This window comes from Marmota monax, unplaced genomic scaffold, assembly GCF_021218885.2.
Source record: "Marmota monax isolate L192 unplaced genomic scaffold, Marmota_monax_Labrador192_F-V1.1 WCK01_AAM20220418_F8-fsc00035, whole genome shotgun sequence".
In the NCBI taxonomy this organism is placed as follows: Eukaryota; Metazoa; Chordata; class Mammalia; order Rodentia; family Sciuridae; genus Marmota; species Marmota monax.
In genome coordinates this window covers 6,761,846-6,895,723 of record NW_026691961.1, presented here as the reverse complement: position 1 = coordinate 6,895,723, position 133,878 = coordinate 6,761,846, and the positions used below count along the sequence as shown (strand labels likewise).

General features: G+C 44.5%; 1 protein-coding gene and 1 long non-coding RNA gene across 4 annotated transcripts; one reads left to right on the top strand and one right to left on the bottom strand.

Annotated features, from left to right (window-relative positions):
• Positions 1-20,517: 20,517 nt before the first annotated feature.
• Positions 20,518-112,761, bottom strand: Cpped1 (calcineurin like phosphoesterase domain containing 1). 3 transcript variants are annotated; one of them, XM_046440613.2, is made up of 4 exons: positions 112,602-112,759; positions 95,034-95,252; positions 50,087-50,509; positions 20,518-22,766 (listed from the first exon to the last, which is right to left on the bottom strand). In XM_046440613.2, the coding sequence occupies exons 1-4, from the start codon at positions 112,669-112,671 to the stop codon at positions 22,540-22,542; spliced, it is 939 nt and encodes a 312-aa protein (XP_046296569.1). In that variant the 5' UTR covers positions 112,672-112,759; the 3' UTR covers positions 20,518-22,539. The 3 variants fall into 3 exon arrangements, with proteins under 3 accessions (XP_046296569.1, XP_046296560.1, XP_046296578.1); XM_046440604.2 differs by lacking the exon at positions 112,602-112,759 and adding an exon at positions 112,042-112,347; XM_046440622.2 differs by lacking the exon at positions 50,087-50,509 and having other exon boundaries at positions 112,602-112,761.
• An 80-nt stretch (positions 112,762-112,841) lies between these two features.
• Positions 112,842-132,643, top strand: LOC124077750 (uncharacterized). The gene is made up of 4 exons (XR_006846719.2): positions 112,842-112,959; positions 114,444-114,636; positions 128,434-128,497; positions 132,149-132,643. It is a non-coding gene; the product is annotated as an uncharacterized LOC124077750 (long non-coding RNA).
• The last annotated feature ends 1,235 nt before the right edge of the window (positions 132,644-133,878 follow it).

Here is a 133,878-nt window from a genome sequence, read left to right as displayed (position 1 = left end):
CAATCACCTTCAGAGCCAAGAACGGCCACCCATGGCCCTGCTGTATGCTGTCTGGCCCAGGAGACACCAGGCTTCTCCAAGGAAGGAGAATCTGACGGGCCCAGTGTGGGCCACGTGTCTACTTCTGGACCAACTGGCTTTGGCCAGGGAGACAGTCAGCCATGTCACATGCTGTGCTTGTGGGTGGGTCAGGAAGGGCCCGATGTCCGTGGCCTACCTGGGGACTTACTAAAGCAGGAGAAATTCCATCAGAGAGAGCTAAAGTGGTGTCCAGAAAAGGGCTTCCTAGAGAACATGAAATTGAAACTTTCCCCAGAGCCTGGTCCTTTCCTCCATTATGTTTGTGGAATGTCAAATGTCTTGTTTAGATCAACAAATAAAAGAAAAACAGAACAAATTAAAAACAACCCTGGCCACTTTACCTATGGCTAAGCACAATGACCCAACACCGCCCTGAAGGACTAGAGCTGGGACTTTACTGTGTGGGCTCTAAAAAGAGGCCCAAATCCTAACCTCAGGTCCCTGTGGATGTGACCTTATTTGGGAACAGGCTCTTTGCAGATGTTAGATTAAGGATCTTGAGTGCCATCATCCTGTTTTGCCCATGTGGACCCTAAGACCACTGACTGGTGTCATAAGAGAAAGGTAAGTGAGATTCAAGATCCATAGACTTGACCTGAGCCAATTGGGGATGTCCTTGTGGATTTTTCTAACCAGAAGTTCTTTCTCTTGTATTAGGTGATAGGAATCATGAGATGGAAACCCTAAGATCTGTCATAGCCTCATCTCCAAGTAAGCCACATATGGACTTCAGAGGGAAACAAACATTCAGTCTACATCTAGTAGTCAGGATGAGTAACACCAGCTGATATAACAAACACACAAACAAAAATCCCAAATCCCATTGTACCAATGGTTCACAAAACAGTTCCACACAAGCCTTCCTTCAGTGGCCCGGGCTTCTTCCATCCATGGTTCTGCCTTTCTCTGCCTCCTCAGAGCCCACTTGAGGTGGGAAAGTGAGTAATGCATTGTGTGTGGGATGTGGGTATGCACTGGGCCTGGAATTAGTGCCTGTAGCCTTCTCTCCCACTCTACTCACTGGAACTCCCTCACATCGCTAGGCTGAGCTGCAGGAGAGATATGCCTCTGTGTACCTGGAATAAGAGGGAATGGATAGGCTGGCCTCCTAGCCAGTCTTTGCCACTCAGGCAGAAAAGGGCTTGCAATGGAACAGGTTTGGAAAACCTTTTGTTACTGGCGTGAATTGCAATGATGGCAGAGAGTCAAGAGTGTCTCTTAGCCATAGGAAAAGAGTAAAACCTGTTTTGTTCTGAACAATTCTTGCAGCAAAACAGCAGGGCAGAGGAATGGATGAGAACTAAATAGAGAGGGGGATGAGGGTGGGTAATGACGGGCATTGCAATGTCGATTTCAGGGCAGGAGCGAATAGGGCTCAGGAGGTCCACAGGGAGGTGGTCCCCTCCCGACTTTGGAAGACACAGTTCTGGCTCCCGATGAGCTCATAGAAAGAGTGATGTTGGTCACAGGCAGTGGGGGGTCAGATAATTGCACTGCGGTTGGAGGCATAAAAGCAATTTCAAAACGGACTCCACTCATCGTCTGCTGTGGGTCAGAAGTAGAGCTTTTCTTGGCATCTTCGTCAGCCTCGGGATAGAGGATGGGCTGTGGCCTTGCTGAGTGAGCTGCTCAGGGCTCTCCCGAGCCACCAGCCTGGTCTGATATGCTGGCAGGTTGGCAGTGCAAATTTCAATGCAGGAGGTCTCTTTTCTGACTCCCTGGTGTATCCACCAGAGCCCAGGCTGAGCAAGCCATGCAGTGCTGCCCGGGTGCGTCAGGCAGCGGCTGCTGTGGCTGGCTGGAGTGTGGACTTGGGAAACACCCAGAACTCTGCTCAAAACCTGGCTCTGGATTCATTTCCTCACCTTTTACAGGGGGTAGACTCCAAATGCAAATGTGGACATGAATCACAGCAGTGCTGGCCTATTGGACATTTAATAATCTGCAAGGCTCTGCTAATTATCCTGCACATTCCCCTCCCCACAGCAGGGGTCCTCATCCAGGGTGATCTTGCCCACAAGCGGACACTTGCAATATTTAGAGACGCGCTTGGTCATAGCAATGCAGGATGAGGGAGAGGACTCCTGGCAAGCGGCGGGCAGAGCCCTGTGATGCTGCCCAGGCTAGGCCTCGGCAGCAAGTGGCCGTCCAGCCCCGTAGGTCGGTTGTGCTGAGGTTCAGAAACCTTGGCCTTTAGCACCCTGCGTGGCTGTGATCTGTCTCTTCCTTTCCCCAGTTTAGAGTCAAGGCAGCTGAGTCTCAGAGAAGGGAGTAGGTGGGAGAAGCCGACGCCTAAGCCACCAGCCCTGACCATGCTCACACCTGCCACCTTCCTCTCACAGGCTTGCTTAGGTGTCTCGGGAAACCTTTCTTCCTGTCCTCATTGCACCTGGGTCTCCTGACTGATGCTGATTAGGACAGAGCATGCAACCCATGATACTTCTGAATCCATAAAAAAGCCATTGGTGTCAACAACAGCCAAAAGGAGGGAGCTGGAGCTAGGGTGGCAAGAGCAATTATGTCACAGTCTCTGTCTCTAGGATTCCAAATCCCATTTGATGTCCAAGACTTCGTGCTCAACTCTAAAGATAAAAATCCAACAACAGCCATGACAGTCCCTGACCTCTCAGCCTGCCAGCCCCTAATTACTCGGCTGTATGATCATCCCCACCTACTGCCCAAAGGCCCACAGGTCAAAGGTTTCATCCCCAGCCTGATGCTGTTGGGAGGTGGTGGGACCCTTAACAGACCCTGGCACCCTCTTCTTCCTCTCTGTACTTCCTGGCTGCCATGAGGTGAAAGTCTTTGCTCCAGCACGCACTCCTCATGTGACACGCTGCCTCGCTGTAGGCCCCAAAGCAATGGGATCCACCAACTGTTGACTGAGATTTCCAAACCTTTTCTCTTTATAAGCAGATTACCTCAGGTATTTGTTATAGTAATGGAAAGCTGACCAACACACTTGTATGATAGCCATCATACAAGCCAGTACTTTACTGGGCCAGGCTTGGTAGGAAGACTCAGAGAACAGAAGTAACTTGTCTAAGGCCACACTGAGTTGGGACTTGAGCCCAAGCTTAGTCTGGCAAAAGCCTTCCTTAACTTAACCACTCAGCCATCCTTCTTCTAGACAATAGGTCATCACTGGTAGATTTAAGTGGAAAGTGGAAGAGCCAGACCTGCACAGACCTTATGGATGCTGGTCACATCTCCACTTGAGAGGCACTTGGATATCTCCAAGTCTGCTTCCAAATCTCTGAAAGTTTCCATGTATTCCACCTCTTCTAATTAAATCCATTTTTCCCCAGGCAAAACATTCAAGATAATTTTTTTTTAAAAAATCACCTTTAATTTAATATTCATTTGCTTCTTTGCCACCACGGCTGCCCTTTAATGGCCTTGGCATTTGCAAATGCACATCGTTTTAAATATGCTGTGAGCCAAATGGGCCCTAAGGAGCCGAGGTGGAGCATGAGCCACGGCTATAAGGGCCCATTTCTGTGCTAAGCGCATCCCAGGTGGTGGACAGCAGGTGATGGGTAGCTCAGGAGCACAGCCCGTTTGCAGGCTGAGATGTTCCAGAGAGTGTCGACACATGTCCACGTGTGACCCTGTGAGGGTGCAGAGCTGCAGGTCTGGCTCACTGGCTTTTCTGAGCTGCCGTGCTATGGAGGGTGCTGCTCTGTGGTCTGGCATCCCAGAGGTGTGACCTTGGTAGCTCGTCTCCCCTGGGCTGACCCAACAACTCTCTTCTAAAAGATGGCTCTACAGTGTTGGGCAGCAAGAGCCAGAACACCTGGCTGCACGTGGCCTGGAGGTGGAGGACAGCCATTGTCTCACTGAACGCAGACTGGAGGTGGGAGCCTGGGTGGGCTGATTCAACCCCTGGAGACGTCAGCGTGGGCTCTGGGATCCCTCCCCTGCAGTGCTTGTCCTGTGCTGCTTTTCTCTTGTAGAGATTGCACCAACACCTTATGATGCAGAAAGATGGGAAAGGAGGGAGGGGTTCTCTAAACACAGGGGTCTCATAACCAGAGAGGAAGGTCCCCCAAAGCCTGCAGACTTCCCCTTTCACCCCACTGTCCCACAGCTGGGTCACACGCCCACACCAGACCCATGGCTGTCGTGCCCTGGAAGGCTCTGTCCGTTCCGGGTGCTGCTGCCTGTCCCCCTCGCCATCTGCCACTCTCCCCACAGTGGCTCCTTGCCCTTCCTCCTGCCTCAGGACCTTTCTAGGTGCTGTTTCCTTAGTCTGGAGTGGTCTTCCCACTCCATGAAGAGCCTTAGATGCTGGAACGTCTTTAACTACTGAGCATTTGGTGGAACAGTCAGGATAAGTAAGATTAGCTGCTAAAACAACTCCAAAATCTGAGCAGCTCCACTCAGTAAAGATTTGTTTCTGCTCATGCACTGCTCTTCCCAGCCCCTCAGGCCTTCATCCATCTAGTGGCTCCACCAAGCCCCGGGTTAGGGGGCCTTCCTCATACCTCACATCCAGGAAGGAAGGTAGCACGGAACATCGCTTGTGATGGTTTAGGGCCTGGCCTAGAAATGGTCTACATCACTTCCTGCCATGTTCTGTTGGCGAAGGATGCCACGGGGCCTTACGGAGGAGCAAGGGCCTGCAGAGAGCTTTCTACAGTGAATGGAGGAGAGGAGGACATTGACCCTGGGGAAGGACACATGCTAGACTAGGCTCAGAACATGCAGGAAGCAACAGGATTCTTCCAGAATCAAGTCCCAGAATGCCTGTGTCTACAACCCTTTCTCAGTACAGCAGATATAACACTGGGTTTCCATTCCAGTTGGGACAGTAGCACCCCTTATCCACCCTTTTGCTTTCTGTGGTTTTAGTGATTGGCAGTCCACTTTAGCCTGAAAATGTTACATGGAACATTCCAGAAACAAACAATTCATAAGCTTTAAATAAGCTTTATTACAGTATGTTGCTATGATAAGTTCTATTTTATAGTCATTATTTGTCTCTTACTGTCCGTAGTTTGGTATTATCCAGTCTCAGGCCTCCCTTGAAGGTCCCGGAACATATCCACTGCAGATAAGGGGTCCACTATAATGTCCCATTTCCTATTAAGTGGGTGTCTTTTTAAAAAGAGATTGGCTGTGACGAGGACATGTGGATGGCTGACATTTGGGAAGTGTGGCTCTGGAGCACATTAGCTCCATTAGCTCCATGATGCTAGCAGAACTTTCTGTGATGATTGGAATGGTCTCTTCCCTGCTGTCCCCTATGATGGTCCCTAGCCACACGCAGCTATCATGCACTTGAAATGTGGACAGTGTGACTGAGCTGCTAAATTTTTAACTTAGTTTTACTACATAAGATATTGCAGACCTTGGGGGACAGCCATGCTTGGTAAGGAACAACTGGAATGCTGCCTTCAGGAGGAGTCAGAGGTCAGTAGTGCTGTGATGGATTATTAATGTCTGGCCTGGGCGTGAAGTGGGAGGTGACGGCAGAACTGCCATTTCTTGGCCATCACTATTCCTGGTTCTAACCTTCTAGAATCACATATTCTTCCCTACGCCTTCAAAAAAATTTGATACCCAGTTGATGATCTGCTGATGCACTGAAGATATTTGTTTCTGGTCTCTGTTCCTTGAAGACCCCACGGCATCTGCTCCCGTCCTGATAAACACAGCCACTGTTCATTAGAGAGCTCAGCTGAGGGGTGTTTACCCATATCTACATGCATTGGCCTTGAACTGATGATTTCAGGCTGGTGAGATGTGACTCACCATCTCCGGTTCTCAAGAAAGACACTGGGAAGCCACCTCTTTAGAGGCAGGGGATCATTACCACCGGAAAAGGAAGGACCCCATCTGTTCACTGTGTGGCTAAAAGTGGGGCGCTGGAAATAACCTTTCCCACGTGACCGCAGAGGCGGGGCGAGCTGTCAAGGGGCTTGGCTGCCTAGGAGAGGAGGTGTCAGGTTCTGCGGGGAGAAGGGAGGCAAGGAGACAGGGCCCTCCCCTCCAGGAGCTGAATGTCAAGTGGGCTGGCAGCTCTCCTACAGCCCCCATGCCCAGCGTCCCTGCCTGGCACGGAGGGACAGGTCACAGGCTGACCCCGGCTGGCATTTCGGACAGTTTTGTAATTACACCATTTCTCAACTTTCCTGTAACCTTTTGGTCTTCCCACTTGGGAGCACATATTTCAGTCGTGACTTTTATCTTGGCTCAACGCCCCGATCACCATTTCCCTTTCTCTCCCCTGGTCTTGCCGCCATTCAGACCACAACCCTGAACTGTCAGGGCCAGCTTGGTTTCTCTCTCCTCCTGCCACTTTCCTCTTCTTGAATGGCCTGTGATAATCCCCACCTCCTTTAAGATCCCAGTTTCCCATTTGTGAAACCAGATGTTTTGATTTGATTACAAGGACCGGCAGCATATAAGCTCTGACTGTCCCTGCTGTCGCTGCTGCCCTAACCCAAGTCCTCACTGTCATAGGAAGGGCCATGGTCCATCATTCAGAAATGGTACCACCGCAAGCACTTGGGCTCCTCGACCCCCGTCTGTTCTCTGACCCAAGCCAGAGTCATCTTTTTGAAATACCCATTGCACACCCCACTGCTGGGTCAACCAGCCCGGCTCTCCTGGATGAAAGATGTCCATAAACAAGGACCCCCCCCCCCACGCCTGTCAATGAGCAGGAGCTCTGGGGCTGGATAGCAGCTGGATGGGGCAGAGGGAGAGAGCATCTGGGAGCCCCCCAGGGACGGCCATGGAGGGGCGGGGGGAAGACGGGGACCCCCACACAAAGGAGGCCCGGATGCGCCTCCCCGGCCCCAATGGGGCTTTGCTGCCTGATTCCTGGAACTGAGTGAGGAGAGGAGGCTGTGTTGCAGACTGTAATTAACGCTGGTAAAAATCCGTACCTCTCAGAAGCTCAGTGGGATCCTGCCATGGGGGATTCGAAGGACTCCTGTCCTCTTTTCCCTTTTAAACAAAGCTTTATGGGACATTTCTCAGGAGCAGGTCATATTTGTATATGCTGTAAGCCTTTAGGTATCGGGCCTCTTCTGTTTAGGCAGAGTTTGATTTCATGACAACAAACAGTACCCGGAGGGGCAGGATGACAGCACTGGTTATTGAACCTGAAATCTGACATGCAGCCAGACCTGTCCCAGAGCAAGCTGGGCCCTTGGAGGACCCGTCGGGATCCAAGGTCAGCAAGGTGCCGGGGACTGAGGAGGGAAGGCAGGCTGCTCATCTGTGGTCCCCCAGATTTGGTGTTATCACTCTCAGAGAAGCCCACCCTGCTGGAAAGGGTGTTAACAACCATCTGCCCTGCTGTGGACACGCTGCCCAACTGTCTGCACAACATCAGAAAGCTTGTTTTCCTAACTGGCAATTAGAGCAGCTCCACAGGAGAGCTGGTTCATAACGCACTCCCTGTGAAACTGCTCCTTCCACACAAACAAGCCAGACGCGGTGCTGTGACCAGGGGCAGAGGTCTCCACTAATGAGACATGACGTCACCACTCAAGACTCTGCTGGCCGTTATGGGCAGGAGAAGTAAATAGAGCTAATGAAACTTCCTTTCCACCCCTGCGGAGTCTCTGCAGGAGCCAGGTTGGCCCAGAAACCCCTCTGCTGGAGATCTTTCAGGGAATGTGTGGCTCTCCTGCTAGGATTCCTTGGAGAGGAAAAAGAAAGATACTTAACTGAGTTGAATAATTAAGTAGACAGACTTGGAGATAGAACTTTACCATGAAGAGAATTTGCTTTCCAGGGTGTGGCTGGAACAAGAGAGCTGGGTCCTGTTTGTCACACTGTCACCCTGATCAGCTGTGAGGCATATGCCACATGCCAACATGCTACTTCAAGAATTGTTATGACAGATGGTCACAGGTTCTGGAACAGTATTGTTTTGGTTTGAACACCACCTCTGTCCCTTATGAGCAGTGTGACCTTGGGCCCATTCCTTGATGTCCCTGTGCCTCAGCTTCCTCATCTGTAAAGTGGGGTAATATCACTGAGTGCATACAAGAGACACACTTAGACGCATCTGCCTGACCCCTCCCTGTCTTGGCTGCTCTCTGCCTCACTGACAGGGTGCAGGACAGGTTATCAATGGGCTTGGCTGAAGGTCTGATCTATGCTGCACCTGGCCTCTCTTCCCCCACTCCTGCACCACCATGCCCACTCTCCTGGTCTCCTCTAATCAACACCACAATGTTGACCTAGGAATGAAGCATCCGTGCATTTTTAAGGAGCTAATCTGAGCACCTCAGTACCTGAGGCAGCAGCATTCCTCATTTTATAGAGAAAGAAACGAAATCCCAGAAACAACGTTACCTGCCCAGGCCGTAGAGTCACTGAGGGAATGGCAGGGTCAGGACCCAAACCCAGGTGGGCCAGCGCCATTCCACTGACCACTTCTCTTTCCCTTCATTTAAAAATATATCTGTATTTCTGAATATCTGCTGTTTTAAAGAGGACTTGGGTCGCAAGACACATTTTGATTTTGGAAACATTAAAATGTGAAAAACAAATGTGCATCACAGAATTGCAGAGAGGGACTCTGCCCTTGAGGTGGCATTTTATACACTGTCTGCTGTGGACTGTGACACGGAGAGCTCATAGCAGAGCAGAGGCCAAGGTGTCTGCACTGCGTGGTCCATGCTCCATGTGAGGGGACCAGGGAGGGATGTGGTGGGGGAGTAAGTCGGGGAGGGCTTCCTGGAGGTGGCCAGATGAACTGAGCTGGGGAAGAGGGTGAAGCTTGATGATCACTGGGCAGAGGCTGCTCTACCTCAGGGGACATTGCCAGGAAAGGCCTAAGGACAGCAGGCAGGGCATCGGCTGGCCACAGGAGAGTCCCAGCCCTCTCCACGTTTTCTAGCTTCATCTCGACCACCCCGTGTGCTCGCCAGAGCCCTGCTATGCATGTCTCCTCTCGGTGCCTCTGGGCTCCTGTGGCTGGAGCTTGGTTCCTGACCTCATTCTGCCCCCAACTTCAGACTGACCTTCAGGGCTCAGCTTCAGGCCCTTTCTCTTTAGGAAGGTCCCCCAACACCCTTCCTCTGTGCGCCTGTCAGCCCCACCAGTGCCTTTCCTGAACCAGGTTCTGTGCTGGGGTGAGGAGAGCAGCTCAGTGAGACAGGATCAGGGAAGAGGTGAGCCAGGGAGCTGGCCAGGAGGTGATGGCAATGGTCCACCCCAGAGGGGGCCTCCCTTGAGCACCAGCTGTGTGTCTGGCACCTTGGCCAGCCCCGTTTCACTTAACCCATGCAAGCATCTCTGTGGTCCCCATTTTTTACAGATGAGGAGGTGAAGGTCTGCAGGGGTTGAGGGGATTGGGGTCAGAGCCTGACTTGGGGGTTCCTGCTGTTCACCGTGGTAAGAGGACTGGGGCCATTTTGGTACTAGGAGAGGGAATATGGGGCCGGGGCTGGGGGAGAGGCAGAACCCAAGCTTCTGGTTTAAGGCATATGGATGGGGGGTGTTGCCACTTGTCAAGAGACAAAAACGAGGGAGGGAGTGCTTTGGGAGGGAGATGAATGACACTTTAGAAATGCTGTGTGTGAGTTGTCTTTGGATGCTGTCACGCTGGGTGGTTGGCAGAAGTTCATCTTGTCTTCTAAACAGTTTTTGAGGGAACTGTCATCAGAGAAGTGGTAATGAGCGACCCTGGCCTGGATGAGATTCCCACTGGCAGAAGGGAGCAGAGAAGCCTGCCTGGGACCCGTGAGGGTCAGTGTTTAAATCACCTCCTGAGTCCAAGGTGGCTCTCTGTTCGCTGGTGCCTGGTACAGAGTGTGCCACCACCTGGCAAACCTCTTTGAAATGGATGAATAACTGGAGGGAAGGTCCCTGGTGGGGGAGGGCTGCCAAGGGAAGCACATGAACAGGGGTCAATGCCTATTCATGAGGGTCAGTCCTGGAGACCCGACGGCCAACTAGTGGCTGTTCCCATCCTCGGGGGCTCATGATCTTGTCTCACAAACACCAGAACAGGAAAATGCAGGCACCCATGATAAGCACAGGATACAACTTCATTTTAATGGCTTTTCAGGAAATTGATGACAGCCAGAATCTCGTTTAGGGTGTGATGTTCCAGTTCAGTAGTTTTTAAAGGAGCAAATCCAGAAAGTCTTTCAAAGATATTATGAAATGGAACCATCTACTTCTCCATGAAAGCTTGAAAGGACAGCGTGGGAGACCAAGGACAGACTTTTATCCAGCATGGTGACAGCCGCATCTGGATCTGCTCCTCCAGTGCCCGAAACGCAGCCCTATGGTCTGCCTGGAGGGGACTTGGTGCAGTCTGAGTTTGCAGTTCTATTCAGATGGTGGCTTTTGCCTGGCAGACGGAGGTGAGCTGTGTACAAATCCAGATGCTCACCTGTTTAACAGTGAAGCACAAACCCAGAGCTCTGCGGAGACGAATCTGCAAGACGCAGATTCCCATCCAAGTATGATGACCACCCCGCGTCTCCATCCACTGTGGCATCCGCCCTTTCCATCGTCTGTTCTAGCCTCTAAAAGGAAATGTGTCTCCTCACTGCCAAGGCTGTGCCCCACACCCATGTCCCCCTTGCAGGGTCCTTGTCCCACCGACTACCTCCCATGTCCATTTCTCGCCCTCTACCCCTGCCCTCCCCTGGATTCCACTGCACAGCGTCAACACACTCCTGGAAAGGCGGGCCGTGGCCTGTTCGCTTCTGTCTCTGCACGAGTCACTTCCTCAGCAGTAGTGTGGCAGTGGTCACTGTCCTTTCTGAGGTGCACCTTCGCAAGCCACCAACGGGCCTCGCCCCTTGTTCTGATGGTCTTTTTCTGCCACCTGTGGCAGCTGTTGGGCGGCATCATCAGCATCGCTGGCTCTGTTGACTGCACCTGAGTGGAAGCCTGTTGGGGCTTCTGGAGAGAATTTCCTCTCACATGGACAAAGGTCTCCTGGGGTAATGGCCACCCACGCCCCTTTCCTACTGTCACGGGACACGGTTCTTTGAGGCCTGGAGCTGGGCAGCCATCATGCAGACAGAACCAAGAAGGTGTCCACAGACAGACCTGACGGGGAGCTGCTGGAACACTCCAGAGCATCCTAGCACCACCGACTCTGTGTGAGAAAAGAGACCCACTGCTGCAAGGCCACTCCTGATCCCATGCTGTTGCCATTGGCTGGACACTCTCTGCTCCTGTTCGCCAGTGAGGAGACTGAGGTACGGAGAGGAAGTTTCTCCAGAACCCACAGCACCAGAGCTAGGATTCAAACCTGGGTCTGCGGCCAGAGGCTCTGGAGCCCTGGAGCAGCGACTCACACGGCAAAAATCCTCTCCAAGATAGGGACTCCTTTCAAGAGCACTGTCCTCTCCCAGGCTTCTACCTCTTTTCCGTTTAAACAATTTTACTGAAATGCAATTTATGTAAAGTAAACTAAGCTGCATATATTTAAGATGCACACTTTGATGAGTTTTGGCAGTTTATACACCTGTAAAACAACTACACAAAAATGTCCCCAACACTCCCATGGCCCCCAAAGTCTCCCTGTGTCCCCTTCTCAGGTTAGCCCTTCTGCCTGCTCCCAGGAAACCACAGATGCCTAGTGTTGCAATGCATGAATGCACCATGTTTGTTTATTGATCCAGTTATTGGTGGAGTTAGGTTGTTTCTAGTTTTTGGTGATTGTTAAAAATGTTTCTGAGAACATCAATCTGTGTGGACACATGTTTACATTTTTCCTAGGTAAACTGTGTAAACACCTAGGAGTGGAGCTGCTGGTTATATGGTGATTTACTTTTTTTTAAAATTAAATTTAATTAATTAATTTTTTTCTTGACATATCATATTTCATACATTTGATTCAAGCAGACTATAAACTCCCATTTTTACCCCGTATACATATTGCAGAATCACATGGGTTACACATCCACTTTTTTTTACATACTGCCATACTAGTGTCTATTGTATTCCGCTGCCCTTCCTATCCTCTACTATCCCCCCTCCCCTCCCCTCCCCTCTCCTCCCATCTTCTCTCTCTACCCCATCTACTGTAATTCATTTCTCTCTCTTGTTTTTTTCCCCTTTCCCCTCACTTCCTCTTATATGTAATTTTGTATAACAATGAGGGTCTCCTTCCTTTTCCATGCAATTTCCCTTCTCTCTCTCTTTCCCTCCCCCCTCTCGACCCTGTTTAATGGTGATCTTCTTCTCATGCTCTTCCTCCCTATTCTGTTCTTAGTTGCTCTCCTTATGTCAAAGATGACATTTGGCATTTGTTTTTTAGGGATTGGCTAGCTTCACTTAGCATAATCTGCTCTAGTGCCATCCATTTCCCTGCAAATTCCATGATTTTGTCATTTTTTAGTGCAGAGTAATACTCCATTGTGTATAAATGCCACATTTTTTTTTATCCATTCATCTATTGAAGGGCATCTAGGTTGGTTCCACAGTCTAGCTATTGTGAATTGTGCTGCTATGAACATCGATGTAGCAGTATCCCTATAGTACGCTCTTTTAAGGTCTTCAGGGAATAGTCCGAGAAGGGCAATAGCTGGGTCAAATGGTGGTTCCATTCCCAGCTTTCCCAGGAATCTCCATACTGCTTTCCAAATTGGCCACACCAATTTGCAGTCCCACCAGCAATGTACAAGAGTACCCTTTTCCCCACATCCTCGCCAGCACTTCTTGTTGTTTGACTTCATAATGGCTGCCAATCTTACTGGAGTGAGATGGTATCTTAGGGTGGTTTTGATTTGCATTTCTCTGACTGCTAGAGATGGTGAGCATTTTTTCATGTACTTGTTGATTGATTGTATGTCCTCCTCTGAGAAGTGTCTGTTCAGGTCCTTGGCCCATTTGTTGATTGGGTTATTTGTTATCTTATTGTTAAATTTTTTGAGTTCTTTGTATACTCTGGATATTAGGGCTCTATCTGAAGTGTGAGGAGTAAACATTTGTTCCCAGGATGTAGGCTCCCTATTTACCTCTCTTATTGTTTCTCTTGCTGAGAAAAAACTTTTTAGTTTAAGTAAGTACCATTTGTTGATTCTTGTTATTAACTCTTGTGCTATGGGTGTCCTATTAAGGAATTTGGAGCCCAAACCCACAATATGTAAATTGGAGCCAACTTTTTCTTCTATCAGATGCAGAGTCTCTGATTTGATATCAAGCTCCTTGATCCATTTTGAGTTAACTTTTGTGCATGACGAGAGAAGGGGATTCAGTTTCATTTTGTTGCATGTGGATTTCCAGTTTTCCCAGCACCATTTGTTGAAGATGCTATCCTTCCTCCATTGCATGCTTTTAGCCCCTTTATCAAATATAAGATAGTTGTAACTTTGTGGATTAGTCTCTGTGTCCTCTATCCTATACCATTGGTCCACCCGCCTGTTTTGGTACCAGTACCATGCTGTTTTTGTTACTATTGCTCTGTAGTGTAGTTTGAAATCTAGTATCACTATGCCGCCTGATTCACACTTCCTGCTTAGAGTTGCTTTTGCTATTCTGGGTCTTTTATTTTTCCATATGAATTTCATGATTGCTTTATCTATTTCTACAAGAAATGCCATTGGGATTTTGATTGGCATTGCATTAAACCTATAGAGAACTTTTGGTAATATCGCCATTTTGATGATGTTAGTTCTGCCTATCCATGAACAGGGTATATTTTTCCATCTTCTAACATCTTCTATTTCTCTCTTTAGGGTTCTGTAGTTTTCATTGTATAAATCTTTCACCTCTTTTGTCAGGTTGATTCCCAAGTATTTTATTTTTTTTTTTGAGGATATTGTGAATGGGGTGTTTTTCCTCATTTCCATTTCAGAAGTTTTGTTGCTGATATACAGAAATGCCTTTGATTTATGTGTGTTGATTTTATATCCTGCCACTTTGCTGAATTCATTTATTAGTTCTAGTAGTTTCTTTGTAGACGCTTTTGGGTCTTCTAGGTATATAATCATGTCTTCCGCAAATAGTGATAATTTAAGTTCTTCTTTTCCTATTTTTATACCTTTAATTTCTTTTGTCTATCTAATTGCTCTGGCCAGTGTTTCGAGAACTATATTGAATAGAAGTGGTGATAGAGGGCATCCCTGTCTTGTTCCAGATTTTAGAGGGAATGCCTTCAATTTTTCTCCATTCAGAATGATGCTAGCCTGAGGCTTAGCATAAATAGCTTTTACAACGTTGAGGTAAATTCCTGTTATTCCTAGTTTTTCTAATGTTTTGAACATAAAGGGATGCTGCACTTTGTCGAACGCTTTTTCTGCATCTATCAAGATGATCACATGGTTCTTATCTTTAAGTCTATTGATGTGGTGAATAACATTTATTGATTTCCGTATATTGAACCATCCTTGCATCCCAGGGATGAATCCTACTTGATCATGGTGCACAATTTTTTTGATGTGTTTTTGTATCCGATTCGCCAGAATTTTATTGAGGATTTTTGCATCTAGGTTCATTAGAGATATTGGTCTGTAGTTTTCTTTCTTTGAGGGGTCTTTTTCTGGTTTTGGAATCAGGGTGATGTTGGCCTCATAGAATGAATTTGGAAGAGCTCCCTCTTTTTCTATTTCCTGAAATAACTTGAAAAGTATTGGTATTAATTCTTCTTTAAAGGTTTTGTAAAACTCCGCTGTATACCCATCCGGTCCTGGGCTTTTCTTGGTTGGTAGTCTTTTGATTGCTTCTTCTATTTCATCCATTGATAATGGTCTGTTCAAATTGTGTGTATCCTCCTGACTCAGTCTGGGCAAATCATATGACTTAAGAAATTTATTGATGTCTTCACTATCTTCTATTTTATTGTAATATAGGGTTTCAAAATAATTTCTAATTGTCTTCTGTATTTCTGTAGCATCTGTTGTGATATTGCCTTTTTCATCCCGTATGTTAGTAATTTGAGTTCTCTCTCTTCTTCTCTTCATTAGCATGGCTAAGGGTCTGTTGATCTTATTTTTTTTTTTTGAAGAACCAACTTTTAGTTTTGTCAATTTTTTCAATAGTTTCTTTTGTTTCAATTTTGTTGATTTCCGCTCTGATTTTAATTATTTCTTGCCTTCTGCAACATTTGCTCTTGTTTTGCTCTTCCTTTTCTAGGGCTTTGAGATGAAGTGTGAGCTCATTTATTTGTTGGTTTTTTGTTTTTTTGAGGAATGACCTCCAGGCGATGAATTTCCCTCTTAAAACTGCTTTCATTGTGTCCCATAGATTCCGATATGTTGTGTCTGTATTTTCATTTATCTCTAAGAATTTGTTGATTTCCTCCTTTATGTCTTCTGTAACCCATTGATCATTCAGTAACATATTGTTCATTTTCCATGTGATGTAGGATTTTTCCTTCCTTCTTTTATCATTGATTTCCAGTTTCATTCCATTTTGATCAGATAAAATGCATGGTATTATCTCCACCCCTTTATATTTACTGAGGGTTGCCCTATGGCATAATATATGGTCTATTTTTGAGAAGGATCCATGTGCTACTGAGAAAAAAGTATATCCACTTGATGATGGTTGATATATTCTATATATGTCGGTTAATCAATAAACTAGGTTATTGATTGTGATATTGAGTTCTACAGTTTCTTTATTCAACTTTTGTTTGGAGGATCTGTCCAATGGTGAGAGATGTGTGTTGAAGTCACCCATAATTATTGTGTTGTGGTCTATTTGATTCTTGAACTTGAGGAGAGTTTGTTTTATGAACGTTGCAGCATCATTATTTGGTGCATAAATATTGATAATTGTTATGTCTTGTTGGTGAATGGTTCCTTTTAATAGTATATAATGTCCTTCCTTATCCCTTTTGATTAACTTAGTCTTAAAGTCGATTTTATTCGATATGAGGATGGCCACCCCTGCTTGCTTACGAGGACCATGTGCATGGTATATTTTTTCCCAACCTTTCACCTTCAGCCTGTGTATGTCTTTTCCAATCAGATGTGTCTCCTGGAGGCAGCATATTGTTGGATTTGTTTTTTTAATCCATGTTACCAGCCTATGTCGCTTTATTGGAGAGTTCAAGCCATTAACGTTTAGAGTTACTATTGATATATGGTTTGTACTTCCAGCCATGTTTGATTATTTATCTTTTTTTTTTTTAATTTGGTTTGTTTCTCCATGATTAGCTTTTCCCCCGCCCTCTGGCTTTACTGAGGTACTTCCCACTGTTGGTTTTGGTTATTGTTTTTCATTTCTTCCTCGTGTAGTGTTTTGCTCAAGATGCTTTGCAATGCTGGTTTTCTGGCTGCAAATTCTTTTAACTTTTGTTTATCATGAAAGATTTTTATTTCGTTGTCATACCTGAAGCTTAATTTTGCTGGATACAAAATTCTTGGTTGGCATCCATTGTCTTTCAGTGTTTGAAATACGTTGTTCCAGGATCTTCTCGCTTTCAGTGTCTGTGATGTAAAATCCGTTATTAACCTTATTGGTTTACCCCTGAATATAATCTGCCTCCTTTCTCTTGTAGCTTTTAATATTTTCTCTTTGTTCTGTATATTGGATATCTTCATAACAATGTGTCTTGGCATTGGTCTACTGTGATTTTGTATGCTTGGTGTCCTGTATGCATCTACAATTTGTACATCCGTTTCCTTTTTTTTTTTTATTGGTTGTTCAAAACATTACAAAGCTCATGATATATCATCTTGCATACATTTGACTCAATTGGGTTATGAACTCCCATTTTTACCCCAAATACAAATTGAAGAATCACATCGGTTACACACTCACATTTTTACGTAATGGCATATTAGTGACTGTTGTATTCTGCTACTTTTCCTATCCCCTACTATCCACCCTCCCCTCCCATCTTCGCTCTCTACCTCATCTGCTGTTGTTCAATTCTCTCCCTTGTTCCCCCCCCCCTTTCCCCTCACAACCTCTTATATGTAATTTTGTGTAACATTGAGGGTCTCCTACCATTTCCATATGCTTTCCCTTCTCTCTCCCTTTCTCTCCCCCCACTCGTCTTTGTTTAATGTTAATCTTTTCCTCATGCTCTTCCTCCCTGTTCTGTTCTTAGTTGCTCTCTTTATATCAAAGAAGACATTTGGCATTTGTTTTTTAAGGATTGGCTCTGGGGACCAAACTGCAGATGGAACCGATTCCTTTCCCTCTTTGCTGAGCTGCTCCCACTTGACGTTTCCAGATTCTCCTTCACTTCTGTGACTTCATCTTTTCTCCTCTTCTGCCTGAACGAGACGCTCCCTACACTCTGCCTCACGGCGCTGTCTGCAGGTCTCTGGCAGTGCTAATTTCCCCAAGAACTTTATTCACCCGTGTAATTTCTCTGGGCAGCACCCCCAAAATACATCCTCACTCTCTTCCGAGCTCCCTGTCACCTTTACTCTGGAGTCAGCCCCGTCTCTGGCTCTCCTGCTTTTCTGGCTCACAGCACTCATTCAGCGAACCAGGCTTAGGATTATTAGGAGTCAAGGATATTTGTTTATTTCTCCAATTTCACCACAGTGAACAGAGAATCAAAGATAGCAATGCTATTAAGAATTTATTGACCTATTAAAATACCTAACTTTGATGACAATTCCCAAAGAACTATAGGTTAGGCATCCCAAATCTCAAAACCCCAAATTCATAATGCTCCAAAATTCAAAACTCTACAATTTGGCTTTTGGATTAGCGATGATCAACCAGGAAAGTCTATGCAAATATTCTAAAATCCAACAGAGATCTGAACTCTGGAACACTGTGGGCCAAGCATTTTAGATAAGGAGCACTCTGTATGTATACACAGCTTAGGAACATGGTCCAGTCTCCAGTCCTACATCCCCAAGACTGAGGGCTCCTGTTGATAACTGGATGTGACTCCACGTCACACAGCTCTAGTCACCTTATTCTACCATCTTTGCCCAGTGTTTTGTGGCAGCCCTTCTCTGCCCTCAGGCATGGGCTAGGCATTGGGAACACAGAGGCAAATGACACAGACTTGGTCCCTGGTGACCAGAGCTCGCATCCTGGTCAAGGTTACCTTTAAAGATCACAACACAAGCACCTTTCTTAGTGGACGTGCTATGAAGAAAATAGACAAGGAGATGGGCATGTGATGCCCGGGGACCAGTGGCAGAACTCTGGCTGGGTGGTGTGGGAAAGGGTGACCTTGAGCTGGAGTCAACATGGTGATGAGAAGCCAGGGCCCATTAGAGGAAGTAGCAGGTGCAGAGGCCGCAAAGGTGGCAGGAGATGGCGTCTGGGAGGTGCGCAGGTGGCCGCATGAGTGGGGCCTGTGAGTCACAGCAAGGACTCTGTTCTCAGTGTGGTGCAGAACCCCCCAAAATAAAGAGGCTCACTTTAGTTAAAGACAACTGTCAGAACAGAATAATGAAGGGTAGCATTATTATTCAATCAAGTTTATTTACATAGAAAAAAAAACTAAGGGAAAAATCAAATTTGTATGTATTTGTGTGTATGAAATTAATAATGCTTTTTAAAAAAAGGAAATGAAAATCAATTGGAGAAAAAATAATTTAGTCAGTATTTTCTATAAAAATGCTCTAAGTCATTATGAGAAAGGATTCCCCATTTTTACACACACACACACACACACACACACACAGAGCTCTGCAGTGGCATAAGACAGTATTTTTATGAAGTTGTACAGAAATACTACCTGTCAAATACTATCTCTTCCATATACAACCAAAACTGTTAAGGTTATCTGAATAAGTAATCCCTGGTGTCTGTTACAGAAAGCTTTTAATAGAATGTGCCTTGACGATTTATTACTAACCCTTCCAATACAATATTGCTAGTTAATTTTGAGACTGTATAGAACTGTGTGAAACACTACTTGTAGAATCAATAAAGAGCTCAAGTAAATGTACCCGATGTTTTGGTTATCTTTTCTCCAAAGACTTTGTGTTAGAATGCGGGCTATAATATTAAACTCTATTATTGTTTATATGGTTTCCACAGTTGCATACATCTCAGCATCTTTTACAGGTATATGAGGAAAATGCTCATATTCATCTATTCAGGCACTTTCTGTCAGTGCCTGACAATCTCATAATATGGAAAATCACAAGAAATCACAAGATAGGATAAAGTGTTCCACTTGCTGGTTACAATTTACTAGATTTCACAACCCTCTTTTCCCCAACCTTAGGAGAAACATGACAGAAGAGTTGAATTTATCTGTAAAAAGCAAATGTAGTTGGGTGTGCTTGTGCATACTTGTAGTCCCAGCGACTCAGGAGGCTGAGGCAGGAGGATTTCAGTTCAAGGCCAGCCTCAGCACCTTAGTGAGACCCTAAGCAACTTAGCAAGACCCTGTCTCAAAATGAAAAATAAAAAAGGGCTGGGGAATGTGGCTCAGTGGTAAAGTGCCCCTCAGTTCAATCCTCAGTACCAAAAAATAATAATAAAAATTTTAAAAATAATAAAGTAAATGCAGTTAGATGGTCATCACTCTACCCTCATTCACAAACTCACTCTTCTGAGTCTCAACAATCCAATTTGAGATCACCTTAAATAAGCCTTCCCCTTTTAGCAGCCCTTTGTTTTTTACAATTAATGTGATTCACTAGAAGTGGGAGAGAGCTGGTGTTTCTTACATGACATGGGAACTATACACAAAGGGTGTATTAGTCTGTTTCTGTCATCATAGGGGAATACCTGAGGCTAGGTGCTTTATTAAAAAAAGAGGTTTATTAGCTAACAGTTCTGGGGATTCAAAGGCATGGCACAGGCATCAGCCTGGTGACATCAGCTTAGCTCTGGTGAAGCCCTTGTGGCAGATGGCATCCCAATAGCCAGAGCAAAGGCGAGGGCAAGATCACATGGTGAGACAGGAAACCAGGGAGTGATGAGGGAGCACTACAGTATTCCCAAGGCACATCCCCAATGACCTAGGGACTCCCACTAGGCCCCACCTTTTAAAGGTCTCAATCTCTTCACGTCCCCAGACTGGAAATCAAGCTTACAACCATGAACCTTTTGGGGACAAACCACATTCATATCCAAACCAGAGTGAGAAATGAAGCTTCGCTGGATAGAGCACTTGCCACTGTGGAGGGCGCTATGCCCTGTGACCCATGATGGTTCACTTCTGTCCCCTTTGGCCAAATTCTCTGCCTGGAACCATCCGTTCCTTGTTCAGGTTCTGCCGCCCTAATCTGGTGTAACCAGAGAAGGGCTTCTGGGCCTGGTCTGAGCTCTGCAGATCCCAGTGTGAAATCCCAGGCCTCCAGCTGACGCTGGATTCTTGCCCAGGAAAGGTGGTCAGGGCCCTGAACACAGTGGTGTGTGGTACGGTTGAGCAGGTGCCAACTGCTCAGCTGTGAAAAACATTCTCCAAGGAGAGGGTAGTGAAGGAGCATGGGCTGCAGAGGTGGACTGCTTGCATTCTGGTCCTTCTGTTCCCACTGCTGAGCTGGTGGCCTGGGCCACACGCTCTACCCTTTTGAACCAAAGCCCCCTAAACACATAAACACTCAGAACAACAGCACGCATGCTCGTCAAGCCTTTTATTATTTTTCACAGGATAAAGCATCTGTTTTTTTCTTCTCCCACAGTTCTTCCTTCATTTTTATATTCCAAGTGAATTGACAATGAATTATCTGATATGTGGACACATGTGCACCCATGGGGATACTTCCTGACTTCATGATGAACGTCTCACCACTGTGGGACTCGTGGTCTCATAACTTGAAAGATAGTGGGGAATTTCACAGTACTCCTCTTACTTAGCATATATGCTTGGAGTGTTGTGAACCAGTTCTTCTACTTATCCAATTTTGGGGATGGGGATTTACCAAGCTGCACGTCCATTACTTTACATCATTGCCCATTACTTTACATCTCCCCCATTCAGCACATGGAACAGGACGGAGAACAAGACTACAGTCCATTGTGATCAGACTCTTCCCATTTTTCCTGGGGAATCAAAGCCCCCTGTGTTTATAGTCTAAGAGTCCCCAGGTCCCAGGTCTCAAACAAGTGGCTTACTAGTTATGTCCCAGGTTGAACTCACCTTCTGACCTTGTATCCACTTCTGTCGTAAAGAAAAATGAACACAAAACAAGAACGCAGCAAAACACTACAAGAGCATTCTAGTTTTGAACATTTTTCAATTTTCTTGTGCTACATAACAATGAGCTATGGTGTGTCACCAACGTGTGGTATAATTAACTTCTCGTCTTTTGTTCCTTATGAATTTACATATCCAATTATCTTTCTATTTAATTTCTCACAGTTTTGCTACATTGACTAAAACTTTTTAACAGGAAAGTTTTTTAATTTAATGGACTTTGCAGTTCATTTGTAACCAGTCAGTTTTTAAAGTCAGTTCAGGACTGTTAAATGCTATTGCAGAATACTATAAAAGTTCCCTGGCAGAACTTGGAGTACCTGGCTATGTGTCTACAAGGACAACTGCTGAGAAAGAATATGTGGGTGAAAGTACACAGTGGCCAGGAGTAGTGCAAAGATGCAGCAGAGCAGATTATGTGAAAAGGATGCTCATTTTAGGTACCCTGGCTCTTTGGTCAAGGGTACTTGCCTGGTGCACCGAATCAAAGTCAGTGTCAATGTGGTGTGGCTGGACACACTGTTTTGGCCCCACCAGAATTTCTGGTTTGTTTCTTCTGAGATCTTTGCATCAATTTTTCTGTTGAGGCAGATGCAATTAAGAGGTTCATTAATTGCGGGGCATTCCGGTCTCACGAAACACCCATCTGCAGACCCACTGCAGCACCGAGTGCGAATGTGGAGGAACACAAGGAGCTGTGGATGACCTCACATGCCTTGGTGCTCGTCTTTTGGATGAGTTTCGTAAATGGCAATGTATGTGTAAAGGTGACTTCTGGAGCCACCAGGGAGGCCAACTCAAGTCCTGATGTGTGCTGACTGTATTCTAGTTCTACTGTCAGCAATACCAGAAGTCTTAGAATTTAACAGTGAGAAGGGGTACTCGATTCCTTGTTAAAATAACTCTCCATGGCTCGTAATATGAGAAACAAAACAGCTATTTGTTTTGCCAGGAAGGGAAGGAGATGACCTTTGCTTTGCCTAGCATTTTGGGGAGTCATGACCACAATTTAATATAATCAGATGCAGTTTGTTCAAGGAATTATCAAAGATCACATGTGAATACCAAGTTGGGACTGAGGTCAATAGGTAAACATTGATAAGGCACTGCCAGAAACAATCTAATTCAAAAGCAGAGCTGAGAAATACACCATTAGGAGAGCTTACACAAACAGCCAGAGACAGTCCAATGTCATAATTACTAAAAATTATTTCCAGGCTCCCTCTCTCCTTTTCAACAGAAGGCAGCTCTATTTTAATATAATTTAGGATGGGCTCCCGCTCTCTGGTTTATGCCAAAGGATGTAAATTCACAACCCTGCCTGGTCCACTTTTACATTCCAGCAGGGGCTGACTTATGTGCTGCTGCTGATTCTGGTAAAAACAAAACAAAATCAAAATATTATAGAAGAGTAAGGTGGACAGACCACCAAGGGAGGCTCACTACTGCTTCATCAGCTCCATGAGATCGTCTTCTATTCCTTTCTCATTCAGCTCATCTAAACTGTAGTATCGGTGAACAATTTTCTCAGCGGTGACAACCACGACTCGGAGCCCATGGGTGTCTTTGCCCAGCTGGCATCCAATGGCAGATGATACCACCATGTCCAGGTTCTTGTAGGTGCCCCCGGCATTCCTGTGGTAGTGTCCTGAGAACACAGCTCTGACACCTGCAAGGAAGGAAACAGGACATTAGGGGGCCCAGGATTCCCATGTGGGTCATGGGTGGGGGGGGGGCGCCGGTGTGTTATTCTGTGAACATTGTTACATTAAATGCATAACATTATTTTGTGTGTAATTAAGGAAACAGCCTATGTGACCTCCAGAATATTTTCAAGGATAATTCATACAAACAATGTATTATTAAGTTTATTGTAACTAGGACAAGAATGAACATGATGAGAGAAGAAAGATAAGGTGAGTGACTTTGGGAAGAGACAAAGGAGAGAAGAAAACCCAAGTTGATATCCCCATGACAGTGGCCATGCGTGCACAGCCACAGTGCTGACAGGCTGGGAGCTTAGTGAAGCGCATTGCCCAGCGCGTGTGAGGCCTGGTTTCAATGCCTGGCACTGCAAAGATAACGAAAACTTCAGAAAATGTTTATCATGTTCTAATCAAGAGAGCAGAACACACTCAATATTTGATGTCCCTCCTCCTCTCCAAACTTACAGCCACGATAGATGAAACCCAAGAAAACCAAAGGACATGAGTAGGCTCAGCAACACAGTAAATATCCGTACAAAAAGGCAAGTATGAGTGAGACAAAAATGTGGCTGGAATTAAGCTCTTGAAGGTCAGAGGCGGAAAGCACCTTCTTGAGAAGGGGAATGACACAGGCCTTTGCTTGACACGGGCTGGTGGGGGAGCTCTGCTTACAGGAGATGGAAGGACCGGCCACTCAGGGATGGGGCCGTGGCATGCTGGGCAGTGCTCAGAAGCTGTGTGAGTGGGGAGACCTGCTAGCCAGGTCTGAGAATTTCCAGTGTAAATACTCCAGTCAAGGTTGTCGGGTTGCCAACTCAATGTCACTGAACTGGGGTGGGGAGGGACGGATGCTCAGCATCGCACCATTACAGTGTCTCCACCGCACAGCTGCAGAAGCTGTAAACCACCCTGGCAGTGGAGACAAGTCGTAGTAGCAAAATAACTAGAGTGTATGATGAATTCTGAGTATTTATGACCTTTGCTTTTAATCTACAAGTATCTCTCAATATCCATGGGGGCTTGGTTCAGGATCCCCCAGGGATACCAATATCCAGGATGCTCGAGTCCCTCACATGGAGCCGCATGGTGTCTTTGTTTAATCAACGCACATCCTGCATAGTTTAAAGCATCTCCTGATAACATGTAACACCTAGTACAGTGTAAATGTTATGTAAATAGTCATACTGTATTGTTTGTAGGAGAATGACAAGAGACAAATCTGTATATGTTCTGTATAGATGTAATTTTCCAAAAACTATTTTTTGATCTGTGGTTGGTTAAGTACAGAGGGCTAACTGTAATTTAATGGAGAAGTTAAATAATTTACTCTTAAATTAAAAGCTGTTTAACAACCAGTTTGCAAAATCCCTTAAGCTCTAATAATCATGGGACTGGAGGTGTAGCTCGGTGGCGGAACACATGTTAGCATGGGTGATGCCCCAGGTTCAATCCCCCTCCCACATATAAAATTAACAATTGGTTCTAACAAGCTGGCAGGAAGTGACTGCAGCACACCATTTCGCCAGGGCTCCTCACCACCTGAGGAAGGACAGACACAGATTCACATCTAGGAACGGACCCATGTGTCCCTGATATTACTCCACTTCCATTATGAGGCCTGTTCTGGGAAGGGGTCAGGAGAATGTGACCAAAACCCCAGACACGGAGATGTTAGTCAAGAGAGAATGAGAGAAAAACAAACAAACAAAACCAAAAACAACAACAACAGCAACAAAAGAATATCTAGTCCTCAAATTAAACCTGCAACAAAACATTCTATCACCTGTGAAGCAATCTCTTGCTAAACAAGACAATCCATAAACTCTTCCATCACGAACTTCAAATGAAATTAACTACATGAATCTGTCTGGAAAGTATTTAAAATCAATATGTTGATATCCAAGAATCCTTAATGAAGGACTAATATCCATAAAAAGAAAATGTTATGAAACAAAACAGGAAAAACTGAATGAAAACAATAGGCAATAAAAATTTTAAAATGGTGGACTTAAAAGATATCCATTAAAAATGTAAATAAAAACAACCCTCAATAAATGGGATAAATTACAGATTGGACACTAGTCAAAGGGGAAAATTAGTGAACCAAAATGGAGAACGGGGAAAATGAGCTAGAAGACAACAGAGAGACCCAGACACAAGCAATATGAAGAAGCTGTTCAAAGAACGTGAGGAAAGGAATGAGGTACCAACAGATGATTAAGAGGAATTGGAAAAAGGGAAAGGAGGAAATAACAGTGAGAAGAATTTTAAAAAATAATACCAGAGAATTTTCCAAAAGGGAGGAACATGTGGGTCCTCAGATAAAAAGTACTAGGTAGGAGACATAAAAATTATTTCATATTGACATGTAATGTAGTAAAATTATGGTATATCAAAGAGAAAAAAGAAAAACCTTAAGAAGATATTATGGTGAAAATATTACACAGGAATGGCAGTTAGAGAGTAGATACCTCGGCAAAGACAGAATCAAGGAATAATACCTTCAAATTGCTCAGGGCAAATAACTATGAACCTAAAATTTCATACCTAGCTTAACTATCATTTAAGTCTGAGGGCAAAATAAGGATATGTTTATAAATATAAAGACTAAGAGTTTAATACTCCCAAATCATCACTAAAAGAATTATTAAGAGATCTATTTCAGCAAAGGAAAGGATGAAGTATTAAAACACAAGGAGTTAATTCTAATAAAATATTTTGGCAAACTGAATTAACTACTGATTTTAAAAAAATCCCTATTTATTTAATATTAAAAGTGAAATTAAAAACTCAAACAACATGGTCAAGATTGAAAGTTCAAAGGAAAATTAAAGGTATAAAGGATCATCTTTGTTAGAAAATACTGAATAACTTGGTAGTATGTTAGAAAAAAATGTATAGTCATATTCTTAAAAAAATATTTGTGCATAAGCAACCAAATTAGCACACTAGGTAAATTGGCTAAATTGGTAAATTAGTAAATATGCTACATTTTTGTCAAAATTAAAAATTTTTGTAATTCAAAATACATTACCAAGGAAAGGGAGAAAGGAAGAAAAGACGATCAAGGAATAGGAGAAACTATTTGCAAATCATAAGGGTCTAATATCCAGAAAATATGAAAAAGTCTTGCAACTTTAATGCTACAAAGACAATCCAATTAACAAATGGGCAGAGGATGTGAACAGACATTTCTCTAAAAAAAAAAAAAAATACAAATGGCCAATAGGCACAAGAAAAGACACTCGAGATACTTAATAAGGAAATCACAACCACAATGAGATAACCACTTTATATCCATTAGGATGCCTATAATAAAACCGATAGAAAGCAAGTATTCACATGGCTTTGGAGAAATTTGAACCCTTGTAAAATGCTGGTGGGAACGTAAGATGGCACAGCAATTGTGGAAAACACTCTGGCAATTCCTCAAAATATGAAGTATACAGTTGCCACAATCCAGTGTTTCACTCCTAGGTATGGACCCAAGAGAAATGAGAAAATACATTTATGCAAAAATTTGTACATAAGTTTATAGCAGCAGTGTTCATAATACCTAAAAAGTGGAAGCAGACCACATGCCCACTAAATGACGATGGATAAACAAGCGATCTGCCTATACAATGGGAGAGTATTTAGCTATCAAAAGAGATGAAGTACTGATGTCTGTTACAATGCCTGATGCCTCCTGTTTCCAAGGAGGAACCTTGGAAACATCATGCTAAGTGAAAGAAACCAGACATAAAAGGCCACAAAATACATGGTCCCATGTAAATGAAAGGTCTGGAATAGGCAAACGTACAGAGGCAGTAATTAGATCACTGCTGCCAGAAGTGGAGGCAGTGGGGAATGACTGCTAATGAGTATAGAGTTTCTTTATGAAATTGTAAAAATGGCCTGCAATTAGAGAGTGGTGATGGTTACATAACCTTGTGAATGTACTAAAACCACTGAATTTAAAGGGTAAATTTTATAGCATATGGATTATAGCTCAATAAAAAATGCAGAAAAAATTTATGGGAGAGGAGGCTAAAATGATCCACGTGGTTATGGATTAGAGCTGGAAACATCAGTATAAATTCACGTTTGCCTGAAATCAATGCAGATGGCTGCACACAGAAACATTTATAGAAGTATATAAACTCAGGCCAGGATCCAGGATCCACTGCCTTCCTGTCTACTGAGACTGTGGGAAGTAAGGACACAGGGCAATGAGCATACTTAGTACACAGATCCTGGCTACTATAACCATTCCCCAATAAAAAGAACTCTGGACCCCTGACAGGACCAGGGCAGGAAACATGTGAGATGAGCCAGGCATCTTGCACCTGCCATTAGCAAGGAAGTGCTCAAGACTCACACCCCACAATGCTGGGGTGTGTCAAAGGGACACAGCAATCCGTGAAGGAGCCTCAAGTCTAGGCTTAACAATTTGAGCAACAAAATACATTAGTATTAAATTACGACCCAAAGTATTAAAAAATTCCACAAGTCCATGCTGACATGAATGACTGAATAAATAAGTGGGAGAAAGAAGAACAAATTTCTCATATGGAAAGGCAAATGTTTTATGTAGATACTCCTCACTCTGGGAGGAAAGCCTAGCTCCTCACCCCTTTGGAGTGGGCTATGTGCTGACTTCCTTTCACAAAGTACAAAGAGGGGGTTAAAAAAAAAGTACCCATGGTGGAGAAGCTAGATGACACCCGCAGCACAGCTCACGGGGGTTCTGTGCACTCCAGCAAGGCTGTGATGAAGTGGCACTCCACCTCTGGGTCCTCTTCCTGTAAGCCCACCACTCCACTCAAGTCACCAGAAACAGAAAATTCCAGAAGATAGACATCCTGTGAAACACCTGACCAAACCAAACCAACAGGGTCCTCCTCCAAACCATCAGAGTCACCATCAAATACAAGGAAGTCTGAGAAACCATGCCAGCAGAAGCCTAAGGAGACATGATGACCAAATGTAATTTATCCAGGCTTTTAAAAATTAAAATTGAAAAATAGAACAACTTCAGATTTACATGAAAGTTACAGAGATAACACAGAAAATCCCAATCTCTCTCCCACCCTGTCTCCCCATTTATGAATATCTTGTGCTAGGGTGGTGCATGCTTTCCAGTGAACGAATCAACATGGAAGACATTAACTCAAGTCCATAAACGGATGTCCTTAGTTTTTTTCTCATGTTCTTTTTCTAATTCAGGATTGGAAGAATTTTCACAAGTTCCACTCTGTGGAACAAGAAAGCAGATAAGAGATTGAGAACGCTGGTTTAAAAAAAAAGACAAAGAGACCAGGGAGAAAGGAAGGAGAAAAAAGGAGAGTGAGAGGAGAAAGAGAAAAGGGCGTGAGGCAAGTATGCTGAGCGGCTTGCAGCCCTTGCTCTGCGGTAGGAATCGGGAGACCTGAAACAGAGTTGTTGGGGCTGCAGCCATGTTTGCCATTTAGCAAGGCCGGGAACCTCTCCTGCAGGCAGGTGTAGATGTGTGGCGCTGAGGTGCAACCCTGCAGGTGCAGAGGAACGTAACTCAGTTTCCCTACTTGAAACAGCCAGGGTGGAGAGAAGGGCTGTCTACACTTACTAGACAGCAACCCACCGCAACCCACTCCAGGGGGCAAGGTGGCAACACCGCTTCACATTTTACAATCTCCCCTTCACCCAGCAAAGTCACCTCAGTGGCAATTTATTCTTCAGACATTCCTCGAGAAGAGCCCCGAGGTGTGTGTCAGGTCCGTGGGCATAAACAGGACAACATCCACTGTCTGTGCAGCTCACTTAGGGGATACCGCTGAATGCTCACAGTCCCCTCTTACTCGAGGGGGTGTATCCCAAGACCCCCAGTGGGTACCTGAAACTGAGCTGTATACACAATAGGTTTTTTCCCACATGCCCAGCAGCGCTGCCATGTAGTGCCAGAGCCACCATTTGTCCTTCCATGTTTTATGTCCTGGTGCCCCCTTTGCATCCTTGCACAAGGGTTACCTGAACATAAGCACTACAGTAGCATAACAGTTGAGCTTACAGCCAAGAAATCCACTAAATGACTAATGTCTGGGTGGCATATGTAGTGTGGATACTGGAAAAAGGGACAATTCACATCCAGATTGGGACAGAGCAGAACAGTGCCAGACAAGATTTCATCATGCTACTCAGGACGGCAGGAAATTAAAACTTATAAATTGTTTATTCCTAGAATTTTCCATTTCATAATTCAGACTGCAGTTTACCACAGTAACTAAAAACTGTGGAAAGCAAAACTTCAGATAAGGAAAGAGATAGATTTACATGCACTGGCATTGCAAGGCACCAATGATATTATGTATGAATAGCAAGCTGCAAAAAAAAAAAAGTGTTCCTATGTTTGCAAAATAAAGACAATGTCTATGGAAGAGGGTGCAGGCATGCATCTGTGCCTCCAGTGGGACAGGCGAGCCCAGCAAGGGGTACCACTCTCTGCCTTTATTACTGAAATGCTTACTGTGATCACAAGTTGATCAATGAGCAGGAGCAAAACATCGAGGAGACATGAACAAGATGGGGCAGCCCGAGGAACCAAGGAAAGGGGTCATGCAGGCACATCACACTAGGGCCAGAGCTGGGTGGTTCAAAAGCGCAGCTGGAACTGCTGGGCTGGGTGCCTGCTGAGTCCCTGCCACAGAAGGAGAACAGCTCCTGATTGCACAGGGTGTGTGTGTGTGTGTGTGTGTGTGTAAATGACTGCTTCCTTGGTAGTCTTTCTGGGGTGTCAAAGCCTCAGGCCTGTGTTGTCTGAGGCCCTAGTGGGAGTGAGATGACACTTGCCCTGGGGAGCTGTGAGTGGCTGGATGGAAAACACTTAGCATTAGTACTTTTTTTGTATGCTAAATTATGCTTATGAAATTTGTCTCTTTATGCCTAACTCATAGTTGTAAACTGCACTATTTTGGAAAGAATGCCTGGCAATTTTGAAATAAGTGCACATTAGCAGGAATTAATGTCAAAAACTCATTTTAATTTCATGTTCACTGGCACTGATAGAGATGGAGCATTAGAGGTAACTGGTCAGGTGGCCAAAAATGGTCAGGGCAGAGCTCCCTGGATCTTGGATTGCTGCACTCCTCTGCAAGAACATGCCCTGCCCTCTTCCTTTTAGGCTCACAACTTATTGTTAAGTCCTAAGACACAGACAATATGACCAGATGAGGATCCTCAGAGTAGCAAGCATGCCTGAGGAGGGCTGGGTCAAGTTGCTAGTACGTACCACAGGTATTCAGATCCTTCTGCCTCTTCACAGAAGAGATTTCTCCTTTCTACAATAAGGAACTAACATTTTGGGTCCTGAATGAGAAATCAAGCAATGAACATGTGACAGGTTTACAAAGGAATGGTCAGGCTGAAGGCTGAAATTGGTCTCAAAAGTTGGAAGATTGATACACCCATTCTCCTGGACTCTGGTGCTACTTTCAAGGTTCTGGCATGTTCCTGGCTGGTCTAGTATAAACACAATTTTGCGTGGGGGAGTGAAGGAGCTGCTTCTTGGGTTGGAACCAGTATCTGGTGATAGGAGTTTCTGGGTCTATCTCTAACCTTCTAGAAAGCCCAGGAGTTTTTAACCTGAACATGTTCTTGTCTGGCCTCCATTACTCCTTATGGTCAGGTACCAAGGCAGAGCAGACCACGAGTGGGCCTGGATGGAGCAGAGCAGCAGCCATATCCCGTGTCATGCAGGACATGAAATCCTTTCCAGCCTTCATCCCACTGCATCCTTCCAATGGACCTTGGTCTCAGGGCTCGTATCTGTACTATTTAGGTGAGAAAACTGAGGCCCACAGAAGCTCAGAAACCAACATGAAGCCACATAGCTAGCTCAGAACTTGGGCACCAGGATGTCGGAAGCCTTGCCCTTGACTGGCAGTGCAGACTCAGGCTCTGTTCTGTTTTGGGACCTTGGATACATCTCTCACCTTGAGAGCTACTGTTTCCTGTCTATTAGATGAATAATGACAATGCCTCTCAAGGGTGGCAGAGGTCTATAGGGGAGCAGGAACATGCTGACAACCCATCTTCCCCCCAGGAGGCTTCTCAGGGCAGGGCCAGCTTCTCACTGCTGGAGTAGGGCCCAGGTCCAGCCTGGCTGTGAGCTCTGCAACATGCAGGCTCTTGTCCAGGTTACACTCCTGTGACTTCCAGGCACAGGGACCTTGCTTTGTTAGGACGTTTCACCCACCTCAGCTTCCTACCAGCCTCTGAGAGAGAAGCACTGATTCATGACCAAATGAAGTCTGGAATGTGTTAATCAATCGTGGCCTCCCTGACGGGGATGGATTTTAGTGGTGTTTTCAGCAGTTGAGCAAAATTTCCATTTGGGCTGTTGATCGGTCATCTGTGGCCGACACGCCTCTGTGGTTCCGTAATTGAGTATTACAGATAGATTGTCTTTGAATTATGAACTGCTGTAAGGAGATGACAAACATCTTAAATTACTGCCAGAAGAATTTCCTGCAAAGACAGCTGCTGTGTCCGCAGGGGATGGCTTTCTATGGCATCAGCTTCATATTTATTTCTTCATGGTATCATGTCAGGAAGATACCAAAAAGCCATTTTTAAGCCACCCTGATTCAAACTCACTTCAAACCAGTCAGAGGATTGGGATATCATCTCTGTATAATTTATTATTCTAATATCAGAAATTTGCTTAGTAGAATTCTGATGTGAAAAACTGACTTGGGCCTGAAAAATGTAAGCAAGTTCTAATTGGACACCTTTTATTTTTATCCAGCATGAGTACACATTTATGGAAATGTTATGTATCTTTACATTGCCAGCTACAGATGTGAAAATTGTGTTGTAAATCATTAGTTGCACTCATTTATTCCGCCTCAGTTGTAAGGAAAAAGAATGTGACTCATTTAAAGAGAAAGAAAAAGAGAGTTTGGATGTGACCCTATAGAAAGTGGGTATAAATACTGTGGAGAGGAGTCTGTCTGCTCAGCAAGGAGCCAGGGGGTAGGCATGAGGCAATCCTGGCCAGCCGCCAGCAATGGCCATGAGGCAAGGGAGTGGCGGGTGATCTCAGTTTTGGGAGGCACAGGCCGCCAACATGAGATCTGGCTAAGCCCAATTCGGCCCCATTAGGGGGGGTTCTTCACCATCTGGGGCTCTACATCTCAGCGTAACCACTCTCATCAGAGTCTCCCTGCTATGTGCCTTTCCTGGAGCCCCACTGCCTGGGGCTAGGAGTGTGCAGGGAGGAGGGGCCCTTCCAGGTTCTCTGGGGAAGGCAGGAGGCTGTGTCTTCAGTGTTGAACCCCTTTCTGGTGCCAGGGTGAGTAAAGTGCAGCGAGACCCACCTTTCCTAGCAGTCAAGAGCTCAAAGTTGGGCTGGGATATGGCTCAGTGATTAAGAGCCCCTGTAGTCAGTCCCTGGCACACACACACACACACACAAAATCCCCCCAAACAACAAAACAAACCCCTCAAGGTCTGAAGCCCGGTAGAGATGGAAAGAACTCTGCATAACAGATACAGAAAGGGACAACACAATTTCAAAGTGCTTTATTTGCTGAACATCTCCGATGAGCTGAGCACTTGGCATGTGCAATATCTCACTTAAGCCTCATGAGGACCCCTCAATGAAGAAATTATCCCCACGACATGGATGAAGGCATGACGAACAGAGAGGTTAGGTGCCTTACAAGGTCACATAGATAGGATGTGTGTTGGGATCAGGCTGACTCAGAAGTACACGCCCGCCCTGTCCATCATGTTAAAGGTGCAAAGTGCCAAAGACCATGGTGCTGCAGGCCTGTTAGAAGGCTCCCTGGAGGAGGAGGCTTTGACCTAAAGGTACACTCACTTCTTCCAGTTCTCTGACTGACCTGAAGGAGATCGTGACTGTGGCGGTAGTAATAATAATATTGGGGTGTTCATTATCTGCCAAGCATCATTCTAGACACTTAACATATTTCTAACTCATTTGTTCCCCACAATTTCCCTCTGAAGGGGTGTGGTTGTTATCCCAGGTTCACAGATGAGAAAATGGACATTGAGAGACATTTGGTGCTTAACTGGGACTGTGAAAGGCAGGGCAAGGATCTGAACCCAGGGTCTGGCCCCAGTCAGGGCTCTTAACTGAAATGGCTGCCCAGTGGAGGTAAAACAGACACACCAGGCCTGGGGAACACCACGAGTGAAGCAGGAGTGTCAGGTGTGCTTCGGAAGCAGGGGAGCCAAACATGAACAGAGGCTCCTGCTGCCTGTCACAGCCAAGCACCCACATTCTCTCTCTAGCATTTCAATCCTCTGACGGACTCTCTGAGCACTTTCAAGGGGAGGAGAGTGAAAGTCTGCACATGGGATTCCAGTTTGGATTCTAGCTGGGCTAAAGGACAGGGGAGGCAGGGGCACAGAAAAAGGGAGGCCAGGGCCGCAGAGAGCTAAGACTGGCTGAAATGGAAATGACTTTAAAAAGTGCTGGAGCAGGTGTGTCCTCCTGCCTGCCCTGAGCACCAAGCATCTCAGCACTGCCGGTCCAGCTTTCCCTGGTCTAAACCTCCCAGCTCCACATGTGTGTGCTCTTGAATGGGACCTTACAGACATTTCCATGAGACCTCTTTTGAGGGTCATTCCTCTTTTCAGGCTCTGTCTCAGCTATGAAACTCTGCCCTCTTCTACAGAGTGAACATGTGGAAAAAATGCAACCTTGTGGACACGGCTGTGAGCCACTTAAGCGTTACAAGAACAAGAGGAGGGCCAATGGTAGCAGTGGAGAAAAGTATGCCATTAAAAATTTATGTTTGGTCCATCAAAGTTTAGCCCAAATTTCCAGATTCTTCAAAAAAATGGAAGCTTCTCTGCATCTCAAAAATAAAAACAACAACAGAGTGACTTGTAATTTAGTTTATAAAACTATGGATGCCATTCCAACTGGGTGAGATGAGGAGTGTATCTGCCATGCAAGGAATACTACTGAAAGAAACACAAGGCAGTTCATTTATTCTACAAATAAGAGCAACTGCCTGAAGGTCGGACTTCTTTATCTACTTTAAATAAAGAGTGTCAAAATCCTACCGCTTAAAAAAATAACTCAAGGGCTGGAGTCTAGCTCAGTGGTAAGCACCTGCTTGGTGTGCACAAGGCCTATTGCTTGTGGTTCAATCCCTATTGTTGCCAGAAAATAAGCGGGGGAGGTGGTGGACTTTGATCCAATCCAACTATTTTGGCTATTATGGTTGCTTAGATCAGCTTGTCAACTCAGACAATAAGTGAAGTGGCTGGAATTTTGATCACCTTGGGGAAAATGCTTATTAAGAACCTTGTCTTCCAATCCATGAGCATGGTCTATCTTTCCATTTACTTAGGCCTTCTTTCATTATTTATCAGTGTTTTGTAGTTTTTAGGGTGGAGGGCTTTGACATTATTTGTTCTTCCTAAGATTTTATGTCTTTTGGTGCCACTGAAGATTCAACTGTTTTCACAATTTCTAGTAACAACTGTCTGCTGATAGCATATAAGAATACAATTGATTTTCGCCTGTTAATCTTATACCTTGCTAAATCATTTATTAGTTCTTAATTTTTTATAGACTTCTGAGAAACTGTTACCCTTTGTTCTTTCATGACACTGGATAAATTTTCTGTCTTACTCTTAACACAGCCCTTTCATGTGGCTTACTAAGGTGGGCACTGTTGGCGTCCCTGCCAGGCCCTCTGTGGAGGCTGGTGTAGCCACCCTCCTGCTGCTGGGAGGATTGGCTGCCATGGGCCCACAGCTGCCTTTTTCTCAGACGCGCTCTCCTACTGAAGGGGATGGGGAGGCCACACCAATGACTAAATGACAGGCAAAAAGGCCAGTCCTCAAACAGTATAATGAATGACTCCACTCATAGGAAATGTTGAGAACAGGCAAACCATAGAGACACATTTCTAGAGCCAGAGAGAGAAGTTTGGGAGGAAACTGGAGAGTGACTACCAAAGAGTATAGGATTGCTTTATGAAGTAATGGAAATACTGTAAAATAGATCCTGGTGTTAATGTACAGCTCTGTAAATAGATTAAAAACCACTGAATTATAAATTTTAGACAGATAAACTGAATCTGGTACCCAAATAAACCATCAAAAAGGAATAGCAACAATAATAGCTATCATTTACTGAAGACGTGCTATGGGCCAGTCTATATTATTTAAAATTCTTCCAACATTTCTAAAATGTATTATTGTGCATGGGGCAGGGCTGGGGTCAGTCCTTGCCCTATGGTGGGACCACCTGTATGGTTTCATTAGTGTTCTAGAGCCCTGTGGATCAGGCTGCACTCATGTGATGGTTAAGACCAAACTTCCTGTGCTTTTTCTCTGTCTTATTTCCTCACTCTCTGTCCCAGAGAGCCAACCCCAATCCCTGTCTCTGGGTTTCCTGCTAGGGACCCCAACCTAACAGTTACTTTGGCTGGACCTCATGATATTTCATTATTCTAATGATAAAATGTAGAAAGATCCTAATGGGAGCTAAGTAACAAGACTGAGGGCTCCTTAGCCACCTGATTTCTCCACTGCCACATCCACTAAATATAACAAAGACCTGTGGCTGGAGCTACTTGCTCTTTCCTTTATTGCTTTGCTGCCTTCAAAACTAATGCATGTTTAGCATTGCGGTGACACACCTGTAACCCCAGAAATTCAGGAGGCTGAAGAAAGAGGCTCAAAAGTTTAAGGTCAGCTTGAGCAACTTAGCAAGACCCTTCTCAAAAAATAAAGTGCTGGTATTCAGTGGTAGAGCACCTCTTGCTTCAATCCCCAGTATCTGCTCTGAAAAAAAAAAAGTAATGCATATCTTAAGAGAGCAGATGAATAAACTATAGCAGTGTGAGTAAACACACTGCAGTCATGAAAAAGAACAAGGACAATCTACATACTGAGAGTGGAGTGATTTCTGAGATAAATGGTTAAATGAACCAAGTAAAAGAAAGTATATTCATGTTGTGGGGTATGTTTTGTAAGAGAAATAAGAAGACACATGATGCACACAACTTACCCTCAAACAGATCAGAAAAGGATAAACATGCAGACAGCAGCTGTCACAAACAAGGGCTGAAGCAGTTGGGGTCAAGTGTTAACAACAAGTAAACGTGGGTGAAGGGTACACATTTGTTCTATTCACTATCCACACTCTTGCAACTCTTCTGTAAACTTAAAAACATTTCTGAATAAAAAGTAGAGAAAAAACAATACAAGATTGCTAAAAATACAAGGAAATATTGTGAAAATATAGAATATCAAATAAAAAATGGGAGAGGGAAGGAAATTGCTGGAAAGCCCTCTTCCCACTTGGGAGTTCAGGTGTCCTTCACAGATTCACTGTTAATATGTATATTCTAGATGATAAACACATATGCACCCCTGCAATGGTACCCCACCAAGGATCTACACCAGGCTCACGTTCACTCCTCACACAGGAGTCTGTAGGAGGAACTCTGAAATCCTGAAAACTATTTCTGCTGGGTAAAATCTAGATGGTTGGATATCTTTCTGTATTTTGATAATAAATGCCCTAACCTGGCTGGGAGGACAGGTGGTTTCAGAGCCTTTCAGCCCTCCAGGGACTGGCCAGGCATAGGCGACCCACTCAGTGCTGCTCCCTGGTAAGCTTCAGGACCCTGGACAGAGACTGCTCCTGTCCCTAGGTGTGCTGAGGTCTGCAGCCCCTGCAGCGGGGTCCCAGGGAGGTCTCAGCTGCTTTCTTCAGCACTAGACTCTCTAGGTGTTGGGGGATGCCCAGCTGACTGCTCTGCTGATGTGTGACCTGCGGGGGGCTGGGGGGCACCATCTGCTTCAGAAGCTGAACCACTGAAGTCTTCACCATGACAGCACTTGGGTGCTGTTGGGTTGGCCCTGCTGGAAGCCTGGGTCATGCCTCCCCTCTGGTGGGTGCTCCACTTACACCCAAACATCTGGTCACCTCAGGCATCTGACCAGATGTCTGGCCCATATATGTGAAACATCTGGCTTGTCTAGATTTGCAGTTTCCTCTTGGGTCTCATCTCCCTCTCTCCCGCCACCTGTTTTGCTTCACTAGGAAGCAATGATCCAGTTGTTGCCAGGACCTTCACTCAAGGCCAGCTCATCCTGTACAACCCAAAGAGAATCTTTTGTTTCATTTTAAGGATTTTTCTAACCTACAAAAAAAAGTCACATAAATCACACTTGTTTTACCTAATCTAAATATTACATGACAAAAGCCATATTTTAATTGAAACTAGAAGGCAGGAGAAGGGGATGACATACAATTCTTGGTGGCAGAGGAGTGGCCTAGATAATAGCCAGTCTGGAGCATTGCAGCTTAACTGGAATGAACTGGTTCTGGGGCAGAAGTTCCCAGAAAAGAATGAATGGAAGAGTTCATGGTCAGAACCATCACACCAACCCTGGGGTAGCCAAGAGGGGCCCTGTTCCTGTCTATAACTGCCACACCACTGCAGCCACAGCCTGCTTATGATGCTCTTCAGAGCCATGCTCCCATGCTCCAGGGTAAACAGTAACTATTCTCAGGGACCAGAGATGCCTGGCTGCCCATTGTATCCATGACCTGGGAGTGATCACAGCCTCGAATTTTTTTCCTGCCTGGTCTCCAGTATTAATCACAGTCCTCAGCCTGTGGCCCCAATGCCCCTTATTCCTTTTCTCCATGGGTGGCTATGCTCAGCTTTTTAATTTATTTTCTCCCTTCCTGATGAGTTGGGCATTCAAAACTTGTGTGTGGAATATGCAAGGAGGCTGTATTTTATTAATATTAATATTTGATTGCTAGAATAGCAAGGGCAGCCAGGTGGTAAGGGACACAGGCTTGATGCCTGGCTCTGCTGCTGCCAATCTGTGTGGGCATCAAGTGTACCTACACATCTCTGAGCCTCAGTGTCCTCATCTGGAAGACAGAGTGAGTGTCAACCACTCCAGGGCTGTGAGAAGATCAAGCGAGAATCAGTGATATGGCCAGGGTCACCCGGCAGGAAGCTGTGTGGTATGTACTCAGGCGGCACCCAATAATTATACTTCCCTCTCATCTTTCTCTGAGTATCTGATCAGAAGATCCTTTTTTTTTCATTTGCACAAATTACATCTTTCTTGCTATTCATAATTTCCTCTTTATTTTTAAAAGAAGATGGCAGGCTTGTGTGTGAGAAGGAGCGCGGGTGCACATTAAGGTTCAATCCAAAATGGACAATTTTCCAGATTTCCATTACCCGCTTCCCATGCCCTATCTTAAACACAGCTGTCAGGACAAGAGGCTCATTAAAAAGATTGTTTTGACTGATGGAATGCTCATGTATCAAATTGGAAATCCAGCCAAAAATACTCGAGGGAGGTAGACAGAGGTGGTGGCGAGCCGCAGAAGGGAACTGTTTTGCAGAATGTTAAAGATGAAATCTGCTGGGCAGAAGGTGCCTGCCTCTGCCTGGAGCCAGAGAGTCCAAGAAGGCACTGCTGCAGCCACTCAGATGTGAGCACCTTGGTCAGTACATTTCTGTTTTAAAACTGGGCAAAGAGACATTCTCACCAGGTAGTGAACCTTTAACACAGCAGCCAGGTGAGCTGGCTCTTCCCCCTGGGCCCCTCTCCATTCCAGCCCAGCCTTGATGGGCGGGCCCTCTTCCTCCATGAGTCCTTTACATGCAGGCCCCCCCCCTGCTCTGTCCACGTGCTTCTTTTCTCACCTTCCCTCTCACTGCTGTCACCTCAGACACCTACTGATGACTACATCACCTCCCAGACTCAACTCTGTGGCGTCGAGCACCTCTCTTCTGACATCCCTTTGAGTACTGCCAACTGAGCTTATGTTTTCCTCAGCACTTGCCCCTCCTCCTGTGGGTTGAACTGACCATCACGCACCGTGACTCAACCAGGGACAAGGGCTAGCTTAGACTCTCTCCCTTCTCCTAATCCATTTGTGCTGGGGTTGGTTTGTCTGTCTATCCTGTCTATCCCATTGTCCCTCTATCCTTTTGTCCTCTGCAGTCTTTGTGGGGCCTCGTTTCCTGCCCTGTGCCTTCCAGCCTGTCATCTTCTGTCTTCAGATGTGCCCGGATGACATTCAGCTCACAGTAGCTATGACGGATTAACCAAGCAAGGTTGATTTATTTATGCCATAAAAAGAAAGGAGGTGAGCATTCCAGGAAGGGTGCTGGTCCAGGAATCCATCACGAATCCAGCTCCTTCTACATTTTTGCTTTGCATCCTTGGACTTCAGCTTTTATTCTCAGGAATGCAAAACCGCCATAGGACTTCCAGCATTGCATCTAGGCTCCAAGCAGGAAGAAGAGGAAAGGGCCACTCTGGGAATGATTTTGATTCGCTTTAACCCCCCCTCTTCTGCCTCTGTTGTCATTCCTTGTGTGATGACCAGAGCCATGGCAACCACTGGAAAAGGTCTGGCCTTGGCAGAGAACCATGCCAGGAGGCAGATCAGGAGCTGGTGTAGTTCTGGGTGCTACCAATTACCTTGGCCTTCTGTTTATGTGACAGGTCTCCTCATTCTCGAACAGGACAACTTGTAGTGTCCTATTTTGTGGAGCGCAAAGGCACCAATGTGACCTTTTGCTTATTAGAAGAGTGACTCTCCTTTTAGGGTGACCGACCCTGCAGTTGTGAACACTATATAAGCTGGTCTTTGGAAGCTCTTACACACCAACAATTTACCTATTGTCCAAGAGGTCTAGAAGTTTCCTTGCTGGGGTGGGAATCAGTAAGGCTCTGGAAGTACTGCTTTGTCCATGACCTTAAAGTTATTTCTGCCTTCTGAAGCACCTTGTGGATGTTCAACAGGACCAGATACAGACCCAAAGGCGGTATGTGGTCATTTTCCATCAGAGAATGAAGGAAACAAAGATGTGACCTCAAACCACACCTATGACAACTGGGAAGCAATTTGGAAGTGAGAAACAGACAACATGCATGCAGCAGAGTGTGCGTTATCAAAACACCCCTAAATGTGTCAATGGAAAACAAAGAAAATCTTTCCTCACTTTGACTTACACTGCAGCCTTTCTCTGTGGCTGAAAAAGACTACACATAGAAGATGCTACGTGCATAATAATTTCTAGAAGAATCAATGGCTCTTAATATTATCCAGAGTGTCAATGGCGATTGCTCTTGAGTACAGGGCCAGAGGTTGCTGAGCTGCTGCCACTTTTTTCTTCTGTGGCCTGAGTTAAGAACACCCCTTTCATTTCTATAGCTACTTTCCCCCTCCTCTTTTTGTACTGAGAATTGAACCCAGGGGTGCTTTCCAATGAGCTACGTCCCCAGCCCATTTTATTTTGAGACAGGGTCTCACTAAGTTGCTGAGGCTGGACTTGAACTTGCGATCCTCTTATAACAGCCTCCCTGGCTGCTGATATTATAGGTGTGTACCACCATGCCAGGCTCTACAAGGCCACATTTAGGTCTGGGTAAGCACCTATGTAATACCCACAATTTTCACTAAGATTTTCATAATCCTGCTTTTTACAGAAGCAGTTTGCTCATCCTTGACCCAGACTTCATTATAGGGATCCCTCTTATTACTCTTTTCATCTTATAAAAAGCTTAAAAGATACAAATGAGTATAAAAAAATAACATAACATTCATAGTCCCATGACCCAAAGATAATGTGTGTTAAGATCTACTCTTACTGTTTAAAAAAAAAAGCAATGATGAGATTACAGCCAAAGTCCCTTCACATTTAAGGCTAAGCCAGAACTTGGGCAAGAGGTTCAGCAGCCTTGCAAGGCTGAGAAGGGTGACTCTGTGGTCCTGACCAGGAGATAGGAGGCAAGTGCCCACCACCACGGTGCTCCAGCATGCAGGTGGATCAACCCCATCAACAAGGCTTGCTTTCTGCTGAAAACAGTTGTTCCATAGATAGATCAGTGGCCTTGGCCCAGAGGAGGCCAACCAGAAATCTGCTGGGTTGACTGAATTTTAGGTGCCCCCAAAGCAGATGTCAAGGTAGTTTTGTGAAGACAGAGCCATGAGGTTGAGGCTGCTGTGAATTATAAAGTAAAGGAAGAAAAGAAGGAAGGAAGCATGAAATGACACTGTCCTGGGAGTCACCAAGGCCACAGATACCAGGCAAGGCTTATACTATGAGGAGCCACGTGCCTATCACACAGGGAGCAAGCAAAGAGCATTCCTGTCCCCACCATGGTTTATGGGGAAAGAAGCTTGAAAATCAAAAAAGGCTCTAAGACATCAGGAAGTCCTAATCCAGGATTCTGTCTGTCCCCTACTGACTGTCCCCAAGCTCCAGGACCCTGGGGGTTAGGCCCTTAATTTCCAAACACAGAAAACAGGTACAATGAATCTGAAAACACCAAGAGGTCAATTTGACAGTAAGCAATGTACCTGATCCACGTAGAGAGCTCCCAAGGGATGCCGGATCTAGCCAACAAGATATGACTCTAGATCTGGGGATAAAGCTCAGTTGGTAGAGTGCTTGCCTCACATGCACAAGGCCCTGGGTTCAATCCCCAGCACCACCAAAAAAAGAAAAGAAAAGATATGATACTCAGTCTCGTGCAGCCTTACCAAGCCAACTTCAGGCCCTAGTTCCATAAAAACTATGCAAACAGATGTAGGCACAAAGTGAAGTTTGTGGCAATAGCATTTATCACACACATATACACACACACAAAAACAGGTGGAAATGGCCTAACTGTCCAATAATGGCCAAAGAGTTAAAGGAACATGGCATGTCATAGCAGTAGTTTGGGGAATGTTTTTTAATGACATGAGAGAATGTTTGTATGCCATCATCTCGTCTTTCACAATGCTCGTATGAAATGGTGCTGGCTCTATGAGAAGAAGGTAGTTCTCAATAAAAAGAAAATGTGGATGAAAGGTTGCTCAGAAACCAGGCCACCTGAAACCCTCCCACCTGTGCAACCAGAGGTGGCCTCTGCATGTGAAACCACGAACTATGCTAAAGATGAAGCCTGTGAACGTGGCATGGTGTGTGAGTATGTGTGTGGGGTCATTGGTGAATAAGGTGCTGGCATAGTAAACACAAACTCGGATTCCTGAAGAGACCCTTAATGGAATCTGCAGATAGTCATAATGCTGCTGTTTCCAGTGTCAAGCACAGACCGCTGTCCAAGACTTCTTCCCTGGCAATTCAGGCAGGGAACAGGCAACACTTCTCTGTTCAGTCAGAGTTGGTGCACACCACAGTTAAGAGCCAACACTTTACAGACACGAGCTGGAATAATAAACTGGCTGTCGTAATTTTTCTCTTTCCTCAAGATTCCTTTAATCATTCCTTTAATGTTATGATTCCTTTAATCACCACTTTCTGGAGCCACAGTCCCCACCCTGTCAAGTGAGTTTTTTTCTGGGGGCCACAATCCTCTGCTAATGTGCCCCCTGGCCTTGTATCCCAGGGAGCCGACTAGAATGCAGAGGCTGCACAGACCTTGGTCTTAGGAAAGATCACAAACAGCCTTTTGGTTGCAGAAGGCACAACTCACATGCGAAGGTTTCTGAAAGGATGACCCGAGAGGCTTACTCTGGAGGCCAAGGAGTAATCCAGCCCTGAGCGGGCTCCTTGGAGCCTCCCTTAGCACGGACCCTTTTGGACGTTTAGCTGCCAAGCCTTCCTGACTGGCTGGAGCACTCCTTCTCCTCAGGTCCCTGCACAATGAGGGTGAACAGGGGCCCAGTGGGAGGGCAGGTGGACCTTTCCCCGCACAGGTGTGCTAGTCCTTCCTGCTTGCGTTCAGTGCTTGGTCCAGGCACAGTCCGCTCATCCACATGTTTTTGTTAGCTCAACAGCAGCATCACTATACGTGGCCCATGGCTAAGGCTGGGCCCATGGCTAAGGCTGGGCCCTGAGCACAGGCTGCCACTTCCCTGCCCAGGAAGCTGATCTGACGTCCTGGGCCTCATCTTCCTTGTCTTTTAAAATGGCCATGCTATCAAAAGTAATCTACAGATTCAATGCAATACCCAACCAAATACCAATGACAGTCTTTACAGAACTAGGAAAAACAGTCCTCAAATTCATTTGGAAGAATAAGAGACCCAGGAATTCTGAACAAGAAGAGTGATGCAGGAGGCATCACAATACCCAACCTCAAATTATACTACAGAGCCATGTAGCAAAAACAGCACAGTGTTGGCATCAAAGCAGACATGAAGACCAATGCAACAGAAGACACAGAGACAAGTCCACACAGACAGTCATCTTATACTTGACAAAGGTGCCAAAAATATGTGTTAGAGAAAAGACAGACTTTTAACAAATGGTGCTAGGAAAACTGGATATCCACGTGCAGAAGAATGAAGTTAGATCTCTCTCTCTCATCCTGCACAAAACTCGAATCAAAATGGATCAGACTTAGGAATTAGACCAGAAACCTTGCAACTGCAAAAAGAAAACAGAGAGTCAACACTCCATCATATAGGTGCAGGCACTGACTTCCTCAACAAGACCCCCAAAGTCCAAAAAATTAAACCCAGAAACAATGAGGGGGATGCCATCAAGTGAAAAAGCTTCTGCACAGTAAAGGAAATGACTAAGAGTGTGAAGAGTAGTGGCAGATAATCTTGGCCAACTACTCCTCTGGCAGGGGAACTCAAGATCTTAACTTAATGCCAAAAAAACTAAATAGCCCAACCAAAAAGTGTCAAAAGAACCCAACATCAACTTCTTCAAAGGAAAAACACAAATGACCAACACACACATGAAAAATACTCAACATCTCTAGCAACCATCCCTCTGGCTCAGTGTGTAGCGTGGGGTCCATGCTCTTTGCTGTATGAATAAATGCCGACTTAACTTCAGGAATCAGCAGCACACATTTGCACATGCCAGATTCTTAATTTATAAATATTTACCATCAGGACTTGATTTTAACTTTAATTAGCCCAACTGTTAAGGATACCTCCAAAGTGAGAAACATAATCCATCACTCACACCAGATGTAGCTGCGGCAGTTAGTCTCTTATCTGGGTTTATAGTGAATCAGACGCAGGCATCCAGTGATGAGAGCATAATGTTCTCTGGGGAAGGGATCAAAACAGGGAACAGACCAAACCTGGGAAAGTGAATTCATGCCAAGCCCTAGAAAATAAAGAGCACAAAATTCCTCTGGTCGATATGTCCCCATATACCCTTGATTCTATGGATACTTAAAAAGGAACCATTGTTGAGCTCTCACTACGAAGCTGGTTAAAATAGGAACTATCAGGAGTGTTTTTCTTTTTTTAAAAAAACCACCCTTTAAATGAGGGTACTATTTATCATATTTTGAAAAACCCTATGAAATTATGCATTCAAAGGTTGCTGACCAACACATTAAATGGTGAGATGTGTGTTTTAAAAAGATATAATCAAGTTCTATAGATAAGTTCCCTAACAATTTTTCATCTAGTACAGTGGTTCCCACTTTTTTAAACTAGTAGCTCCTATTCATATGGCTAAAAGTATATGTGTTCTACATCTACACTGAGGAATCCTGGACTCAAAAACCCAGTCCATTTTCCTGCACATCCCAGGAGCCAAGAGGAATTTCTTCTGGCTTCTATTCCTGTAGTCTGCATGGTGCATGGAGTTTATAATTCTTCCTTCTCCAGTTTGCAGTGTTGTGTTAGCAAACTCCTGGCCAGTCCTGGAAGCAGACCTGCCTCTCTCTGCCTGAAGTCTCATGTCAGCCCCCTGGAAGAAGGATGCCAGCACCTTTGGTGTGAGAAGACCAATCTAGCTAACAGGTAAGGCAATCTGCCCACTGTATATGACCCTCAACTAAGTTCAGGGTCATATAACCACAAACATGCCTGCACCAAGAGCTTGCTACAAGCTGGGTGTGGTGCCAGGTACTTCTTTACTTGCCACTTTGATTCCCACACAAACCCTTTGAGTCTGGGATGAGTGAGAAAGACAAAACATTCAGCAGCGTGTCCCATGCTCTGGTCCAAGGCGCATATCTGGGACAAGGAGGAAGGTCCTTAGGAAGCTGACGCCTGTGTACAACCCTGCTATGTGACCTGGCCTCTCTCCTCCTGTCAGCTGCACACTGTCACCTGTGCCACTCTGTAAGCTTTCCTTTCTCTGAATACCACTCAGATACTCTGTCTGTAACTTTATGTGCTAAAATGAACACCAAAGCATTAGGTATTTTATTTGCTCCACAGATCTTCCCATCCCATCTCCACCCCTAAATTGCATCGTGGGCCTCCAGGGCAATGTGTGCCTCATCTGACTCACCCTCAACTGAGGATCAGAGGCGCCTGTGTTGGGCAGACCCTTTAGTGAGCCAGGCCATTGCCACAGTGCGGCCACCAGATGCCTACTGGGATCAGACATATACACAGTATACCCAGTGTGCATATGTGTGCACAAGCTTTCAAGGGGAGCAAGAGCACCACACTGCAATGGGAACGTTCCTCTAAGCCTGAGTTGTAGTGCTACAGTATGCAGGTCCTACACATGTTTTTATAAATAAAGTTTTATTGGAATGTGGCCATATCCTGTTGTCTCTGGCTGCTTTCACATTATACATGCAGAATTGAGTAGCTGCTACAGAGACTGCAGGGCCTGATATTTACTGCCTGATCCTGTTCAAGAAAAGTATGTGAACCTCTGTACCTAGGGATGCGTTTCCCATATGAGGGTTAGCTGGTAAACCCTAAGCCATAGAGGATGTGGACATGACGTGTGTTTTGCTGAAGCAGATTTGAGTCAAGCCTAATTCTTCCCTATTCAACCAATATTTCTTTATTATGGGGGTGCTATTGTGTGAAAGTCTTGGCTCAGGTCTGGGCTTACAGAGGTGAATAAAGCTGAGACCTGCTGCCTAGAGGAGCCAAGAGGATAGAAACAATTTCAATATGACTTGGTGAGACATTAGAGTAGGAGTTGATGTTTTATTCCTCCTATAAAGCACACCCTGACCTTTATGTTCTTTAAAACTTTGAAATTCTAAAACCATAACCATGGGCTAGGATTTCTCTCTATCAAGCTCATTTTCTCTCATTTTTGTTTTAAAAGCATAAATACTAGAGATGAAACTCTCATTCTGTGAAGCTACCCATTAACTTTTGTCGGAAAGATCAACTTACAGGGATCCCTCCCACCCCCCACCCCCAATTCCCAAATTTGCTCTGGACTCTTTAATACACAGTTCTAATCTCCATGTTGAGAATGAAAAAAAGAACAAGTATTGAGACATCAGGGGAAACACTGTCAGTTAAAGAGCTGGACATTTTATTTTTATCGGAAAAAATTTTTATTACAAATTATTGAGTTTGATAACACTATCAGGTGCTGGTTACTACAAGTCACCAAATTAAATGCAGCCTAAATCAGGGGAATCATAAGAACTAGGTTGAAGAATGCAGTTAGAGAGGACCTCAGAGTCATGCATCTCTGCCTTTCTGACACCCCGTTTAATGATCAAATCACAATCACCATTGTAAGTTATGAATTCCTGTGGACATCTGTTTTCTGGCTCATGGACATTTGTTTTTTTAAGATTGAGTTTTTAAATGTCAATCCACATTAACTGGGTTACATATTAACCTTCCACAGCAAGGAACATGAGGAATGGAGATGAATCCAGTTTCCACCAGGATTTCATTATCTCCTGTCTTTGCAACTCCAACTAGGTATCAGGCGAATTAAGGGGAAAACCAATTTCTACATCCCTTGGATGTGATGAAATTGATTATCCTTAGGCAGAGCAAAAGAAGACAGAAAATAACAGGTGCCACTTCACATCTGCGTATCTCTCTACCCTGAGATCTGTTTATTTGTACCAGTTATTGACAACGTTTTTGTAACACACAAAAAAGGTTTTTTTATTGAGCTTCAAAAGTAGAAACAGGATGCATCTGTTTCTAGGGAAACCTGAGCTTGGAAACTGTTGGGTTTTGAATCACAGAGTGCATTCCTACACACATGGTGGCCCATTGTACAGTGACATCCCTTCCTCTTCATTTACCCTATCCCATTTAAAAAAATTAATGCAACAATGGGAGATGATTGTTGATGCTCATTATTAAATCATTTATTCATCCCACACAATGATTCAGAATTATTCATTAAACTTGCTGGAAGGAAGCAGGGTTCTGCCTCCATGATGGCTTGGGGAGGGATGTGTTCTTTAAAAGGATATTTTATAACAACACAATTATCATAATTAAAAGCTACCCTGATAGTCTGATGAGTGGTTGACATATTTTTGAGCACTGGCATTTTAGCACAAGGAGATAAATGAGACTGAAATGGTATTAGGGGATAATACTGCTGTGGGCAACTGAAGGCAACACTGAATACCATCTGCTATCACCACCTCGATTCTATCATGGTCTTTAAGTTAATGAATTTACAAAACATCAGCTGAACTTTGGCTTTCCACAGTAAGTTCTAATTCTGTTGCTGTTTCCCCAGATGATGTCTGTATTCTGAGCCCTGGATGTGCATGTGCCCACGAGGGCGCGCTCACTTGTGCCTCCCAGCCCAGCAGGTCATAGCCTGTGGCCCCTGCATCAGCACCTAAATGGCATCTTTCCGCTCAGGGTGCTCAGTCTTGTTCTGTGTCTAAAGGTCACTGAGCAAAGGGCCTGGCTTGGCCAGCCATTCAGACAGGCAGGGGATGGCAGGAAGGGGACCCACTTCGGGCTTTTCCTGTACAGCAGGTTCAGGGGAAGATTCTAAGGCTTAGTGGCCAAGACGAGGCAGCTTCTCATCCCCAAAGGCGGTGCCTGGGGGAGAAGTGGGGAGGGGAACACTTGGGGGGGGGAATAGATGTCTGAGTGGCCCTTGAAGGCCCCAGGGTGGACGCTGGTAGAGAGATGCACACAGGCTTCTCCAAGACCAGGGAGGCCGTGGGACAGGACTGAGAGTCTGAAAACACCTCAGGAAGCTGGGCCAGAGCTCTGTGGGGGCCCAGGCTTGCCTATGCCTTGCTGAGCCCAGGACGGGGCTGCACAAGAAGTGAGCATGTCAGTCTAGCTGCAGGAACGTGAGCCAGCATGAGCCTTCCTCACTCTGCAAGCACTGGTGGAAGGTGGCTGTGACTGACTGCCTGAGCTGGCCTCCCAAGCACAGAGGTGAAGGGACATCTGAGCTAGAAGGCTGCCTGGAGCGCTGACTGCCCAGGGAGGCATTAGGTGCTGGGGTTGAGATAGCTGAGGAAGAACTGGGTAGGGGCGTCACACCAAAGGGACTGAGTAAGCTTGGCAGAGTGCAGGGAAGAGCTGAAGGAGGCAGGGACTCTGGGAAGGGCATGGACAGGCGCTGGGCCATGTGCTGGGGTGAGGGGTTCCCAGAGAGTCAGGCTGTGAAGCTGTACACCCCCATGGCTGCTGGGTGGTGAATGCATGAGTGGAAAAGTGAGCCCGGTTCAGAGCTGACGCTGGGACCAGATGAACACGATGGCCTGAAGAAGTGACCTGGCTGGAGAGATGAAGGAGGGGGAATTAAAGGGACTTGGAATGTCAGAGCTCCCCTCATGGTCCCTACTGGATGCAAGACCGTCCAAATGCCAGGGCCTGATGCCTCGGAAGAGTGGACCAAGGACCCCCTCTGCTATCTAGTGCTACCAAGCCACCTCCTGATTACGATGTGGCTTCCAACATAGCCCCCTACAGGAGAGGCTGCTATGTGGCTGGGGATAGGGCTCCATCTTGCCCTTGTTAGCCCACAAGCACTGAAGTTGTGGTTATTAGCCTCTGTGAGCTGGGGTGACTGGCGTTCACCTTGGCGACGCACACCAGCTCTGGGGTAGGGGGCGGAAGACTGTGGTCTGGACATTTCATTCCTCTCTGGGGCTCTTGGTGATGGCCAGTGGGGTTCTCTGTTAGCACTGAGGGTCTACTCAGTATTGGGGTGCCTGTGGGCAGCACACACTCTGCCCTAGGATGGGAAACTCAGAACCACATGCCGCTCAAGACCTGGCTGTCAAGAACAGGGACACCGAGCAGTCGGGTGGCGCCTGCACTGATCACCACTTGCTGTGAAAGGAAATCATCTTGGTGGCATTAAATGGCTTCCTGGCTTTATTCTGTTATAAAACAGTCACTGTGGCAGAGCTGATGCTGTCCTGACACTGCCTCCTTGGCATCAGAACAGTTTTCTTCACCAATTCAAGCATGGCGTAACATTTCAAAGGTCTTTAATAGACGCTTTCCAACTTCATCTCCATGGAACAGTTGGAAAATGTCTCCAATTATAGAAGCTTTTTGTAAAATGTCTCAAAAACACAGAAGGGCTTTGTATCTTTCATAAGTACAAACATTTAATACTCAAAGATGAAATGAAGAGTAGCAGGGTATTTTTTTAAGGAATGCCTGCTCCTGGGTCAGGTCAATGCCTTTCCCTCTCTCGAAACAAACAAGTGAAGATATCTACATTTTAGAACATTTGATACAAGTAAGCCTTGGAAAGATTAGAAAGGAGGAACTAGGGCCAAGGAGAGATTCACAACAGTTGTCAAAGCTGGAACCCTGCCAAAGCCCTGGGGTAACTCGGGGAGTTGGCTGACGCTCTTCCTCTGGAGAAGGCCCTGGAGGGACTCCCAGGAGGAGAAATTAGGCCAGGGCTAGAGTCACCAAGTAAATCATCCTTTGGAAGCTGAGGTCTCACCTTCAAAAATGGGGTGTTCGATCCTCAGCACCACATAAATAAAGAAATGTGTCCAACTACAACTAAAAAATAAAAACTTTAAAAAATGGGGTGTCTTCATTTTGTGTGTGCAAACGCATGCTATACGTGTGAGGGACTAGGAGTCTACAGTAGGGTAGACTATACCATGCGCCTCTCTTTACCCTGACTCAGGAAGAGAATGCCATGCCCCTTGTCTGGGGCAAACTGATGGGCCCTTAGACCTGCTCACCAAAGCCTCATCTCAGGACTTCCTGGGTTACACTGTGGGAGCCTGACTCTTAAGGACCACCTGTTCTCCAGGTAGTCTCTGCTTCCCAGAGAAATGAAGGAAGATGGCCCTCTCCTCCACCTCCTGAGGCATACCATTCCCCATGACCCTGCCTCCAGGAGCCCCATCTCCAGCTGTGAGAAGCTGCCACGTGCTGCTGTTTGGCAGGCCAGGGACCCTCCGGAACGCTCCACAGCCTGCTCTTCTACTGGCAACTGCCCTGTGGAGGGCGATGCCTGCTGCTCCTTACAGGGGAGCGCGCTGAGGCTGGAGAATCTGCAGCCTGACCACAGCCACAGCCAGCAAGTGGCAGATCCTGGATGGGAACCCAGGCTCATCCACAGCCCTGTCCCCTCTCCCCTCTGCCAGGCCCTCTCCAGCCCTTAGGGCCTACCTGCTTTGGTGAACTTGTCTGCCATCTCCTTCCGCACAGACCTGGTGAGGTTGAAGTAGTCATCGTCCTCGTCAATGCTCTGTAAGAACAGCGGGATGTGCTGGAAGATGATGGCGTGCTGGCACTTCTGCTGCACAGCGAGGCTCAGCTGCTGGTCCAGCCACAGGTCCTGGGCCTGCTTCAGGGCAGGGCAGCTGGAGGCGTCATACAAGAGCTGGGAGTTGAGTACCAGGAACAGGACACCCCCGACCCAGAAGCTGAAGTAGTCATCACCCCAAGTCTGGCAGAACTCTTCGATAGTCTCCGCCGTGGGGACATTGCCCACGTCATGGTTGCCACTGACGAAGACCAATGGGATCGCCCTGTCAATGGCTCCCAGAACTCGCTGAAGGTCCTTGGTCTGCTCCCTCTGGAAGGGCATCCCTGGAAGAGTGAAGGCCACATCCTGAGCTGGCTGGAGACTACTGAGGTCTTTACTAACATACAACTAAGCCAGAGACGAAGTCCAGATTCACCTCACCAGGAACATGGAAACTGCAAAGTAGTCACCTGCTAAAAGCAAATCAATAGGGGAGCTAGGAGTCCCAGTCCCTCCTCAGGACACCTCAGAAATTCAATGTCCACCTGGCCATTTGCCCCCCATTGCTAAGTGGTGTTGTGGAGTTGATCCTAACATTAAATATCAGTGAAGCTAAATTTCTATCTTTCATTTCTATGCACACTGAATATATCCCACCTTCTCTGCTACATCAGTGGAGCATCATGGGCATCCTGTGACAGTGGACCCAACCCTGAATACCAGTCCGGCTATGTAAGGTCTTCTTATCATCCACGTAGCCTTACAGATTGTGCCACACCCTTGTGGGAAAAATCCTTTGAAACCAAGTGGCTAGATTGATGGGAACCTACATCGTGCCAAACTCCCTGGACACAGGAAGAGGCATTTTGTACCCCACCACAGTGTGAGGCACAGGGCTCCACACCTCACTGTAGGGCGTTCTCTGCCCCCAGCACCCGGGAATGATTATTTTGACAAAGGTGAAAAATGTGTGGGCGGGCAGGACCTTCCTCCTTCAGACTGCTCATTTCCTTACTTTCTATAATAACCTACTAAAGCTTTCATAAATGGATTTCAGAATTCATCCAATTGCACATATATTTTTTGGAGCCTCCCTGTGAATTCATCCGACAACTGTGCACTGAGGACAGGCAGTGGAGGCACTGACTTAGTGTGGGTGAGCTGGGAGTCAGCAGGCATAGGGCCCATCCCAAACCCAGAGTCAGACAACCAGTGGGGTAAATCACACCCATCTGTCTTTAGTGTTGTTAAGCATTATTGAGAAAAGCGATGAAGCAGGCAAGGACACACCTCAGGACCACATCAGTCCTGAGGATTGTGACTGCTGTCAGGCAGACAGCATAAGAAAAGTGACAAAAAGCATTTCCCTAAGGGGAGGAAAACCCACCAGAGAAAGGGTTACATAAGACAAGATGACATTAAACCCAGTAACGCTGCACGTGGACTAAACAGAAAGGTGGGGGCAGAGGGAGAGGATTGTTGTACATTTCAAAATAAATGTACAAATGTTTTATGAACATTCCCCCACAAAGAACCCATGAATGTTCGTGGTGACGGATATGCTCACTACCCCAATTTGGTTAAAATATCACAAGGTACTCTACAAAAAGGCACAATCATTATATCTCAGTTAAAAATAAATATAAGGCGGGAAAAGTCCTCATGAAGCAATCACAGCTATGACCACAATGCAGAAACAAAGGAACCGAGTCTCAGCAATAGATGAGAAATAGGGTTCAGTAAGATCAGGAAAGAAATGGAGAAGGACAAAACTATTTTGGAAATGGCACCTACAAGGAGATGGCCGTTAGCGAGAGTTCATTGTCCAGGTGCTCTGAAAACCCCAGGTGAACTTGTGAAGAATGCGTGCCCCACCTGGTGAGCAGCAAGCTCCCATATTTCCATGAAAACTCCTTAACAGTGCAGTTCCAACCTCCCGTGTCATTCCTCCTTTCTTTTGGCCTGTTGACGTGTATTAGCTTCTGAGAGACTCGGTTAAGTCACCACTGCAACTGTGGATAGATCATTCCTCCCTGTAATTTTGCCAAGTTTCATTCATTTACTTTTAGTTACAGTATTAGATGAAGAAGAGCTCAGAGTTTCAATACCTCACCAAAATGTTTTTTATATATAATCCTAATCAAATGCATAAAGAAAAGAGAAAGAGGCAGAGCTATATTGATGCTACAGAAAGATCCTTAATATATATTAAGTTAAAAACATGAAACAAAGCAGAGTAAAATCACATGAATTTTTTTAAGGCTCACAGATATTTATGTACTTTGGATAAAAACACCTTGAAAGAGACAAAGGATCTAACTCTGGATAATTATGGGAAGTGGAGTGGGGGGTATGGAGACCTTTTATCTTTTTCTTCCCTCCTTCCCTTTCCCAAGCTTGTGGAGAAAAAGAGAGGGCAAGATGGAGAGAGGGAGGGAGGGGCGGGGGGGAGGAGTAGAAATGAGAGAAAATATCAGGGCTTTTTTTTTTTTTTTTTTTAGAGGTGTTTCTTGCCCCAGATCCTAAAGACTCAGAGGAGGTAAGCCACGGATCTCTAGGAACTATCTAGGAACTAGTAGAATTTGCTTGGGAAAGGCCAGCAGACCCACACTGCAGAAGCCTGCAGACCAATCTTCTCAGCCTGGGAGAAGCAGGTCCGGCCTGGCATGGGAGACCAGGAGACCTCTTTGGCAGTGGTGCTGGGGCTCTGCCTGTGGTCAGCTTCTGCCTTAAGCTGGTCCAGACTCCCCTGGGGTCTGCTGTGCCATGAACGATGTGGCTTCTTAGCTGAAACTGGACTGAGTGAACATCTGTGTTCACTCAGGTGATCCCCTGAGACACCACTGGGCAGTTCCTTCCTGTGCTGACCCACCTAAAGGGCACTCCATAAATTCAAGTAAAATCATCTCTCCTTTCCTTATTGGTTTTTTAAAAAAAAAAAAAAAAAAAACACCCCAAAGCACCCCTAGCTTCCAGTCTGACCAGGGGGTTCTGTGATGCTCAATGGCAGCTGATCCCCCTAGTGGTTATGTGGACCAGGTCCTGTTCTAAGACCTTGCTTGATGCAGGTGCAGAAGCTAGGTTCGCTGGGTTTGAACCCGCAGTCTGGCTCAGGGCATTGCCCATTATGGAATCCTGGTAACAAGCAAAGGTGACTTTTCTCAGTCACCTTAATTCACAGGACTCCATGATATTCCAGGGTGCAAAGATTCTCCCATTCCTTTCTTTCAAGGGCATCTGGGTTTGCATGTGAGTTAATGACCATAAGCAGGAAAGAAAGGCCAACTCAACACTCAGGGAGGAGCCTTGCCTGTGACGCACTCTACAGTGAGAGCTGGAAATTACATGAATGGGATGCTTGCTTCACATCCAGGAGACTGCTGCTCTGGGAGAAACCACAACACTCCAACCCATCTAAAACATGGAGCCCACTGTGTCTCCTCGCCCGGAGACCAGCCTTTCCTCCACAGCTTTGCCAGCACTTTGCATGTTTCCCATGTAAAAATGCTGGCAGTGGAGCCCATGAGACCCGGGCTTGGTCTCTGGCTTATGTCCCAGAATTCTGAGTTGAGTGGCTTTGGGGAAGGTCTCAGTCTATGTCCAATCATGTGTGAAATGAAGATGACAATTTCCAAGCCCTGGAACAGCCATAGGGTAGACCCAGATAATGTGTTCAGAGTTGGCTCTAAATAAGGCTGTGAAAAAACACCAGGTACCTCCCTCCCCTCCCCCACCAGATAGGACTCCTTCCTTTTATCACTGAGTGTGCATAACAATGAATGAATCATTCTGAAGGAATGAAAGCATTTCCCAGGGATAGAGATAATTTTTAATTAGGAATTTAGAAGTAAAGAAGTGAATTTTGGATTACAAAAAGCCAACTTTAATGAAAATACACCGTGTTTAACAAGCTCTTATTTGTGTATATCAGAATCTCTTTAGGGTCAGAACTATTAACACCACCTTAGCATTATTAACACAGCTCCCAGTGTATCTTAGTACAGCTTCCTGAAAACAGTCACAGTCTTGCACACGTGAGGAGTCTAAGCCAAACCTCACCAGCATCATGAATGGGAAGATGGGAACCTGGCCCAGGACCTGTTCCCAGCAGGCCCTGCGCTTCCCAGAAAGGAGACACACAAAGAAAGGATGGGAAAGGTTACAAGAAAGGACTTCCAGGAGGGGAAGAAAAGGATTTTCCTGGGAAGGTCTTTAAGGTGGATGAGAGGCCCTTGTCTAGGGGGTGGCTAGAGAACAGGGATCCCGATGTCAACCCCCTCCTGCCCCTGGTTGAGCAGAAGCCTGGGTGGGCTGATAGGGGCAAGCCACGAGGTGTTCAAAACCTTAAAACTTTTCTTTTTCAAAGTGTGATGAGATAAAATAGAACCAGGAAGCAGTGGCTGGGGTTGTGGCTTAGTGGTAGAGCCCTCACCTAGCACGTGCAAGGCCCTGGGTTGATCCTCAGCACCACATAAAAATAAATAAAGTAAAGGTATTGTGGTCCAACTACAACTAAAAAATGGATATTAAAAAAAAACAGGAAGCAAAAATAGTATAATAATTACAAAATATTCACATCATTCATTGACTGAATTTTAACAAGATATGGTATCAAGAAATGTATCATTTATTGCTGTGGATAGCCATTAAAGCACAGATTATTATTTTGGTTGTGTTCCTAATAGCCCTAATTTACACCATCTAATAAAATCTCTTACCATGGCAGGAAAAACAAATACCCTTACATTTAATGAAGGACTGTAAGAAACTCAGGACCAACAAACGGCACACTTGATGGTGTTAAGTCCACGGCTCCCCTCCCTGCCCAGACAAGGAAAGAGGCGAGCAGGCTGGCCCAGCACTCTGGCAAGTCCTAGCCAGTGCAACAATGAGAAAAGGCAGAGAAATTGAGAAGGAAGAAATAAGTCTAGCTACTCTGAGGACATGACTGTCTCCATAGAAAATCTGGAGAATCTCCAAAAACAAACAGGTTCCTAGCACTAGTAAAATTAGCTTGGATACAAGGTCAATATACAAAAATAAGTCCATTTCTATATCTTAGCGATGAAGGACTGAAGTGTATCTAGAAGAGGGCAGAGGACCTGCAGAGATACTTCTCCAAAGAAGATAAACATATGGCCAGAAAGCACACTGAGAGAGGCTCAACATCACCAGACATCAGGAAAACACATCAAAACCACAATGGGACCACCTCCCACTCATAAGGATGGTGGCGGAAAACAGCAGGTGTTGGTGACAACATGGAGAAATGGAAACCTTGGGCACTGCTGATGTCAAATGGCACAGCTGCTGAGGGACATGATGACAGTTCCTCACTACACCAAAAATCGAATTACCAGATTACCTGCACATCCTCCTTCTAGTTAAGTGCCTGAAAGAACTGAACAGGGTCTGAAGAGATATTTGCACACCTATGTTCATGACAGCATTATTCACAATAGCTGAACATGTGAGTAACCCAAGCATCCACTGACAGACTGCAATGTGCATGTGAGCACATGTGCATGCAAACGCGCACACACATAGGAAGGGAATTCTGACATATGCTACAACATGTACTTTGGATAATGATGTCTATCACATTCCACATCATTCATTGACTGAATTTTAACAAGTTAAATAAGTTAAATAAGCCAGTCACGAAAGACAAATATTGTGTGATTCTACTTTTATATGAGGCCCAGAGTGGTTAAATTCAGAGAGCTGATGTTGGCTGTCACCAGCTTCAATGAAGGGAGGATGAGGAGTTGGTGTTTAATGGGTACAGTTCCCGTTTTACAAGATAGAAAGTGTTATGGAAATGGATGGGGTGAGGGTTTGCACAGAAAAATGAATATACTTAATACCATTGAACTGCATACTTTAAACTAGTCAAATGATAGCTCTTATGTTTATTTTATCACTGTAAGAGACAAAAGAACTGCCAAAACAAAACCAAAATGATGCACCTTCAACCCCTCCAAGCTGGGATGTTGAGAGCAGCTGCAGGCAGGAATGTCGGGGAGGGTGGGGCAGAGTGAAGCCACACCCACCATCAGTCTGCAGGTGCTGCAGGACCCCTGGTGGTGCTCTTGGGGTTGCCATTTCAGGGTAAGAAGGGGGCCCTCTGAATTCAAGGACCATCAGTGGCCTTTTTGGGGGGAGAGTCCTCTGGGTACTATCTTCAGAGCTTCAATTCTCTTGTCCCTAAAGTGGAAATCTTGTCACCTCAATTATGGAAATGCTGTTAAGACAAATGAAATCATGTGTTTAGGTGCTTAGATGTAGCTCCCCGTCCTTTCCCTTCCTAGGAGATGAAGAACAGGAGGGAAGCAGGTCTTTGGTTATCTGAGATCTCCCTTGTACCTCTCTTACTCTCTGGGTACTTGGTCCCTGGTGCTGGGCCCCTGAGCCATGCAGGAAAAAAAGGCACGCTAGGTGTGCTGATATCCTAGCACAGGGTGAGTGACATCAGTGCACATTTATCTGGCAGTCTGCCTGCTGTGGTACTTGGAAGGCCGTACTGTCCTGTAGACAGTGGAGAAATGGATGGAACAGGGCTAAGACTCGTGCCAAAGACAAGAAATTCCAGTGCCAGCCCAAGAAGTCTCTGGAAAGGGAACCTGTGGGGTCCCTTCCTCATGTGTAGGTTGAAAATAGAATAGTCAGGGCATCAACCACATGGTTTTTAGATCATCACCACAACTTTTAGGGGGCAATCAGGAAATATTGATTCAGACTTCAATAATCTCATTATATCCAGTGACTCAGCATTCCTATTGATAAGTCTTCACCCGAAAAAAAACACACATAGGAATGTTTACTCAGTAATAAAAGAGAACAAAATCATGGCATTTGCAGGTAAATGGATGGCATTGGAGAAGATAATGCTAAGTGAAGTTAGCCAATCCCCAAAAAATAAATGCCGAATGTTTTCTCTGATATAAAAAGGCTGACTCACAGTGGGGTAGGGAGGGGGAGCATGGGAGGAACAGATGAATTCTAGATAGGGCAGAGGGGTGGGAGGGAAAGGGAAGAGGCAGGGGATTAGCAAGGATGGTGGAATGTGATAGACATCATTTCCAAAGTACATGTATGAAGACACGAATTGGTGTCAACATACTTTATATGTGGCATATATACACAATGAAATATTACTCAGCACTAAAAAATAAGATGATCATGGCATTTGCAGGGAAACAGACAGCATTAGAGCAGATTATGCTAAGTAAAGTTAGCCAATCCCCAAAAAACAAATGCTGAATGTCTTCTCTGATATAAGGTGAGGTGACTCAAAATGGGGAAGAGAGGAAGAGCATGGGAAGAAGATTACCTCTACATAGGGAAGAGGGGTGGGAGGGAAAGGGAAGGAGAAAGGGAATTGTATGGATGGTGGAAGGAGACCCTCATTGTTATACAAAATACATGTATGAAGATGTGAGAAAAAAAAAAGAATAGCATTACCCTAGATTAGGTAGAGAGAAGTGATGGGAGGGGAGGGGAGGGGTTAGGGAGATAGGAAGGATAGAGAATGAAACAAACATTATTATTACTGCATGTATATATGTGAATGCATGACCAATGTGATTCTGCAACCTGTATACTCAGAAAAATGAGATATTATATCCCATCTGATTCAAATGTATGATATGTCAAGGTCATTGTACTGTCATGTGTAACTAATTAAAACAAATAAAAAAATTAAAAAATTAAAGAAAGAAAAAACCCCAGAGATATGAAAAATTGTGCTATACATGTGTAATAAGAATTGTAATGCATTCGGCTGTCATTTTTTTTTTTAAATCAATTAAAAAAATGAACATTCAAAAAAGAAAAAAAAAAGGATGTTAAACAGAACTATTCACTGCAGTGTTTGCTGAGAAGGTAAAACCTGAATTGGATTAAGTGTTGGTTCATAGGGAATTGAGGTTGTGTAATTAAGGGGCCCTTACAAGCAGGAAGTAGATGCAGAACCAGCAGCAGTGGGAACCCATGCATACTCTGCCCTGAGGGTGTTGGAGGAGGGGGTTAAGTGAAAACAGGAAGTGGTAGGAGTTGGTATGTAGACACTATTTTGTTGAAAATAAAGCAACAAGCTATTATGTTGAGATAGAAATAGCTAAAAAAAAAATAATATGGCAAAACTGTTCAGTGATTACCCACAGCTGAGTCGGAAGGACAGAAAACATTTCAGTTTCCTTTAAAGTCTGGATTTTTTATGAGCATAGATTACTTTCATAATCAGAAAAATAATCAAGACATCTAAAATAGTCACAAATGTGCTCAAATTAAATCTTTTTAGGTAAACAAGCATAAATATAATTTTAAGGGGAACAAATACAATACAAATGCCAAGGCTGACGTGTAAATCCAGTTCTTCAATGTCAGAGAGAGAAAGTGGGGAAAGGAAAAGAGAAAGCACCAGAAAGGTGATGTTTGAACATTCACAATGACTAAATTCAATTAAAAAAATGTATAATAAGATTGTGCTCAGGACAAATTGTGTTCTTCTCAAACAAACATTTCCATAAAGATCTGAATGAAATCCAGCACTGAAAAAGAAAGGGCTGGCCTGGGTCTCCTGCAATTAGTTTAGTATTCCCAGTGGATGTGTGTGTTTTTAAATTATTATTATTATTATTATTATTATTATTATTATTATTACTGCTCCCCCCCTTAAAGAGTCTAAAAAAAATTACAACTTTTCCCTCCAATAGATATTTTTATAACAGCCTGAGATTTAACTGCACATACCACACAATTCACTTTCAAAGGGCACTACTCAATGGTATTTAGAAAAATCACAGCTATGGACCATCAGCAAAATCAATCACAGGACATCTCCAACACCCCAAAAAAGAAGCTTTACCCATCAGCACCATTCCCCATCCCCCACAACTCCCATCTCGCTAATCCCAAGTGATCACTAATCTGTTTTCTATCGATTGCCCACTCTGGACATTTCACAGAAATAAAGTCATTTAATACGTGACGTTTTGTGACCCACTTCTCCCTGTACACCACGTTTTCAAGGTTCATTTGTTGTCCCTGCTTCTTTCCTCCACTGCTGAACAATATTTACTACAAAGGACATACTGCATTCTGTTTAGGTGATGGCATTAGGGTTGTTTGTATTTTGGTGCTATGAACAAGTTTTTGTGCATATGTGCACATTCTCTTGGTACACATTTAGGAATAAAATTGCTGGGTCGTGCTATAATCGTACTTGTCTTCCAAAAGCACCATTTTACATCCTACCAGCTTGAATGATGGTCCCAGTGACCCACAATCCACCAATACTTGCTGTTTTTCACTTGTTTATTGTAGCCAAGCTCGTGTGAAATGGGACCTTCCATGGTTTTCATTTGCATTCTCTAATGACAAATGATGCCAAGCATCTCTTACTGATCTTCTTCTGGAGAATGTCTATTCAGATCCTTTGCCCATTTTTAAATTTGGTTATATACCTTTTCATTATTGAGTTGCAGGTAAAAGATTTCTGAGTATTTTCTCCCATTCTGTGGGGTTGTCTTCATTTTTTTGGTTACTCGTCCTTTGAAACACAAAAAAGTTGTCAAATTTCATGAAGCCCAATTTACCATTTTATCTTTTATCACATGTTGAAATCTCTGCTTAATACAAGGTCTCAAAGATTTATGCCTATATTTTCTTCTTGTGGTTTTTTAAAAAGTTAAGATAACTTTTTAAAAGTTAAAATAACTTTTTTTGTGTTTATGTGGTGCTAAGGTTTGAACCCAATGCCTCAAACATGCCGGGCAAGTGCTCTGCCACTGAGCTACAGCCCCAGCCCTCTTCTAATGGTTTTATAGTTTTCGTTCTTATTTGCTCTCTGACACAGTTGGAATTCATTTCTGAACATGGTGTGAGGTGGGAGTCTCCACTAACTCTCTTGCCTGTGGATATCCAGTCAACCCTGCACTTCTAAGAAAGACCATCCTTTCCCTATCGAATTGTCTTGGCACCTGTGTCATCAATTGGCCCAAAAGGTGAGGGTTTATTTCTGGATTCTCAAATCCAGTCCAATGATCTTTGTGTCTATCCTATGCCAGGAGCATACTTTTAAAAATTGCTAGAGACTTCTAGTAAGCTCCGAATAAGGAAGTGTGAGTCCTCCAACTTTGTTTTTCCCCTTCAAGTTTGTTTTTGGCTATTATGGGTCCCCCATATGAATTTTAGGGTCTGTGGTAACTGTGAAATGGAGGTGTGCTACGATGGAGGCCCACCACTGAAAAAGCTCACAGCTTCTTAGGGCAAGCTAGCTTCTAGGACAAATTCTTATCAGAAAACTAGTGAAAAGTGCCCTGAGACATTCTTCAAGTACCATGATCCTGAGGTTCAAAAGGCAGGCTCCCTCCGTGAAGAGGATGATGAGGGCTCTGAAGTCAGTGGCCTTCACACTTCAGCCAGGTGCCACTGGAACCCAGGCACTTGTCCCCAACCCTTGACAGCTCATGGGTTCAGATCTGCACCGCCTCTTGTCACTGCAAGGGATTCTTAATCACTCATCTCTGCTGCTCATCCCCAAATGGTCCTCCATCCCAACCTGCTGTGCACTTTCTGAACCTCCAATCTGATCACAGCCAGTGCAACCACAGATGGGACTATCTCACAGTGGTCCCCTGGGCCACCTTGGACTGCAGCAAGACTGCAGTGTGAGAGAGGAAAAAGCTTCCATTTTGCTCAAGCCACTGTGACTAGGGTTTCTGTCACTTCAGATGCACCTGCAGCATTCTGACTGTTCTGGGCCTGGGCTAGCAGGGCTGGCCCACAGCCAGAGATGGAAGCTGAGGTAGGCTCCAAAAATAACATCCTGACCAGAGCACAAGCCCTCAGAACGTACAGCCCTCGGTGCTGGGGCACCAGTGAGGAGGACTGTATCTTCTGAGGGCTCACTGGCTGAGGGCAGTGGGATGCTCTAGAGGGAAGAAAGGGAGAGGAAGGAAAGAGGCGATTTTATGGTTTTCAGGAAAGAGGCGATTTTATGGTTTTCAGCCAAGAGGTAAGAAAGACTGGAACAAGGTGTGAAACTAAGAATGGGAAGAAAGGAGACCACTGTGTAATCATGTGTAGGCTTTGCCCTGTTTGAGAAAACTCAGAGGATAAAAATACATAAATGTGAACAGTTGCTGTCTGAACATGCTGCTGGTGCTCAAGGGCTTCCGTGATTACTGCCCCATAGTCACCTCTTTTGTGTCTTCTCTAGAGTGAACCTCTACCCTGCTGTGAGATATGGACACACAGAATGAGGGGATGCTCAATGTAACACTGGGCACTTGGAACAGGCAAACACTGCTCAAGGCTAATGGCAGTCAAAGCACCATCCAGGGGCAGAGAAGTCCCAGGATGGTTACATGCAGATTCGCCTCTGGCTCTAGCCAGTCCCTCCAGTGGAAGGAACATGTGCAGTTCACTTCTGGTTAGGGCCCCTGGTGTCACTTTAAGATTCCATCACACTGTCTTCAACTCAGGCTGAGCCCTAAACCTTTGGCACCACTGGTGATCTTAGGGTTTTGTCTGTCCTGATTGTCTCACTGTGTTGCTCAGGCTGGTATTGAGCTCCTGGGCTCAAGTGACCCTTCTGCCTCTGCCTCCCGAGTAGCTGGGACTATGGGCATGTGCCACCATGCCTGGCTTGCCATTTGGGATTTTCAATGCATGACCTAATGAGAAGTCAAGAGGAGCTTCCCAGTTTAACTGCAGGTGTACTTCCAAAGCCAGAAGCAGGAATTAAAAGCCCCAGCAATGGCAGGCTGCAAGAATGGAGCATCTGCTTCAGGCTGGCGTTCACCTGACATGACCACTGTGCCACTTGATGCTAGGGACCCCCAGGCAGAACCAGGTGATGGTGCAGAGCAAGTAGCCCCCCATCCCTGGGCTCTCCAGGATACACAACTCCACATATGGCTTACTAGGTATGTTTATTATGACCAAATGTGTCCCCAGCACAGGGGAATTTCAGACACTGTGAGACATGTCTGGTTTAGGGGGCCTTGCAGCAAGTGGTGATGGGGACACAGCAGCACTAGCCACCCAGCTCGCCCAGAGGCCAGCAGGGAGGTCAACCCTGCAGGAGGATTCAGGGTGTGAAGCCATCTTTGAGCATGCCCATCTAAAGGAGTGATGCTGCTTCTTCAAGTAATAACGAGGCTCTACATTTTCGAAATTCACCATAATTCTGCCCTTGAGAATATGGGAATATGAATATATTAACCTGAAAAGGCTTGTCACCCCATAAATCATCTCTCCTCATAGCACCCAGCAGTATTAAAAGGAAAGACAAAGGCCCTCAAATTAGGAGCTGTATTATTCTCCTAGAGTAGTCTTCCCCTCAGGTGTACGGCACACACATTGGCTCCTTGGGATGCAACTAGTCTGTCACAGAAATCACGCTGCAACTTTGGTCGGCTCCCAGGCTGACTCAAACACACTGACTCCACCCACAGTGCAGAGGACACACTATTTCAACCTCTCGAAGGTCACACTCAAGCTTCGTGAAACTGTCCCTGGCCGCATTATTTACTTCCCCAGCAAAACATCTGTTATTATTGCCCCAGGTTTTGCATTTTTTCCCCTTTCAAACCTGCTCTTATCCACTAGCCTAGAAACCTAACCACTACATATACCCAGAAGTAGCAATGATCATAAGGGAATACAATGTTACAAAGGAGAGAAGTGTATTATGTAGAGTCATAAGTATATTGAGTGTATCTGACTAGAGGGTGGGTAAAGATGTGGGGTTAGGAAAGATAGTAGAATGAAACAGTCATTATTACTTTATGTATATACGTGACTGCACGACCAATATGATTCTATAACATGTAAACTCAGAAAAATGTGAAATTATATCCCATCTATGTATGATATAGCAAAGTGCATAAATGCATTCTATTGTCATGTATAACTAGTTAAAACAAATAAATTAATAAAAATAAATAAATTTAAAAGATCATACGCAAAAAAAAGAGAGAGATAATTACGTGGTTATCTATGCTCAAAAACGCTGTTACGGTAATAGAAATAAAATGTACCCAACTGGTGGACTGGATTCATGAAGAAGCAGGGTTGCTTTGATTCTTGAGAACTCTAAGGAATGATAACATAAGCTAATCACAGTTTGGGTTTGATCAAGGGAAGCAAATAACCTTCATGGGTTGCTTGAAAATTCATTCCATAAGAATAAATATGACACTAGCTGTCATTCATGGAATTCCCAGCACATGCTAGGCCCTGAGATTCATACTTTACTTGATCAGTCTGCTACTGTACAAGATGCCACATTTCTGGTTAACCAGGTGACTGGGGCCCCTCCTCAGATGAATTGCACCCAGGAGAGCAGTAGCATGGCCTTGCTAGTGGGTCTGTGGTACAGGATGAATGGATGAAGTTCAAGTGGATCTGAAGTAGAAGACACAGGGTGAGCTCATTGGGGTGGACCAGAGTGGGAAATGGGCAAATGTCCAGTCTATGAGCTCAGGAGCATCTTATAAAGGAGCATGCCCATGTTCTGTCTCTGGAACCATCCCCCCACTGTGAACAGGAAAGGTATTGTGACTCCTCCTTGTCCTCCCTCCCTAGCTTATGGCCACCTCTGTAGTAAAGAAGCCAGGGGAGCACAGGGGTAGGGGTGCAGAGTTCAAAACCTGACCTGACTTCTGCATCAAGGTGCCATGATCTGTCCAACCCCCTCTCCTATCCCTGGTGAACCTAAACCAAAATGGTGAAGATGGCTCCAGGGGAACTCCTGGGACTGAGTTTGAGACGTTACAAGGGTAAAGGTTAGGGCATTCAGAGTTGCCTAGACTTAAACTTGATCAGCTTAAAAACCCACATGAGTATACTCAGAGTCTTGTAAACTCAGGGAAAGAAATTTAGGAGAGAGAATCCCACACACTATGCCTTCAATTTGTGGTGTTTATAAGTTACTGCATCTGATAAGGGCATGGAATCAAAATAATAATTATGTTGGCAATGCGGAACACAGAAAACAGCCTCTGGATACGTGGTGAAGGGCTGAGAGTGTTAAGACCTTGTTTTTAAAAAGCCATTAAGCAGAAGTGACTCTGAGGGAACACAGAGTAATTATGTTTGGTGAAACTGGGAGGACTGAAGTCCACCTTAAAACCCTGAGGGGCTTCCAGTGAGAGATGGTGGGTTGAAAACACCCTCAGCTTTGCTCCTTCCATATCCTGCTGCAAAGGCAGGCAATGCTCAAGGACAAATAATAGAAGGTCACAGCTGACATAGGAAACAAAAGCCACAGAATCTGAAGACAAGGAAGCAGGTGGACAAGTGGTCACGGACTTGGCTGACTTATAAAAGTGAACATTCAGCTGGCAGCAAGAAAAATCACACATCAGCTGGCCTGGTACAGTGATTCTGGAAAACTTCTTGGCAATATTTACCAGACAAACCCACATCTTCACCATGATGCAGGAATTCCACTGCTCAGAACATACCCAGAGAAACCAGCACATAGGTCTAGCAAATGAAACAGATGACAATGTTCCTAGTGGCTTTATTCACAACCAGTTCCCAAAGAGGAGTAACAGATGTCCATCACTAGTGAGAAGGTAAATAACCTGATGCCTTCGTTAGACGGCACGTTGTTGGTTCAACTAACAGAACTAATTGCTGTTATGCGTAACAACATGAATGGATTTTAGATATTATATACTATGTGATTCCATTTTTATGAAGTTTAAGAACAAGCATAAGCAACTCACAGTGATAGAAAAGTGCCGGACAGAGAAGAGGCCTGAGGGATCCTCTGGGGCATGGCAAATATCCTGTGTCGTGTCTAAGTGACAGTTAAGGTGATCCCACCTGTTCAAGCTCTTCCCTTCAGACCTGTCGCACTTTACATTAAACCTCAATTCTAAAACAGGTTAAAAAGCAAGTAAGAAGAAAAAAGTCTGCTTTGTAATAGTTACCTCCTGGAAAATGAGTCCAAGATGGGCTGATACAGCATGTTGGCCTGACACTGCAGAATCTGGGAAAAGACAGGGACTTCAACCTCGCAGAGTAATCACAGGATCTTGAGACCCTAAGGCACCGCGGGGCAGAGGCCCAGAGTGTACACAGGGAAGGCCTTACCCTGCACTCCACGGTGTAGCCTTTTTTCTCTGCCTCCAGGGATCTCAGAGTCAAAGGGGCCAGGCCCAGCCTCCAACAGGAGTCCATCTGGGGGCTCTGGGGAACTGAGAGTCAAAATAAATGACCTAAAGATACCAGTATACAAGGTGAAGATCATGGGCATTAAGACCCCTGATCTTGATGTTCTTTCTCCTCTTCTCTCTAAGTGCTACACTGACCTTGGAGCAAGCAGCCAATGATCAGTGGACACCTATGGAAAGTGTCCAATGTGGAAAACTGACCCAAACAACCTAAGTGGGAAGAAACAATGGGGGGAAGAAGAAAACAACCACTATTAACAGTCTTAGAGAAGAGCAGCACCATACCATGCTCATGAAACAAGTACAGGATGCTATTTTTAAAAGAAGTAATAAAAAAAAAATCTTTTGGAAATTAAAACTATGGTAGCAGAAATGAAAGCCACAGAAGGCTTAGAAGATATACTGTGGGAATTATTCAAAGAGTAGAATGAATAAGTAAATGGGGGAAAAGAGAAAATTTGACAACCAAAGGTCCAACATTTTGAGTACAAGAAAATACAGCAAGAAAAAAAAAACATGGTGGGGAGGGGGCGGAAATAAATGAAATAATGCAAAAAGATGTCCCAGAATGGAAGGACAGGAGACTAGACAGATCAAACAGACTCACATCAAGGTACGTCACAGTGCTATCTAAGCAGCCCAGATGCAATGAAAAGACCCAATGGGAAGAGGGAAGGAGGAGAGGGAACAGTGTGCAGGAAGCAGGAACAGCAAGTTCTGAGGAGCTGCCGGTTCAGGGGGTCAAGAGCACTCAGAAGTGAACGACAGGAGGGGCACAGGCTGAGCCTGGTAGACACCACCAGGGACCTGTCAGGATCCTGAGAGCAATGGCAGCCCCTGGTGGATTAAGCAAGCATGGATGCACTCAGGGCTGAGCTTTCAAACAACCTCTCTTTACAATGCTCTTATGGCCACAATTCTTTTGAAGAATGGAAAGTTAACAGATGGTATAAGGAGTTTAGCCTTGCCCTACTGCTGGATTCTGTGAACCATTTCAGGCTACAGTGACCACAGAGGCCACTGGGCCTCAGGAAGAAAAGAGGCAAGACGTTGGACTGGTGGCCAGATATGGAACAATGGAAGGGGCCAGCTGGGGACACTTTTTGTCTTGAAATTCATCCTCTAGGTCAGGGGACATTTTCCTGCAAGACTAAAAGATTTGATCATTTTTTTAAAATACAAAGGTGGCAGGTATCTTGCTCCACCTAGGCAAAACCACCATGATGACCATCGTGACTGACACTTCCAATGTGGAAATGCTAACGTGGTACCTGACATAGGTGTAACAGGGCCTGGGGCAGCACTTTGTGAATGTGGATTCCTCTTCCTCTTCTTCTTGGTACTAGGGATTGAATCCAGGGATGCTCTCCCACTGAGCTACATCCCCAGCACTTTTGATTTTTCACTTGGAGACAGGGTCTCTGTATGTTGCCCAGGCTGGCCCTGAACTTGCAATCCTGCCTTAGCCTCCCAAGACACTGGAATTACAGGTGTTTTATTCTTTCTTTATAATATTTAGCAATTCAAGGCACATGTCATGAACCCATGAGATAATCCCAGGTCCACCAGGAAAAGAGCCCAGCCAAGGACGGTATGTTCTTAATGAAGCAACATTATGCAGCTGTTCACAGTGATGCCTGTAATAACAAGGAGGTTTGTTTACGTTACAGGAAAAGCCGCAGCACACCACTGGAAATAATGCATGAATTCAGCTATGAAAAAAATCATAAAAATAAAAATATTAGGAAGGAAATACACTAAAAATGTTAATAGTTATTGCCTCTGGGTGGTACAGAATTATGAGTGATTTTTTTCAAACTTCTTCCCAAATTTCTTTCACTTGGGAATCTATTACTTTTATAATCACACACAAAAAACCCCTGCATACTATTAAAAAAACATGTTGTGGGGTTGAAATGTCTCTGAATATTTCGGCTCTCAGATGCATTAACCGTAAGCTGTGGATATGAATATAGATGATCACTTTTTCATTTATTCTGAAACAAGAATGCTGGGATTTTCCAGAAATAATAAAGGGCAAAAACTCTTGGCAAAGTGCTTTACCTCCTTACATAGGAAAAGATTATGCAAATTCGAGTCCTAAGAGTATGGCCTAACGGCTGGGTAAATGCTTATTAAGTAGCCTACCACACAAGTCCCTGTGCTAAAAATTATAACCCTGCTTGTACAATGAATGCCACTTTGTTAGACCCCCAATATAAAAATTACTCCAAATTATAGTCACATTATTTTTTTTTTCAGTTGCAATATGATTAGTAAACTGTTTTGCCAGAACATGTTTAGAATAGAAGCTATAGTCTCACAGGCAAGCAATCATTTTCCTCTGGCAGGAAAAAGTCAAATACAGGAATTTTCCCACTTTGATTACAGCATCAGTGATAATTATTTGAGGAGACAGTGTTGCACCCTGGAAGGTTGGAGGGGCTTAGGAGTGCAGGTCTGGGTCTGCATCTTGGTTCTGCTTCTTTCAGAAATGTATAACCTTAAGCAAGTTATTTATTCTTCCTGAGGATGTGTTTCTAATTGTAAAAGAAGAACATGCCAGAACTGTCATAAAAATAACAAAATGTGTATGCAGAGTGCCTAGGTCAAAGACTGGTTTACAATGAACATTGAATCAATGAGTGAAGGAAAATCAATCAAAGCAGGCGAGTCCATCTCCAGTTCAGAGGCTGGAAAAACTCTCTGTGTGGTTTCCAGCTTCCTTTCTAGTTAAAAGGGACCAAGGGACAAGGGGACACAGCAGAAATTGGCTGGTGAAAACTTTAGTCAGGTGTCAGTGCCTCCCTTTCTTGCTACTTCTCTTAAAGAAAGAATGATGGCTGGTTTCCAGCAGTCTTATTTCAATCATGAGGAAAATAATAAGAAAATGGTAGACACTGATCATGATGAGTGTTAGCAACTGAGCCAATGCCAAAGCTGCCTACCTTTAGCCTTGTTATGTGAGAAAAAGAAGCACTGCTTTGTTTAAGAGCTTCTCTTTTTTAAACCTGCAAACAAAAGCATTCCTAAAGAATACAAATCATGACCATAATCATGTTTGGTCCTTGGTCACATGAGTCTTACTGTCCACTGAGGATGAGGGCAATAAGAGGACTTCACAAATAAATGTAAAGTATGAATGTGAGGGTTGTGAAGAAGCAAGGACTTGAAACCGTCCTTCTTCGGTCAAGGGTTCTGAGCCAGCTAGGAGGCCAAGGGCAGCTTCCCTCAGTGGGAGCCAATGAAGCTGGGGAAGAACTGAAGACAGAACTTGAAGCAGAGTGAACAGCAGATGCAGGGCCCTGTGGGAGGGGAGGGGAGGGGAGGACCTTCAGGAGGCCAGACCACTGGTGCAGAGGGCATGGAAAAGCACAGAACAAGCCAGGCTGCAGAGGTGGGCAGGGACAGAGCACTCTGGACTCTGTTTATTTTACCTGTCCAGCCCCCTCTCCCCAAGAGCAGGGGAAGCTGCCTAGGATGATGTGGCCAAGAGGTGGCCTGCTCAGGCTGAGTTCTGGTAGCTGGAAGTCTCTGAGGAAGGGAGGGGAGCAGGCACCTGGAGCCAAACTGCCAGGCAGTACTGGTGCTCTACCTCCCTCCCTCCTGGCCAGCAGAGCCACTGGCTTAGGGCAGTGATAGGGACACTAGGGAAGGCCTGAGATTGGCCTAGGCTGATACACACATTTCTCTCCTGGCCTTTCTTGACTCCTGGAGTCCAGCAATGCCCATGCATCCAGATCTGACTCAGGGGACCTCGGCAGAAGTCCCAGGTAGGCTGGGTGAGCACAGCAAAGGAAGTGTCTGCTTTCTGATGGAAGGAGACCTGCACGTGGCCAACATGGCACCTGAGACACCATGTCCTGAGACGAATCCGACACACTCAGCAAGGGTTCTCAGTGTCAGGAAGACCCTGGTCCCTGACGGCACTACTGGGGAGGCCCGTCGCAGCCAGTGTCACAGAGAGGAACAAGAAGCTCCGTTTGCAGGGCACGAGAATGACTCTAAAGAGCAATATGTGCCATCTACCTCCAAGGGCTGGAAAGAGGATTCTGCATGTTTTCATCATAAAGAAATGGTGTTTGAGAATATGGATACATTCAACCTGACTTCAACATTAACCTCTGAATACACATGCTGAAAGATTGTAGGGCACTTCATTCATATGTGCAATTTTTATTTTACTTATCTATTAATTATGAAAAAGAGAAAACCCCTCCCCTAACTGATAAACTAGCTTTCCTGCTTGATCAAATAGAAAAGGCTGAGGGTCTGATTTGACCTAACACACTTGGTAAGTGACATTCTCAGTAGCCCCAAGGAGCCAGCACCACGCTAGGTGACATTTCTATCTCTATACCAAGAGAGCCGTCCAGCACAGCAATGTGATGGGGATAACCGACGACCACATGCACAGTGACTTCAAGCCAGCCAGTTAGATGGCACATGCAATGTTGCAGACAGGATGGAGAGGGAAATCATCAGAAACAATGGGTCTGGCTCACAAATGGCACCAGAGATGCTCAAAATGGTCTTATGATGTTTAAAAATCAGCAGGAAAATCAAATTCCCTTTTAGATTTTTTTTTTTAATGCACCCAAGCCCCAGAGAAAACCACCACTGGACAGCAGGGCAGAAGACACCACTGAGCAAACAGGGTACTTGGAGTCTCATAAGCAGTGCACAGTTAACTACGCCGCCATGCTCACGTCCTGTTCCAGGGCGTCAACAGTCAGTGTGAAGGCATGCTGTTCTGCTCCTTACATCAAAGACAACAGCATGTAAACAATGCAGAACAGAGACATTCTAATAAATAAATACACGACGAGAGAACTGTGTATTAATGACTGCAACACTTTTAGGAAATAGCATTCTAAATAACTGCAGGCACGTCTCGAAGACATCTCAGCGTAACCACAAAACCAATAATGAATGCTGCATGAACAGGAGCACCTGGCTGAACAGCTTGGTGGGTCAGAAATCACACAGGGCCAGGAGTGTCCAGCCCACTAAATGACCTTGGGTTTTCATTCTCACCGAAGAGAGGGAAGGTAGAAAATCCCTAACTAAAGATCTTATAAATGTTCCAAGATGATAAAAAAAACTGTGATTTTGCCAACTTTAAATAGATATGGAAAAATTTATTTTACCAATTGCAAAAACATAAAATATACTGGCTCAAAAGATTTACTGATGAATATTTAATACCCTTCTCTAAACTACCCCGGTTCCTTAACGGTTCACTCCCTGGAGTATCATCAGTGGTCACATGCTGAAGGATAAGGGGCTTGTGCCTGAGGGAAGTGGGACACATAAAGAGGCTGATGTCCAAGTGTGTTAAGAACACCGCACAAAGCTAATTCTCAGGTTTGTTTTAATATCAGAGGGAAAAGGAGGTGTGTTGGGGTCTCCAAGACCATTTGGTTGATTTTTGCTAGGACGATTCATGGTATAGTTAGATTCATGGCTGCGACTCAGCTTGGCAAAAGGATACAGAGCAAATCAGTAAAAAGAATGGCTGCTGAGAGGGAAGCATGTAGGGGACCAAACACTGGTGTCACGTCCTCTCCCAGGGTGTCACACAGCATGTGCTGAGCTCCTGCACGTTGTCACTCTTCTATCAAAGAAACCCAGAGACCTAGCAGCTGGGGTTTTCAGTGGTGGATGGACACACCTGCAGCCTTTGCCTATGTGTACCAAAGATCTAGCCTCCCAGAGGAGGCAGATGCTCAGCACAGAGCAGACTGACACTACAAACAGCTGAGGTGCAATGAGTCCCACTTGTCAGCACTAGAATGGTGAAACCCTCCCGAATCCCAGTTCCCAGATGCCAAGGAAGGGCCAGCCTGAGCACAGGCCTTGCTGAGGCAGAGCTCGGCTGATGTCCTAGTTCTTTTCTGCACAGGTAGATGATTCAGTGAATGGTGCTGGAGGACCTGGAAATCTAACTGGAAAGAAATGAAACAAAGCTGGATGCTGATCCCTGTCACAGACAAAAGTCAATTCCAAATGCATTAAAGACCTGCAAATAAAAGACCTTTTAAGCTTTAGAAGAAAATAAAGTAGAATACCTTACTGACCTCAACACAGAGAAAGTGTCCTTATGTTTGGGCCACAGCTGAGTGCAACTGGGGTCCATCCCCAGCACCCAGAGACTACTACCACAACATGGATTCTGTGAGCAGCGGTCACGAGAGAGGTTGACTTAAGACAAACACTTCATTAAAAATTGAAAATTCGTTGAAACAGCATACTTCTAAACAAGAAAATTAAATCTAAGAAAGATAGATACAATCAATACAAGTTGGTAAACGATGAACCTGTAAAATATATAAATAAATACTCCAGGTTACTAAGAAAAAGACAGATGTCTCAATGGAACAAACAGGCTGAGATGAACCAAGAAACAAATCCAAGTGCTCAGAAACATATGAAAAAAAGCCTAGCTTCTCTAGTAATTACAAAAAGGAAATTAAAACTACAGTGAGGATGAGTTTCTGCTTCTAGTTGAGGAGCGGGGACACACACTGGACTCACCTCCCATGTGAAGCAATTAAAATACTGGACAGATATATGAAACAACAGCACTCGGGATGCTGACTAGCAGGCACAGCAGTCAGTGACCCTGTTAAGGGCAGGACATGATGAGAAGGGCCCTTCAGCTGCCAGCCTGCAGCCCAAGAGTCTCCAGGCCATGCTACAGGAAAGGGGCACAGGTAGAGCCCAGGACCCTCCTCAAGTAGAGAAGGCAGAGCTGGGAGTCCAGGTGAGAAGGGATCAAGGGCTTGAAGGGCACAGAGGAAAGATGAGTGGAAGTGGAAAAGATTTCAGAGACCTAAACTGAAGTTCTAGAGATTGAAAATACAGTGTCTAAAGTAAAAACTACATTGAAAGGACCAGAGCAAAAGCACTACAAAGGAAAAGATCAGTGAGCCTGATAATCCAAAATGAAGCAAAAGGAGAAGACAACTGTAAGAATAGAGAGTCTGTGACTTCAACAGACTAACAAATGTGCAATAGAAACCCTGAAATGGAGGTAGAGACAGGAAGAAATGCTGGATGTCATATTTCCAAATATGACAAAAACCATAAACTGACAGACCCAAGAAAAAAGCAGAATGCAAATGAAAAAACATAAGGAAAACAACACCCGGGTAGGTTCCTTGGTCAGGAAAACCAAGGAACAAGTGCAGATTGTAAAAGCAGCCAGAGAGGGAAGACAATTCAGAGGAACAAGGGTGAGGCTCACAGCAGATCTGCTAGAAGCAGCAGAAGCCAGAAGACAGGAAGCAACCTATCAACCCACTGGAAGAACTGAGAGGAAACAGGAGGCCTGTGATTCCAGCAACCATGGAGGCTGAGGCAGCCCAGACCCTGTCTCAGAATAAAAAAATAAAAAAGGCTGGGGATGTTGCTCAGTGGTAAAGCACCTCTAGGTTTGATCTCTGGTACCAAAAGAAAAAAGAAAACAAAATGTAACTGTAACTGCTAAATTGTAACTCTATGCCCAGTGAAAATCACTTTCAAAAGCAAAGATAAAATGAAAACCTTCACAGACAGATACAAATGCATTCCTAGCAGAAGGCTGGTTAAGCAAAAGGTAAGAGGTAAAGTCCATGAGGCAGAAGGAAACTGAGCTGGATGTAAATCTGTAGAGAAAGGCAGGAAGCCACCAGAAATGGAGCTCCATGGCAAATACAGAATACATTTCCCCTTATTATTTACCTAATTTTTTGGGGGGAGGGGGACCTGGTTGTTTAAAGCAAAGGTAACAATAACATACAGCAAGATTTAAATATCTTCAGAGGTAAAGCATGTGACGCCAGCAGCAGAAGACCAGGAAGGAAGGGGGGTTGTTTCGTGGAGGAAGGACTTAGCCCAGGTGAGGGTGGACAGTGACAGGCAGAGATGAGCACCACGCACCAGTGCAGCCACCAAGATGCTGCAACCAAGAGGCAGAGAAAGAAGCCAGGAGGTCTCAGAAAGACTTTAAAGAGGAGAGAAGAGGGGGTGCGAAGGAGACAGAAAAACAAAAGACCAAGAGCAGCCTGCCAAGCTGAACCCTGCCGGTATAAATACGGACAGTCACACCACCCGCCAATGACAACGTCCCTCCTCACACATGGGGAGGACAGACAACCTGAACACCAGCCTGCAGCTACGAAAACTCCAGGTCCAGATGGTTCACTGGCAAAATTCTACCCAGCATTTGATGAAGAAAGCATTCCAATTCTCCCCAGCCATTCCCTCAGGCACAGACCCCAGAGCAGTGACAGCGCAAGACCAAACACTGGTATGTGAATGTTCACAGAAGCCTGATCTGTCAGTCAAAACTGACCACAACCAAACAGCCATCCATGGGGCCATGGATAAACACATGATGGAAATGCCATACATGGGAAAACTACTTAGTCAGAAAGAGGGATCAGCTGCAAATGTGCACAGATTCACGGACAAATCTCAAAACCGTCACACTGGATGAGAAAGACCAGACTGAAAAAGAAGACACATCTTCTGATTTGTTATATCAAAACTAAAAGATGTAATTAGTCTGCAGTGAGAGAAAGCAGATCCGTGGTTACCTGCCCACAGGAGGTCTCGGGAGGGAGGAATGAGAGAGGACTGAGGAACTTGGGTGAGGCTATGTTCATTACTGGGGCTGTGACCGTTTCATGGTGCATGCATACGTGAAGCTCTCAAACTGCACACTTTAAATATCTGCAGTTTATTGTGTATTAATCATACCCCAACAAAGCTGTTTAAATATGCACACTGAAAGTATGGAAATTTCAAAAATGTATGCCAATTCTATCTCAATAAAACTAAAAAAACAAAACAAAAACCACAAGGCAGTGCCATTTCACACCCAAGAGACTGGTCTGGAAGCCCCATAATTCCAAACGCTGGAGAGAAAACAGGCAGGGAGCACTCACACATTGTGCTGACCTTATAGATCAATGTGTGCATTGTGTAGAGAAGCCGGCACTCTCCAGGCACTGTCCAGGAGTGCTGAGGAACACCTGCAGGCGAAAAGCCAGCAAGTCCACTCCCAAGCCACGACTCCAGGCTGCAGCTCTGGGCACAGGAACAAAGGAGGAAGTTCCCAGCAACAAGACCTGTGTTCAGGGAAAACTGAAAACCCGCATGTCCAAAAAAGCCCATGGAGAAGTGAAGTGTGCGTGGCCCTAAGCTGGAGGGCTCACGGCAATGAAGACGGCCAGGCTGATGTGGTAAGCACAACTGGGGCGGGCAAGCTGTGGAGGAACACCAGCTTCAAAACCTCGAGGAAGGAGCCTAGGTATTTGTGAGGGAAACATATATAGATAATAAGACTAGAAAGAGATGCAGGGGGGAAAAAAACTCTCTTAAATTAGGAGAGTAATGATCTTAGTAGGGGTCAGAGGTGCCCTCAGGGAACGCTGCTAGCTGCCCACCTAATAACCCTTCCTCTTGTCAGTACCAACAGAACCTATGTTATGTCGACAGCAAAATGGTCTGTTAATAACTACACTTTCTAGTTCAATTCTGGTCTCTAGATTTACTGAAGGGGACTCCTTGAAAAGCCCTGTGGCCTGGCCCTTCCTTCTCTGTGGAATGCAGACGTGATGATTGCAGATTCTGTAGCCATTTTGTAAGCATGAAGGTAAGGGCCATGTCCCCAAAATGAAGGAACAGAAACTCAAAAAGCCTGGGTCATCGAAATAACTACCTCCAAACTTTTCATACCTGAAAGAAAAATAAACTCTTCTATGTGCCACTTGTATTTGGATTTTCTGTCACATGTCCTTAATTCCTAGCTGAAACTGGCACACAAGAGGCTTCAACAGAATTGATAATGCTTTATTTCCTAAGCTGGCTGGTAGATATATGTGGACTCATTATATTAATCTTCAGTCTATTTTTGGTTTTCTTTATGCTCTTTAGTTTTTCTAATGTACTGCAACATTTAAAACTTTTAATAAATGAAGTCCAATACCTAATCCTCAGTAAGATTTGGAAGACTTAATGATAAAATACATGTGAAATGCCTATGCTAGGCAACTCAATAAATAACACTGAATTGGAAATAAAAAGAAAGTTCCCTCGAGTCACCAAGGTAATAGTTATGGTGCCAGAACTCAAATCCAGTCTTGTCTGACCCGAGGCCAGGCATCTCCCAGGATACTCGAAATGACTCTGACTCGACAAAAGCACAAGCCTGCCTTGAAGACAAAGCCTGCTCACAGTGAATGAGTTCCGTCTCCAAACAAACACAGTGGGAATACAGCAGATGCGAAGGTACTCTTTTAAAACAAAAAGGCCCATTCTTTCTTTAAGCAAGTCTATTAAAAGTGCATCATAGGCTCTGACTGGGTTTTGGTGAAAAGCGTTCCTTGCATCTCAGAGTCCAGCTGATGCTAGTTTACGGCATAACGCACACCTGAGTGGCCAGCTGGGGCTTGCGGGGTACCCACACTTGATAGGGAACTCTAGAGTTATCTTCCACTCTGCACACAAAATCAGGAAGCTTCGTTTGGTCTCAACAGCACCCACTTAATCCTCGCTAACTACCTTCTGCTCAGCCACAGCTGCCTGCAGATTGGAGGGAGTAAATCAATGTGTGTCAGTTTTGAGTAGATCAAATGTATTAAATTCCGCAATCAGTTACTTGAGGGCTATCCTGGCAGGTAAACAAACAAATGGATGATGAGCAAGACTGAATGTAATGATAAAAAAATCTAATATGCAGTCTTCCTGCCTGTGTGGCTGCCCTGGCTCCAAGGCGTCTTGCCTCAGATGGACAAGCTGAAGAAAGCAAGATGAAGTTTCCGTCAGCAAATTCAATACTCTACACATCACCCATCCGGCACAGTGCGAGCTCAGGCTGAAACTTTTCCCCTTATTATTCTGTTAGTCTATCAATCACCAAAACCATTTCTTTGAAAAAAAATCAATATGTTGAAACCCTAACCCCCAAAGTGGTAGTATTGGGCTGGGGGCCTTCGTGGGGGTAACTTGGAGATGAAGGTGGAGCCTAGAGATGGGATCAGTGCAGAAAAAGGAACAGGATGTGGCTTGCCTAGCATGTGCAAGGCCCTGGGGACCCAGCAGAGGAAGAGAGGAAGAGAGAGAGGGAGAGAGAGACAAAGAGAGAGAGATCCAAGACTCTGTCCTTCCCTCCCACTTCACTGTCCAGCCTGCACTTTGACCACCTTTGGGGTTTGCCTGTGTCATTTCTGTGATCTGGTGGTGGCAGAATCCATTAGTGTCACAAGCTCTGTACTCGGGTCTCCTTTTTGTTGTGCCTGTGCCACCAATGTTTGCAGTCACTGCCCTCAGTTGTTCAGGGGCTCCATGGACTGTCCCTTGAAATGGCGTTCCTTTCCAGGCCTAGACATAGGTGTGTACATCCATGGGGTCAATCAGACTTCCGTTCTCTGGAACTCTCTTGAGCAGGGTGATACAAGAACAAGCAGCAGCCTCAGTGGATCCCCAAGGCTACGGCTGTGGGAGGCCTTTCCTGAGCTCTGCTTCCCAGAGGCCTGCTTCCCAGTGCATCCTTTAGTCCCCTTCAATTAATGAGCCACCTCTGACCCTTTCAATTATTCCTTTAAAAAAAAAATAGCCACTTGTTTTCTGTTGCTTGCATCCAAAAAGTCCTAAGCAATATCTGAAATGACCTTTTCTCCTCCAGGCAAAGTATAGTAGATCCTACTGGGAGCAGACACCGGCCTATGCGCTCCATCTGTAGGGAGGTGTACACACCATCACGTTCTGTAGGCTGGCCTCAGAAGACATCTAACTCCAGCTGGGCCAATCCCATTTTCTCTTTGGGGATTAGGCATTGGACCTTTTGATAACAGTCCACTTCATATAGAGCTGAGCTGTGAAAAACATGAAGGCAGGGTAGGAATGACCCATTTGTGCCTCCAAAACCAAAAAAAAAAAAAAAGCTGATCTTCAAACAAGGGAAAAGAAAAGAAGAAGCATGAGGAGGAGAAAGAGGAAGAGGAGCAGCAGCAGCAGCAGCAGGAGAGAGAAGCCATGTGGCCAGAAAGATGGCAGAAGGCACTAGTCACTGCCTCTAATGCCCTTGTTCAGACCTCCCCTCCTCATTCTGCCCCTGGGTTCTGTGAAATTTTCTCAACTCTTCACTTTCTTTTTTTCCATATAAATTACTCTGAGTAGGGTTATTTCTTATAGTCGAATCTCTTCTCTTCAAGAGCCTCAGCAGTCCTCTTTCCCAGAATCCCCTGGGCTCCATCCTGCCCCCAAGACAGGGCTAACTTGAGCATCTTGGTGTCTGAGGATCCCCTGCTACTGGATCCTCCCCCAGTGGGACTTCTCCCACTCCCTGCCTCCCGGGAACTCCGGCTCCATCGAGACCAACCCTGGAAAAGAGGAAAAGTCTCATCTCAGGCTCACTAGGGCAGATAGCACAGAACCTGGGTCAAAATGACAACCGAAATGCCAAAAATGAGCTCTACGTGACTGAAAGGGTATCTCTATCATCACATGCTGACAAAGGTGGCCTTTCTGGTCTACACAGCTTCCTCTGGCTACCAGCCCTCTGAGGATCTCTAGGAACAGATGTTTCCTTGAATGGTACAGCTTTTTCAAGTGGAAGCAAACGGGAGTGTTCAGGCTCCACACTGTAGCTCAGGAAGGGACAGACATACCCAGTGACACTGTGGCCCTTGAACCTACCTGTTCCAAGTCTGTTCCAGTCTCTTTTTAATAGCCGAGGAGAGAATGAATGTGGATTGTAAAGCTGGCCCATCTTTACATCACTTGGACAAGATGTTTTCCAGCCAAGCCAAAGGCAGATGGAGCCCTCCAAGCTCCAGGTGATTCTGATGAGCTACTGCCTGCTGGCCATTGGCCCACTGCAGTGAGCACATACCCAGGGACTCTCTTCCCCTCAGGGCAGCCCCTCCACCCCCAGAGCAGTCACATTTGGTCCACTGGAGCAGGGGCACAATTCTAAATCTGGTCTACACAAATCTGATGAAACAAACTAAAGGGTGAGTGTACCTAACAAGCAGACTCTTCCCCCTACAAAAGGATTCATTGTAGAGCTTCCCCAGGTTCCTTTGGCACATTCTATTTATAAAAATCTAATTTTGCAGGAACTCTTCCACTGCTGAGAAGAAGAGGCCCAAAGGGAGAATGCCAGATTTCTTTTGACCCCACCATGGACCAAATTAAGGAAAATATTAAAGTGTAGCAGGAGAAGGTGGGTGGGACTCACTGTACACCTGTGCTTGCAGGGAGATGCAGGCAATGAGGCATATTCGACCTAGATGAGTGGCTTCCTCTTCTGGATGGGAAGCAGCAAAAATAGGGTCAAATGGCCTCTGGAGAGGCTCCTTTGGCCTGGAATCCTATCCCTTCTATTACTGATGTACCAGTGATGAGTGAGCATTAATCACTGCCATTCTTTCAGGGTGAATCTCTTGCAAGCTTTTCAGCATGTATGTTTACCTGTCTACTTGCTAGGATGCTAGGACATAATAATAATACTTTGGAGAAGGCCAGTATCCAGATAACATTAACTCACTCATTTGCTTTACCATATGAAATCAGCTAGACACTTTCAGCAAATCTGAAAGACATGACAGTGTGACACAGAATCCAGGTTAAGTGGCACATAGTTGGCCCTCCATACCTGTGGGTTTAGCATCCATAGATTCAACCAAATGTGGATAAAAATATCTTTTAAAGAATCTGTGTCTGTACTGAAAAGGTATTTTTTTTTGGTCATTATCCCCTAAACACTATAGTATAACAACTCTTTACACAGCACTCACATTGTATTAGGTATCGTAAGTAAAAGACATTATTTGAAATATATAGGCAGGTGTGCATAGGTTACATGCAAATAACATGCTTCTTTTATAAGGAACTTGAGCATCAGTGGGGGTCCTAGAACTACCCCCACCCCCTGCCGAGAGTGCCTTGGACACTGAGTAAAATTTGCATGCAAGCAGGTGGGAGAGTGAGTTGGGAAGAGTACTCTAGAAGGGACCTCAGGAAGCAGAAATTGATTCTGTTCCTGAGCAGCTAAAACAAGCACCGCAGCAGATCTACAGGATTACCCCTTGGGAAAGACATGCTGTCCACACTGAGAAGCTGCGGATGACAGCTACAGTTTTAAATATGAGTCCCAAACTGAAAACCACAGGGCAACTGCTACCAATTATAGGAGCAACTAGTGACTGAGTTGCATCTACTGTGGGCAGTTTCATGCAAACTTCCCAGGGAGGTGGCAGCAGAGATGTATTCATTAATGACAGGCAGTGATCCAGAATGCCAGGAAGGCTGACCAGCAAAAAACAAATTAGACAGAAGTAAGCAACTATAAGGGGAATCCAGGCAAGTGGAGTGCACAATTTAAACCTGAGATCAAAGTTGCAGACCAACTGCCAAGTTCACTCCCAAAATATGTCCCCACAGAGTGAACATTCATGTTAAATGACTGTATCAACCATTTTCCGTGTCTCGCCTCTAAAATTGTTAGGTTTGATTTCCTAATAAACATTTTCCTTCACGAACCATGATACAAAGTCAGCAGGGCCCCATGATGCACACCAGGGTTTGCCCAGGACCATGCCCAGTGAGCCAGGTGGATGGCCGCCTGAACCCAGAGCAGGCAGAATTCCATATGCAGCCACGAATATTCCTGCCTGATATAATGCAGTCTGCCTCCAGGTCTGCCTACCTGAATCACAGAGAAGACTTCACCATGTTGGAAAATAAAGCCCACATAACTGAACACTTCCACTGGCTTCCCTTTGAACATCTGGTGTTTTACAGACTGAGCTCACGTCCTGGGCATTGACACCCTACATAGGTCCTGTTGACACCTCATGGGTCTGTGTTGGGGAAACTGCGAAATGAAGACAATCATGCTGGACAAGGGCCCTCTACTCTACCTACACAGTTTCTCCCCTCTGGGGACCCCAGCAGTAGAGGTGTTGAGAGAAAAATATTGCATCCATGACGGGCTTTGTTTCTTCAGATGATCTGCCAAACCAGTACTAATGGCAACCTTTTAAAAGAGGCCTGAGTCCTCCTCACACACTGCCAGATGACGTCAGATTAAACACTGTGCAATCATTTACAGGAGACAGTAGTGTGTCAGAGCATTTGGCTGAAAAGACCATGTTTCCAAATAAACTTGTTCACTCTCTAGGACTGCTCTACAACAGCAAAATACGTGGTATCAGAACTGAACAAGTTACAGGTGAGCTGAGCAAATATCTACCATTTCCACAGGGTGCTGTGGCTACTGCCGTGGCTTCACACGGCTCTTAGAGTATCTGGAATGAGAACTGGAGAGTCAAAGAAACAGAAACTCATTTTTATCCTTCACATTTCTGCTTCATGTACCTATGGTCCAGCATGATGTTAAATGAAGAGAAAGGAAAACAATGACATTACCCCATTACAGCCAGTGCCTGCATCTGTCATGGGTCTTGTAGTGTATGACCTTCTCTAGTTCTCAGACAACCCAGGAGAGCAGACAGCATCACCCATGGCTTGCAGACAAGGACGCAGAGTCTCAGCGAGGTTGAGCAACCTGCCCGTGGCAACTGGCTCCTAAATGACACTCAAGTTTTAATCACAGGTCCATCTGTCTCCCAAAAGCCTAAGAACCTATCACTTATCTGATATGGAGTTAGTACTTGGGACACACATGGATAAATGGAGAGAACCTACCCAGGCCCTCAGGCTGGTCAGGATATGAGAAGCACCTGCAGTCCCCACCACCACAACTTCTGAGCACAAGCCGGGCATGTGCCATGCATTCCCCATCATCTGTCAGCCTGCCCACTGATAGAGATGTCATGCTCCATGCTTTATTCACTCGCTTGCCTGAGATTAGAGGCTCATCAGTCACATCTTCTGACTCTAAAACCCAGACTCTCAACCACCCAACCCCATACCTGAGGCCAATGGCAACAGTGACAACCTGAGCTTGCGCCATGTTAACAGTGTAGATGGATTAGGAAGTCCACAGTAGAAGGAATGGCTAACAACTGGTTCTTGTGTAGAATCTTCAAGAAACCAGGGTTGCATTCAATTGAAGCTGAATCTCAGAGGTAGGCATGACAGGGATGACAATGATGGCAGCGACTACAGAATCGACCAAGATGGAGCAGGAGGGAGGAGGGGATGCAAGCCACCATTTATCCAAGCTAACAGTGTCCCATCCCCACAGCAAGCCTCTAACAGAGGGCTGCTGTTAGCCTCCTTTTACAGAGGAAGCCTAAGGTCTCAAGGCCACTCCAGGATGGGGGTGAAGGCAATGTCCCCACCTCATCCTGCCTCTCTGGAAATGCAACAGGAAATGAACACAGGAGCTTGCCAGCAAGGATTTGCCTGGCAAAAAGCCTGAGTGGGACTTGTCAGGGTTTGCGAATGGAGGAAAGATGGTTCAGGTATGAATCCAAAAGGGTCACATCCTTTATGCTCAAGAGAACAATGACAGGACATGTGGACTACCAAACAAAGGAAATCCCAGGAGAAGAGCAAGGCAGACACACCCAGCAGGGAGCGCAGGAGCAAATGTGGCCCTGTGGTGGTGACTCAGGAGGTGGCTGGGGACTGTGCTGCAAATTTCCACTAGTCAGGTTCTCATTGCAAACAAGAGAACTGGGACGGCTGGGGCTCAGTGGTGCAGCGCTTGCCTAGCATGTGTGAGGCGCTGGGTTCAATCCTCAGCAGCACAGTAAAAAAAAAATAAATAAATAAAATGAAGATGTGGTGTCCATCTACAAATAGAAAAATATTTAGAAAAAAACAAAAAAACAGGAGAACTAGGAGAGTTAAAGCAGAGAAGCAATTCATTAAAGGATATTAGGTACTTGTGAGTCTTAAAGAAAGCTAGAGAATCAGGATCTGAGGTGAAGAGGTCTGAGGCAGGCAGCCCCCTAATCACATGTAAAACTATCCCCAAGGAGAAACACATACCTGGGCACAGAGCCCTGGCATGTCCTAGCAACCCTGCTGGCGGCAGGTGCTGGATGCTAACCCTGGCCTGAACATTGGATGTAGCTGCCACCTCCCTCTAGGATGCACATGGATCCTGTCCCTTTCTTAGTGCCACAGAGGAAGAATCAGGTCTGGGTGGCCAAGGCCAGGCCACATAAAGGAATCCCAGCTGCAGGGAAGCTGAAGAGAGTGTCAGGGATCTAGCTCCCATCACAGCAAGTTTCTGCCTCCCTCCCAGATACATCCTAAAGGATCGCCCCAAATGTGAGAGCACTGGTCAAGAAAGGCCAAGGTCCACAACAAACGTCAAGTTCTATCTTTCCTAAATAAGTGCATGCTAAACTTGTCATAGGTAAAATAAACAATTTTATATACTCCAAAATAAACAAAGAATCTAAGAGGGCAATGCTGAGGTTGGGGTAGGACAACCACATCTGTCCTCACTAGAGCTGGGGATTGCTATTCTGATGTGCTGTTTTTCACACAGCCATCAGCAGGCCTGGTCACTGAAAATGATGAAACTGCCTTCCACTCACAAGTGCCGCCAACCTCCTGCACTGTGTGCCAAGTGTTTAGAGATCCCTCGATGGGGAACACTGGGACTGTTTTTAATTTACAGATGAGTAAAATTTTAAGATGTGACAACTTTGAGTACCGCTGCCCCGATCTATTAAACAAAGAACAGCGATTCCCATGCTGCGTCTTCCCATGTTAACCTACACCTGACAATGCTGATGTGGCCCAGGGCTGGCAGGAGGCCCAGATTGTAACCATGCTTCCTGCATTTCCACCTGCGCACATGGCTCTGCCCTGATGTAGATGGAGAAAGAGCATTTTGCACATGGATCCAAAAGGGCAACTCGGGTTGGCTGTCATCAGGTGCACGTGGGGACACTCTTCAGAGCTCTGTCCTGGTTTGTTGTGCAGCCTTGGCTCAGTGGGGACAGCAGATAAGGACTTGCCCTAGGATGGCTGTAACTCAGTGAAGCGGGTAGAGTGGTCCAGGGAAAGGAGGTCCAAGCCCCGAGCTGTTGAGCTGAGCTGAGCAGGAGCAAGAGTCACAACCTGCTGTGCTCTTTCCCTCTGTCCACAGCCACGTGGGACTGGAGGAGGTGGTGGAGGGAAGTGGGTCCGCATTTCCTTTTGGGTTAATGAAAGTGTTCTAATATTGATTGTGGTGATATTTGCTCTGTGAAGATGCCAACAAGCAGTGGATTTAAGTGAATGAACTGCACCTTGTGGGAAATACATATGGATAAAGTCATTATTACAAATAAAACAGAAGTAATTATAATGAGGGGGCATTAAATGCCAGCCAGTGATCTAATCTAAGCACGCTGTGCATTATAGACTATCTCATTTAATTCTTGAGAGAAACTTGTAGAGTTGGTACCATAATTATCCAGATTACAGATAAGGAAACTCAGCTACCTAGAGACTGGGTGACTTGCCCAGGTTATAAGCTAAATCAACAAGATCATCTTTTTTAACTGCTGCACATTTGCAGGTGTGGGCTCAAGGAGGGGCCTTGTAGCACTGGTCATGGCAGGCCACTGGATACAACCTAAGTCGTCTCCACCAGATGGGGACTGTTCAAATACGTGGTGCCTCACGCCCTGGAAAGAGCAAAACACATCTGCACATGCTGCTGGGGAAAGGAGACAACAAAAACAAGGTGATCAAATGCTGTGTCTTTTTTGTTCCTGTTTGCAGTTTTTAAAAAGTTAAAAGCTATACATACAAGTGTGTGCAAGCATGATAATTTTCTACCACTTTTTCACGAATGCAGTTGTCTCTGAGAAGCAGCAGGTCTATGGTGACAGAAGCATTAGTTTCTTCTCTGGGTGCCTTTAAATACTATCTGATTTGATTTTTTAAACCATGAAAAGATAGGAGCTACTCATCCCACGTTGGTTTCAAGGAAGCCTTTTCTAGCTCACCCACAGGTCAGGGCTTCACACTGAATCCCCTCCGCACCTCACTGGCATCAGCCCCTGAGGGCCCCTGTCATGTTTCACTTGTGCATCCTTATGCTTCATCCCCCCCTACCCCCACCCTAGCCCGACTGGCCTGTAAGCCTCCTGAGGATAGACACTGGGCTTGTTTCTTGCTAAACAATGCCAGGCACATAAGTAGAACACGGACACATATTTGGTTTTATTAGAAAAACAAATAAGTAAATGAATCAAAATCTTATGACTTCAATTGCCAGCAGTCAAGGACTGAGGAACAGGAGGGTTCCTCCCAGGAGACTGTACTTTGTGACAGGAAGTATGGCCCACCAGGACTAGGGAATGTGGCAGCATGAGCTGCCACGAGTGGAACTTAAGAAGGTGAGTTATTCCTTCAATTAAACACATTTACTTTCATCTAGTCCCAGAGAATTTAGAAAGCCATAATCCCTTCCATTTCTAATGCTTTCATTATCTTTTCCTAATTAATTGAGGTGTGTAAACTCATTGATCTAAAACTTTGCAGGCATCAACATCACTCACATGGTGATCCAGCGCCACATTGCCAATAGATCAGACTTAATCAGACTCTACCAGTTTTCAAATTATACATGTCATTAGACAAAATTCATTTAATTTTGCCTCTAAAAACTACAGCTTATTATACTGGCTGCTCCCAGACATTTATAGCAATTCACTGTTGAATATGTACTATTAACCAACTTAGGATACAATTAATAAAATGAATTTAGCTGTATGACATAATAGGTGGCTTTGGTATAATCCAAAATGTGCTTTAATGTGCTTTGGAAAAAAACAGAAAAAGATTAAGAAAGGTAAATTATCTGAGTGAAATTTCTAAAGTTGCCACCTTGTAGATCAATACAAAATTTCTTCACAAGAATATTTATAGATTATGACAGCAGTATTTTACCCAAATAACACATAAAAAGGAAAGGAATAGTACATTTCTCACACAAACCAAATCATATATATTGAATAGAAACTGCGACTGTTTTCTATAAACTGTTTAGGAACAGGAGGAATAATATAGAATTTGAAATATGAAGATGCATTTCCAAACCTCAGGGGTTGCAGAACATAAGCCCCCAGCAGTTCCTCAGGTAAAGGCTCCGTTTCCCAACCTCTCATGACTTTTTTCATTTTGCATTCTGAGCACTTGACCAATTACCTGATAATTGAACCCCTGTGGGATCATGCCCTTTTTTAGTACCTCATTTAGTTGGTAGAAAATAGGCCCATCAAGGAGGTGAAATGTTCCAATTCCAGGAAATGAGTGTTTAGAGCAAAAACAATAAAGGGCAGACGTCAGCTTAAACAAAAGCTGGGAAGACACTGGCGTTGCCAGCACTGTGTTGCAGGCCTCTGCGAGGGACACAGCATCCATTCGCCCACTACATAAAACCCTGAGGAAGGGTGGGTGTGGAAGGTGCCCAGGACTGCCGTGCTGAGAGGGCTGGTCCATCATCTGCCCAGTGGCCTCTGCTGTCTTTGTCAGCTGTAAAAGAAGCATCCCAGGTAGAGCAGAACAGGGGAATTCAGACCACAAGCCCTATCTGCTCCTTTTCCCTCAGGGCCTCTTGTCCTCTTCAGAGTCATAGAGGCCTGTTTTCAATAAGAGCTCTCCAGAGAACCACAAGGAGGTGCATAGGTAAGAAGAGAAGGCTTACTATGGGAAACCTGCCCACACTACTTTGGAGGCCAAGAGGTCCCACCACCCACTGTCTGAAAGCTGGAGGTCAAGGAGAGCTGCGGTGTGACCAGGTCTGAGTAGGACAGGTGTGCTGACGTCTGGCAAGAGGAGGCAGTCTTCTCTTCTTCCCCTTTTTATTCTATCAGACCCTGATGGGCTGGATGATGCCCACCCATACGGGGAAGGACAGGCCTTCCTGACTCAGAGCACTGACTCCAATGCTCATCTCCTCCAGAGATCCTCACAGACACACCAAGATAATGTTTCACTGACTACCTGGGGACCGCTTAGCACAGTGAAGTTGACCCCTAAAATGAACCATCACAGAGGTCTCAACGATCTGATGAAAACTGGACCTTCTCCCCATCTCTTCCCAAAGGCACTGATGCAAACACCCTGAGCTTTGCCCAGTTTTACAGGGTTCACAGGCTGGCCAAGGCCTACCCACAGACCTTGGACCCAGGTTAAGAAACCTGCTCCCCTTTAGTCCCTTTTTAGACACTGCATTACTTGGTACCCCAAAAGGAAATATGCAAAAAAGTTTTTCTTTAATATCTAAAGATTTTCTAGGAGAAGCTGGTTCCTCTTGGATACAGGTACAACTGTGTTTCTGCAACAACTCTCTCTGGCTAATCTTTCCACTTAAATGAATCCCACTAGGACTCACCCACCCATCTGTTTCTGCCTCTCATCTTGGCTTCCTATATGAGCTTATATTTTTCTTTGGTCCCGACTTAAAATTTCTTATTTATATTTTCCTAGTGTATGCCTGTGTTCCTTTTAAGCCTTCTCAAATGCTTCATGGAACAAACAAATAAGGCAAGCCGCTCTCAATTTGCAGGTTTTGATCCCAATGCTGGAAACCAGAAAAATGAGATTAAAAGCTTCCCTCCACCACCAAAGACAGTTGTTTATACACAATGGAATATTACTCAGCTATAAAAAAGAATGACTATGACTTTTGCAGGTAAGTGGATGGGTCCGGAGACTATTATGCTAAATGAAATAAGCCAATGCCCCCCAAAACCAAAGTTCAAAAATTCTCTCTGATATGTGGATGCTTACACACAACAAGGTGAGGGGGAGAATAGAAGTTCAGTAGATTAGACAAAGGGGAATGAAGGGAAGGGAGAGGGGACAGAAATAGCAGACAGTGAAATATATCTGACACAACTTTCCTTTATACATATATGAATACACCACAGTGAAATTTCACATCATGTACATACATAAGACTGGGGTCCTCACTAGAATAAGACATACTTCATATTTGCATAAATATATCAAAATACACTCTACTGTCATGCATAACTAAAAGGAACAAATTTTTTTAAAGGACAGCTATTAACTAGTCCCTTTTATTTATCTCCAATCATTTCTTTTCATTAAATAACCAAATGTATTATACTAGCTACAACTAAGTAACTTTCCAGCCTTTAATTAAAAGTAGAGTTTCTGCCATTGAGTCTGTACTTTGGTCAGTTACAAGTGCATGTGTTGACTGTGAAGAAGCAGTTCTAACTTCTCAAAGAGCAAGAAGGAAGGCACATGTGCACACACATGTGGGCTGTTAATTTGAGGGCCATGGGGACATGTGGTCTATCCTCTGAACTTAGAAGGGGAAAAGAACTAGACTTCCACCAACCTCTGATGTCTATCACTTCCTTCTACTATGAGGTTAGGAGAAATTCACAGAGGTATCAAAGCCTCTGTGACTTTCTCATTAACAGAAATTATAAGGACTTTTCCTATCATATCACAGTTGCTGCACGGACCACAGAATGTTGTTAAGCTCACTGCCATTCTGACACCATGGCAGTGATCAGCCGTGCTCTCAGACTGTGTTATGCAATAGACTGGCAAAGAAGCATGGATATTTCTCTATCAAATAATTTCTAAAATATTTTGGTGACTATTTCAATATTAACTGGTTTCCTTGGAAACCCTATATATTTTATTTTACACATCTGAAAACATCATTGTGATATAGATCAAGACTTTTTCAACCTGCCAAAAGATCCAAGGCACAAAACTGGTTAAGACATTTTGACACTGTTCCAGCAGGCAGTGCTGCTCCTTTGCCACGTCACCATGTGGCAGATGCTGGCAGGGGTGGAAGGATGATCACACACCTAATCAGAAACAACTTTTCAAGTAATGCTCCAAGTTCCCTAATTAGTAATATTAGGTAAATTAGTTTGAACCACTTTTAATCAGCTTCGGCAGAAGAGAGGTATTGTCACTGATTGCTCGGGTGCTTTCACGGTGCTTATAATGGATGTGAAGGGGCAAGGGAGCCAAGGGGCCTGGCTGATTGCTCTGAGGCACTGCTCCCACTCGGCCCGCACACAGCCTGCTGGAAGGACTAAGCAGACGGCCCAGCCCATCCTCAAGCTTGGCGATACTCTGACTAAGGCATCATATTTTTGCATGCAAATAACTCCCTTTTTGTTTCTGTATATTAAACTGCACGGAAAATTTGCCTTTAAATCTTGGCATTTCTTGGAGCCTGGAGTAGGCACTTAAAAATAAAAACCCAAGGCTAATTACACAGCTGAGGAAATGAATGTGAATTAACTGAGCTTTTTAAAAACAAAACAACACAACAAAAATCCCACTTCAATATGGACAAAAGAGCTTCCACTCAAGGGAAACTATCTGAGATATAGTAGGCAGAAAAGGACCTTACGGCTTGTGCGACAGGGACTGAGGCCTTCGTTGCTCAATAAAGCCCACACAGGAGACTGTTGGTTGGTCCCTGACCCTGAGAGACGACCCCCAGGGAACCACAGAGCAACATGGCTAATGTTCACTCTGTGCTGATGGTTGAGTGGATCCCAAACCAAGACAACCCGCTTCAACTTCAGGCCTAAAGAGACTCTGCTCAGCTGGCTCCACAACAGCACATCTAAGGACACCAGAGACGTGGTACCTAGGTTAACTCCTCCCACAGTTATCTCATGGAGATTATCACTGCTAAATGATAGTTATGATAGTTATGACCAGAAGAGGGGCTTAACCAACTATGAAATTCCCATCCAGGAACACAAAGTGGTGATTAGAAACTTGATATAAAAAAGAGATTTTCCCAACAGATGAAAAGGGAAAGTAAGCCACAGAACAACGTGTACAGTATAATCACATTTACATTTAAGAAAAGTGTGTTTATGTACATGCACCTGTAACTATGGAGACAACACACACACACACACACACACACACACAGCTTGGAGGTAGGTGAACTTGAAAACATTGGAGGGATGAGATAAGGCCCCTTTCTGGCCACAATCTTAATCCTGGCTTTGGTTTTCAAAATTGTACCCCTGAGGCTTTGCTTATCAGGGTCTGTCTTGTACCACAATTACGTGCATGTGTTTGTGCCTTCCCAGCCTGAGGAAATGAGTACCAACCAGCCTGGGCTGCGTGAATCACAGAAGGACACATGATTATGTTCTTTGCTGAGAGCCAAGCACACCAAGGCATTCCTTCTTTGCTCAACAGCTTTATTTCCCAATTCTATACATTCATCAGAGATCTCCAAGTGGGGAAAGAGCCTTGATGGTCATTTGGGCTTGGATAATCTTATCCAAGGTTTGGCTCAGCCCCTTACACCTAATTTAAGGTGAAGGTTACTAGGTGAAATTTCACTTTTTAGGTTTCACTTGGGCCTTTTTCCTGGTGGAAAAGCACCATTGTATTTACCAGTAATTGTACTTTACATTCCCATGGCACCTGCCACTCTTAACTACCAAGCCATTGATCAATTGGCTTCATCTCCTCTCCAGCCTTCTGCAGCCATATCTGCAGAAGCCCAGCCCTTCTCCACCTTGAAGTTAAGACTTCTCTACATAACTGGATTACTCTGCCTGTATCTGTAGCAGACATCACCTTTGTGCATGTACCCTCTCCTCCAATTTGTTGAAATCATTTACGAATTCAATTCCATTTTCATATTGAGTCACACTGGTCCCAACAGAAATGGTCCCAAAACATCAATCACAAGACAACTAGGACCATTTTAACTCTGAGACTAAAATGTGAACACTGTGCAGTGGATATGCAGAAGTAAACTTGGGGATGGCATTAAATCAGAACGAGGAAAAGGCTCTGCTTCTCGTGATGAAAGGTTTCTTCATCTAAAAATTCCAAAGCATCAATTCTGCAGATCCATAAATTCTTATCCAAAATGCTCTGGGCCAGATGTCATTTGAAATTGGAGTTTTTGAACTCTGGAATGGTAATATAGGGCCCAGAGTGTATACTAAATAACACCTTAAGCAGAGGATCAGGCAGCAGTCTGTAATGGAGCCTAGAAATATTTTACTAGCAAAACATATGAATATTCTCTCTACTAGATAAAGACTATAAACAGGCTCCTATCAACTCAGAGCAGTTTTACTATCAACCAACTTAGTTTCAAATTTAAGAAAAAAAAAATCTTAATTTTCATAGCTTTCCAAATTTTGGAATAGCAGATAAAGGACTATGTACATGCACCTGACCCAAATCAAAGATCTAGTTCTAGCTCCCCTGATCATTACACATACAGATCTTTTAAACCATATATGTGTACTTGTTTTCCTGAATATTCTGCTACCATTCTGCTATGGACATTTTCTATAGGAGAGGGCATCCTGTTTTAGTTATTCAAACTATTCAAGAAGTAAAACAAAGTCTACAAATTTAGAAGTACTTTTTTTGAACACTGACCATAAGACTAAAGGAAAGATGCTTCTCTTGCTAAACACTATGACCCTCACCTAAAGGGAATTTTTATACACTACTGCTATATATACAGAAATTATAAATAATACACTGAAAAACAAAAACTATAGGGCCCACACATTTTAGTCTAGTAAGTGCTTCTCAAATCTTATTATCCACAAAATTTACCTGGGATTTCATAAAGATGCTGATATTCTAGATGCTGCTACTGCTCTGGGGCCACCTTTTGAGTAGTGAGGCTGCATAAGCTTTGGAAACAGATGAACTTGAGTCCACCACTTAAGGAGCAAGTGGCCCTACTTCACTGCTCTGAGCAGGTTCCCCACTAGTTAAAATGCAAACTACAACGACATCTCTGGAGACTGTTTTGAGTAGGTGATTGAGCAGCACAGACCTTGTGCTCCATCCGTCCTGTCCTATGATGGACTGAATGATGCCCCCAGGAGGTCTACATCCCAGTTCCCAGAACTTGTCAACACACTACCTTGAATTTGCAAGTGTGATCAGGGATCTTGAGACAGACAGATCATCCTGTGCTATCTGGATGGGCCTAATATGATCACTAGGGTCTATACGGGAGTGAGGCTGGACAGTAAGAGCAATAAAGACAGTGTGAGAGGATGGAGCAGAGGTCAAAGAGGAGAAAAGCTGCAGGGCTGCAGGCTCTGAGGACAGCCACGGAGTGCAGGTGGCCTCCTGTTGCTGGAACCCCTCAGAGGAACATAGCCTGCAGATTCTGCAGGTTGGACTTCCGGCTGCCTGGATGGTATGACAATAAATGTGTGTTGTTTCAAGCCAATGATTCTGTGGTAACTGTTTATAGCAGCTCCAGGAGATAACACACCATCTACTGGAGTAAGCTACTGCAGGTTGGCCTCCCTCTGCAGAACAAGAGCAGTTCCTGAGGCCACAACATCACCCAAAACTCAATCAGACCAGTTACCAAAGTGGAGGCTGGTATACAAAGACCTCTTCAAGGAGACTACATGAAGGGAAGAATCTGCCCACGCTGCTGTTTGGTTGGTTATAGCAAGTTTTAACGAACAGGAATGGACATGTGTGTTAGCAGCAAACGTCTAGGCTCACAGGAATCTCTTGCTCCCTCACTGTGCCACATGTTCTGGTTTGTCAGCTCCACATGGAATTGCTTGAATAATAATATTCATGAGGACACTAGCAGTGAGTCAATGCCTCAACACCAGGGGGCTGACCAAAGTGACCTCGGGCTTAAGACTGAAGAACTAAATATCAATGGGCTCTTTATTTGTACAAATCTACTTTTTTTTGTACAAATGCTACTTTTAGTATGGCTTAGCTCATACAGAAGCTTCATAAAATAAGAAAATACCTAGATAACACCAAAGATGTCTGTAGAATGAAAGCACATGCTCAAAATAAAATGGGCTTTTTCAAAATGAAGAAGGTCGCGTTTCTCAGGTTTCTCCCTATGAGCTTTGGTAGCAGTAGCTCCCCTTATCATCCATGCCCCTGCACTTTCCTTCGGGAGGGGAGCTCCGAAAGGCAACTGCTATTTTTGCATTCCTAAACTGCAAAGGAGGACCTGGCCTCTCACTGCCACTACTGTGTCCACAGCATCTAGTATTGCAATCGGCACCTTCTCTGCACACAATGAGTATTTGTGGGAAATGAATATTATAATGGATATTTATAATGGAAAAGATATTATGACTTTCATTTTAAAAAAACATTATTCTGAAAGATTTTTTGCTTCATTTTGAACTTGAATCTACTAGGTCCAAGATATTATTTATGGTGGAGTTAAAAGCATACTTTCTGATTTTTGCTGCCTATTAATATATGCATTTGATAATTTACAATGTGCTAAGCAGTCAAAACCAATAATTACTTTTCTAATTATTTGCCCTGTGTACAAGCTAAATGAAAGGGAAGGCACTTATTGCACATTAAAAAAATGATAAGTAGTTTAGTAGTTTTAAAATGTTCTGTTTAATCTCAAACCACAATATTCAAAACAGTTAAGAGTCCTCTCACTGGCTCAGTTAAAACCCCACAAAATAGTCCAATCTTCAGAAGAAACTATGAATTCTGCTCTAGTCACAATGAATATAGAAGACATCTTCAAAACTTTGCCAGTTCATATTTACAAAGTCTTCTGACCACGTGGTAGGACTGATCATAAAAAGTATGAATTTTACTTATGCACAATATATTCTTTTTAAGAAGCAATATAATTGCATGGAAATCTTTTATTTTAAATCTGATTTTGAAATATGACTGAATATATTAACATAAATCAGAACAAATCCGTAAACATCTATGAGAATATGTTAATGTAATTCCAGTGAATCTCACAATATTCTGTTTTTAAGAAAAAAAAATCACTAGACAGAAAATGTAACTTGGAATCTTATATTCAAGTGTGCAGAAGAAGCAGAAGTTGGCTCAATACGTGGTCCAGATTGAAAGTACAAGCTGATGTGCACATACGGCCACATAATCCCAAGTCAGACCATTTGGAAGTAGCACTAATCCATTCGTTAACATTTCATCTTCTTTTACTCAGTCCTCTGTGATTTCTGACTCCTTCAGAAGCCTGGGCAGAGTAGTTGCTTCGGTACTGCACAACTTCAGCACCTGTGAGCCCTCAGCCATGCATTGCCCAGGGTGGCCAAGTTTACAAGCAGCTAAGATTTTTACCTCTCTGCAAACTCAGTACCATCTTCATGAATACGTTTCTATATAGAGCCAGTGGGATGCTTACCTCTGCCGCAGAGGTATGAAGCTGCTGTCCCAGATTGGCTCTAGATGGATGGAAGTTTCAAATTCTTGCTGCTTCAGTGGGTTCTTGGCTTAGAAACTGAGGCCTTAAGGAGGGAAGGGTTTGTGTTCACCGGGTCCATCAATGGTGCCTCCCCAGGGATAAGGGCACTGGGTTCTCCCTGGTCCAGGCAATGACGTGGGCACATACACACGTGACTCAATGCAAACTATGAGTAAATAGAGAACGAGGGGAGGGAGGTCTGAGGGTTCTCCCTGCTGACTGTGCTCCTGGAACACCAGGCAGAACAATTCTGGCTGCCCGTTTTTCATTCTTACATCTTCACTCTGGCTTTTGTTTGGAGACAGAGGCCACCAGACAAGTAGGCCTTGGTGGAGAAAAATTAACAGCCTCAGGCTTCCTGTGAAGTACCCTGGACTCTAGGGAAGTAAGAGATCATGGCAGGACTCAGGTTCCCAGGGTACAGGTAGAAGGTAAAGTTAGCCCTTAGTGAGGGTCCACAACCACTGCTGTGTTTTTTGCCATGGTCTTCAGGTCATCTCTGTTCCTCTAAGCAGAGATAGGGACACAGATAAGAGCAGAGGCCCTGGGAGCCAGCTCTGCCTCCCTGATGGGCAGGGACACTTTCTACTTGCTTATACTTGCTCACTGGGCTTCAGCCCTGCCTGGGAGAGAAGAACATTAGAACAGATCAAACAAAAGGGAGGGGAGCTCCGAAAGGCAACTGCTGTTTTTGCATTCCCAGCATTTTAGTTGTCTTTAGAGAAACGATCCTGTTCTTCAGACTGCATGATTATAGTGGAGCTGACCTCACACCCTGGGGCCATGTGAGCTAGATGAGTGAGATCTGGAACTTGGACTGAACCACCAAAAATAGGGCACTTTACACTGTTATTTCTGTAAAAAGGGTATAAACCTAGAGCTCCTAAGAGCCACTATGTAGAGAGAACCTCCATTCAAATGAAGTCAACTTAGAGAAAACAGAGCTGGGCAATGGTGAGACCAAGCACAGATAACAACCTTAGAGCCCCTAGATCCAGCTATATCCGAAGCCCAGATCAATCCCTGAACTTTACAGCCCCATAAAAGCAATGTGGACAAGAATAACAACTTAAACTACTTTAGAATAAATTTTTCTAATTTGCTACTGAAAAAGCACCAACAAATACAGAAGTTAACAGTAAGAAGAGGGGAGAGAAAGCAGATTATATTTATGAATATGAAATACGGAAACAGTTCAGGTTTGTCCCTAGAAATGTGGGAAAGTGACATGGGGTGGAGGTGAGGGGGGCCTGGTCTACTTTTCATATTAAACCCAGATCATCAGGACAGTAGCTCTCCTTAACTACTGTGATTAATCTCACCAAATTCTAAATATAAAATGAATGTGCCTTTTCTGATGTGCAGTGATACTGCACAATCTTGAAAAGGAAGGGGCCATTACCAAAGAGAGATGCCTCTGGGGGGAAATCATTTCTTTCCTTGCCCATGTATGTGGTCATGATTGGCTGAAGGCGAAATGGTCCCAGCGAGGACCCGTCTTACCTGGCATGGCGTGGATGAGGTCGCCACAAAGAACAAAGAATCTGGGCTTGGGGTTCAGCCTGTTGATGGCCTGAATGGCTTGCTCAGTGAGGCGGATCTCCTGCTCCCACTCATCACCGCTGCTGTCGCAGTTCCCAGTGGACCAGGCCTTCATCAGCCCAAACTGTGGGTCCGCACCCTGGATGAAGTAGAATGGGCCTTTCCATTCTCTTTCCTTTTCTTAAAAAAAAAGAAAAGGGGGCAGGAGAGAAATGGCATAAAACCTGTCAGTGAAAGCATCCAGGTTACCATGCAAGTGGATATGATATTTTTCTTAAATTAAATAGGTCATTTTAATAAGCTGCTGTTCAAACATACTATTTTCCTGTCATAGTCTAGAGCATTTTGATTTATACTAATTATGCCTGAGACCTGGTGATTCCCAAAGGCCACAGGAAGCCACATGGACTGCTGCAGCCATGCAACCAAGCTGCTTGCTGAAGAGCTGAGTAGCCAAAGGGAAGCACAGACCACAACAGCAGCCGTGTGGACACTCCGCAACAGGGTTCTCATTAGAATTGAAAACACCCTAAACTGAATGCTTCCAGAAGTATTATATTTAAATTACTAGGTAAATACTTTTCTGCCAGGCTTAATGGCACCATTTGCGCTGTTTTGGGGATGTGACACAATTTTAATTAGCAAACTTGGCACTGGAAGCTCTGGTTATCTGGTGGGAAATGTGGTGCCAAAAATGAAATCTTGAAATAAGTCAATGTGAAAAAAAGAAGAAAAATCAATGCTAAAATTTCAAAGGTAGTGTGAGGTGGCCATCATCACGGCATGAGGTGGGCATGGGCAAGGAAGGGATTGACATTCTTTTTTCCCCAGCTTTATTGAGGTAAAATTGATGGGGGAAAAATGTATACATTTAAGATGTTCAACTTGATGACTCGACACACATACACACTGTGAAAAGATCACCAGGATCACTCATTAACATATTCATCGCATCAGCTTCCTTTTGTGTTTGGATGGTGAGAAAACCTAAGATTTACTCTCTTAGCAAGTTTTGAGTATAATACATTATTATGAAACCGTCACCATGCTTTACAGTAGGCTCCTAACAACAATTCATCTTTTAAGATTTTTTTATTAATTGAGACATAACTGTTGTACATGCTTATGAGGCACTGGGTGATGTTTTGATGTAAGTATATTCTGTGGATGGGATGTTCAAATCAGGAGGAGCAGGTCTATCTTCTTGAACGTTTATCATTTCTTTGCGGTGAGAATGTTCAAAAATCCCTTCTTCTAGCTTACTTACTTACTGTTATCCATAGTCACCCTACTGCATTTCTCTTATTTGCATTTTTACTGGTTGACCAACCTCTGGTCTTGGAAAGGGTTCTCTCTTGGGTGCCCTGAGCATAAATCACCTGGACTGCTCTTCAAACTGGTTCTGCTAGGCCGGAGCTTTGGGGATCTGGAGTCTGCATCCTTATACACCACAACTGCCACTGCAACTCCATTCTTATACACCACAACTGCCACTACAACTCCATCCTTATACACCACAACTGGTGTGGCCACTAGCTATGCAAAAGTTTAGCTTGTTTTCTTGTGTGTGTGTGTGTGTTTGTTTCTGATTCCTTCTTCAAACAAAATCTTAGGTGCAGACCAATGTTGAAGACATGAAAACCAGAACCCACACTTCCCAGATAGGATCCAGGGATATAGCTCCATCTGAGGAGCCTTGGTTTATAGTTCCCTCCCTTGTCCTTTGAGGAAACTGAGGCCCAGAGAAGCAGTGTGATTTTCCTAGTGTCCCACTAGGCCTTAAAGGCTAGGACAAAACTGTCCATGATCTTCATGCTGTTTTTATTTTTCTTTTTTTAATAAACTAATGTAGTCTACGTGCTACCTAAACCAATGGTATCCCCTTTGAAAGTCACAGCTATAGTATGACTTCCAAAAAGCTCCTTAGAATGATTTAATGACCTTGTGTTTGATTCACACATATCTGGTAGTATACCGAGAGCCTATTGTTTGCCAGGCCCCAGGTGAGGAGCTGGTGATACATGGATGATCTGGACAGAGGAGGCCCTGCTCTCACTGAGCTCAGTTCTCCTGGGAGAGAGCCAGTAACAAGGAAAGCTGCAGGAACAGCTTGGGGCTATTCAGGGAGAAAGCAGGAAGAGCTTGGGACTATACAGGGAACTCAGAGCGGTAAGACCTGGTTTGGGTGAGTGGACAGGGAAAGCCTCCAGAAGGGGGAGACTGAGCTGTAACAAAGAGCCTTTCCATGGAACCTTCCATGGAACCTCCCACGGAGCTGGCTATCTCAGAGCGGACCTCTGGCTTTAGCCTACCACTATCTTCTTAATTCCCTTTTCAGAAGCTTAAAAATAAGTGAACAAAATTACTTGTATGCATTTTATAGAACAAATGGCACACGTGCATCAACACACTAGTCAACAGCCAAGGGCACGGCTGTTCCACAGACCAGCACAGGACCCAGTATGAAGGAGGAATGTTTGACATGTGCACGTCTTGTTGCACAGGATGGCAAGACGGCACCACTGAAGGGTTTGCTCATTCATCCAACCCTTACCATGTGTGGCAGAGGGACTAAAATGGTCCCCAAAGATCCCACCTGGTGATATTCACATCCTTATGTAACCCTCGAGTGTGGGGTGGACCTAATGACCTGCTCCCCATAACAGAATACAATGATGGGCTGTTCCTTCAAAGCAGGCTACAGAAAGACCATGATCTTCCTCCTTCTGCCCTCCCAGGAGGTTATGAGCTGTCATGTTGTAAATGGCCCTATGAAGTGGCCAGCATGGCAAGGACACCTGGGACCAACAGCTCAGAAACTGCATCCTACCAACAGGTGGAGCAGTGAGTCAGATGAGACCAGAGCCATGGCTGACCCCCTGGAACAGCCTTAGGAGACTCAGGGGCAGAAGAACCTAGACTCCTCACAGAAAATGTGAGATGAAACAGGTTTGCTACTTCAAGCCACTGAGTTTCAGGGTAAAATGTTCCACAGAGATGGATACCTGTGAATCAGGTAGAAGAGACAAAGGGTGAAAGGGTCAAGGAGACTTCAAAAGAGCTGAGTGTGTTTCACAAAATAAGAAAAGCTGAATTCTGCTTCATGTCTTAAAGTTGTTAACGACATTTATTTATTTTACTTGCTTAATAACCTTTGTACACTGCTCAATGCTTTTAGCTGTGTTCCAACTCTGAGGCCCTTTGCAGAGCCATTTAAACTGTATAAATTAATCAGAACCAGATCAGAGAGGTGATCAGCACCCAAGGTCGCAGCATAAATCAACCTTCTACAACAGAGTTTAGAAACCGTTCCCCACAGCAAACATTTTAACAAGTAGTTTCCTCTGACAAATAGTCACAGCCTCAAAAAGTCAATAGTCCTTGGAGCTATTAAAATAAATCTTTCATTACTTATTTACCTAGTAAAAACTTAAGAAAGGCTGTCCATTTTAGGATGACGAGGTACAAAAAAGATTCAATTTAAGATGAATGACAGCTAACACATCCAGACTCAATCTACTTTATCTAATAAGGTAATTTGTTGACTCTGGGCTCTAAATTCTCCAAGGCATCTGGATCCTGCTCAGAAGTTGGTGGTCTTTGGTTTCATCTTAATTTTTAAAAATATTTTTTAGTCGTAGATGGACACAATATCTTTATTTTATTTATTTATTTTTATGTGGTGGTAAGGATCAAACCCAGTGCCTCAGGTGTGTGAGGCAAGCACTCTACCACTGAGTCACAACCCCAACCCCTCATCTTAATTTTAATTCAAGGCCGAATTAAACATTTGGGGCTTTACCATGCTTAGTTCTAAAAGGAGAAATCTTTTATAACAACTCTCGAATCCCTCAAAAGGATAGCTTTTTTCATTATGAAATTGAATTCTTAACAATATGTGCATTAAATTATTTCACCAAAGATCAGTCATCCCCAGGACAGGCCCTGGGTAGCAACTGACCAATGTCTGTGAGGGTTGGGGTGAGTTTCCCACACATTCCCTTTCAAAGCAAAGACAAGCCTCTGCCCTGTGCACAGTCCAACTCTCAGGGGACCCTCTGGAAACATTGCTCTGGCAGTTCAAGCCACACGTTTGGCTAAGCTGAGGCCCATTTCTAAAGCAGCACAATCAAGAGCACGTCATTATTGCCAAAACCAAAACCAAAATCAAAACCAAATTCACTTAGAGATTCAGCTTTTCACCTCTTTTCCTAGAGAAAGACTTTGCATGTGAAACTGCACAAAGAGGGAAATCCTGACCACTGCTCTAAGAAACTCCTGGGAATGGAGGCTCAAGGGCAAGGGAAGAAGCAAGGATGACAGGACAGCAGTGACAAAGGCTGCTCACAGGCACAGGGGGCAGGGCTGGGTTCCTGGCAGCAGACCCGGAGCATCTACAGGCTTTCAAGGTAGGTTAGATAGGCAGACTGTCTAGCCGGCCCAGACCTATGGAGTCTACATTGGAAAGAATCCCCAGTGACCTTTGTGCAAACCCGTTTGGGAAGCCAGGGCCTGGAATTCATCAAGGAACTCTGCTCCCTGGCCATTTCAGTGTATTGGATAAGAAACAGGAGTGACTTCTACTTCCCTAAACTGAAACTCCACTGTGAGGGATTTTGTTGGTGGTAGTGCTGGTGCTGGAGATTGAACCCAGAGCCTCCTACATGCCAGGTGAGTGCTTAGTTATATTCCCAGTGCCCCCCCCCCCACTTAATTTTTAGACAGGGTCTCAGTAAGTTGCCCAGGATGGCTTGGAATGTAGGATCCTCCTGTCAGCCTCTCAAGCAGCTGGGATTACAGGTGTCACCGCTGTGCCTGGCTACAGGTTATTTTGTTGTTGTTAGTGTGTTATATTTTTGTTAGTTTTGTTTTCGTCTGCAATCTTCCTGCTTGGTTTTAGGCCCTGCCTATATTCACTTCAGGTATTTGGTCCTAAACATTTCTCAGTTTTGTTGATGAATGTCTAGTTGTCACCCTTTACATGTGCCTTTCAAAATCAAGTCAAGGTGCTTTGAATGTTAAGAAATTAACTGGGGAATTCTGTACTAGTGAGTTCTGACACTTTTGATTATATGTGACTATGATGGATAGTGTATGCATCCACAAGCAAGGATGTATGTGCACCACACAGGTGTTTAAAAGTACAACAGAAAGACGCATATTTTTCTTAGAACGTATAAAGGAGCCCTAATTGATGACTTTGATGAGACTCTGGTCAAATTTTGAGGTAAGCTAAGTACTTGTGAAATAAATGAAATAAAGTGAGTCGATTAAATTTCAATCTCATTTCTGACACAGATGATACCAAAATAAGACAGTAATCTTTGGAAACACCTGATACAAAGCCCTGGATGATGCCTATGGTGTATTTAGTGTTGATACACAGTAAAGCATACATTTAACTAAAATACCAAAATCAGCTATGAGTAAGAATACCCATAATGAATTTAATCTTTCAACAAACACAAAGAAATGATATTTAGCTATCCACTGCTATACATCAAATCAGCACACATGGAGCAGCTGAAGACGGATACTCATCTAATATCTCACAGTTCCTGGGTTCAGGGCTCTGGCATGGTTTAGCCTGTCCACTGCTCAGTCTCCTGAGCTGCAATCAAGCACTGGCCAGTGCTGAGGAATCAGCTAAAGACTAACATGGGATGAGATCTGCTCCAAGCCCTTGAAGTTGTTGGTGGGATGTAGCTTCTTATGGGATGTGGGACTTGGGGGCATCAGTTTCTCACTGGCTGTGAGCCAGGGGCAACCCCCAGTTCCTTCGGCATCTCAAAAACATGGAAACTTGATTCATTAGCACCAGTATAGGAGAGATCTGTTAGCAAATGGAGTTACAATCCTGTGTGGAGCAGAGATGAATATGACATCCCCTCACTTCTGCTGTGCTCCTTCTAACACACAGGGCCTGAACACCAGGAGGTAGGATTATGGGGCACAGATGAGAGTCAGCCACAGATGGCAACATAAGTTACTCAGGTGACCTCCGAGTTTGCTCCTGACATTCTAGTACTGAGCAAAGTAACCCACTTACTGCAAACCACCTTAAAGAGCTTAACTCACAGAAGGCACTGGACACTGTCATTACGGGAAAGACTGGCAGGGTTGCTGTAACCAGCCTTTCACTTAACCAAAGTGGGATACTGAGGCCTGGCTAGGGGTCCCAGGGCTCAAGTTCAAGATCACACTATTGGTGAGCAGCAGCTTTTACCAAAGGGCTAGTCATGATCTCAGTGCTGTTGAGCTGGAGAGAGCCACAAAGAAGAAGGAATAGGCCCCTGGCTGCCCAAAAGTTGTCCATCTTGTTGCAGGCATTTTTGTCTCCAAAAAATATTCTTTCAAATGGAACTTTTTGTTAAATTAAATGATACTCTCATAAAGATAATGCTGGCAAGGCCCAGAGTGTTCTCCTGGTCGCCTGTGATGTCCACAGTTTCTGCCAAAAACACAGGCTGATTCAGGGTACAGGCTGGGGTCCAGACACCTATCTCTGGAGAGTGCTAATTGGTGATCTCCTCCAGACATGACAAACTCAAGGTCTGGCTAGCAGATGTGTTCTGCTAGGCCCACGCAGTGTTTATAAAATTCTGAATTTGTTGCCAACATTTTTAATTCATGAGTTTGATATGTGCCTGGATTTCTGGATTCTCGTGGAAAATCTGGTTACACTGGGCCCAAATGGACAGTGCCAAGGATTGGCTGGGGCTATGCTCTTTACATGGGGCTTATGCTCTTGAAATTGACATAGCCTACACTTGGCCCTTGCAGGCACCTGCAACCATAGCCCTTATCTATGGTAACCCTTCCCTTTTGCTCAAGGTGGGAAAGAGAAGACCCAACAAATGCAAATAAAATGAGTGGAACTAACAAAGAGCCAGGGGCAGAAACTGGGCAGAAACAGGCCCGAAATGCCCATTCTGCCACAAGGCTGATTTCAGAACAAGATGACAACACTGGCACAATTACAGAGAAGCCATGTCTAGCTAGAGCGTCTATGTCTGTCTAAACAGGCCAGGAAAAAAACATACTGAATGACCACCATTCTCTAAATCAAGTTTTAAAATTAACCTTAAAATATATTTTCAGAAATAATTTGCCTTAGAAATCCTGTTTATCTGTTTCATTGAAAAATAAGATTGGCCACTTCCAATTTCTGCTATTAAGAGACTATCATAGCTACCATCTTTCAAAATTGAGAGATTAAACAGTGGATTTGGAGTAATATTAAACTATGTGCAGAAAAGACTTGTGAGTTTTCTTTAAACAATTTAATCAGGAGCAAAGCAACTGCATACAGAGAAGAATCTTAAAAGCCTGTAAGAATTCATACAATGCCTCACCATTAATCCTCCCTATGAGACTCTGTTTATATGCCAAAAATCCTGCCTGAAGGACAGACATTCCAATTGCAATTCTCTTTACAGTTTGCAGTTTCAATATCACAAACTAATGTTTTCTTAGATTTGTCTCTGCCAATATATTTCCTCTCGTTCATTTTTATTATACCTCTCAGGCATATTTGTCAATTGTTAATGAAAGCTGACTTTTTAATATATACCAAGAATTAGAAATTTCATTGATCCTTTCCATATTACCAGCTAATCACAGACTATAATAAATGCATACCCCAAAGCAAATGAGTCACTGTTTTCATCACTGACCAGGAAAAGACCAAGGAGAGTCACCATGCCATTAACAACTAAAACAGTCATATCTGTGCTCTTGTGAAGAGCTACACCTGTTACCTACATAGAACCAAAAATAGTTCAAGGTGGAACACAATGATAAATGGCTCTCTTAAGTTAATTTTTGTAACAGAAAGTCACACTTTCTAAGTCCAGTTTGGGAACACAGATTTAAAATGATATTGGTTTAGCAATCTAATTAGTAGGCTCCTATCATTATCACATCACATCATTACAGGGTACAAATACTTAACAATTCAAGGTTTTGGCTCCTATTAATTTGTCTGATTCAAAACAATACAGGAATTGGGAATACTGGGAAGCCACATTTCTCCATTTGACTAAAAAGCTAAAGAATTAACTCAAAAATTAAAAATAGGTATATTTTTCTGGACTGGTCTGAGCTCCAAGCTTGGAATTTCCACCCTAAATTCAATATTTTCACAAGCAAATTCATCATCCTTCATTCATTTACCCTGGTTCCTTCTGCAGATGTCTCATATTTTGCCACCATCATCTCCAGTCTCCCAATCTACAGATCTTGGGATCGTGCATCACTACATACACACAGCCAGCCAAGCTGTAGCATTCCACTTCTACAACACCCATGCAGCAGTCCCACTTCCTGTCCCACACTGCCATTCTCCTTGGTCAGGTCTTCAACACTCCCAGCAAGGGGGACAGCTCCCTACACTGTTCATGGCAGCCCCTGCCCACAGCAGGCACTGCCCCCACGCTGATCACCAAAACCTCTTCCCTGCTAAAGAGCCACTAGCCTTGAATCTCCACGAGGACAGGTTCATGTCTGCTGCCCACTCCAGCATATCACCAGCCACATCATCCAGCTCTGGCAGGAGGCAGGCAGGCAGCAAACATGTGCTGACCAGATGGAGAGGTCCTTGAATCCCTGCTCATTCTGACGCTGGGGGCTAAAATGAGCCTAAAGCTTTTCCAGCTGTATCACTGGTCCCATTAGACAAGGGACATCCAAAATCAGTGGGGGTGATTTTGACATTAAATGTCTACAGACATTTTTGGATATCACTGGGAGATGAGTAGTACTACCATAATCCAGTGGGTAGAGGGCAGACATGCTGCTAAACATCCCATAATACACAGGCAGAGCCACATGACAAAGAACAATCCAGCCAATGACGCCAACAAACCTGAGGCTGAGAAACCCTGCTCAAGACATGCCACGCCATCCTCCAGAATGAACCACAATCTGCTCCCCAAACATACCCCACCACTTCCACCCCTTCCCTCGGGTACTCTACTCTACCAACTTCCTGCTGAAATTACATCTATCCAGGCCAGTCCAGCCCATACCGACTCTACCACAGAGACTGCCCCCTTCCTGTGAGCAGATGCCACTCAGGCTCTATAACACATGCTATGCCAGTCGTGGACATTCAGCAGTGTGCAGGTTACGGGTCCCATTCCCTAAGATCCTACAGAATAGCGAGGAAGACGAGCAGGAAACAACTAAATAGCCTAGTGACACACTGGCTTGCTGGGATCACAGAACCCATCAGGATGACATAGGACACAGTGATTGGCAGGGGGGCCTCTGGAACTGCACCCCAGGGAGGGGGCCCCACAAGTGCCCAGACCCTGTGTGAATATGAGGCTGGAGGAGGAGACAGGGATAAGCTCACACCAGGGCATGCAGGCTTGATGAGGGGTTTAAAGCCCCTGCCCAACTTTGGGCCTCCAACTCCCAAACCCCCACCTGGTCCTAGTCCAGAACTGAGTCTTACATTCTAAATCCCATTTCAACCTTTACCAACTATGTGACACCATGCGAGTTCCTTAACCTCTCTGGCCTTTAGTTTTCTTATGGGTAAAGTAAAAATAACAGCACCCCTCTCTCAAAAGGCTTGTTCTGAAGAATTAATGAGTGAGTACCTATAACGCATTTAGACTAGGCACAGGATAAGTGGTCAAATGTAAAGGTAGTTACCATGACAACTATTCAGTCACCTGGACCCTGTCTTAGCAAAGTCAAGGCTACTGAAGTCTTACCTATTTTTTTGTTCCCACAAAGCAAGGCTCAGAAAATACCTGATGAGATTACATGTTTACATGCTTTGTCTTAGCATCTTTCCCTTCATACATTGTGGATATTGCTTTGGTTACAAAACAGCAAAGATGGGTAGCTTTACAGCTGCCTGGAGGCTTTCTGGCTAAAGAGCAAATGCCAACGAAATGCAATTTTTGCAGTTCCTCACAGTAGCAATCTGCACAGTGAATCACAATCTAAAAGTCTTCGGCTATACCCTTCATCTTCTCAGGGGACTAATCTTATTTTAGTGGTTTAAAAAAAAACCAGTAGCTAAACAATATTTACCACTCTGGGACTCTTCTTGGTTTAACAAGCTAAAAGCCCCACTGTAAAACTGTCAGACGTAATGCAGAAGATGACAGTGCCCTTCATTAGTGTGTGCTTAGGCCTTGGGGGCTGGTGACAGTTATCGGGGTACAGGGTTCCTTTTTGAGGTTATAGAAATATTCCAAAATTGATTGTGGTGATGGCTATACAATTCTGAATACCTTAAAAGCTATCGAATTAAACACTCTAAAAGGGTAAATTGTGTGGTATGAGGAGAGTGGTTTTTGAAAACCATAACTATCCCTAATAATTAACCATGACAGCAACCTTCAGAGTCTCTAAATTACGTGTCCTAAGCATCAAGGTGAATTTACCCAGCCTCTTTTCATAGTCCAAATGAATCCAAAAGGTGGTTTTTAAGATACACAAAAGCTTCTGAGTCACAGCTTGGCTGCCACAGTTGCCATCCGGGGATGGAGGACCTGCCAAAATCTTTGTCTGCAACCCTTCAGAGAACCAAGACAGCAGATGGGCCAGGACTTCTTGGCCAGGTGGCTTTCAGCATCACTGGCTTCGGTCAACCCTATTCTGGACAATAGTTAAAGGGGAAAAAGACATTTCCAGAACCTTCTTTGGCTTTTCAAAAGCAGGACTCCATTTGGGGAGTTAATGGTGGATGCTTGCTATGACTTCTGCCCCATTCCCCATGTTCCCCTGCCCCATTCCCAGGCTGTCAGCCTAGGCAGACCTTTGGGGAGAACTGGAAGGTGTGCTTTCTGGGCACATGCAGTCCTACAGGTGCAAGGCTAGACAAACAGAGGCCTGGATGCAGAGAGAACCCTTCTTCCAGGCAGCTGCAAGCCAAACCTCCTCCAGCAGAGGCCTTTGAGCAGACTTGCAATAGGCTGCCTGAAGCTCTGACCAGCCTCCAAGCCTCTGTAAAAGGCACCGTTGCAGGGGCAGCTGGGCTGCCCTACACCCTCCCCAACTTCTGCACCTGTCCCTCAAGGAGCTTGATCGCCAAACGTCTGTTATGAATTGTCTCCAAATCTGTTGATGCTGCCACATATTTTTTAATCACCTGATTTAATGAAATGTATAAACCAGTGAAATGTGAATGTAACAGGTCATTTCTAATAAAACCAATATAAATGCTTTGGGAAGACTCAATAAACGCGAGTTGGCAAAAATAAAATACCATCAAATTAGGTGCTAGGTAGAAGTGTTAAACACTTAAGGAGAAAATATAAGCCTAGAGGAATCCTTCACTGGGAATGTTTCCCAGGTGATTACGAACTGACTATCTGTCCCTTGGAAAAAACCCAACTGGAAAAGCTTCATTATGGGTGTATGGCGTTCATGCAAGAAAAGCTACAAGCATGCCTATCTGTGAACCCATACCCCAAGGCAAGCCCTTGGTGACCCCTAAAGATTGGTACATAGATGCACATTTATGGGCTACACTAAAATGAAATGTTAAAAGTAACCATGTAATTCTTTTTTTTGTACCAGAAATTGAATAATGAACACAGAGGTGCTCAACCACTGAGCCTCATTTCTAGTCCTTTTTTTTTTTTTTTTTTTGAATTTTGAGATAGGGTCTCACTAAATTGTGTAGGACCTCACTTAGTTGTAGAGGCTGGCTGTGAACTTGCCTCGGCCTCCCAACTGGGATTACAAGTGTGCGCCACTACACTCAGCAATAATATAATTCTTTATGGTTCCCTTCTTTAACTATTTTTTTTTCTTACCAATTATAAGGTTTCCACTGTGGTTAAAAAACAAGCAACAATGGAAATGTTCCGATAATTAGACCCTTTCTCTATATACAACTCACTAACTCAAAAGAGAATTTGATCTAAAGGTGAAGAACTCAAACTATAAAACTCTTATAAGAAGGCTGGGGCTGTAGCTCAGTGGTAGAGCGCATGCCTCACAGGAATGAGGCACTGGGTTCAATCCTCAGAACCACATAAAAATAAACAAATAAAATAAAAACGTTTTTTAAAAAATTCTTAATAAGAAAACACATAAGAGTAAATCTTTGTGCGATGGGGTTAGGGAAAGATTTCTTAGATATGACACCAAAAGCACAACTTACAATAAAAGAGTAAGTTGATAAATTGGACTTCATCAAAATTTAAAATTTTGGTACTATAAATAATATCATTCAGAAAGTGAAAAGACAGTCCACAGAATGGAAAAAGATACATGCAAATCGTATATCTGACAAGGGACTTATATCCAGAATACACAGAGAACTCCTATAGCTTAACAATAAAAAGAAAAACACAATTAAAAAATAGACACAGGCTCTAATGAGATATTTCTTCTAAGATGTACAAGTGGACACTAAGCACACAAAATGATGCTCAACATCATCAGTCATTAGGAAAACGCAAATCAAAAGCTCAATGAGATGCCACTTCATGTCCACTGGATGGCATATTAAACAGATAACAAGCATTGGCAAGGATGTGGGGAAATTGGAACTCATACATTACTGCTGGAATATAACATGGTGCTTTGGCAAACAGCTTGCCATGTCCTCAAAATGTTACTAAATGACCCAGTAATTTCAATCCTATGCATCTACCTAAAGAAACAGCAACAAAAAATATATCCATCTAAAGCCTTGTGACTGTTCACAGTTTTATTCATAAAAGACAAAGAAAAAATGGTCCAAATGGGTGGATGTCTATCAATATCAAAGGGCGAGGGGCAAAAGTTCAGCAGTGGGTGAATGGATAAACAAAATGTGCTTACTGATGCAAGCAAACAGCACTCAGTAAAAAGGAAAAAAAAAATACATACTGCAGTGTAGAGGAAACTCAAAAACATTATGCTAAGGCACAGACACAGCCACAAAGGCCGCAGATTACAATTCCATTTATATGAAAGGTCCAGAAGAGGCACATCACTGGAGGTCATCGGTAGCTGCTTGCGCAGGGAGTGGGAACATGCAGAGACTGCAAATGGGCTTTTTTGGGGGGGCACAGGAGATGTTCTAAAACTAGATTGTGACTGCATCACTATAAACCTACTAAAAGCTATTTAACTATAAACTGAAAATGAGTGCATGTTACGGTACATAAATTATATCTTACTAGTTACTAAAAAATAAAAAGGCAAAAAAATGTACTCCAGAAATAAAAGCAAGTTTGTCTTTTGAAAATGTCAGTGTAAACTTTTTACATACTAATATGCACTAGTCTCTCTACCTGCTAACTGATAACTCCAATAACGTGATAAAAAAATAACAAACATTCCAGTTTAATCACAGGGACTGTTAAAAGGAAAATTCCTTAGACCAATTAAATTTGGTAGTTATCTGAGCAAAACAAAACAGATTCGTGAATGGGCAGCTCCCAGAAGGAAAGCAGGTTCTGAGAACCCCAAACAACAAATCAGATTGCATATTCGGAAGATCATACAGCATTCTCAGAAGACAGAAGTGGGATACAGAAAACAGCTTAGTCAACCATGCAATCAGTTGGCTACAGCTTAGCTATTTACAACTCAAGTTAACTGGCTATAGGGCCTCCTGCAATCAACCAAAGTTTAGCTACTGTGATTAAACTCTGTGCTGATTTGGCCTATTGGGCCTATTCCAAGTACCAAGGCCAAATTCATGGCCCCCTACAAATTTTATTTAACAGAAGCCTCCTCAAATAAAGACAACTAAACATACAGCACAATTGAAGCATTCATTTCATCATCTTCTTCATCTTGTTAGACTTGCTTAAATCACATTATTTTTAACCCTGTTCAAACCTGGGTAAGTATTTCCAGGTCTATTTCTAAAAAGAGTTTTAGGTGAGACCCGCAAGAGATGGGGAAAGTTATAGTTTAATGAGAATTCATTTATTCTTGCCATGTGAGAGGATTTCCAGAGAAGACGAAGAAACAGTCAGGATTAGCAAATATAGTCAGCTCCTCTGAACAGCTGCAGACGTTTAAAATGTCCAGGGAAATAATCTTCTTAAGATTACCACCCAGGAGCCCTGTTCTCTGAGGGGGAAAATACTCTGGTGGTAAAATGAACTGGGAAAAATCAGACTTAGGACCTAAAAACAATTACACACAATTTTTTAAACATATTTTATCTTGATATTTTTCCCTTTGAGAATTTCTGCAGAACAGATGTGATAAGCCTCTCAAAAGAGATACTTGCTAGGAGAAAGTAGTCCTAATTAGGATATGTGTCAAGGAAATATAATTATCAATTTGTCTAATTAAAATGAATATCTGAACATGCCTTAGGAATGCAACTCTTCTCAGGTGAGACATGCACAATTTATATTTTATAAACATCCATCCGCAGAGCCTAGCCCATTATATTAACAAGGAACAGATGATTGAAACAGAGCCTCACCTATCACACTACTGGAAGAAGTGCTGAGAATAATGTCACTCATGTAAATCACTGCTGAGAGAAAGGGCCTCAGAGCAACTGCTCTTTCACTCCTTGCACAGGTTTCACTTGAGAAACAAAATGGCTGATTCTGAAGGGGATTTCTAGTAGTGCAGGCGAGGGTCAGCAAAGCTGTGATTTTAGGGACACTTGTTTGAGATAAATGAACCCCTCTGATAGGCAGTGTGAGTTCTAAAAGAAGGGAAGAGCCAGTACCTTTGCGTTCTCTGGCAAGTCCACCTCCATAGGCTAGACGCTGTGTTTCTGCAGAACCAATATGGCCTTAGATACCTCTAACCTATCAAAGCTGCTGGGCTCAGCTTACATTCACCCAGATCTCTGCAACATCTGATCCTGTAAAACATTCTGCATATGTCCTCCCACCCAGCGATGTTGTCACACTAGCTCCTGGCTTTATCTTTCAGAATTTCTGGCTGTTCCTGCTCTTAACCCTCCAATGTGGTCCTCTTAACCTTTTTTTTTTTTTTTAATATTTATTTATTTTTTTAGTTCTCGGTGGACACAACATCTTTGTTTGTATGTGGTGCTGAGGATCGAACCCGGGCCGCATGCATGCCAGGCGAGCGCGCTACCGCTTGAGCCACATCCCCAGCCCTCTTAACCTTAAATACTGATGTACACTAAAGTCACAGACAGTTATGCATGCACCGTCCACTATGTCACACTGTTCCCCTTAGCAACGCCTTTGACTCCTAAAAGAATATCATTTACTCCCCTCTCTGTGATGGTACTCATACCTTTATCACTAGCTGTGCACTGCACCCCACAAGTTGCCAGCACCTCAAATCCATCTCATCAAATGTAAGCCTGTTCCTTCCTCCCTGGCATCAGCTAACATCCTGCCACCACCCAGGACCAGTACTTAAAATCCCAACTCTCACTGCAGTGCTCTCAGAGCTCATGGGTTACTTTTTGTGTAATAGCTTTGTACCTGGATTCTGAGCCCCTGAAAGTTTGGTATGTGACCCCACTCCCTGCCATTTTCTATTTTCTACAAGACACCGCAGAACATAATATATATTTCTCCAACCTAAACGGAGAAAAATAGCAGAGTAATCCGTAACTCTCCTATACTGAGGTGGGGGACATATACTTGGTGCAATCACTTTGGAAGACCATTTGATAATAACTGGTAAAGCTAGGGATGATTATATCCTACAATCCAGAACTCTGCTCCTGGGTATACATCCTAGAGAAACTCTCCCACACGTCCACAGAAAGACTTGTACAAGAATGTTCCTAACAGCACTGTTAACAAGAGTGAAAAAACAACTAAATGGCCATTGTATCAGTCAGGATCAAAGCAGGAAATTGCTGGCATACTCAAACTAGGATAAATAAAGGAAGATTTTTAAAGGGAATTATTTGGGATACGTTGGGCATGGAGAAACTACAACAGTGTAGTACTCCACAAACAGAAAAGCAGACCTGCTATCACTCGTATACCTACAAGGAAGAAGGGAGGGAGTGTTGCTACCCAAATCTGGAAAAAGAGTCTGAGAAAAAAAAAAAAAGACTATTGAGAGAAGCAGCAGCTTCAAGGGAGGAATACAGCCAGTGCAACACAACTACACAGGAAGTGGTGTAACAAATATGCTGACTTGGGCTTTCCCCTCCCTCTGGTCTCTAGCTGGGGCTTCCTGATGGTTGAACACAAGGGAAGCTAAAGTGCAGGGAGTATACTGGTAATAGCCCATAGAAGTCAACCTGCTGGAGCACTGTGGAAAAGGGGGAGAGATTTGGAAAGGCAAAGGTAGAATAAAGAGAGGCAAATTTGAAGACTCTCAACATCCATCCATAAAATGTATAAAGCATATATTTATAAATATACGCATCCATTTATAAATACATAAATATTCCCCAGTAGGAAAATGAGATAAGTGGAACTACTTATTTCACTACAGATAAATCTCAAAGATGTCATGTTGATGAACAAGGTCAAGCCCCACTACAGAATGGCACCATAGCAGGCATGTTTTCCCAAATCTGCCACACATGAATTTCTGGCTGCACACAACTTCCAGAATCTTGCCACTCTCCCACCAAGAGTTGCAAAGAAGGAAAAGAAAGAAGTTCAAGTAGAGAATTACAGGACACACCTATTTTGGATAGGGAGGTAGGAAAGTCCGAGGAAGCAAATGAACTTTCAAGTTGAGAAGGAGCCAGTCCACCAGAACTACCAGTGGTACCTGTGGTAGCTCGGAAGAGCAGGTGCCAAGACCCTCAGAAGGAAAAGGGCTTGGCCCTTTTAAGCACAAATCAAGAAAACCAGTGAGGCAGGAAAACTGGGCAAGGGTGAATGGGCATTAAGCCAGATCATGCTGGGCATTTGGGTGATCTCCCTGGGGTTGTAAAGCTGGGGGCGGGGGGAAGGGGAATCGGGAACCTGGCTTCCTCTTGACTTATGGCTGACATTCGCTGAGCGCCTAGCATGTAGTGACGGTGGGTTACACCGATACTCTGATCTGTGGACATTCCTAACAGCTCTAATTGGCAGATTACCTCCGTCCCGCATCCTGGGGGACCACGACTCTGGACGGCCTGCCACTCTACAGTTAGCATGGATAGCTGCTGCTAACACAGCAGCGAATGACTCCATCTCAGTAAGCAACCCCTACAGCGGGGTGCACGGTGCCCCGTGGTGAACGACTTCCGGAAGGGCACGGCCTCCAGGAGCGCTCCTCCAGCGCCGCCCACGACCTCACGAGGCCTCCCGTCCTACAGACGGGGAAACTGAGGCCGGGTCCGCTGAGGGCCGTGGACTAGGCAGGGCTTGGAACTGCAGAGCCCGAGCTACTTCTAACTCCGCTCGGCCGCTTCCTCTTACTCTCACCCTCTCGTACTGCCAGGCCTGGGCACCCGAGGACGCCGGCGCGAACGCCTGGCTCGGACCCGCCTCTCGGGCCGTGAGAGCGGGCGGTGCGGCCCCTATTGCGGTCCCCGGTCCCGAGTGCAGCCCGCGATGGGATCCGGCTGGAGGCGCGCGCGCCGGGACCGAAGGCTCCCCTGGCGGAAGGTTCCACATCTCGGCAGATCTTTTCCTGGGCGAAGGCCAGCGGTACCTGAGGAAAACGCGTCCAGGGTCCTGCCCCGGGCTCTGTGGAAAACATCCCCAGCCTCCGCAGCAGACATGGCGAGCGAGTTTCTGGCCAGTCCGGCGCACGCTGCGTGGGAGGGAGCGGCAACCCCACAGCGCCCAACCGCTGCGTGCCCGACTCTGGGCGGTGCCCTCTTCTTGGAGGCGGGGCGGGGCGGGACGGGGCTCGGCCCCTCGGGGCGCCTCTAGTGCTGCCTGGGCGGGACCGAGGCATGAGCCGCCCCTCTGGGATCGACCTTGGCGCCTAGCGAGAGGAGGCCGGGTGTCTGGAGCCCCCACACACAGCCGCTGCCTTTGGCTTCAGTCTTTGGGGTTCCTTAAAGGTAGAGTTGCCAAGTTTCACAAGGAAAAGTCCAGCAACCCTCCCCCCATCACCCCGTTAACTTGGAATTTCAGATATTTTTTTTAAATTTAGTGTAAGTATATCCCATGTAATTTTGAGAGATACTTATGCTCAATTTGTTTTTCATTGTTTATCTAAAATACATTTTAACTGGAAGTCTTGGTTTGTATCCTGATGGCCACGCTATCACAAGGTCCCAGCACAGCCCTAAAGGTGACAAAAAACCTTTGCCTGGTTCTGCCCCAGCCTGCCTGTCTCCCGCTAACACTGCAGCCACACCAGCCTCTCAGTTCATTAAACATGTAAATCCAGGCCCCTCTTTGCATATGCAGTTCTGTCTGCTCCTGCTGAGCCCCTTGGAAGATCAAGGCCTGTCCTGAAATGACACTGCCATGGTGAGGCCTTACCCCACACATTCACAACACTCTCCCATTCTAAACCAAGTCTCTCTCCTGCTTCATTATGCCCCCCCCCCCTTCTTGTCCCTCGTTGAACTTTGCATAATTGATAGTTCCATGTTAATAGGTGGAGTTCTTTAATATCTTCTTTCCCAACTCAATATCTGTGGGGGTAGCTAGCTTGACTGTCTTGCTGTTGCTTGAATAAATAAATGGATGAAGATATGAAAGTTTCATTTTTCTCAGAAGCCCCCAGCAAACATCTGTTCATCCCTGCAGTGCCAGTAGATACATGCTCCCCTCTGACCCAAGGTCACAAGGGTAAATGATAATAACCTCTGGGACCAAACCTTGTCCCCACTGAGTCCCAGCACCAACCTTTAACCTCACACCTGCCCTCTCATCACTACACAGGGCAGTGATTACACTGTCTTCTGGAGGTGCTTTTTCAGTTCTCCCTTTCGTTTGCCAGTCTGGAGGTATAGAGGAGGCACACAGGCAGCCTGAGAGGAGCATAGTCCTGGGCATTGGGCAGATACAGTTTTTAGTGCACTTCTCTTTTAGTGTGACCTTGGGCAAGTCACTCAATCTCTCTGAGCTTCAGTTTCCTCATATAAAATAATATGATCATAGCACCAACCTTGCACGGTTTGCTTGAGGATTAAATAAATCTGTAGTCCGCATTTCCAGATCAATCTAAGTGCCTGATACATTTTTGCTATAGCTGATATCATTAGGACTGTTGGTATTATTGTCATTATAATTGTTAATGTTGGAATATCCTCCAGTTCATTATTTTCTAGTTGGAATTCTATTCCTCTTTCAATGTTCTCTTCAGGCATAACATTTTAAATCAATCGAGCTTCATTTCATTGCAGATAATAAAAAATTTGTTCAAATTGGCTTAACTGGAAAAAGAAATCCATTGGCATGCATAAATTAAAACATGACAGCAACTTCAGGAGCAGTTTGACCCCGTTATCCATATGATGTTGTTAGAAACCAGTTTCTCTCTATTTGCCTTCTCTGCCTTTTGTAACTTTGGCTTTGTCTTTGCTCTTCACAGAAAGGACTCCCTCTCATCACTTGTAAGCTCCTGTCTCCTCCATAGGAGCAAAAGGACTGCAGAGGTTCCAGAACTCATCCTCTGGAGACACCACCCAGGGAGGAGAGGAAAGAAGTCTTTTTTCTCAGAAGCCCCCAGCAAACATCTGTTCATCCCTGCATGCCAGTAGATACATGCTCCTCTCTGAATCAAGGTCAGAAGGGTAAATGGTGCACTTAGATTGGCTCGAGCCATCAGGGCTACCCAGGAGATGGAGGGGCATCAATCTCACCCCAGCCACTGCTGGGAATGAGGAGCAGAGTCCTCTTAAAATGAGATCTGGAGGCTGTTGCCCCGAGAAAGCTGATTTTTAAGAAAAGCCATGTTATGATTTAGATATGAACTGTCCCAAAACCTCATGTGTGAGACAATGTAAGAAGGTTCAGAGGTCAAATGATGGGGTCATGAGAGCTGGAACCTAATCAGTGGATTAATCTCCTGATGTGGATTAATTGGGTGGTAACTGTAGGCAGCAGGATGTGGCTGAAGGAAGTGGGTCACAAGGGCCTGCGGATCTCTCTCTCTCTGCTTCCTGGTGCCCTGTCCTGAGGTGCTTTCCTCCTCCATGCTCTTCTGCCATGACGCCCTGCCTCACCTTGGGCCCAGAGCAGTGGAATTGGCTGATCGTGGACTGAAGCTCTGAAATCATGGCCAAAATAAACTTTTCTTCCTCCAAGTTGTTCTTGTCAGGTCTTTTGGTCACAGTGATGAAAAAGCTGACAGAAACAAGCCATTCCATTTCTCGTGTGGAATGAGCACAGTGAGGAGGCTGTCAGCCAGTGACTCCCATGCCCCCTCTACCCTTTTCTCCCACCCAGTCCCTGCAGCAGCGACACTTATACAGTGACCAAATCCGAGTGTTCTGTTATCTGGAGACCTGGCTCTGCTATTAAGAGCATCAGTTGCTGTCTGGGGCTTTAGCACAGTCTCACTCCATGAAACGAGCAGAGTAATTTGTCCACACACTCGAAGGCCTTGGGCTGTTGGACCTTTATAGTTCTTCCGTCTGCCTTCATAGATCACCTGTCTCCTTGCACTCGGGCTATGAGTGGCTGCTCTGGCATCTCCCACTAGCAAATCCCCACCACCCCGCCTCCTTCCCTTGCTTCTCATCTGCCCAGGTTTGTGAGGCCAGATGACTAAGGCTGTCAGAACTATGAGCCAGGGTGACTTGTGAATTTGGCATAAGTGCCTGAGGTCTCTTTTAGAGAATGGTGCTTTGCTTTAATGGGTGTAGTCACTCCTCCTGAGACTGTTACCTTAGCTGGGTCACAGGGCCCAGATATTTGTTTGAACATTATTTGGACATTTCTGTAGGGATGTTTTTTGAATGAGATTTGTATTTACATTGGGACTTGAGTCAAGCAAATTATCCTCCATAATGTGGGTGGGCCACATCCAATCAGTTGGAGGTCTGAATGAACATTAGCCTGACCTCCCAGATGAAAGAGGGAATTTAACTAGCCAACTGCCCTTGAACTTGAACTGGAGCATCAGTGCTAATATTGGGGTCATCGGCCTGCTGGTCCACCCTGCAGGTTTTGTACTGGGCAGCCTCCATAATCATGTGAACCACTTCCTTAAATTAAACCTCTTGCTGTAGATGTAGACACAGCACATCGATTCTGTTTCTCTGGAGAACCTTAATACAGACTGGGAGGTCTTTCTTTGGAAGTGTCCAGAGCTGAGCTCATAGTTATCCGTGTTCGGAAGGGAAGGATAATATTCCCATGTAGTGCCTTTGAGCTTGTGGGACCTGGAGGGCACTAGGTAGCTAAGCACTGTGGGCGTCAGATGCCCCTCACCTCTACTTAGTCCTGACCAGCACCTGTGAAGGTGAGGCTGGGGATGGGCTGGGGATGGGAAGGGGTCTGGGAGAAAGGGCAGCCCCTGAAAAGTAGGGGTGTTTTACCTTTTTTTTAAAAAAAAAAAAAAACCTGAAAATTAAATGGCTGAGTTTTTAGACTAGGACAAAATGCCATGTGTACTCTCAAAACAACAAAATGTGAATGTTATTTTTAAAAAATTACCAGCTTAGCTGATATCATCATAGACTGGGTGGAAACAAGACTTACAATTCTTTTTTCTCTGTGCGAGATGATAGGAAAAATTTATGGAAAATTCCAACTAGACCTGTGCTCTGCAGCGGAAAGCGGGTTCACGACCTTGGACCTTTCAGACATCCCTACGTCCCTCATCGGTGAGTTGTATCCAACTCACCTTTTGTTTTCATTATTGGAAATAAAATAATTATACACCTTATCAATATAGAATCATCCCCTACAAGCACCCGCCAAGATGTTTCCTGCACATTCTCTTTTTATTCCAAAAACAAAATGAAGTTTCGCCTCACTTTCAAGATGAGATCATGGAGCCTCCGTGAGGAACCATCCCACTATGTTCCAAAATGACCAAGCTGAGATTCTCTCCCTGCTGCTTTCCGTCCCTGGTCATTGATTTCCATGCCTGTGGTGTTCTTTAGAACTCTGCCAGGCCTCCCTGTGCTGCCTGCCATCTGGCTTCAGGAGTTTCTTATGACTTGACTTTGAACACTTGTTCCCATTGGACATCATTGTTCAGGAAACAACTGGGAGTTGACTCAGAGGTTAGACTGCTGACCTGGTTTAAGATCAGATCATGTGACTCGAGGTAACTGGTCCACTTGCTAGCACTGTGGTCTTAGGCAAGTCTTTGGACTTCACTGAGTTTCCTTGGCCTCACTAGTAAAGTGGGGATTTTCATGTCTGACTACAGAGTTGTTGGCAGAATTCAGTGACAAAGACTGTTTAAAGTATATCTCACAGCACATACTACTTGCTCAATAAAGAGCTTGTTAATATTATAGTGGCTATTATTTCAGAGAAGCCACTGACAACTTCCCAACTAGGCAGAACATTCAAGCTCAAAGGCAGACCCAGATTGGAATAGAGAACTTGAGTTCAATAACTGTCCCTTGGGCTGGGCACAGTGGTGCATGCCTGTAATCCCAGCAGCTTGGGAGGCTGAGGCAGGAGGATCACAAATTCAAAGCCAAACATAGCAACTTAGCAAGGCCTTAAGCAACTCAGTGAGACCCTGTCTTTTCATAAAAAAAAAAAAAAAAAAAAAGGCATGGGGATGTGGCTCTGTGGGAAAGTGGCCCTAGGTTGAATCCCTGGTACCAAAAAGAGAAGAAATCGTATCTGTCCAGAGTCCTTTCTTGTGTCCTGTTTATTCAGACTATATTGTCCAATGCAGTGGCCACTGGTCACATAGGACTATTTCCATCAATAAAAATTAAATAAAATTTAAATAACAGTTTCTCTGTCACACTAGCGCATTTCAAGTGCTTAATGGCCCTGTTTATATAGTTGGAGTTTGGGGGAGTGGAGTACAGGACACCCAGTTAAATTTGAATGAAATAAATTATGTTCCAGCATTATTATGGTTTAGATATGTGTCCCCCAAAAGCTCATGTGCGAGACAATGCAAGAATGTTCAGAGGTGAAATGATTAGGTTATGAGAGTTTCTAACCTAATCAGTGGATTGATCCACTGATATGAATTTATTGGGTGGTAACTGTAGGCAGGTAGCATATGAGTCACTGGGAGTGTGCAGTTGGGGTTTGTGTTTCATTGTTGGTAAGCAGAGCTCTCTCTGTACTTCCTGGCTGTCACATCCTGAGCTGCTCTCCTCCACCACATCCTTCTGCCATGATGCTCTGCCTTACCAAAGGCCCAGAGCTATGGAGTCACCCAACCATGGACCAAACCTCTGAAACCATCAGCCAAACTGAACTTTTCCTTCTCTAGCATTGCTCCTGTCAGGTCTATGGTTACAATGATGAAAAAATAACTAAACAAATATTTACATTAAAAAAATAATTTGATGATAATCTGAAATTCTATGTAACTGGACATCTGTATCATGTCTGGAAACCCTAGGCTGGTGGCTGCCATCTTAAACAGAGATAGGGAAGGTTCCATTGTGCAGAGATTGCTACTCTATGGTGCTGATTCAGAACATCGATGGTCAACTTGTATGTAGTTGATGATCCTGTATCTGTTACTTCTCTTCCACTGTTCATTGGCAGATCATTGGCTTGCCCAAAAACCCAAACAAACATTCCTAATGAAGTCCTGGGTCTTTAAATCCTATAATACTAATCATCCCAATTCTTTTTTTACCCAGTGACTTGGATTTCATTTATCCACTTGGGCTTGTGTTCATCTGTCTCCTTTCTTCTCTATCTCCCCTGCATTGATTAACACCCTCTTGTAAATTAGCTTCTGGATGATCATAGAGGCTACTGGTACTTTCCAATCTTCATTTTCTTAATCTGGATAGCGATCCCAGCCTCCTGAAATATTTACATATTTTTACAATTCTTTATTTTAGTTTTTAAAGAAAAGCCTCCCTCTTTCTCAATAAGGAGAAAATGTGTTTTTTTTTTCTCCTTAAAGCTGTAATCCTCTTGATTCAAGTGTACACTGAGTGTACAGTTGAAGCTGTTTGTAGAGATAGAAGCTCCCCGAGGCTTATATATCCACTGGGACCTACTAAGTGTCCAGAGCAGGACCTGATCCATGTAGTGCCCTTAATTAACATGTGATAGATTGAGTTTGCCTCTCAATTTAACTTGCTAATGTTGAGTGTTCTGAGGGCAGATTTCAAATTCTATCTGATTCTCCCCCTTCCTTGTGTTGCACCATTTTACAATAAACAACAGCTGCACGATTTTACATGCTTCATCCCCCGCATCTTGCATCTTTCTTTAATTTGTCATGTGTCCACATAAAGTACCTGCAGTCAGTTCCTGGCCCTCTCTGGATGACATTTCTGTTATTGGGGGGCTCAGGACAAAAGGGGTAAATCCCTGGTTTCCTTGGCAAATACTCTTCACAGCTCAGCCTTTCCTTATTTTGTGTTTCCATCTTCCCCCCTGCTGGGCACAGCTAATGTCATAACAATGCTTTGTTTCCCATGAGAAGGAACAATCACACAAAAGTTGGAATTCGACAAGTTTTACTGGTTTTTATCTTCTCAAAGCGCTAGCCTGGTTTTTTTTATTGAGTTAATGTTCTGGAGAAACGAGGGCTGTAGGGCTGTACCCGGATGCACTCCAGCAGCAGGAGTCTGGATGTTCTCTCTCGAGACTTCAACACATCGGTCTCAATTAGCGCCTGACTGCACGTTAGAATTACCTGGGGAACCTTTTAAACATATCCATCCCCTGGCCTTCACCCTGGAGTTTCTGCTTGATAAGTCCTGGGTGAGACCTCAGCACTAGTCTTTAACTCGTCCTGGATGATTTTGATATGCCCCTGGGAAGAACTGCTTGTTCGCTCTATGATGAGGCCAATACTTGACTCAGGCCAATGGCATATGAACATTACACCTGCGGCTGCAGGTGCAATGACAGGAGTGAAGGAATCAAGCCTTTCAACACAGGGTCCCATGTTAGTTTCACTGCAACCTTGAAGATTGCACACTGGGTTGAATGATGTCCCCTGCCCCAAATTCCTGCCACCTAGAACCTGATGTGAGCATGATCTTATTTGGAAATACTGTCTTTGCAGATGTAATCGAGTTAATATGAGGTCACACTGGATTAGGGTAGGGCCTACATCCAAAGCTGTAGGCCTACATCTGTCCCTTTATGGAGAGTAGAGGACATGCAGAGATACACATAGAGAAGGTGTTGTGGTTTGGATGTTAGGTGTCCCTCAAAAGCTCATGCGTGAGACAATGCAAGAAGGTTCAGAGGAGAAATAATTGGGTTGTGAGAGTCTTAACCCAATCAGTGCATTACTCCCCTGATAGGGATTAACTGAGTGGTAACTGAAGTGGTGGGGTGTGGCTGGAGGAGGTGGCGCATCGGGGGCATGGCTTTGGGATATATATTTGTATCTGGCAGAGTCTCTTTCTCTGCTTCCTGATCAGCACACGAGTTGTTTCCCTCTGCCACACTCTTCTGTCATGTTGTTCCTCCCTCACCTGGAGCCCTGAGGAATGAAGCTGTCTGTCGATGGGCAGAGACCAATGAAATTGTGAGCCCCCAAATAAACTTTTCCTCCTTTATAGTTGTTCTGGTCAGGTCTTTTAATCACAGCAGTGAAAGAGCTGACAAAAACAGAAGGCCAGGTGAAGACAGACTCGAAGATTGGAGCAATGAGTCTATAAGCCAAGAAAAGTCCAGGCTTGCCCCCACAACACTAGAAGCTGCGAGGAGACAGGGACAGACTCTTCCCTGGAGCCTTTAGAAGAAGCATGGCCCTGCTGCCGCCCTGACTCTGGATTTCTGGCCTCCAAACCAGAGCAAAAATCACCTACTTTGAAGTACTTTGTTATGGCAGGCCTAGGAAATGAATACAGGTTTCTGCTCTTGCCATTTGACAGATGAGGAAACTGAGGCTGTGGGAAGGATGTAAAGAAGTTAGATGTGGGCCCAGCACCTGACTTTATACCAGGGCTGTCAGAAAGTGTCATGCGCTGTTCAAGAGCCTTGGAGGCAGACAGACCTGGGTAGCAGCTCCCTACTCACTAGCCACATGACCTTGGGCAAGCCTTAGTCTTGGTGAGCCGGTGTTTTCATCTTCAAAATAAGAGTTTTGGGGAGAAGTCAATGAGAAACAACAGAAAAAAAAAAAACCTTGATCTTCCAGTGGTCCCTACTCAGATATGGTTCCTGCTATTACTGTCAGCATTAAAAAACAGATAGAGCTGGCTGGGATGCTCTCAAAAGGAGGAGGAATCAGAATTTAATTCTGATTTTGTACTGAAGCTTCACCTCTTATGTGGCTCAATTCTTATGTTTGGTCAAGTCAATTGGAGGGCGGGGAGGAGGGTCTTGAGCGCCCCCTAGAGGAGAGAGTGGGTTACACTCCTTGAGCTGGCAAGGGGAGAGCGGGAAGAGTGCGTCTGGGAAAGATGAAGAAAGACTGGGAAAGAGGGATCAGACGGTAGTGGACCTGGGATGCTGGGCAGAGGAGTGGTTTCAAGACAGACAGGAAGACAACTGAAACCAGAGGACTGGCTGGGCATAAGGTCCCGGCAGACACCATGGGAAAGAAAAAACCAAGGGGAAAGATGTTATAGAAAAGAGGGCCTGATGAATACAGGGACTCTAGGAATCAAGGGCTTGGGCTTTTAGTCCGAGAAAACGGAAGAAAAGTGGTTCTTCTTTTAGAAATTAGTTAGAGGTGAGACCGAGTTTGAGGTTCAAAAATAAATAAGTTGCTTTTTTTTTTTCAGTGCTGGGACTGACCCCAAGGCCTTGTACCTACTAGACATGTGCTTGACCACTGAGCTACATCCCCAGCCCAAGAAAACGTGTTTTCAGACAGGCTAAATTGGAGGAATTTAAGAATCATAAAACCTGGATTCTGGTTATGCTTATGCCAAATGGTACCAATCCATTGCATATCCCTCCTGAGCCCCAGCTCCTGGATTTTCAGGAATTAAGGGCACTGCATTAGACCAGAGTAAGCAAACTGGCAGATGTGGTTTATTTTACACATTGTTTTACATTTTAATTTGCTACAAACATTTCAAAATTGAGATTTTATACAAAAGCCCAGATTTGAGCCTCCAGCAGTTGGAGGAAGCTGAGCACTAGCTGCCCCCCTTTAGATGGACACATGTTTGTTTTCTCACAGCTCCCACCATGCCCCACTGTCTTCCTGATGTTGACACTAGTATCAGGGGCCATTTGCCATCTCTATACAGCCTGCTTCACATTTCAGGTTACCTTCCTGACCCCCCTAGGCAGTTGAGTTTGAGATTTTCTGTGCTTTACACGTGTCTCCCAATGCTCACATGTTGAAAACCAGTACACCTAATGCAACAGTATGGAGAGGTGGGGCCACTGTAGCAGGATGGTTCATATCACAAGAGGGGGTTTATTATAAAAGTGAGTTCAGCTCCCTGTTGCTTTCTCACAGTCTCCTGCCTTCCACCTTCTGCCATGGGATGAAGGAGCACAAATGCCCCAGTCAGATGTGGTTCCCTCCATCTTGGCAATCTCAGCCTCCAGTAAGAAATGAATCTGTTCTTTTTAAATTACTCCTCCACCTCAAGTGTTCTATTATAGCATCACAAAACAGACTAAAATGAGATCCCTGGGTTCAGTGTTCTTTAAAGTCCTGGCAGGTCCATAGATCTATATTTTACCTCCATATTTAGTTGGATGTACAAGGCCGGGGAGAAGTCAAAGTTAATGGTACATATTTGGGGATTATATTAGTAGAGATGATGGCTACACCCTTGAGCCACCATGGGTATAATTGTAGAAAAAGAAGATCAGAGAACCAAGGGTAACATATTCACCCATGCTAAGGATAGTTAAGGTTAAGAACATGGGGAGGGTGAAAGGCAATAAAGGAGACAGAAGAGTTGAGATGAACAGGAATAGTGCAGGATGATGGAAGCAAAAGAAGTCTCAAGGAGACATGGATGTCAAAGACATTTCAGGAAATCTAGGGACAGTGCAGTAACTATAGCAACTGCTGACAGTCTGAGCATCTGCATGTGCTCATTTTATGCTTGCAGCAACCCAATGTGGGGGGACGTTATTTGGATAAGTTTCCCAAAGTCCTATAAAATAAGAATAGAATTCTTAGAATAAAAGTCAAATATAATCCCATCAATTCTTGGAAATCCAGAACTAGTAGAACATGACACTCATTTTTGAATGAGGAGTCCTCAAGGACAAAAAAAACCCATCCAAGGGTTGAGGGCAAAAGAAAGCATGGAGGTAACTGGTGCCCACTGTCTATGAAGAATAACTAATCTTAAAAAGATAACTGATGGAGGTATTTTCAAGTCACCAGTTATTAATCACACATTTGATTTTTCTGACTGAAGCTTGGGTAAATTTCTGAAGACACCAAGATTTTCTTCCTTTTTTGGTTGACAGCAGGTGACATTGTCCCATCTCACATGAGTGTGTGACTTGCTTTTCTTCTTTCTGACATCATTGTGTCAATAAGAGTCGAAGCAGAAAACAGCATTCTCCCAATATTTTTAACAGAGGGAATTTAATTCAGGACATTGACTGAACAGGGGAGGGAAGAGCTGAGAAGCTAGAGAAACTGTGAGGCAACCGGAGGTTTCAACAGCAGGGAGACATTCCCACCCCTGGGCTGGGGTCACAGGGAAGAAGTAGTGTTACCAGAGCCCACAGAGGTCACCTGGCAAAAAGGGGTCCCAAGGTGGGCATGTCTAGTTGGAAGTCAAAGCCGCAGAGAAGACATAGTCCCTGCCAGAAACATTGCTCAAGATAGAAAAGAAGGGGGAGAAATACCCCAATTTTCCCATGGATGCCATCATTGGCTGAGCCCAACCAGGTGATATGGGAGCTTCACATCTCAACCCACCAGAGTCAGACCAGGGGAAGGGTTACTCAGGAGGCCTGATGTTTGGAGAATGTCTTAAGTAAACTCCATTTTAAATTACCTTACCAGTTTCCTAGGGGAATTCAGGATAATTTCAGTCCACTCTTCACCAAGAAAAGCCTGTCTATTGAGTCTGTGTACTTGGACTGACAAAGGAAAATGGATACAGTAACAGAGATCTTCTAAAGGAGACAAGCCATCAATACCAGAGATATAATGTAACTGGTGGCCACTGGGGGTTACATACATTATCTTCATGCATCACACAAGTCTTAACAGAGTAGGAAACACATTCTGAATGGGGCTACACAAGGCCACCCAGAGGAGGCACCATGTAGCCCTCCCCATGTCTCTGCCTTTTGTTTTGTTTTGTTTGAGCCACATCCTCAGCCCTTTTATTTCATATTTTATTTAGGGACAGAGTCTTGTTGAGTTGCTTAGTGCCTCACTAAGTTGCTTAGGGCCTTGCTAAGTTGCTGAGGCTGGCTTTGAGCTTGTGATCCTCCTAGATCAGTTTCCTGAGTCACTGGGATCACAGGCATGTACCACCATGCCTGGCTTAGAGAGGGGTTTATGCTATACTAGTTTCTCAAACTTCAGGAATTTGGGAACAGCCTTCACAAGTTTTGTCGTATTTGCCTCCTTGAAGATCATCTATTCTCTCACTCATTCTCTCTCCCTCCCTCCCTCCCCCCCCCTCTCTCTTTCTTCCTCTTTCCCCCCTCTCCATATAATTTTGGGTCGAGACTTTAAAAAAAAAACAACTTACATTTGAAAGGAATTTTATGGTCACCACTAAAAATGCAAAATCCTTATCAACTCTTATACTAGAAGAACCACAAAAAGAAATATGGTGAAAACATTATTGATATCCAGGTGGCCATGTTGCTGGCTGGAAGTACTGAGCTTGAGACCTGCCCTGGGCACAGCGGGAAGATTGGCAAGTGTCAGGTACCTAAGGATGCTAGTACTACCTGGGACTTTCCCCCTGGTTTCATCAGCCTGATTGAAAGAGAATGGAGAAGGGAATAGCATTCTATAAGATTTGATGATATATGACATTGGAGTGTAAAATTGGGTTCTATATCGATGGTAGAGTGAATGAAGGCTTTTCAAACATGTCCATGTTCTAATCTCCAGGACCTGTGAATATGCTATCTTACCTAGTCAAAGAGACTTGACAGATGTGAATGAGTTAAGGCTCTCAAGAGGAGGAGGTTGTCCTAGATGATCAGGTAGGCCCAGTGTAATCACGGGGGTTCCTAGAAGATGGAAATACAGAAAGAGAAGGTGATGTGAGGACAGACACAGAGGTCAGAGACTCAGAGAGCACTGAAGATGGAGAACAGGTACGAAGCCAAGGCATGCAGATGGCCCCCGGAAGCTACAAAGGCAGGAAAAGACTCCCCAGAGACTCCGGAAGGAGCTCAGTTCCTCCATCATCTCCATTTTAGCCTGGAGGACCCTTCTGTGCATTCTGACCTTTAAAACTGTGAGAGAATATATTTGCCTTGTTTTAAGCCACGAGATCTGTGGTCATTTGTTACAGCAGCCATAGACTACTAAGATGCTCTGCCACCCAGGGAAGTGCAACTGTACCAAGCTGCCTCAGGGAAGGGGAGGAAAGAGTCAGGGAGTCTAGTCCCACCTGGCCTAAGGATTTCCTTCCCACCAGCACCTGTCAAATGGACAGGAAAGCTGGAGCACTGAGGACTGTTTCATGAAAGGCCTTGGGTGGGGCCTGGCTACAGATCAGCTGCTTGGTCATATTCTTGAGTGGCACTGGCTCCCTGGCCCAAGGCTCTGCTGTGGTACCCACAGTCCAGTTGTCTCTGTTAACATGTGCAAAAGAGCCTCAAGCACAGCACAGCATAATGGTAGCTACTTCTCTTCTTTCCACCTCCTCCTCCTTTTCCTCCTCTTCCTCCTCTCTGTCCTTCCCTCCCTCTGCCCTTCCTTCCTTCCTTTTCTGTTTTATCCCACACTGCTTTATTAGGGGAAACTGCTCTTTGTAAACTATGTGTCCTGAATAAATCAAATCTATGTAAAAATCATGGGAAGCAGGCAGGGTATGTGACTCAGTGGTAGAGCACTTGCATGTGTGAGGTCCTAGGTTCAGTCCCCAGCACAGAAAAAGAAAAAAATCCAGGAAACTCTTGCTGGCTCCAGACTCTGAGGCCTGAAAACCAAAATCATAGTGCTCATTTATTTGTCATTGAAAATAATTCCAAAATTAGAATGAGAAAACCCCCCAAAATTCTGATTAGGTAGCATTCTGATGGTAGCACTGGCATTTGGATGTTTAGATTTTTGAAATATTATACATCATATTATTTCCTCTCCCACCTCCTTTTCTAACCCTTCTTTTCTAGTGTTCTGTTAATGTTTTGTCTGCTGAATAATCTAACATTGCAGGAAATACAGTAGTAGCCTGTGTGAAATTTAACGGACAACTTCCAGGGATGTCTAATTACTTAATAAAGTCATGGTCTATATAAAATACTAAAGAAATTAAGAGAAAATGCAAGTTTCTTGTAGTTCAATTTTCCAAAGACATTAAATTTGAGATATCTATCCATCTATTTATCTATCTATCTATCTCCCAACGTTTTTAATGCCTATAGGAATGTGTGTGCATGAGTGTGTGTGCATGTATAATTTAAGGTCCAAGAAATAAAACTACTTTTACATATTTCAGTTCACAAACAGTTGAGATGTAGGCTCAGGAATCGGGCAGGTAGAAATCAATACATTGGAGATCAATATATTTTTTACTACTGATAAAAGAAAGTTTGAAGGGTGTGGCTGGTGTGGTAGCCAAGCCAATATTCTGATGCACTCTACCTGTGATTAGACATACTTGCCCACCTGGCCATGACGTGGCCAGCAGGCCTGTCCTTCTAAACTTGCCTGGCTTCAGGAAGCCCACAAGAGCAGGCCATCTTCAGAAGAAGACTGACCCACTGAGGCAAAACAGAAGGGCCTGGGCCACAGAATGCCCAGTTCACTCTGGGCAAGGGACCAATAGAAGAAATTGCACCCCTCCTGGGGCAGATGGGAAAGATGGAGATTGGTCAGAAATGTTGCTAAAACAGAAATTCTTCCACGTGGACATGTGACCTAGTACAAAACTCAAATTTGTCTACTTTTTTCCCAAGTCTTTCCTGTGAGCCATAGAGCTCCTTGGAAATGCTTAGGGGAACAATTTTGTAAGCTGCTTTCTTTACTTAATAAGTTGATGCTCTGTGTGTGTGTGTGTGTGTGTGTGTGTTTGCAGTTTCTGTGAGTCTGGAGTCAGGGTATGGCTTTAGCTATGTATTTGCTCATGGGCTTTCCAGATGCCGTAATCAAGGCATCAGCCAGGGCTGGGGTCTCATCTGAAGATGTGGCTGGGTAAAGATCTGCTTTCAAGCTCACTAATATGGTTTTTAGAAGCATTCTGCTCCTCAAGGGCTGTTAGCTTGAGGGTCTCAGTTCCCTATTGGCTGTTGGCTGGAGGCTATCATAGTGCCTTGTCCCAGGCCCCCTCCAACATGGCAGCTCAAATGTGGAAGCTTGCTTCATCCAAGCCAATGAGGGACAAGACTTACTTCTTTGTGGAGCCTAATCACAGAAGTGGTGTCCTATAACTTTGCCATATTCTATTGATTAGAAGGACATCACCAAACTAGCCAACATTTTAGGGAGAGGATTAAACAAGAGTACAAAGACAAGGAAGCAGGGATCATTGGGGGTCATAAGGAGTCTACCTGCCATAGCAATTAAAAAGCAGAACTAGTATTTGAAGTCAGTACCATCACACTCAGTAATTCCCCACAGTTAACGGATATGTTCTATTGCTTCCTCAACAAATTAACCTGATTCCTTCTCAGAATGATTAATCTGGTTATTCTAAGATAGACTCCAGTGTTTTTCTAAATGCATTATCCTTTTAAATTTAATCTTCCAAGTGGGAACCTGAAAGAGCCATTTTGAGGTGGGTGAATTTATAATTTCTATGGATTTTATTTAGAGGTAACATTAGAAAGTAAAACTAATGACCAGAAGACTTCCAATGCTAAATCCTGACCCCTAGCTATTAGATCTAACCTTCCCATATGATTTTTAGAAAATCTGGCCAATTTACATAAGGATAAATACAAACTGGGCAGATGATTAAATTCAAAGCAGAGAAGCAAAACTGCCTTGGGAAAAGAATTTATATTATTCATCCAACCTTTTTTCTCCCTTTTGTGTTATGAATCTGTAACTAAATTCAGAATTGAAATGACTAGCCTTAACAAACATCTTTAGACTCAGCCATACATCTGCGTGTAATTTGGTTTTCAGGAAAGCAGGAGGACGGGTTGATGGGGCATCTTTGTGGGCAGAGATATATCTTCATTTATTGAAATTTTCCTAGCAACAGAAGTAGTTTTCTTTTTCGCCCCCAAATCCTCAAAGTAGAAACAGGCAAAAATGATGACAAGAAATCTAGAAAATTGTAGGTGTATTTTAGTTTCTTTGGAGTGCAATTTGTGTTGTAAGTGTATTTCATTGCATTTGCCAACATAAAGTCAAAATCTTTTTTTTTAAGGTAATGACAAACACGAGCTAATGTGGATTTTCACCCCTCCAAAAGCTAACATATGGAGCAGCAGGTAAATGCTATCATGTCACACTGCTTGGGGATTGCCTTGGCATTTCAATTGCTTCTCCCTTGCATGGTGATTTTTCTTTGGCTGTTTTCGTATTATTCAACTCTGCATGCTTTCAGAACTTAGCCAGCTCGATTTCTTCTGGGAAGTAACAATAACAATAATAACATGCATGTAAACATTTTTTATCGATCTCTTATTATGGGCTCCTTCTATCCTGTACTGATATATACATGCAGTATTTCATTCTGTTTTCATAGTAATCCTGAAAAAAATAGGTAATTATTTCAATTTTACACATGAAGAAAATGAAGCAGGGAACTTAAGTAACTTCCCCAAGGTCACCCAGGTAACTACGAGTAGAGCAGGATTTGAGACCCTGCTCTTTAGACTATGTTATACTGCCTTCCAGGTGTCTGGGCAAATGAATGAGTAAATGACCAATGAGCTCAAGTAGAGGTCTCTAGTTGTATGAACAAATTGTATTTTCTCTTTCTCTCCCTCCCTTCCCTGGCAGAGTATAGTATAAGAAGACCTCGGGCTTTGTGGGTATTTATGTTGGTGAGGGACGCGCACTGTGGAATCAGAGTCGTAATCCAGTTCTGACTTGCGGCTTTTTAGCTATGTCACCTTGGCCAAGGTTATATGACTTTGCTGAGTCTCAGTTTGCACTTATAGCAAACAGGAATAATGAGTGTGCCCATTTCCTACAGTTGGCCTGAGGATTTCATGTGGGTGCACAACTACAGTGCTTACACAGTGACTGACCTGATGGACACTTGTCTATTTACTGACATTCACCATAATCATCATGTGGAGTTACACAGTGCTGGATTCGAGCCCTGGTTCTGTCACTTCTTAGTTTCATAGTGAGGAGAAAGGCACTTTTCTCTCTAAGAGTCAATTTTCCTATCTGTAAAATGGGCTTCCTAATATTGCCCTTGTTGTGAGGGATCTTCTAAAACATTGCATGGGAATAATTTCAGATGTTACCCAGGAGGCACTTGCACTTGTTGATGTCAAGAGCCATTTTGGCTGTCAGAGTTGAGGGTTAGTGGTGGGGGTACTACTGGCACATAGTGGGCAGAGACTAGGAGTGCTACTAAATATGCCACAGTGAGCAGGGAAGCCCCCTACAACTGGGATCATTTGACCCCAAATGTCAGTAGTCCCAACACTGAGAAATCCTGCTGAGTGGGCACTTAACACAGAACTGGTGTCCAAGAAATGCTAGCAATTATTATTTTCTGTCTTTTGGAGCTTCTGTTTTTTTCCCCCATTACTTTGAAGGGTCCTTCCAGCTTTAAGATTCTCTGATTTGACTCATAGATATAACTCTATATGTGAGGCCACAAGGATATAAATACTTGTTTCTAAGTATTTTCATCAAAGACTAGTTGAAAACAATGATCTATTTTGGTGCAAGGGAAGAATCTTTTTCCCTTAGCTTGAAGTTTGGCAGAAGTCATACTTCAGAGTATTAGCTGACAATAGTCTATAAGAGCTGGCTTTTCCCATTTCATATTACAAGAAAAACTCTAGAGTGAAACTATTTGGGCTATAATCCCATTCCTATTTCCAAGGGATTTATAAAACTCAAGGTTTTCTTAGATGGGAAATGTCCAATTATCACTGATTTTTTTTTTTCTGAAGAGTTACAGTTATGGACAAATTTGTAAACTTACATTTTCAGTGTTAAAGTGGGCCTATGAGGCCATCTTTTCCCTTGGAGATCAGCCTTTTTAGTTGTTTATATTTTTTTCCTTTCATAATAACAACACTTAATCGTTGTGGAAAACTTGCAGAGTCTAAAGAATATTGAGGAGATGAAGGGGATGAGGAGAATGGGCATCCTCCGGCCACTCAAATTGGCTCAAGTAAAGTACTATTAACATATTGGCACATTTCTCCCCAGTGTTCTGTCTCTAAGCATTGCTAAGCATTTGGAATGAGACTATGTAAAAACTTTTATCTTACCTTTCCCACTTAACACCACAGCATGACAATTTCTCTATGTTATAAAAATGCTTCCTCAACATTTTTAGAGTGGGAGAATATTTCAGCATATTAATGCATATTTGTAAAATTTATAAACCTAAAACATTTCATTATTGAATAAATCAGTTGTAAAATACCAAAAAATATAAAATGTATTTTTATACAAAATAAAAATAAAAAAGTTAACCATTGACACTAAAGAAATTCTCTTTCTTCAGTTTTAATAATTCTTAACAATTCCATGTGTACTTTCCAAGGTTGTATTTGTGGTATTCATTAGTGTCATATCCCAAGGATAGACCATGTGATAAGTTCTGGCCAATGAGCTATAAGTATTTAAAAGTTGATCTAAGACCCTGTGGGCCCTGTGTTCCCTTTGCTATAACAACTGGAAATGTTCCAATTAGTGACTGGTCATCAGAGATGTTTGGAGAGAAGGTGCCACAGAGCAGAGATCTGTGGACATGTGGAATAAGTGAAAAATAATATGTATTGTTTTACTTAGGTGTTGTCTATTACAGCAGCATAACCTGTCCTATCCTTACCAAGAAAGTAGTTCTTCCTTACCAAGAAAGTATGCACACACACACACACACACATGCAGACACACATAGACTAATTGACTGTAGCCTATACATTCTTTTGTAACCTTTTTTGTTTCTTTGCTTTTTTTTTTTTTTTTGGTAAGAAATATATTTACTATTCAAAAGCTGTTGATTGAGAATCTATCATGTCTTTGAACTTTTCCAGTGTTGATGCTATGTCAGAAAAAAAAACATCCATCTGTCCCTCAATGGAGTTCATTTACATGGATATTCATCCATGTCTGTACCTAGATATTTATCAGTATTATCCTTATTCTTAACACATGCCTATTATTCTATGTATGGATATACTATAATTTATTTAACTATATTTTCATTTACAAATATTCAAGTTGTCCCCAGCTTGTTGCATGTTAAAAACAAGCTTGCAGTAGATATCAGCATGCCAGTATTTTGAGCCCTGTATATCACAGGCATGCTGGTGGATACATCATTTTAAAAAAAGTTTTGTTTTGTTTTGTTTTTTGTGGATGGACACATACCTTTATTTATTTATTTTTATGCAGTGCTAAGGATGGAACCCAGGGCCTCATATGTGCTAGGCAAGTGCTGTACCACTGAGTCACAACCCTAGCCCCTGGTGGATATATCTTAACCCACTTGGCCATTCTGCTACAATTGGACAGGATACATGGACCATTTCCAGTTTCTTGCTATGGTACCTGCACTGGCATTGCAGTTAACCGGGCTGAAGCTTTGAGGGTAGTTGAGGGTTATTTCTTTAAGATAAAGACTTCACAGTGTTATGACTGGGTGAAGGGCTTGGGCATTTCTCAGGCTGTTGGTGCATGCTGGCACAATTCCTATTTGTTTCCTTTAGGGCTTGTGCTGGATTCTGGTTGTTTTGCACATGAGAAGTGAGGGGATATGAACTGCTGAACATCTTCTTCAGGGCCAACTGAGGAACCAGGGAAATCCAAATAGGAAATGAGGAAGCTCTGTTAATACTGGTGGGAAAGCTGGTTTTGTGTGTTTTTTTTTTTTTTTTTTTTTTTTTTTAGAGAGAGAGAGAGAGAGAGAGAGAGTTTTTTTTTTAATATTTATTTTTTAGTTTTCGGCGGACACAACATCTTTGTTTATATGTGGTGCTGAGGATCGAACCCAGGCTGCACGCATGCCAGGTAAGCGCGCTACCGCTTGAGCCACATCCCCAGCCCTTTGTTTTGTTTTTTAGCAATTAGCATTTTGCTTTATTTTTAGGGGGGTTTCTTTACCTGTAGGATTACATACCTGAACTGGTCCCAAGCCTGGGAGGGTACATGAAGGGGACTCCCTGGTGAATTCTCTCGTGCTCCTCAAGGCAATGAACTATTTCTCTGTCTCTGTTGCCTCCCTCCCACCAATACCACACATTGGTCATCTCCCGGCGCCTGTACCACTCTCCCCTCCCTGCTCCCTCAGCGATAACATGGGGACAGAAGTGATGGCCACAATAGACCACTTACCTGGCACACTGCATCCTGCTCTCTGCAGCCACGTAGCAGGCAGGATTTCTCCTACCCCAACTTGGCACACGGTGGTAGACGGATTTTTGTTACGGCCAAAGTTTCCCCAGAAGGTGTCTTGTTTCCATTCTCTGGAGAGAATTTTTAAAAGTTCATGGTGCAACATCTTGCCAAATTTTCTAACTGACTCCAGGGCCCTTTGAAATATGAGCTGCAGCTGTCCTGTCCTGCTGGAGGTTTTGCCTGTGGGACAAAGGACCCGTGGCCCATGTTGCCCAGTGTGCACAGAAGTTGTGAGTTTTTTACCTACGCATGGTGACTCCATTTCTGGCACCCAGAGGTGTCGGTAGTCTGACATTCAGTATCCTTATCATGCATGTGATTGAAAGAGTACATGGACTAGGTAGAATCCTATTGTCTCACTGTTCAGACGGAGCTGAAGGAGTCATTCTTACTTAAATATGCAGAAACCCCTAAGGTAGAGCGAAGAGTAGGGGTGATGTCTCCTCTTTGGAAGGTAATTTCATCCATTTTATAAAACGTAACTGCAGGTCTCCTTGTGCCAGGCAATGCTCTGGGTATTTGGGTTATGTGAATGATCAAAGCAGACACTTGCCCTCAGGCACTTCCATTCTGGAAGGGAAATTCAGACAAGACACAAAATAGATAGATGCTACAGCAGGATCGGGGGATGATATTTATGCTATGAAGAAAAAAGACAAAATTGAAGAGGGCCAGGGAGAAGGCAGGTGGCAGGCATTATTAAATTGGATGGTCAGAGTGACCCTCGTTGAGAAGGTAAAATTTCAGCAAAAAGTTGAAAGAGATGGGAGAGTTAGGAAGATATCTGGGTGAAGAATGTAGAGAGAAAGGCTCTAGAGGGGGCAAGGACCTGGGTGCGTGCTGGGCCTGCTCAGGATCAGCAAAGAGGCAGTACCCTGGAGCCAAGGGCCAGGGGAGAGGAGGGGCAGGCCAAGAGGTGGTGGGAACAAGAAGGCCTTTCTTGCATTGTTTGAGCTTGGGTGCTGCATATTTCGAGTGGAAGAGTGGCATGGTTTGATTTACATTTTGAAAGCTTTTCTTTGGCTGCCATGTGAGAACTTCTGGAGAGGGAGAGAGAGAGAAGCCAGGAGTCCGGTTATGAGGCGGTTGCGGGCATCAAGGTGAGAGTGGGTAGAGAGAGTGAGAAGTGGTTGCATTCTGAATCTATGTAAGAAGCACGTCAGCATGATTTTCTGATACCCTAGATGCCAAGGAAAAGGAAAGGTTCGTTCTGAGGTTCTGTCCTGGGGACTGGTAGAACAGAGTTGCCAGGACCTGAGGTGGGAACAGTACT

Coding starts and splice junctions, on each gene's coding strand:
- Cpped1 (XM_046440604.2), bottom strand. CDS start 112,138: ATGGAGTCATTCGCTGCTGTGTTAGCAGCAGCTATCCATGCTAACTGT. Junction 95,253..112,041: donor CCCCAGGATGCGGGACGGAG/GTAATCTGCCAA, acceptor TTTTTTTTTAAG/AAAAGGAAAGAGAATGGAAA. Junction 22,767..50,086: donor AGACAAGTTCACCAAAGCAG/GTAGGCCCTAAG, acceptor CCTTCCTTGCAG/GTGTCAGAGCTGTGTTCTCA.